General features: G+C 35.6%; 2 protein-coding genes across 7 annotated transcripts; one reads left to right on the forward strand and one right to left on the reverse strand.

Moving 5' to 3' along the window:
- Window positions 1-9,559: 9,559 nt before the first annotated feature.
- Window positions 9,560-117,660, forward strand: LOC123565369 (solute carrier family 12 member 3-like). Of its 4 annotated transcripts, XM_053549881.1 has the most exons (25): window positions 9,560-9,978; window positions 22,218-22,340; window positions 60,666-60,837; window positions 63,624-63,763; window positions 67,429-67,539; window positions 69,770-69,881; window positions 70,362-70,489; window positions 71,016-71,312; window positions 73,372-73,479; window positions 74,116-74,239; window positions 74,460-74,561; window positions 76,358-76,513; window positions 77,099-77,198; window positions 80,750-80,861; window positions 82,415-82,558; window positions 82,850-82,956; window positions 83,660-83,781; window positions 90,192-90,221; window positions 94,765-94,818; window positions 102,963-103,169; window positions 103,453-103,567; window positions 104,832-104,918; window positions 106,550-106,667; window positions 106,982-107,049; window positions 111,965-117,660. In XM_053549881.1, the coding sequence occupies exons 1-25, from the start codon at window positions 9,583-9,585 to the stop codon at window positions 112,098-112,100; spliced, it is 3,369 nt and encodes a 1,122-aa protein (XP_053405856.1). In that variant the 5' UTR covers window positions 9,560-9,582; the 3' UTR covers window positions 112,101-117,660. The 4 variants fall into 4 exon arrangements, with proteins under 4 accessions (XP_053405856.1, XP_053405857.1, XP_053405858.1 ...); XM_053549882.1 differs by lacking the exons at window positions 90,192-90,221; window positions 94,765-94,818 and adding an exon at window positions 84,852-84,917 and having other exon boundaries at window positions 9,561-9,978; XM_053549883.1 differs by lacking the exon at window positions 94,765-94,818 and having other exon boundaries at window positions 9,561-9,978.
- On the reverse strand, window positions 33,838-43,400 carry LOC128546157 (uncharacterized). Of its 3 annotated transcripts, none has more exons than XM_053549885.1 (4): window positions 42,852-43,400; window positions 37,914-38,007; window positions 34,833-34,904; window positions 33,838-34,344 (listed from the first exon to the last, which is right to left on the reverse strand). In XM_053549885.1, exons 1-4 carry the CDS (start codon window positions 43,027-43,029, stop codon window positions 33,882-33,884), a joined length of 807 nt encoding a protein of 268 aa, XP_053405860.1. In that variant the 5' UTR covers window positions 43,030-43,400; the 3' UTR covers window positions 33,838-33,881. The 3 variants fall into 3 exon arrangements, with proteins under 3 accessions (XP_053405860.1, XP_053405861.1, XP_053405862.1); XM_053549886.1 differs by lacking the exon at window positions 42,852-43,400 and adding an exon at window positions 42,109-42,767; XM_053549887.1 differs by lacking the exon at window positions 34,833-34,904.
- Window positions 117,661-144,179: the final 26,519 nt, after the last annotated feature.

Below are 144,179 nucleotides of genomic sequence, written 5' to 3' on the forward strand. Positions count from 1 at the left end.
AGATATATTGATATTATGTGAAACCTGTAGTAACATTTGCTCTGTAAATATCAATTTGTTAATTCACCCGCCCGCTTAGCTCAGTAGGTAGAGCGTCGGTCTACGGATCGCGAGGTCGCGAGTTCTATCCTCGGGCGGGGCGTATGTTCTCCGCGACTGTTTGATAAACGACATTGTATCTGAAATCATTAGACTTCCACCTCTGATTCATGTGGGGAAGTTGGCAGTTACTTGCGGAGAACAGGTTTGTACTGATACAGAATCCAGGAACACTGGTTAGGTTAACTGCCCGCCGTTACATGACTGAAATACTGTTGAAAAACGGCGTTAAACCCAAATCAAACAAACAAACAAATATTCCAAATTATCTTCGCCATCCTCTCCTAAACACTAAAATCGATTCTGCAGTAAACCCCTTAACTTAAACATATTTTATTTCAAACATATATGCATATTACATTTTACAATTTACAATATCGATATTATACATGTTGAAAAAGGATAAGATCCGAAAGCTAAGCTTATAAAGGTCTTCTCCTATATGGGGTAACTTACAGTAAATTTGGCGGTATTACATAATTTGTTTGAAATGTATTATCGAACAAACATTTGGCTAATGTGCATTGAATAGAAAAAATGACATGAAACAAAATATTAGTATCAAGTTGGGAATTAGCAAATTTTGAAAAGAATCGAGATTAGAAATCGAAGTTTATAGTATATATAACAATAAAAAATGAGAGAAATTGTATGTATAAGAAGATTCCGTCCGTTAATATGAACTGCATAGACAGATAATATTAGTCAAATATAAAGCGTCCTATAGAAATGAGAGGAAAAAGAAATAAATGTATGAGATTTGATTTGATTTGGATTGATGAAGGTTTGGAGCCAGATAAGGACAAAAACGCAGGTCATAGTAGCCCGATTTACTTATGCTTGTAACATCGAAATATGAGGTACTCATTTGCGTTGAAGCCCGCCCGCTTAGCTCAGTAGGTAAGAGCGTTGGTCTACGGATCTCGGGGTAGCGAGTTCGATCCTCGGGCGGGGCGTATGTTCTCCGTGACTATTTGATAAACGACATTTTGTCTGAATTCATTAGTCCTCCACCTCTGATTCATGTGGGGAAGTTGGCAGTTAATTGCGGAGAACAGGTTTGTACTGGTACAGAATCCAGGAATACTGTTTAGGTTAACTGCCCGCCGTTACATGACTGAAATACTGTTGAAAAACGGCGTTAAACCCAAAACAAACAAACAAAAATTTGCATTGAGTCCTATATGGATGAGGTTTGTGAAAGCTGAAAGAAATCAACCAGTACCATTTATTTTTCATATACATGCATGCGAGTTTTGGGGTGTTTTTGAACCCGGATGTTTCCCTCGCAATTCATGCTGGCGTGGTTATAGATTACCAAAATGGGCAGTATCTTAAAATTCGGCATTTCACTTCGTTTCAGGTCGGGACCTTTGAAATATTTTAGCTTTTGTTTGCTTTGTGTGACCCTGATTTTTTCCTCGCAATTCAAACTAGGGTGGTCCTGGAAGAGCCACTTTGAAAAAAGAAACAAACACAGAAGCGGGCAGCAACTACACCCTTAAAAATTAGCATTTCGCTTCCGGACGGGATCTGTGAAAAATTCGAATAAGGGATTAGTTTTGGAACCCGGATTTTTTTCCTCGCAATTCATACAAGGGCGGTCCTAGATGGCCAAGCACCGACCTACAGTTAAAAAATAGCCAGAGGAAAGGGCAGCAACTGGACCATTAACAATCTACGTTTCGCTTCACGTCGAGATCTGCGAAAAATTCGAGTTTTGGGGTGATTTATGGAACCCGTATTTTGCCCTCGCTATTTAAGCTATGATTGTACTGGATGACCAAGCACTGACCTACACTGAAAATTAACCACCGAAACGGGCAGTAACTGGACCCTTAAGAATCAGCATTTCGCTCCAAGTCGGAACCTGTGAAAAATTCGAGTTTCGAGGTGATTTTTTGAACCGGGATTTTTTCCTCGCAATTCATGCTAGGATGGTCCTGGATGACCAAGCACAGACCTACTTTGAAAAAGAACCACCGAAACGGGCAGTAACTGGACCCTTAAAAATTGGCATTTGGCTTCAGGCCGGGAGTTGTAAAAAATTCGAGTAATCGGGTGATTTTTGGAACCCGAATCTTTTTCCTCTCAATTCATACTAGGCTGGTCCTGGATGACCAAGCACCGACCTACGTTGAAAAATATCCAGAGAAATGGACAGCAAATGGACCCTTAAAAATCGGCATTTCGCTTCAGGTCCCTGTGAAAAATTCGAGTATTTGGGTGATTTTTGGAACTCGGATTTTCTCCTTGCAATTCATGCTGGGATTGTAATGGATGACCAAACACTGATCCACTTTGAAAAAAATAAACCACAGATACGGGCAGCAACTGGACCCTTAAAAACCGGCATTTCGCTTTAGGTCTGGACCTGTGAAAACTCGAGTTTGTGGATGATTTTTGGTATCCAGATTTTCCTCTTCGCAATTCATGCTAGGTCGGTACTTGATGAACAAACACTGACCTACTTTGAAAAATAGGTAGGTCAGTGTTTGGTCATCCAGGACCATCGTAGCATGAATTGCGAGGAAAAGATCGGGGTCCCAAAAATCACCCCAAAACTCGAATTTTTCACAGGTACCGACTTCGGGTGAAATGGTTTTTAAGGGTCCAGTTACTGCCCGTTTCGATGGGGTTTTTTTTTGTTGTTGTTTTTTTTTTTCAAGTAAGGTCAGTGCTTGGTCATCCAGGTCCAATCTGTATTTCGTTTCAGGTCTGTGTTCGGCAATATTTTCTATTCATGTCTGCATTCTGAAAGGTTGCTTCAACATACCTGACTCTGTAATGACTGGTCATGCACCAGCGGAAATATGCAGCATAGTTTCTACTGAAACCAATTATGCCACCTTCAGACTTTGTATGTCTTTTAATTGCCTGCTCTATAGTAATATCTACAGCATTACTTGATGCCGGCAATGAGGACCTTATAGATACACTAAAATCATTGCTTCGGAGTAGCTCCTCAGCACCTGGATCAATATTCATCAACGTCAACAGGTAAACGAGATGTATCGGGCATAATTATTGAGGTCCATTTTGCACAATATTTATCGTACTGCAGCCCCCATTCATTGTTCCATTTCAAAAGTCATAGTATTGGTGCGAAGTGTATGTGTCTAGCTACAATATGGTACCTCTCATTGTATTTCTGCGAATCACAAGATCCAGAAGAAACGCATGCGTGCATAGAACTTATAAGGACTTATCTACATTATGATATAACAATTTTAAGCACTGATATAGGGCTTTCCCACTTTCAGTATTTAGGTTTCTTTGGTAAAATATTCATCCGTGGCCGAATATTTTGGAACTGAACTCTTAAAATTTGGCATTTCGCTTCAAGTCGGGGCCTGTGAAAAATTCAAGTTCTGGGCTGCAAATGCTCAGCCGACTTCAACTTTTGTATATGCTTTAAGTTTTAGTAAAACTGAAAACTCATTCGAGTACTTAGAATTGTAGGAGTCACAAGTGAATCATAAGCTTCTATGGTTTTATTTTTATTTCTAGTCCAATTAATTGTATGCGGGTCGAGATATTGTGCTAGCGGGTTACTTATGTATACTGGGGATTCTGACACATCATGAAATCATTTCAGAATCAGTTTGATCTTCTGTCATTGAAAGGATACCTATTGATCATTTAAATTTCTTGCTTTAGTTAGCTGAGGTATAAATTGCAATTGAACCATTGTGTTCATATATAGATGCATATTCAAATATTTTCTGTCTATACATCCTGTTTATTTCTATTTTTTCCATGCGCCAAACATAATTGCCTCTACGTTGTTTGTCTTTTTTGAAGACATTTCTTGGTTCTGTTATCGGTTCAGTTCCTGACTGTGAAGACTGTAATACCAGATATATCGCAAAGAAAAGATGATAGGAAAATAGCAACACCGTGCGCTAAGCTTATTTGTAGCCGCCAACAGTTGACTCCTCCAGAAGACTTTTAGTAATGTTATTGGAATGACGGTGCAAGATTCAGAAGATGCTCATATTCCAGAATCTTCCTTGGTTCTCTAGTGTGCTAGGTGTAAAGCACCTATATACGGGACTCTTATCGCAGTGTTAGTAATTCTTCGTTGGAAGAGCAGAGGCTTGAATTCGCATTTCCGAGCCCTTCGATCGTGCATTTAATATATGCAGGGTGTCGTCATTGGCAACACAGCACATGCGCAATGACATGTACGACAAAATAAATAAATGCAAAGAGAGTACAAAAGAATATAACTAGGAAAATAATTATATTGTATTTCTTTTTTTTTCAAGAAATGTCCAACTGCAGTGACAGAATATTATCGTGTGTCACAGCATGCAATGGATTATTACACTTTCAACAGACACACAATGTCAAAATGCCAAATTAGTGTTTCTGGAGTAACCAGCGAGAAAAGAAAATCTGAAAGAAATAAGCAGCAAAATGATGTGATTGTTTGATGGATAATTTCAGGATGAAGAAAAACGTTTATTAGTATCTTGCACCTTTATTGCCATAGCTATGGTGACCTCTGTTGCATCACTTGTGAATTCTGTTGCATTTGTTTAAAGATGGGTCGTAGAATGTTAAATATATAATATACACTCCATTCAATGAACATGGTATTCTAGCTTCCTACTTCACTAATGTTTCCATTTGTGAATTCACTGTTAGTGATATTCAGAATAAATTCCCTGCTATGTGTTTGATTTCAAAACTATATAGTCAGCTCTGTAAATATCAAATTGTTACTTCAAATTGACTTCGCCATCCTCCCCTTAACAATAAAATGTATTCGGCAGTAAAGCCCATCAAATGGTAGATCTAAAGCTTAATTCACACAGATATGTTTTCAAGGCCAGATGAGGACAAAACTTAAGTCACAGTATCCCGAATTACTTAGGCTTAGACACATCATGAAATCATTTCAGAATCAGTTTGATCTTCTGTCATTGAAAGGATACCTATTGATCATTTAAATTTCTTGCTTTAGTTAGCTGAGGTATAAATTGCAATTGAACCATTGTGTTCATAGATGCATATTCAAATATTTTCTGTCTATACATCCTGTTTATTTCTATTTTTTCCATGCGCCAAACATAATTGCCTCTACGTTGTTTGTCTTTTTTAAAGACATTTCTTGTTTCTGTTATCGGTTCAGATCCTGACTGTGAAGACTGTAATATGAGATATATCGCAAAGAAAAGATGATAGGAAAATAGCAACACCGTGCGCTAAGCTTATTTATAGCCGCCAACAGTTGACTCCTCCAGAAGACTTTTAGTAATGTTATTGGAATGACAGTGCAAGATTCAGAAGATGCTCATATTCCAGAATCTTCCTTGGTTCTCTAGTGTGCTAGGTGTAAAGCACCTATATACGGGACTCTTATCGCAGTGTTAGTAATTCTTCGTTGGAAGAGCAGAGGCTTGAATTCGCATTTCCGAGCCCTTCGATCGTGCATTTAATATATGCAGGGTGTCGTCTTTTGCAACACAGCACATGCGCAATGACATGTACGACAAAATAAATAAATGCAAAGAGAGTACAAAAGAATATAACTAGGAAAATAATTATATTGTATTTCTTTTTTTTTTCAAGAAATGTCCAACTGCTGTGACAGAATATTATCGTGTGTCACAGCATGCAATGGATTATTACACTTGCAACAGACACACAATGTCAAAATGCCAAATTAGTGTTTCTGGAGTAACCAGCGAGAAAAGAAAATCTGAAAGAAATAAGCAGCAAAATGATGTGATTGTTTGATGGATAATTTCAGGATGAAGAAAAACGTTTATTAGTATCTTGCACCTTTATTATGCCCCCCTTTGAAAAAGGAGGGGTATATTGTTTTGCAGATGTCGGTCGGTCGGTCGGTCGGTCGGAATGTAGACCAATCCGTTTCCGGATGATAACTCAAGAACGCTTGGGCCTAGGATCATGAAAGTTGATAGGGAGGTTGGTCATCACCAGCAGATGACCCCTATTGATTTTGAGGTCTGTATGTCAAAGGCCAAGGTCACAGTGACCCTGAATAGTAAAACGGTTTCCGAATGATAACTCAAGAACACTTGGGCCTAGGATCATGAAAAGTTGATAGGGAGGTTGGTAATGACCAGCAGATGACCCCTATTGATTTTGAGGTCAGTATATTAAAGGTCAAGGTCACAGTGACCCTGAACAGTAAAACGGTTTCCGGATGATAACTCAAGAACACTTGGGCCTAGGATCATGAAAGTTGATAGGGAGGTTGGTAATGACCAGCAGATGACCCCTATTGATTTTAAGGTCAGTATGTTTAAGGTCAAGGTCACAGTGACCCTGAACAGTAAAACAGTTTCCGGATGATAACTCAAGCACGCTTAGGCGTAGTGTCACGAAAGTTGATAGTGAGGTTGTTAATGACCAGCAGATGACCCCTATTGATTTTGAGGTCAGTATGTCAAAGGTCAAGGTCACAGTGACCAGGAACATTAAAATGGTTTCCAGGCAATAACTCAAGAACGCTTGGGCCTAGTGTCAGGAAAATTGATAGTTAGGTTGGCCATGACCAGCAGATGACCCCTATTGATTTTGAGGTCATTAGGTCAAAGGTCAAGGTTATATTGGCCAGGAACAGTTAAATGGTTTCTGATCTTGTCCAAAACCATAGGGCCTAGGGCTTTGATATTTGGTATGTAGCAAAATCTAGTGGTCCTCTACCAAGATTTGTTCAGATTATTTCCCTGGGGTCAAATATGGCCCCACCCCTAGGGTCACATGGTTTATATAGACTTGTATAGGAAAAGACTTTGAAAAACCTCTTGTCCAAAGCCACAGGGCCTAGGGCTTTGATATTTTGTTTATGACATCATCTAGTGGTCCTCTACTAAGATTATTCAAACTTATTCCCCTAGGGTCAGATCTGGCTCCGCTCTGGGGGTCACATGGTTTACATATACTTATATAGGGAAAAACTTTGAAAATCTTCTTGTCCAAACCACAAAGACTATGGCTTTGATAATTTGTAATGTAGCATCATTTAGTGGTTCTCTACCAAGTTTGTTCAAGTTATCCCTCTCGGGTCAAATATGGCCCCGCCCCAGAGGTCATATGGTTCATATAGACTTATACAGGGAAAAACTTAGAATTTTCATGTCCATAACTTACATCATTCAAATTTGGACCACATGTATAGTTTTGAGTGGCAAGATGAACCTTGACATGAGTTGACCTTGATCTTGACCTAGTGACCTACTTTCACATTTCTGTACCTACAGCCTTCAAATTTGGATCACAGGCATAGGTTTGTGTACTGAAAAAAACTTTGACCTTGTTATTGACCTAGTAACCTACTTCCACATTTTTGAAGGTACAGGCTTCAAATTTGGACCACATGCATAGCTTTTTGTTCCTAAAAAAAATTTGACCTTGATTTTGACCTAGTGACCTGTACTTTCACATTTCTCAAGCTACAGCCTTCAAATTTGAACCACAAGCATAGTTTTGTGTTCCGAAATGGAATTTGTGTTTACAGTGAGCATTTAATTTCTGTTCCTTGTGCAATTACTGAATGCATCAAGGGGGGCATTTCGTGTTTGACGAGCTCTTGTTGCCATAGCTATGGTGACCTCTGTTGCATCGCTTGCGAATTCTGTTGCATTTGTTTAAAGATGGGTCGTAGAATGTTAAATATATAATATACACTCCATTCAATGAACATGGTATTCTAGCTTCCTACTTCACTAATGTTTTCATTTGTGAATTCACTGTTAGTGATATTCAGAATAAATTCCCTGCTATGTGTTTGATTCCAAAACTATATAGTCAGCCTTTTTAGGTAAAATAGTACTAAATAGTTAATCGATCAGCACGTCCGGGCTATAAGATAATGGCGGAAAGAAAAAAATCCTCAATTTTTCTCCTGTTAAAGTGGCAGTTTCATGTTTTATGTAAGCCATTTTCTATTGTTGTTTTTTTTTTTGGGTAGCATTTTCAAGAAGTTTTTTCTTTACAAAACAAGCCTTATTACGCATGTGTTCATACCCACGTTCTAACTGTCCGTTTGGAAAATGTTCCATGGTTTTGACCGGTCAGGCAAAAAATGTCTCTTAGAAGGTAGATTACCCCTACTTTTCTTTGTGTTTTGTTTTGTGGTTTATATGTCATTTATGAACATAAGGTTTAATTAATTCTCTTTTTTAAATTGGACTGGCTATATGTGACAGCTGTCAGAAGAGTGTTCATTTTATATAGGCATACATAAACTAAATAGAAAAATGGCGCGAAAAAAATGGTAGTCGCATAATGGCGGATACAAATAGTTCTCAGATTTTTTTTTGCTCTGTAGAGCTATTTTCCTTATTTTCTTTGCATTTTTTTTTTGCTGAAATCACATGACAGATCTATGCTTGACATGTAGGTAGCATTTTCATAATGAAATAACAACATGACAAAAATGTTCATGGAAACTTAGATCATACACCACCAGTGTAATTTGGGGTCTCATTTTTAGCTGATTTTGCAGTTTGTGTGTTTGACTGAAATTATTTTTCTTGCATCAAACATGACCTCCACTTTTCTTTTGATTTTTGTTTAGCACTGACATTATTCTTCAAGAAAATGTAGGTTACAGACATTTAAAATGGGTCCTGATGTGTGCTGCGGCCATTGGAAATAGGTCAATTTTATATAGAATAAAGAACAACAACTATTTAGTGTGTTATAACCTATAGAACATATAGGAATTTTTACTACTGTTTTACCTTTTAAAATGGAAGCTCATATTCATGCAGTACTGTATACTTCCGATTTGTATATGAGGAAATTTTAACTACAATCACATTGTAGAGGTCTCTTTTATTATATGCGGTGTAAAATTACCTATGGATATGCAAGGGACATATAACACACTGCGTTTATGTCCGTTAACTCCGGTGTACAAGGCTGATCACTACCAAATAGAATGTAAGCCTCCGCAGGTCTAGTCACAAGTAGTCCAAATATAAATAGTACTAATCTTTTTTCCTTTCCTAGTGCATTTTCTCGGCAGCAACGTGCTTACTTTTACCCTACCGCGTTTCAGTATGTATCACTTTGTATTGTAATGAAATCGGCATGTTCCTATCGCATGCTAGATAAAAATGGCGGCGTAAGAATTTAATGTCACGAAAAGAGAAATTGAAAGAAGCGAAAAGTAGTAAATTCAGCGGGTTGTATTTAACGAACTGTAGTTTTCTTATATAAAAGTTAACACACCCTTTTCTTTTTGTTTTTCTAAAGTAGCGATCTAGTTCTTTATGGGGATATAAGTCTCTGAAAATTTGATATGCTAGAAAATGTCGAAACACCGTTATGAAGTGAGTGGATTTTATATGAAATAAAGAACAGCTGGATTTAGTGGTGTTCAGCCTACAATACCCGACGGTGGCAGTGTGTTTTAGTTATGCGCGGTATGCCCGGGGAAAATCAATGAAAAGCCCTGCGCGCGCATTTGCATTATATGTTTACATTTGTATTAAAATGGACGAAAGTAAACGTGTAGTTGTAAAACCACCGGAACTCGTGAATTTACAACTCGAAGAAATGGAGAAAGTACCATCAGCACATCGTTTTCAGGTGGCTAAAGTGGAATTTGCGGACGAAAAACCAGACGAAGACGGAGATAATGTTAGGGAAACTGCTGTAGGAAACGGATCTGTAGCCGGTGAAGAAGACGCGACATCAACAACTTTTTCTTTACCAAGTGATACCTACGGAAATAATCATAACAGTTATACTGGCTATGGAACACATTTAAAAACATTTGGAAAAAATACCACAGAAGCAATACCACATGTAGACCATTACAGGAATTTATTGTCAGCAACATCACCTCTCAAATCTAGACCAACCTTGGCTGAATTACACGAAGAAAAGGTAAGTCAGTGCACGTGTTATGCACGACATTCAGAAGTAAATATGTCTCATTGTATTCACATAAATGATATAAGAAAATGACAAAATATTAAACAAGTTGTGAGATAGACTTTATGACAACAGGTGTAAATCTTGAGTTAGCATCTAGCTAGGAACCCTGCAATTCATTTATTTATGAATGATGTATTCTCCTACTTTACAAGCCTACTGTACTGGTACTGATGATAAACCCGAACAGAAAATGAGGCTTTTTACCTGTAACTTTTTTATTTCTGCAAATTGCAAATTTATATTTAGTAAGCAAACTACAGGAAGTGAGGGCCTGAAAGGGGTATGTAAAAAGGGGACTTTATGAACGTTGACTGATGATAAATTCGAACCCTTTGTCATTTACAAAATTTTCTTGGTATTATTATATTGAAACTTACCCCAAAAAGCTGCAACAGTCATTCCTGATCAAGTAATGAAAAGTGACCCAATGTTGGGCCTACATGTGGAGACAGTGAGCATGCGCGAAAAACACCCTCTTCCCCAGCGAAATTGGATAATTTTTTTTTATACAAATTTATGTAGGTCATTTATTTATACAGAATATTTACCAATTTTGTTTTTGTTTACACCAGTTGGTGCTGTGCTGTAAGTGGAAACTATTAGATGGTGTGTTCAATTTTATAAATAACTGATTGCAATCGAATATTTCCAAGGTGTTCGACTTTATCATCTGTCTGGGTTTATCATCAGTACCAGTACTGGTTGGCGACCCAGAATTTCGGACGACCCAGAAAATCGAACAGTCGTGAAAACGCTTATTTTGGCGCAATTTTTTATCATTTCTTGACAAGTACATAGACATTTGCATTATGTGCAACATCATCTGCAATAATTGCAAATTAGTAAGTTAAACCTTCAAAAATGGAATTTTTTTTTTTTCACGAAATGTTGTGACAGCTCTCGCTGGGGGAAGCTGCATGTGCTTTCAGTGCGCATGCGCATACATGTTTTGACGCCCCAACATTATTCAAGGGGAACTCATCTACAATCTGATAAATGAAGACGAGAAAATTGCATGTTATAAAACAAATGTCAATGTTTTCCCATTAATACCACGAGTATTTACTGGTTTCGAAGCAGTTTCCGTCGGCTAGTAGTATCCGTCAACGCGTTATTTTACGTTTCGTGACATTCTTCACAATGCAGTCGAGATTGTTTCCACAACGCTACCCTGCAATCCAGAGCTCTGTGAAATTTCAGCAACAAAGGGTAAAAACTTTCCAAGAAAACTCGAATTGTTCATTCCATAATTGTTTTGTTTACATTCCGCACATGGGGGATTTCACGTGCAACCAATGCGCATGCGCACAAAATACCTCTGTAATCCCCAATTAAGTTGAAAGTTCCTCCTTTTGGCAGTCGAAACCAGATGATTTACCAAAAATACATAATAAAGATAAAAATGAGTCATTTTTGTGCATCGGTAGAACATCGGCTTCACAAGCATGAGATCGCGAGTTCGAGTCTCAGGTTTTGCTTTTTTTACCTCCTATTTTCAACAAGCCTAATTTAACACATGAACCTTCAAATTTCTTAAAATTGTATTAATTAATTTCACCAGAAAGATTAAAAAAAAAACACGGATGGTGCTTTTCTAGTCGTATTCACTGTAAAATTGTACATAAATATTAAAACAAAAATTGATGACGGAAACTGCTTCTGTAGTCAACCGATTCAGCTCTATTTATTCACCCCTTTTGGAGCCCCTCTGTGTGTTATCACGTGCGCTAGACACTATTGATATTCATGTTTTCGTAAAGCAGAAGAGCTAAGGTGTTCTCTTTGGGAGCATTTTACGGAACTGAAACGTTCAAGAAAAAAGATATTTTAAAAACCTTCATTTTATGACGGAAACTGCTTCGAAACCAGTAAACCAAATTGTTTTACCTAAAAATTTTGTGTCGTATGTAGGCCAGATGGATTTTTAAACGCTCAACAGCATCAAACATAGATCTACAGTTGAATGTGAACAAGGTAAACAATACTCAAAATGTCTTTTCATCCTTAAAACCGACTTTACGTGATTCTGCCAGACAGAGGTGATGAAAATTAGTATTTTCCTACTGTCCGATTTCTGGGTCCTGCAACACGCTGAAAACGTTAAATTTACATACCCTCTTTCAGGCCTCAGTGACGTGTTCAGTTTATTTCTATATACAAACAAATTTGTGTTTAGCGACACCGAAGAACTGAACTTGATTCAAGTATCATTTCATGGATCTTGAATTAAGAATGAAAATATGACAAATGAAAAGGTTGTAAAATTGTCCGAATCTGGGTCGGCAACCAGTACTGATGATAAACTGGTACAGATGATAAAGTTGACCACCTTCAAATTATTCAATTGCAATTGGTTTTTTTATATAATTGAACATGCCGTCTAATAGCAACCACTTACAACACCAACTGGTGTAAACAAAAACAAAATTGGTAAATATTCTGTATAAATAAATGACTTACATTTGTCTATTTAAAAGATACTGGGGAAGAGGATGTTTTTGGGCATGCTCACTGTCAACACATGAAGGCCTGACATTGGGTCACTTTTCATTACTTGATCGGGAATGACTGTTGCAACATTTTTGGGAAAGTTTCAATATAATACTATGGAGATTTTTTTTAAATGACAAAGTGGTCGAATTTATCATCAGTCAACATTCATACAGTCCCCATTTTACATACCCCTTTCAGGGCCTCACTTCTTGTGAGTTTGCTTACTAAATATAAATTTAAATTATGTCAATTATTCAGTAAGAGCTAAGCTTTATTTTGATACCAACCATTGATAACAATTTGCAGAAATAAAAAAGTTACAGGTAAAATACCTCATTTTCTGTTCGAGTTTATCATCAGTACCAGTAATATATAATCAAATTGTTTACTACATCTAATCATGCTGTAAGTTAAATAACTTGCCATGAAGTTAGTTATTGTGTTACACTAACTAAAGACTTAAACTGGTCTGAACATATTAATAATATTTCCTCTAAAGCAAACAACTCTCCTAAATTCATCAAAAGAAATGTTCAGACAACAAACAAAAAGGTCAAAGAGAAAGCCTATAACACCTATGTCCGTCCACAACTTGAGTATTGCTCATCCATCTGGCACCCCTGGCAAAAGTCCCTCTCATACAAAGTCGAAAAAGTGCAAAGATCAGCTGCACGGTTTATCTTTAACGACTATAACTATACAAGCAGTGTAACCCAGATGATTAACACCCTAAACTTTAGAACAACGGCGCATACAATCTTCTATCATCTATTTTTACAGAATCCGAACGAATCATGTATGCGTCAACCATAACCATCTAACTCCGACCAGAAACCTGAACTACCTAATTCCACAGTCCCGTACTCAATACCACATGAACTTCTTCTTCCCCTGTACAGTCAGACTATGGAATGGCCTTCCTCAGTATGTACAGTCCAGCCCCAGCCTCAACATATTTGCTGAGCGGCTAGCTACTGTACATCTGCAGTAACTTCCTTCACTATGTTTTTAACTTAGCACCTGTAGTAATTTTTATTCTTTGCACCTAATGTGTTTTTCTCATTTTTAACACTGCCCAGACAAGCGCCTTCCAGTCATAATCGTTAATGATTGTTGGAAGAATCATGTAGATGATGAGATCGAGGGTTCAACGCAATAGGGGCGTATCTACATATTTTACCAAAAATCACTTTTTTTGATTTTTCACTTTATTTTGACTTAATTTATATACTGTGAAAATTTAAACCAGATGTTTCAGTTATTTATATCATTATTTTGATATTGCAATAAGGGCGTATCTCAGATTGCCTTGATTTTTACGCGCAATATGGAAGTAAGTTGACTTTCTGCCTTATTGCATGCAAAAAAGTATCCAGTAGTCTTAATATCTATCCTGCAATACAGACTTGTGTAATCAGATAATTTCTGTGATGTCATAATGATGACATCATAAGGTATCAAGGGCATTCTGATGCATGACCCTTAAAGTAAATGTAGTATTGTCACATTTTATGACATTGAAGTCAAGAAAAGCTTTTTTATGCTTATGAGAGTCAGTACTTACAAATGGTAGATTCATACTGTGTGCATGGATATGTTAATATCAAATTTAGCTACAGTTAAATGATAGACCCCCATTCATCTTACTGCTACTTAATGCACTAATAGCCCAATACTTTCAAAGTGAAAGCCATACCTGCCCCACAATAACTATTGCCAAGTAGAAAGATTTCTATACTCGTAAATAAAATGAATATATTAACATTTTATCCAAAATTAACAGTTTAAAAATATTAATTGGGCTAGGTTATAAAAAGGCTATACTCTATTCTTGAAGACTTCAGAAGGTGTATCATGATTAAAGTAAGTCTATACTCTGTATTCTTAAAGATTTTTAAAGGTGTATCCTTGTTCTTAAAGATATTTAAAGGTGTATCATGGTAGGAAATATTTCAATTTCCTTGAATTTTGTAAAGTCGTACCATGGTCGAAGTAAGTCCATGTTCTATATCCTAGCAGGCTTTTGAAGATGTATCATGGTTTAGAAATATTTTTATGGCCTTGAAAAATGTAAGGGAGTTAAAAAATGATTTTCTTGAAAACAAATAAATTGCAGTACCAATTACTTGAAGATTTTTACCCTTGTGCCTGCTTACTCGGTACAGTATTGCAAAAGGATTATAGTCCACGAAAACTGTAGGTGAAACTCCATATACATATAAAAGGGGAAGTCCAGCAATGAAATGTACATGAAAGGCGTCTGGCCTAGGAAAAACTCCTCAATAATCTGTACCAAAATTTTAGTTGTATGGCACCAAAAGAAACAAAATATTCAAAATGAGGTAGAAATGTGCAATTTTTTTAAAAATTTAGTTACTTTAATAATAAAATGAAAATCAGAAAGGTGTCATACATCCAAAGCCAGAACTTCAGGCTATAGTTTACAGTGAACAGCCACAGCCTAAGACATACAGCATACATTCTTTGAAATGTAAGTGTGACTGTATTATTCAGTAACATAATAATACATGAAGCCAGTTTGGTAATATTCGAAGCTTTTTAGCTTATCTGATTTTTTTTTTTTTTAAATTGATGAGTTATTGTCATCGCTTGATAGGCTCCAACGTCTGCGTCAGTGTCTGCATGCTTTAAAACTTGCAACACTTGTTCAACGTCAGTAACTGACTATGTACAGCAAGAAACATAACTCCATCCTGCTTTTTGCAAGAATCATGGCCCCTTTTGGAATAGGAAAATATCAGTTTTTTTATTTTTTATTTTTTTAGTTAAATTTTGCATTTTTAAAAGTCAACTTTTCTCCTTAAAGGTCAAAGCTATTGCTTTAATTCTTGGTGAAGGTATTCGCTATTAAAGCTGACTCTGCAAAGCAAGTACCGTAATTTTAAACTGTTTTTGCAAGAATTATGGCCCCTTTTGAACTTAGAAAATCATGGGTAGACAATATTTCTATTATACAGAGACAATAAAATCAGATGAGCGTCTGCACCCGCAAGGCTGTGCTCTTGTTTTGTATGCCGGTACTTACCACATACTTTCTATGCCATTTCAGCAAATTTCCTGAGCATTTTTATCTTCTTATATTTACTTATTAACCAATTTGTGGTTCTTGCATTGTGCTCAGGTGGAATTTGTCAAATGATAGGCATGCTAAATCTGCAACTATACAGAGTCTTTTGGTATTAACATTGTTACAGTTACTGTGTGATTTTTGAGCCATCCAAAATTTCGTGAGCAAGGGTTGGATGGAGGCACTTTGAGTTGCCCTTGTATTTTGTCCAAATTTATGTTGTGCATATCTCAAAAAAGATATTTTACAAAGTGTCATCAAGCTCCATTAAGTGAAATTGTGCACCTAGCTAGTATTTTAATTTGGATCTCTCACAGCTGACCAACATTTTATTTTAAGTCTGTGTCTTATAACAGTAACTCAGAAAGTATTTGACATTAGAGATTATGAAACATTACAGGATTATTATTCAGCAGTTCTGTGCCTGTCCCCTTGGGTTTTGTTTGTGATTTTGTTCAGCCAGACCAGAGTTACGGCCCTTCACTTAATAAAAAATATGCATAAAATGAATATAAAAGTTTGTGTCACACTTTATCTTAAAATGTATTTGACCACGGGTCAAAGAGGATGAATATTATTCAGCATGGAAATTTGTGCACCTAAGGTTTCATTCAGGATTTCTTCTGGTCATACTAGTGTTATGGGCCTTGATTAAATAACAAGAGATCACAGAGTGATCTTGGCGCCCACCAATGTGCCATTTTTAAGTGTTCCAAATTTCAAGACTTATTGACTAGCTCAAGGTCAAATTTCATTTCCGTACACAACACAAATCTTTGCATGTGGTCCAAATTTGAAGCCTGTACCTTCAAAAATGTGAAAGTAGGTCACTAGGTCAATGTCAAGGTCAAAGTTTGTTTCGTTACATAAAACTATGCATGTGGTCCTAAATTTGAAGCCTGTAGCTACAGAAATGTGAAAGTAGGTCACTAGGTCATTCTTAAGGTCAAATTCTATTTCGGAATACAAAACTATGCATGTGGTCCAAATTTGAAGCCTGTACCTTAAAAATGTAAAAGTAGGTCACTAGGTCAATGTAAAGGTCAAAGGTCATTTCAGTACACAAAACTATGCAAGTGGTTCAAATTTGAAGGCTGTAGCTTGAGAAATGTAAAAGTAGGTCACTAGGTCAAAATCAAGGTCAAATTTTATTTCAGAATACAAAACTATGCATGTGGTCCAAATTTGAAGTCTGTACCTTCAAAAATGTGAAAGTAGGTCATTAGGTCAATGTCAAGGTCAAAGTTTTCTTCGGTACACAAAACTATGCATGTAGTCAAAATTTGAAGGCTGTAGCTTGAGAAATGTGAAAGTAGGTCACTTGGTAAAAAATCAATGTCAAATTTCATTTTGAAACACGAAACTATGCATATGGTCCAAATTTGATGCCTGTACCTTCAAAAATGTGAAAGTAGGTCACTAGGTCAAAATAAAGGTCAAAGTTTTTTCCAGTGCACAAAATTATGCATGTGGTCAAAATTTGAAGGCTGTAGCTACAGAAATGTGAAAGTAGGTCACTAGGTCAAAATCAAGGTCAACTCATGTCAAGGTTCATCTTGCCACTCAAAAATATACATGTGGTCCAAGTTTGAATGTTGTAGTTACTGACAAGAACATTTTAAAAGCTTTTTCCCTAGAGAAATAATTTGAATCATCTTGGTAGAGGACCACTAGATGATGCTTCATAACAAATATCAAAGCCCTAGGCTCTGTGGTTTTGGACAAGAAGGTTTTCAAAGTTTTTCCCTATATAAATCTATATAAATTATAGAAATAAACAAAGGGCCATAACTCACTCATAAATTGTTGAACCAGTCTGATTTTCAGGGGGACACAACTAGGGTACCAATACATCATTCTGACAAAGTTTGGTCAAAATCCCCCCAGTAGTTTCTGAGGAGATGCGATAACGAGAAATTGTTAACGGACGGACGGACGAACGGAATGACGGACCACGGACGCAGAGTGATTTTAATCTGATGATGGTGGGCTAAAAACAAATGCATAAGTGCAAACAAGTTTGTGTTGCCTGTATCTCAAGAAGTATTTGAATTAGAGTCAGAAAACATCAGGGGATTGTTATAACGTGAACTTGTACATTTGGGTGTTCTGTTTGGGATTTCATTCAGCCAGTCAGGAGTTATGGTCTTTGACTTAGCAAAAAATACACATTAAAGTAATGAAACATTTAATTGTGTTGCATGTATCTAAGATATCTCACCCAGAGTCATGAAACCATGATGTATAGGTGGACGGACTGCTCAGTGGTTTGCACACTGGCCTTCCAATCCTGAGGTCGGGGGTTCGATCTCCGGCAGCTACTCTGGAATTTTCAGAAATGCTTTTCAGTGTTTCCCACCCAACTAGAGGTGTACTGGTCAGGAACCCAGGCAATCCTTGCGTGTATCAGTGCTATACACTGGGCACGTTAAAGAACCAGGCTGTCTATTCGCATTTGAACTATGTAAAGCGCCTTTGAACGTGAAATTGATCATGAAAAGGGCGCTATATAAATCGTATAATAATAATAATTATGTACAGTGACAGGAGGTGGGGGCACCTGTGTCCTTTATACACACATCTAGTTTTAAGTTTGGAACCACTCTTGTGTCTGCTTCTGGAAAATCCAATACTGGTGTCATATGAAAGGTCATGGTTGTGACCCCAGTGGGGCTCAAACCCACGACCCCATGAATGAGCGATTGACACCTTATCCACTAGACTACCGCTCCCCGTTTCAGTTTATTAATTAATAGGCAAGAAAAATTGCGATGTTATAACATGCAGCAAAGATGCTGCAGATATGTTACTGTGCTGTGGTAACTGAGGCCATCTCCTGTGTTTTGTGGTGTTTTCATTTTGTCAGATATACAATTATTGTCATTTGTCTTTGATAAAGCTTGCAAGACTGAAATTTAAGAAATAGAGTGACTGACAGATTTCATTTGTCCTATTTGATATTTGATAGACTCCCTATATACCGCTTTGCTATTTTAAAGTCTTTTTTGTTGTTGTTGTTTTCCCTTTATTATAGTGCCAAATAGAAAGATATTCATTCAGGTCTGGAGGAAAAAAATGAGATGTGTAATATTCAGTTTAATTAAAGAAAATGCAGACATAAATTAGTTTTTTATGATTGTATTCTGTTGTATAGTAATACCATTTTACGTGAAAACAAGAGCTGTCTCCATAGGATGACACATGCCCCCGATGGCACTTTGAATGAATAGTTATGGCCGATGTTAGAGTTTAGGACCTTTGACCTACAGAGCTGGGTCTTGCGCGCGACACGTCGTCTTACTGTTTCACACATTCATGCGTAGTTTTTTTAAAATCCATTCATGAATGACAATGATATGGACCGGACACGCCCATCAATGCACTATCATGAAAAATGACCTTTAATGTCTAAGTGTGACCTTGACCTTTGAGCTACGGACCTGGGTCTTGCGTGCGACACGTCGTCTTACTGTGGTACACATTCATGCCAAGTTATTTGAAAATCCATCCATCGATGACAAAGATATGGACCGGACACGCCCATCAATGCACTATCCTTTAACGTCTAAGTGTGACCTTGACCTTTGAGCTACGGACCTGGGTCTTGCGTGCGACACGTCGTCTTACTGTGGTACACATTCATGCCAAGTTATTTGAAAATCCATCCATCGATGACAAAGATATGGACCGGACACGCCCATCAATGCACTATCCTTTAACGTCTAAGTGTGACCTTGACCTTTGAGCTACGGACCTGGGTCTTGCGCGCGACACGTCGTCTTACTGTGGTACACATTCATGCCAAGTTATTTGAAAATCCATCCATCGATGACAAAGATATGGACCGGACACGCCCATCAATGCACTATCCTTTAATGTCTAAGTGTGACCTTGACCTTTGAGCTACGGACCTGGGTCTTGCGCGCGACACGTCGTCTTACTGTGGTACACATTCATGCCAAGTTATTTGAAAATCCATCCATCGCTGACAAAGATATGGACCGGACACGAAAATTGCGGACAGACTGACAGACCGACAGACAGACTGACAGACCGACAGACCGACAGACGGTTCAAAAACTATATGCCTCCCTTCGGGGGCATAAAAATATTAAATTCATCAGAAACTTTAATTGAAATTTTACTGCAAAAGAACACTTTTACCCATTTTGCAAATACAATCTCTCCGGATTTACATGAAAAAAAATTTTGCTGTTAAGTCTGATACTTTAAAATAGGCTGTTATATTCTTCAGTTTCAATTATGTTCTTAAATGTTTCATTTAAAATGAGTAAAGAAGTGCTAGTATGCTTTAGTTGTATTTACTTTTTTGTACATACTACCTTGTTGCATGACACAATTTTACCAACTTCAACAGAAAATTTCCTGCAATAAAGGCGTAAGTCCACTAACGCCCATCTTGCATATAAAATTACTCCAGATTTACATGAAAAATCATGCAATAAGGGCTTAAGTCAAATGTTTTAAAATATACTGTTACTTTGTCAAATTTCATTTATGTTGTTTAATGTTTCATATAACATGTCTAATATTAAGTGAAAAACTTTGGTAAATTTGTATGTGACTGAACACAGAAGAAAGCAAAGTAGTTTTTTTCTTCTCTTGTAAAGTTTTCAAAAATGTAGTTACGCCCTTATTGCGTTGAACCCTCGAGATGTGAATAGAAGCATATAGACTATTATAGTCTTAAAAACACCACAAGAAATTGTTCTAGCTTCTTTAAATTAAGTGTCATTATTTATTTAGATCTAGATCTATTAATATTATTTAAAACACCTTTTGCAAGATATTCTTGTTTTAAAGAAGATACTTATGTAATTTAAAAAATGTGTAGATCTATTGTGTATGAATATTTACTGAACTTGTAAAAATGTAGTGTCAGTATATTTAACCCTTACCCTGCTATATTTCTATAATGGACTGGTCCATCTTTCAATTTGGACAGTACCACTTATTATTTAAAGGGGTTTTCACTGAAAATTTACTGACTGAATAGCGAACAGTGCAGACCATGATCAGACTGCACGGATGTGCAGGCTGATCTTGGTCTGCACTGGTCGCAAAGGCAGAATCATCTGCCGCCAGCAGGCTAAGGGTTAAACATTCCCTTTACAGAAGAATTACATTTGATAATATATTTCTACAGTTTTTGGGTGAAATGCAGCAAATCAAGGTTTATATGTTACAGTTATTACATCATAGCCTGCGCCCTCATGTTATAATTCCATTGCATCTGAACTACAACAAATCACTGCATGGGATATATTATTTCCTAAATAATTTCATAATTAGATCTATTTAATTTGTCACTCTTCTGAGGTTTGATCTCTGCCTAGTAACGTTTGTGTATACATATAGCTAAATTTTGCTATCTTGGGCAAAAAAAGTTATGATAAAATAATTCATTAATCTGTATTCATGAATAAATTGATTGCCGGAAGCCACTCTTAGAGGACAAGCTAATGGTAGGTGTCAGTTATCAGATGCTAGAGAGCAGGCTAGGCTATGAGACACTTGCTTAGAAATTATAAAGTGAAAATTTCAAACGTGAAATATATCATTTTCATGACCAGAAGGATCAGAATATTATTTACATAAAGAACTTAAATAATTATTTGCATAATTATGTAAATGGAACATTATGTTGTAGCAAAATTATAATTGTTCCTAAAAGTATTGAATTATGTTTGTGTCATACAGTACAAAATTTTAATGTAAACCCTATAATGCCTATTAGTCACAAACCTATCTATAGGTGTGTCTTTTAATTGGAGGACGGACGTTTTGGCCACGGACGTTTTGGCCCGGACGTTTCGGCCTAGGATCTTTTGGCCTAGGATGTTTTGGCCAAAAAATTTTTTGAAGTAGGATGTTTTGGCCGAAAATAAAATATTTCCATAATATGCAAATTATGATCTGGATATATTTATCATATGTTTACAGTATAATTGATCAATTTTTAAAAAAAAAATAATTGTGAATAAAATTTATTTTCATAACTCTTTTGGTTTGTTGTAAATGGCAAATATTTTCACATACACAAACACATACAATATAATTAATGTGCATATGTTTATATGTATACATATAAAAAGATTATAAAAATAGAAATAAAATACCATGAGTATGTTTTATTATCAGTTTAATTTGTTCACTTATACTATAACATTCTTTAGAATAATCTCCAGACCATATTTTGCATGATATGGAACCACAATTTATTTTTGGCCAAAACGTCCTAGGCCGAAAGATCCTAGGCCGAAACGTCCGGGCCTAAACGTCCGCTGGCCAAAACGTCCTACATTCCTTTTAATTATCAGGGAAAGTACTATATATATATAGTTGTCTAGTCTCAAGACTGTGGTTTAAATTTTATTGAGCTATACTCTAGAGAACCATTGTAATAGCAAATCCCCTTGCCCTACCCCAGGAATATTTCCTAAAAAATATTGTTTACACCCACCCTCTAAGAAGTCGTATTGTGCCAGGTTCTTGTCTTTGTATGTGTGACCAGGTCTCTTGTGTGTACAAGTACGTATTATGAAAGCTTTATTGATATAGTTATCTGTATAATTTGTAATTGTAGGATGACATAGAACGGCAGCGTCATAGGGAACCGCTCCTGTCGGAAACCGACACAAACCCTGAAGATTCAAAACCGAAAGATAACAAATCAGCGATAAAGTTTGGCTGGATTAAGGGAGTCCTTGTAAGTTGTTTATTCTTTGATAGGGCACATGAAATATCAGTTTTGATGATAACCTGTCTCAAAGTAACTACCGTCCTTGTAAAACTTCTAAAGTGTGACCCATTCTCTCTAGTGTCTAAATGTTGCATTATATGATTATCAAGCAGAAGAAATTTCTTTGGGATAGTCAAGTTTTTCATCAATTTGAAAAGCAAATCATGACTTGTGTCATCCTTTTAGTTTAACTGGCTACAGTTATGAAGGATATAGTGGGTGTCCAATTTCTAGATACCAAGCTGAAGGTTTACTGAGAGCTTCTAAAGTGAATGCATCATGGAAGATAAATTTGGCTATTTAAATGAATTGTCCCTCTGTATAATGCTATTATGTGAAAAAAATGCTTTTCTTAATGAAGGGATATTTGTAGACTAGCCACTAGATTGATAATGAATATATTTCTACATTTTCCCCCTTTTTTGTCTAATTCCATTTCATAAAGACAAAAGCCAGTCTATTTTAGAGATTATAACTTGTCATTGCTGGTGATCAGTACCTGTCAAATGATTGTCATATCCCGTCACTTTTTTGTTTGATCACTTATGAGTTTATGATGGTAACAAAAAAGGTTGTATTGACCACACTTGTCATCTGTAACATGTATGTCACTGAGATGTTTGATAGATCATCCAGACAATAAACATGCTTGTCCACTTGTTTCTTTCACCTCATTCTCTCAGGTGTGAAATTAGGTCTAGGACAAAACTCCTCTTGCTGAATTTTGAATAAATTTGTCATCTGTTACCCCTTAGTGACAAGTGGACAAAACACCTTCTGTGAATTTTACTTAATTTTTGTCTTAAAACATTTTCATACGCTTTAATTATATACATTACTTTTAATACTGAAACATAAAATACTTCATATTTGAATATTGTTTAGAGCACAGTACTATATACATTAATACTAATACTGAAATGCAAAAATATTTCGTATTTAGATATTTTTAGAATGATGTAACTGATATACGTTAATACTAAAATATTTCATGAATTAGCTACATAATTGGGATTACTGCATTAAATGCATGCGTTTTTTTTATTGAAATCATTACATTTTATTGGCAGCTGTGACTTACGTTTTATGTATACATGTATTTAAGCTAGGATAGACTACATGTATATAGTTCACAGCAGTCAACCAATTCTAAGTTGGTCAAAGTCAGAATCTGCTAGTGCCATTCTTATGAAAATGTTTCTGGCAATAACTGAAAAATGCCATATAATTATGATTTATTAATCAAATAGATTTAATTGTGGGTTTATTTGGGTAGAGCTCGGGGTTAAGAATGTAAATTTTATGTATAACTTGAAGGAATAAGTTATTCTGATGTGTACAGAAGTCCTTGAAACCTCTACAGAAAATTAATGTATCATTTTATGAAGGTGTCACATGCTTTTTCTTCAATTAAGACAGTATTATGGTTAAACTGTCTGAGTGTCACTGTCAGATGTAGAATAAAGAGATCTCCAGTACATGCTGATTTGACTTGAGGCATAAGTGCTTTTGATTTAAGTAAAAACATTGTTGTTTTGACAAATTTTACTAATAAGCTTTGATAATGTGGCAGTTGAGTCCAATAAGACCAGGGATGTTCACAGATAATCCTTCACAGATCTATTGTAAAGCAATCGTTGGATTTACCTGTATTGGAAAATAAACAGTGTCATTGTATTGGGGTCAACTGCCACATTATCAAAGTTTATTAGACTGATTCTGCCTTTGCGACCAGTGCAGACCAATATTAGCCAGCACATCCATGCAGTCTGATCATGGTCTGCACTGTTCGCTATTCAGTCAGTAAATTTTCAGTGAACACCCCTTCGAATAATAAATGGTATTGTCCAAACTGAATGATGGACAAGTCCATTTTAGAAATTTGGCAGGCTAAGGGTTAATACGACAATGTTAGATATTTTCTATCCATAGAACACTTTCCAATAGTTCTTCTTGAATGTTTATGCCATCATATACAATATGTTACTTTAATAATACTTTATTGTTAATGTTGCAAGGCATTATAATTACAACCAGGGCACTAGACAACTTTTGGGGATAGGTACCCATACCCTCAGGAAGGGGAATTTTTCGACATTTTAACATGAAAAGGGGAAGTTTAAGCCATGTATATATGTAACTACTTTTCACACTTATTAAAACTGTTTTCAATCATTCGTAACTAATGTGACTATATTGCAACAGTAATCTTCCTTAGAGGCACTATATAATATTAAAAGAAAGAGTTAATATCTATTTGTGTCAAACAACCTATCATCAGGAAAATAATATAGTAACATTTACAAGTGGATTATGGGCCAACAGTTACACCAAAATCAGCAGACAGACCACTCCACAATATAACATGACATTTTATGCACTGCATTCATCAAATGGATTCCGAATTAGACATTAAAATTTTATGTCACGACACAGTTATCAAAATGACTCAAAGGATTTCTTTCTTGTTTTCATTTCCAGTTTATGATTAACAATTATTAATTGTCTATTTATGTATTTGTCGTTGTAATAAAAGAACATAAATTGTGGGAGCAAACATGCATCATTCTGTTAAGCGTAAGATTCATTTAACAATGAACTAAAAACCATTCTCATACTGTTGTTTTGCCATTTGGGTCGATAATTATAATAATGCTTTGGTTTGGAAAGGAGCAAGACTGGCTCAATAAAGATTTTGTTAGGGAGAGGTATGGTTTTGGGAGGGAACTGGACTTGTTCAAGAATGGTATGGGTATGGGAGGGAATTGGACTTGTTCAAGAATGGTATGGGTATGGGAGGGAATTGGACTTGTTCAAGAATGGTATGGGTATGGGAGGAAATTGAACTTGTTCAAGAATGGCATGGGTATGGGAGGAAATTGGATTTGTTCAAGAATGGTATGGGTATTGGAGGAAATTGGACTTGTTCTAGAATGGTATGGGTATGGGAGGGAATTGGATTTGTTCAAGAATGGTATGAGTATGAGGGATTAGACTTGACCAAGGAAGTATTGATTTTTGGAGGGAACTTGACGTGCTCTAGATAGGTATGGTTTTGTGAGGGAAATAGACTGGTTAAAGTAAGTATGGTTTGGGAAGGAACTGGACTTGACTGAGAGAGGTACTCACCGTACTGGGCATGTTTTGGGATGGAACTTTACTTGCACAAAACAGGTATGGTTTTGGAAGGAACTGAACTCGTTCAAGAATACATGATTGTAGTACGGTTCTTGGTGGGAACAAGACTTCACCCAGAATGGTCAAGATTTGGAGGAAATAGACTTGCTGAAGAGATGTATGTTGTTTTTATGCTCCCGAAGGGAGGCATATAGTTTTTAAACCGTCTGTCTGTCGGTCTGTCAGTCTGTCGGTCTGTCCGCATTTTTCGTGTCCGGTCCATATCTTTGTCATTCATGCATGGATTTTAAAATAACTTGGCATGAATGTGTACCACAGTAAGACGACGTGTCGCGCGCAAGACCCAGGTCCGTACCTCAAAGGTCAAGGTCACACTTAGACATTAAGGGATAGTGCATTGATGGGCGTGTCCGGTCCATATCTTTGTCATCGATGGATGGATTTTCAAATAACTTGGCATGAATGTGTACCACAGTAAGACGACGTGTCATGCGCAAGACCCAGGTCTGTAGCTCAAAGGTCAAGGTCACACTTAGATGTTAAAGGTCTTTTTTCATGATAGTGCATTGATGGGCGTGTCCGGTCCATATCTTTGTCATTCATGCATGGATTTTAAAATAACTACGCATAAATGTGTGACACAGTAAGACGACATGTCGCGCGCAAGACCCAGCTCCGTAGGTCAAAGGTCCTAAACTCGAACATTGGCCATAACTATTCATTTAAAGTGCCATCTGGGGCATGTGTCATCCTATGGAGACAGCTCTTGTTTTTAGCTCACCTGTCACAAAGTGACAAGGTGAGCTTTTGTGATCGCGCGGTGTCCGTCGTCCGTCCGTGCGTCTGTGCGTCCGTCCGTAAACTTTTGCTTGTGATCACTCTAGAGGTCACATTTTTCATGGGATCTTTATGAAAGTTGGTCAGAATGTTCATCTTGATGATATCTAGGTCAAGTTCGAAACTGGGTCACGTGCCATCAAAAACTAGGTCAGTAGGTCTAAAAATAGAAAAACCTTGTGACCTCTCTAGAGGCCATATATTTCACAAGATCTTCATGAAACTTGGTCAGAATGTTAACCTTGATGATATCTAGGTCAAGTTCGAAACTGGGTCACGTGCCATCAAAAACTAGGTCAGTAGGTCTAAAAATAGAAAAACCTTGTGACCTCTCTAGAGGCCATATATTTCACAAGATCTTCATGAAAATTGTTCAGAATGTTCACCTTGATAATATCTAGGTCAAGTTCGAAACTGGGTCATGTGTCATCAAAAACTAGGTCAGTAGGTCTAAAAATAGAAAAACCTTGTGACCTCTCTAGAGGTCACATTTTTCATGGGATCTTTATGAAAGTTGGTCTCAATGTTCATCTTGATGATATCTAGGTCAAGTTCGAAACTGGGTCATGTGCGGTCAAAAACTAGGTCAGAAGGTCTAAAAATAGAAAAACCTTGTGACCTCTCTAGAGGCCATATATTTCATGAGATCTTCATGAAAATTGGTCAGAATGTTCACCTTGATGATATCTAGGTCAAGTTCGAAAGTGGGTCACGTGCGGTCAAAAACTAGGTCAGTAAGTCAAATAATAGAAAAACCTTGTGACGTCTCTATAGGCCATATTTTTCATGGGATCTGTATGAAAATTAGTCTGAATGTTCATCTTGATGATATCTAGGTCAAATTTGAAAGTGGGTCACGTGCCATCAAAAACTAGGTCAGTAGGTCAAATAATAGAAAACCCTTGTGACCTCTCTAAAGGCCATATTTTTCATGGGATCTGTATGAAAATTGGTCTGAATGTTCATCTTGATGATATCTAGGTCATGTTCGAAACAGGGTCATGTGCGGTCAAAAACTAGGTCATTAGGTCTAAAAATAGAAAAACCTTGTGACCTCTCTAGAGACCATACTTGTGAATGGATCTCCATAAAAATTGGTCAGAATGTTCACCTTGATGATATATAGGTCAAGTTTGAAACTGGGTCACGTGCCATAAAAAACTAGGTCAGTAGGTCAAATAATAAAAAAACCTTATGACCTCTCTAGAGACCATACTTTTCATGGGATCTGTATGAAAGTTGGTCTGAATGTTCATCTTGATGATATCTAGGTCAAGTTTGAAACTGGGTCAACTGCGGTCAATAACTAGGTCAGTAGGTCTAAAATTATTAAAATCTTTTGACATCTCTAGAGACCATATTTTTCAATGGATCTTCATGAAAATTGGTCAAAATTTTTATCTTGATAATATCTAGGTCAGGTTCAAAACTGGGTCACATGAGCTCAAAAACTAGGTCACTATGTCAAATAATAGAAAAAACGACGTCATACTCAAAACTGGGTCATGTGCAAAGAGGTGAGCGATTCAGGACCATCATGGTCCTCTTGTTTAGTAAACTGGACTTGCCTAAGAGAGTTATTATAGTTACGGAAGGAACATGACTTGCACAAAAATGGTATGGTTTTGGAAGTGTGGTTTTGGGAAAATAGAAATTCAAACATTGCACATAATTTACTCAAAACAAAAGGAAAGTCCAACATTCATCATTAAGACAAACTGTTCTCCACTTAGTATGCAAGAAACAGAGTTGAAGATAGATATGATCTTAGAATGATCTGTCACTGGTGATTGTAGCTTAAACCAAATACTTTACATTGTATTGTATGTTCTTGTAATTTGGCACAGTTTTTTGTCTTTTTCTTCACATAGACGTATTTGGATTATCAAGGGGGTATAGAAATGAAAACTGAATAGATATTGGACAATAGCAGGGAAACATTCTGCCAAATGAGATATTTCTCAGCCTGTGTATATCAAGCCGGGCCAAGGATTAATTCCTGTACGTTCATTCACTTCTGATAGAATGTCTTATTTTTCTGGGGACCTCCTGTTGAATATATATTTCCTTTATTTCTGTTGATCGGAGAAAGAAATTTTTGACAATTCTTCCTTGACAAAGCCTTGTCATTAATTTACCAGCAATATATTCAGTTAAGAAGAAGAAAAAAAATGTTCATTTGCATTTTCATTTTGGACCAACATTAAAATGTGCTTAATGCTACATTTTTTGTTGTTGAACAAGTTCAAAAGTGTCAGTATTCCTTTTTCTTTAAAGATTTTATTTTTTATCTATATACTTACTTATTTGGCAACATCCTCCTGTAGTTTTTTGGGAAATGTTGTTGAAGCTATGCACTGCGTAAACATCATAATACGGTATGTCAGTTTTTCCTCCATTCTGTCTATCTGTCACTGACAACTCTACAGTTTTTAAACACTTAGAATGAAACTTGGTATTGTATACATCATAAGCATGAAATGGACATGCACCTATTACGGGGATTTTCATGTCTGATAGCATTTCTTGAGTTATGCCACCATTTTTTGCACTTAATAGTCTTACAGCTATGTTTGTACACTAAAATGGCCTCAACTCCTCCTTCAGTTTCCATCCAGTTGAATAAATCATCAGCTTGAAATATACATGCACATACTGCCAGGATTTGAATTTCTGATGATGTTTTTGTTTACTTATTCCCCCCCTCCCCCTTCCACCACCCGCCCTTTTTAGCTCGACTTTTTGAAGAAAAAGTAGAGCTACTGCACTCACCCCACCATCACCGTCGCCATTGGTTAAAATTTTTTGATAAAGTCAGATCAAAGCTATTGACTTGAAACTAAAAATTACTTGAAACTAAAAATAGTTATTTACTATCAAAACCTATAGCAGGAGAAACAATCCCAATAACTTTGATTGAAGTTTAACAGAGTTATGCCCCTTTTATGCAGAATTAACTACCTTAAACAGATTGACACATTTTGCAGTTATACTGAAAACTAAATTGATTTTTGTCAAAATGTTCATCAATATCATAATCGTAATAATGATAAAGGCCATACAGCTGTCACGGTACTGGGTGAATGTGTGTCAGACAGCCTTACCAGTTAGCTCAGTCGGCAGACCACTCGCCCTGTAAGTGAAGGGTGCCGGGTTCAGTTCCCAAACTGACTGCAAATTTTTCTCATCCAGTGACATTAAGCACCCAACGAGGGTCAGTGACTTGCTTCCTTGGTCAGTCTTACAAGTCTTGCAATCTTAATGTACCTCTGGAATTCAAGGACGAACTTCCAAATTTTTGTCGGGATGTATATCATGGTATGAAATTGGTCATGTTGGGGGTGAATATGTGTCAGGTAGTCAGTAGAGCACTCGCCCTGTAAGCGAGGGGTCATGGGTTTGAGCCCAGGACTGACTGCACATTTTTCTCACCCTGTGACACTGTTGAAAGTGTCTCAGCCTACCTCTATATTTATATACAATATTTACAAAAAAGGTAAAAAGATTTTATCATAAACGTGCTACTATTATTTGCTGGAATAAATCACAATGTGAAAACACCAAATTATTGTGTAATTTCATCTCTACCAGTGTTTTGATAAATTGTTTCATTGATTGTTTGTCTCATCTATAGTACAATAGACACAAAAGAAGATTTTATTTATTTATTTTCTATAGATTGCAGAAATGCTGGATTATCATTCCATTAATATACTGTCTGTCTTCACTTCCTACCAGCCAATTTCTCATAAAATCACCGGAAAACCTAATTTAACATTAATACTGTAATGAAATGGCAGCCTCTACTCCATTTTTCCAACAAACAAATTGACATTTACTGTAAAATTGTTAATATTTTTTCTGGATTGTTTGGTTGTATCAGTCAAAAAAAATCAAATCATTTATATAAATATAGAAAAAGAAACCTTTCTATTTTCTTTAACCTTGAAAACCACAAATCTAAGCCATTAAGGAAATAGCCAAAAATTAAAGGCTCATAATGCCTTTGTTTAAAATGTGGCTGCCGCATTTTCTGTGTTATTAACATAAAATATATTAATTTCTTGTTGAATCCTATTTTTGATAATTGTTTTCTGTAATATTTGTGACACGTTTGAATATCGATGAACACAGTAGAATGCTTTATTGATTCCACTGGTTTTAATTACCTCTCTTTATGATTCTAACTAAAAGATCGTGTGCAATATTAAAAGTAGCACTTTTCTAACCGTGTAATTATGCAAAGCATCTGTATGGACAGCTGTATTGACAGCTGTTTCATCTGTTTTTAACCCTCAGCCTGCTGGTGGCAAATGATTCTGCCTTTGCGACCAGTGCAGACCATGATCAGCCTGCACATCCGTGCAGTCTGATCATGGTCTGCACTGTTCGCTATTCAGTCAGTAAATTTTCAGTGAAAACCCCTTTGAGTAAAAAGTGGTACTGTCCAAATTGAAAGATGGACCAGTCCATTATAGAAATATAGCAGGTTAAGGGTTAAAATGAAATTTAAAGCCTTATGGAGCTTTAAATGATTTCACAATTAAATTCTGAAAATATCTTCATTTTTCACCCTATTAAATAGCACATGTATGTACTGCACTAACAAAATGCATCATCTAATATTTTTATCATAAATGATACATCATGTTGGCCTGTATATCGTGATTTGCACACTTCACATTTTTTTGTTTCTGACAATAAATCATTAAATGAAGTATTGTTTAAAGTTTATAATGAATATTTAATTAAATCAGAATTATTGCGGTTTGAACAAAATTTTCTGTGAATTTACTTAATGACTTATCAAACTCCACACTTGGGTTTTTGAGCACTTTTAGTATCCATCTTTTGTCTGTGGTCCAACAATCAGTACATAATTCTAAGCTTGCATCATCTTAGCATGTTCTTGAACACAATGGTAGTTGGGATGCAAACATACATGTATTTAGTTTGAAAATTCAGATTAGTCATAATATGGTTGAATTATTTAAGTGTGACTTACTTTGAAAAGATGATACTGGCAGAATGTATGTATGAAAAATAGGATTTTTAAAAAAATGTACTGTCAAAATTGTCTTCATTTTCAGACATACTTTGACATCATTTACTTCTGCATGTTGGCATGGAAGATTGCTGTTTTAGCCAAAATGGCAATTTTGTTGGGTTCATATTCATGAGATAACATGAAAAGGAATTTGTTTGCTTGAAGGGATTTTATTTCATAGATTAATGCAACCTCGAAATCTGCAAAAATAGCTTCCAAAGAAAATATATAAAGTCACAGTGTTCAGACATGTTCAGACTTACTGCTTTCTGAAATATATTTGAACAATACTTCTGAACAACAAGCCTTGTTTCAGTAATAATTCAGAGGATTTTAGTATTTGCCTTTTTCTGAACCATTCTTTGAGTTGAAGAAGTATTCAGACACTTTTCAGAGTACTGAAATGTTTAAATGTTAATTTAAAATAATCAGAAAGTATTAGAAAAAAAATCAGAATACTGAACTGTTCAGACAATTAACAGTCAGGGGTGTAACTGTTTTAAGTTATCGCAGTTTATAACCCATTTGAGTTATTGCTTATATTTTCATAACTTGTTTTAGTTACCATAAAATAATACAAAGCCCTCCTGTGCCAATTCCTCATTTTGAATGTGACTAATTCAATTATTTCCTGAATCCTTGAACTCTTATCTTTCCAGCTATGCAGTAAAATTTTTTATGCAAGGCTGATAAGGATTTATGCAGAAGGTTTAAAGCTATAAAACTCTTAGCATCCCATTATGCTTATCAGGTCATGATCAGACTAAAAGAGAATTTGATAAACCACAGATTGCTACTTATTTCATTGTATACTAGTAGGTCACTTTGTGAGAACAGCAAAAAGACTTTTTTTGAATAACTTACCTGAGTTAACTTATATTTTATAACTTATACAGGTTATAAAATGCTTGAAAAAATAACTGAAATAGGTTATATAACTTAAAACAGTTACACCCCTGACTGATTAAGAAATAAAAACTATTCAGACAATATTCATGACTCAGAAATCATGCTCAGTTATTATATACACATTCACATCTTTCTGTTCAGACATGTTTCAGAAATGTTCAGACAAAATTCAGAACAAATTCAAGACTGTGACATGTTTCAGAAATTTTCAGACAAAATTAATAAACAAGAAATATCTTTAAAAATGATGGTCGGCAAATTGTAATAAGGAAAGAAGTTTATGAATTTTTCATCTAACATTCATCTTTCATCTAACATTTCCCACCCGCAAAATCAGTACATTTGATGTATATAAGAAGTATAAATAAAGCTCCCCTCTGGAGTACCAAGTTAGCGTTACTGAAGTTGGCGCTTTAAATGTACTTCAGTTTGACGGCAATAACTATGTATTAGCAATCAATAGGAAGAAGTACACTTGAAGGCCCGTCTAAAATATGCTAATTATGCATCAAATGTGCTCCGTCAGGGAAGTATCTTTGAAGCTTCTAATGAAGCACAACTGAAGTCCCAGCTGTAAAAAATATGGAAATTATGCCTCAAATACGCTTCGTTCAAGGAAGCACAACTGAAGTCTCACCCACTAAAGTACATTTAAAGTTCCATCTTAAATAAGTAGCATTATGTGCCTCAAATGTGCTTCATGTAAAGAAGTATCTTTTAAGTATATCAAGAAGCATGGATAAAGTCCCATCTGAAGTACCTTTAAAGCACTATCGAAGTAATTTTAAGCCCCTTGAAGCTGTTATTGAGCATGTACCAGACAAACCTGACTAACAAGCTAAATGTTGACAGACAACAGACAGACAGACAGACATCGAGCGATCACAATAACTCACCTGAGCAATTCAGGTGAGCTAAAAACAGGCTAGGTAAATCACAAAAGTCTCCCCTGCGAAATGGACCATTGCCAACCATGGTCAACCTATGGTTGTATGACCTTGGTTTATCATGGTTTAACAAAATAACATATTGCTGACCATGGTTCAACCATGATTAAGATATGGTCTATGAACATGGTTAAATGAGAACCATGGTCAAACTAAACTATGATTAGAACATGGTTCAACCATGATTAAGATATGGTCTATGTACATGGTTAAATGAGAACCATGGTCAAACTATGATTAGGACATGGTCTATGAACATGGTTAACCATGAATAAACATGGTGAGAGTATGGTTAATGAACTTGGTTCAACCATGGTTAATGGACGTGCTATTTGAATATAATTATTAGAACACAGACAACTACTGATCACTGTATATGAGCACTAAATACAAAGGCTTCAGAGCTTTGCAGCAGAAAATGCCTCCAAAATTAGGTTTTCAACCTTTGAAAGAAATTTCAATCCATCTTGACCAAAACACATACCGTAATTTCTGATACCCACAGATGAACAAGTATTTATAACACTTAATGCACCTTCACCATTAATAATAAAGGCTGCTTTGAGGAATAAAAATCTACACTAGGAACAATATTAAACAATCAAAAATTTATTCCGTAAAACCTTCATTTTACTGATTAGCTTTTTTGCATTTCTTTTGAACAGCTCGCACCTTCAATGTTATTTCTGTGTCTTTAGTGCCAGGAAACTTTTCTTTTAACACTTTGCTTAAGCAAGCATACAATCTTGGATCAAATTTGGGTTTGGGCTCTGTGCTGGTGTTTGCTCTCCTACCAGTTACACTATGGGTAGTAATGTAGTCAGTGGAAAACAGAGCCAGAAGTTTTTTACAGCACTCAAAAAGGCTGTCCTCGTGACAGATCATATCCTTCAGTTGTGGTTCTGTATAGCCATTATACTCCTCACACGGTTTCTGTGAAGGGCTACTAGGACTTTCTGAATGGCTGGACAGGATTGGTCCTTCAGGCAGATTAGATGCTTTATTGCTGGATTTCTCAGAATCTTGGAACTTTTCGAGTTCCCGAACCCTCTTCTTTAAGCGCCTAACCTGATCTTGAAGTTCGTCAAAATCCCTAAATAGAAGAAAAACTTTAATCAGTACAATGCATGTATACATACTTAATATACTCATCCTGGGACACATACAAAATTTTCTCCTGTACAGAAGTAATACCTGAGGTAATGAATACTATAATCTGATCTGAACAAAGATACTTTTTCTTGCACACCAGCATTCGTAAGACAGATTTGTAATGCAATCTTTCCAAAATAATGCAAAACAAGAAACGTTTAATAAACATATGCTCCTCAGTGACCTTGACCTAGTGATCTCAAAAACAAAAACAATAGGGCTCATCTACTGGTCATGACCAACCTGCCTACCAAGTTTGAGGAATCTAGGACCAAGCATTCCCTGGTTATTGGTGGATCAAAAACGGTTTTACTGTTCAAAATCACTGTGACCTTGACTTTTGACCTCAAAAACAATAGGGATCATCTACTGGTAATGACCAGCCTGTCTCCTTAGTTCAAGAGACATTTATATATAGTCAACACTTACTTATATTGCCTGGAGACTGCAACAGTCACTGGATTTTGTATCTGATTCAGGAAAATCCCGCTCCCACCTTTCCTGAAATTTTCATTTTTCACTGACTTACAATTTTCAAAATTCTCTACCAATTCACTGATCTTGAAAAACAAATTTCCCTGATTTTTCAAGCTAGGTGGCAACCCTGATCATAGAGTATCCCTCAACACCCACTGTTATTAACTGGAAACTAATTAACTGATCAGTCAATGTGACTTTGACCTGGTGACCTCAGACTTTGACCTGTTGACTTCAACAACTATAGGGTTCATCTAACATCATGACCAACCTGCCTACCAAGTTTGATATGCTTACACCAAAGCATTCTCTAGTTTTTGATTGGAAACTGTTTTATTAGCCCACCATCATCAGATGGTGGGCTATTAAAATCACTCTGCGTCCGTGGTCCGTCCGTCCGTTAACAATTTCTCGTTATCGCATCTCCTCAGAAACTACTAGGGGGATTTTGACCAAACTTTGTCAGAATGATGTATTGGTACCCTAGTTGTGTCCCCCTAAAAATCAGACTGGTTCAACAATTTATGAGTGAGTTATGGCCCTTTGTTTATTTCTATATTTTACATAGATTTATATAGGGAAAAACTTTGAAAACCTTCTTATCCAAAACCACAGAGCCTAGGGCTTTGATATTTGGTATGAAGCATCATCTAGTGGTCCTCTACCAAGATGATTCAAATTATTTCTGGGGTCAAATATGGCCCCGCCCTGGGGGTCACATAGTTTATAATGACTTATATAGGGAAAAACTTTGAAAAACCCCTTGTCCAAAACCACAGGGCCTAGGGCTTTGATATTTTGTATGTGACATCATCTAGTGGTCTTCAACTAAGATTGTTTCATATTATACCCCTAGGGTCAAATATGGCCCCGCCTGGGGTCATATGGTTTACATAGACTTACATAAGGAAAAACTTTGAAAATCTTCTTGTTCAAACCACAAAGCCTAAGGCTTTGATACTTGTAATGTAGCATCATCTAGTGGTTCTCTACCAAGTTTGTTCAAATTATCGCCCTAGGGTCAAAAATGGCCCCGCCCCGGGGTGACATGGTTCATATAGACTTATATAGGGAAAAGCTTTTAAAATGTTCTTGTCAATAACTAAAACATTCAAATTTGGACCACATGTATATTTTTGAGTGGCAAGATGAACCTTGACAGGGAGTTGACCTTGATTTTGACCTAGTGACCTACTTTCACATTTCTGTAGCTACAGCCTTAAAATTTGGACCACTTGTATATTTTTGAGTGGCAAGATGAACCTTGGCATGAGTTGACCTTGATTTTGACCTAGTGACCTACTTTCACATTTCTGTAGCTACAGCCTTCAAATTTGGACCACATACATAGTTTTGTGCACTGGAAAAAACTTTGACCTTGATTTTGACCTAGTGACCTACTTTCACATTTTTGAAGGTACAGGCTTCAAATTTAGACCATATGCTTAGTTCCGTGTTTCAAAACGAAATTTGACATTGATTTTGCCCTAGTGACCTACTTTCACATTTCTCAAGCTACAGCCTTCAAATTTGGACCACATGCATAGTTTTGTGTGCCGAAAAAAACTTTGACCTTCACATTGACCTAGTGACCTACTTTCACATTTTTAAGGTACAGGCTTCAAATTTGGACCACATGCGTAGTTTTGTATTCCGAAATAAAATTTGACCATGATTTTGACCTAGTGACCTACTTTTACATTTCTCAAGCTACAGCCTTCAAATTTGGACCACTTGCATAGTTTTGTGTACCGAAATAAACTTTGACCTTTACATTGACCTAGTGACCTACTTTCACATTTTTAAGGTACAGGCTTCAAATTTGGACCACATGCATAGTTTTGTATTCTGAAATAAAATTTGACCTTGATTTTGACCTAGTGACCTACTTTTACATTTCTCAAGCTACAGCCTTCAAATTTGGACCACTTGCATAGTTTTGTGTACCGAAATGAACTTTGACCTTTACATTGACCTAGTGACCTACTTTCACATTTTTAAGGTATAGGCTTCAAATTTGGACCACATGCATAGTTTTGTATTCTGAAATAAAACTTGACCTTGATTTTGACCTAGTGACCTACTTTTACATTTCTCAAGCTATAGCCTTCAAATTTGGACCACATGCATAGTTTTGTGTACCGAAATGAACTTTGACCTTTACATTGACCTAGTGACCTACTTTCACATTTTTGAAGGTACAGGCTTCAAATTTGGACCACATGCATAGTTTTGTATTCCGAAATAGAATTTGACCTCGATTTTGACCTAGTGACCTACTTTTACATTTCTCAAGCTACAGTCTTCAAATTTGGACCACTTGCATAGTTTTGTGTAACGAAAACTTTGACCTTAAGATTGACCTAGTGACCTACTTTCACATTTCTGTAGCTACAGGCTTCAAATTTAGACCACATGCATAGGATTGTGAACTGAAACAAACTTTGACCTTGACATTGACCTGGTGACCTACTTTCACATTTCTCAAGCTACAGCTTTTGAATTTGGACCACATGCACAGTGTTGTGTACGGAAATGAAATTTGACCTTGAGGTAGTCAGTAAGTCTTGAAATTTGGAACACTCAAAAATGGCACATAGGTGGGCGCCAAGATCACTCTGTGATCTCTTGTTGTTCAAGTCACTGTGACCTTGACCTGGTGACCTCAAAAACAATAGGGGTCATCTACATCTACCAGTCATGACAAACATTGTGACCTTGACCTTTGGCCTCAAAAACAATACGGGCCATGACCAACGGCAACCTGCCTACCAAGTTTGAGGAACCTAGGCGCAAGCGTTTTCTAGTTTTTCTTTATCGGAGACCATTTGGTCTAACAATCAACATGTGCAAAGCAATATATACACCTTCTTGTGAAGTGAAGCATAATAACTACCAGTATTGTATATACCGGTAGTCTGACAAACTTAATTTTGCCATGTACCTAGCTCAGACATTGAACATACAGTACAGACAGGGTAGTACATATCCAGAAGTACACAACAAAACCCTGTATATAAACCTAGATAATACCTTTTTTTAACACTGTCAGTTTCCATGCTGGTAATACTTTCTGGTCTTGGCTTCATGAGAAGATGTCCAGCCTTACTGTCTTCAACAATAGTAACTGAAATATGACAAGTAATAACCCTTATTCAATGAAAATCACCATTAGATGATAATCACCCCATATTACTACTCGTTTTCTCACTTTTTTGTTTCAAGCCCCATTTAGGCAACCCCATTTAATATCACCATCATGGGTACAGTAGGGGTCAAATATTACTAAGTCTTACAACATGAAGATGGTTACTAAACTTGGTATTCCAAAATACTAGGGGCAGTCTAGGACTGTGGATTGCTAGGCATGTGATGATCAGATCTGACCCATGAGTCCAGGCTTACAATTCACAAATCAAACCTTGATTCACCTGTTACTTTTATGAATATAAGCCCAACTTAAACTGACAAACAATATTTCAAACTGTAATCTATATCAAACTAGAGTCTAATGGTAATTCAGTAAGCCCATGTACACATCTATACCAGTTTTACGTAAGGTAATGTTTTTTCTTTTTCTTGTTGATGCATACACAGAATCGACAGAATGAATTTTTCAGGCAGTGGTGTATGTGTTTAATCGAAAACTTACTACATTTGTAATTTTAAAGCAATCTTCAAAACTATTGTGATATAATGATCTGATTCTCTGTGGTTACCAATATTTGTGCTCATTTTTCAAGACAGACTCTTGGATACCAGAGTACTCACTACAGCTCTTATACGCACACATGGGTATAACTACCCTTAACAAGAGCTGTCCGAAGACAGCGCGCTCAACTATTCTCAGTGCTGGATAGTATAATATAAGGTTTCAATGTTAATTTTAAAAGTTGAAAACAGAGAATAATTCCACAAATACTTGTCAAAACTAAAATCTTTACATACAAAATGTAAAAATTTTCTGATTTCAAAAAGGGGGATAATTCTAGAAAATGCCTTACAGAGTTATAAGCCTTGATGGTATGTTACTGTGTATTACCCGGAGACATGTGTGAAATTTCAACCGAATATCTGCAATAGTATTGGAGATATGAACTCGCAAAGAAAATAAAAACTTCTACGTTAAACAAGGGGCATAATTAAATCAGTCACAAATAAAACTAGAGCTCTGTCACAGGAGTGACGAATACCCTCACACACCGCTTTGCCACTGAATATTTTGCAGTTTTTGCCGGACCTAAATATTTTAACCGCGGGTCAAATCACATTGATGCTGGAGCTTAAATATTTACACCGCGGCTAAATTAATTATTGGCCAATGTCATTCAATATTAAATATTTTATGCTCGGTAGTTTAATACCGGAGCTAAAATAATTTAACCGCAGATTAAATCATATTTATGCCGGGGGTTAAATATTTATGCGGCGGCTAAAATCGTATTTATGCCGGAGCATAAATATTTTATCCGCGGCTGACTGAATTATTTTTGATGGCGATGGCCAACCATATGCAGCTGCCTGAACCGGATTTGGACTTAATTCTTAGTTTTTTTCCACTTGTTCGTTAAATAAATACATAGTAAATTCCTGTCTGTACAATTACACTGTATACAGACAATATGGCACAGTTCATTTTGACAGCACACATGCTTTTCATTCAGTAAAGATGGATCGTGATGTACATTACTGCCTGGTCCAGCATACTCTACAAAAATCAAACCGGCAATGGTCGATCTAGTCTTTTTCGCAATTGGTGTACCAGTGCAGTGGTTTTATTAAAAGGCAGTGGCTAGACCGTAACTCTAGCTCCGGCTCTATATATATAGTCTAGAGTTAAAGAACTTGTGTATCCACAGATGAAACACAAGAAAATTTCCTTTGGTTACAAACGTTTATATTTTAAAACATACATGCCATATTTTCAGACGGTCAATAAGGGAGTTTTGCCTCAGCAGGGCTTTTTTTAAGGGAGATTTGGGTAAAAATAAGGGAGACTTTTATTCGCTGACTTTTTACGTGCTAAATAGCCGTTTTCATGAAAAAATCATCAAGTTTTTTTACACTGAATTGATGAGTGGAGACAACAGTTGTGTACAGAATGCATGATTATTACTTATAGCACTTAACTTAATCCAAGGAAATTCAGAATTCCATGAAAGATTGAACCAGGAACTTTGTTTTTGCTTTATGTGTTGATGCTTCTGCATCTGGGCAGAGTGATCTTTTTGACATGTTTAAGCACACAATACTCAAAAGATTGTGGAGAGAGTTTCAAATAAGCTTGGCTTTCTACTCAATCCTTCATGCTGTAACTATGTAACGTTTCATGTTGTAAATATATATGAATAAAATATTGTTTAAACCAAAGATTGTGGAGATATCATGTCAAAACAGTCTTTTAAGGGCAGTCATTTCTTTATATGTATTTAACCTGGGAATTCTTCTCCTGTTAATTATTGCAACATGACAATATGAATATCACAAAGGAATGGCAGTCAATTATTCGGGCAATATGAATTGCAATTTATTTCATAAAATTCGCTTATCCGAATTCATGTTTGTCCGAAATTCTGTGTAGTGTGACATCAACTCGCCAATTTTGTTAAGTTGTTGTCCATTTTTTGCATGTTGTGCAAGTATTTAAATTGAGAAACATAAACTCGGTGTTAGCACTAACCTGTCTTATCCTCTGATGGCTCGATAAATACAGGAAAAGTGTTTCCCGATAAATATAATATTTATTAATTTAAGGTCAGCGAAAACGAAAGTGCACTTTGGCAGGTGGCGGTAAAATGACGTAATTTTAAGACTGGTTTACATATTGTTTTGAAAAATTACGGATCAGTGGCTTTGATGTTATTGAATCAGTCTAAAATCTCACATGCACATGTTTACAATTGCCTACGGGTACGATTAAATGGTTAATTGTTTGCAGATAGTGACAGTAGGTAATTAATGTCTCAGGCGTGTATCTCTCGATAAACAAGCTAGGGATTATAGACAACTATGTAAATTATGTTTGAAGTGTATTTCCGGGCTACTCAATATTGAATTTCAAGTATTTTCTAAAGGTCTACATTGGGTCCGAGATACGATTTTTCGGCAGAGAACCTTTTTCTGAATTTATTTTTTTACGGGAGGTTTTCATGTCCCGGCGGGAGACCGGGAGATATACTGAAAATACGGGAGAAAAAGCCTCCCGGCGGGAGATATGGCATGTATGTTAAAATATGAAATTTAAAATGAAAACTTACTTGGATTAACAGTCATACTGGAATTAAAGCACATTCATGATAATTACGGTACTCAAGCCAACCTGGTAATAATTCAACATGTGTAAAATAGCAGCCAGGGCTTTTTTTTCCTTCTATAGCAGGGGCCTTTTACATGTGCCTTCCCCTCAGAAAATTTCTTTAGAATTGTGCATTTTCCCCTAAATTGGTCTTTACCTCAAGATTTTTATTCCCCTTTTACCAAAACACGTAGCCCATTTTCCCCAAAATCAAGGGCCTGGGCCCCTTCCCCTCTCCGTGAAAAAAAGCCCTGGCAGCAAGGGCAGTAACAGAATATTTCTTGGGGATGGGGCGGGGGCCATACATGTGATAAGTTCAGAATCCCAAAACTGGAGGTTTGCCTTTTTCAGCTGGAGTTGGGGTTTCAAAACTGGAGGTTTTTTATCGACATAAATTAAGCGCGCAGACACAAAACTTGGAGACAAAATCCAACATTTTAGGCCACAAAATAACGCATAAGTCTACACCAGAAGAAACAACTGATCCTCATAACTCTTGATTTGAATTTTGACAGTGTTATGCCACTTTTTAACTTGCATTTTTTGGTTAAAGTTTTATATAATGTCCAATATATCTGTTACATTCAAAGCTATTGACTATTATGCCCCTTTTACTGGCAAAACTTTAACTGCCCCTTTTACTGGCAAAGCTTTAATTCAGAGTCAATCACTGAGAAAAGTCGAGCATGCTGTTTTACAGAAGTTAAACAGATTAAATTTGTTGAAACAAAGTCTCAGTTTAGGTCTGGAATGGTGGTGAACATGCATTAACATTATTCTACTCGAGGACTGAAGAAAAAAACAAAGCCTAAATTGGTCTGAACACAACCCATAAATTATGTAAATTCCTTACCCCACCACTTTCGTATGAAAATACTGATTTTGACATGAAAAACAGAAAACAGAAATGCATCAACATGTATTTACCCTTACCAAAATAATGTAGATTGAAGTTATCATATAAATGAGTGTGTGTTTTCATCCAATTTTCAATGAAATAAGTCCGATTTATTAGCAGATTAATTTGGTAAACATTGGAAGAAAATGGCGTAACTGCATAAGGGGAAATAACATTCATGTTCTAAAAATAGTACTGGGTTGGTTTTTCCAACAATTATTTATGTGATTTTATTTTCTTTGAATAATCAAAAATTCATTTCAGCTGGGAATTATTTCTTGTGACTTGGAGTTTTTTTGCTTCATATTGGTAAAAAAATGGAGCCTAATTGGCATTGAGAATGGGTCGATATTCGGCCCCATGAGACAGGTGGAAAAGGTCCTGCTTGTCTAATCCCTTATCAAAACAATTAATCGTGTTATCAAAATTCACCTGTGAAAAACTAACTCTTTCCTCCAGCTACGTGTCAAACATGTATAATACACAACAGTCGGTGACACTTTGATTTACTGTGTAAACATGTTTGGCACTCCTCGGTAATTATCAACCAAGTCATAATATTGATTTTTTTTTTTTTTTTTTTTTTGAAAAGCGGGAGAATTGTGGTTTTGGTCGGGAGACGGGAGGCAAGGTGAAAAAATCGGGATTTTGTCCCTCCCGCGCGGGAGATCACATGTATGGCGGGGGCGCATTTATCACGTCAAATTTCATATAGAAATACACCTGTAGATCTATTGTACAAACGTGTTTCCAACTTTTTTGACAGATCTATACTTACGATGTATTTCACAGATGACAGCTTCGTAGCTGTTTTTCTTGCCAAACTGCGCCCTAATGTTTTCTCCCTCCTTGTAGACAAACTTGTTCTTTACTGGTTTGACGATGTGCTTTATGTCGATGACGGACATAAAGCGATCCTCCCACTGGATTAAGAAATACATTAAATCGTCTGCCATTTCTGCCGCGTTTAAAATCAGCCGTTTCCGGAACAGCCGCTTACATCATAGAAATTATGATTCGCGGTCTTTCTAAATAACCGAGACAAGATGTTATTGATGTTCACTGGTTATGCTTTCAAAAATATATTTTTCAATATAATAATATGCACACCAGAAGCAACGATATATTTCAGCAATGCACGAATTTCGTTTTTGTGAGGATGTGAGCGACCAAAGCTATCCAGAAGTCAACATCGACATGCCTTTCAGGTTAAAGGTCAGTAATTCAAATCCTTCTTTGTTTCATATAAAAAACGACAACTTCATATCGTCTTTACGTATCTTTAGAGAACATCACTTTTTCCTACACCTATTTTTCATGAAAGTTCTATCACAAATTAACAAAGAATGAAAAGAAAATTAGGGGGTTATGTAGTTCCTAGTGAAATGCCAGTCAGTTGTGGTCTGCTACCTAAAAATGGCGCATATTTACTCTCGTCAGCGCAATAAACACCTACTTCCGGTTTCGATCTGCAAAACTTGCCATGTGGGGTGTATGAACATGAAAACCGTCTCATTTCATGCAGATGTCTTCTAGTAGTGAGGAAACGGTGATTAAAGCACTCGTTCTACACGAATTTGCGCAAAAAATGGGAAAATTAGGATCTATTTATTATGGACTTCTTTCGACTACACCACGGAAGCACATTTTCGACCGAATTACTGACCTTATTCCTATAAGAAATGTTTTCTTTTCAAATATCACATAATTTTCATTTCTATTTTCAAGAAAGATGTAATACCAAACATATTCCCAAGTTTCATTGTGAAATTTCGAGATTTTAGAGAAATATAGACATTTAATAGAAGCCACCCCTACAATTTACTGGGCTAAATTTTGGCCTATGGCCCTTTTATTGTATATTTTGGTAAAAGTTTCACTCGTTTGCATTATTTTTCACTTGGATTCTGAATATCATTCATTCCGTCATGAATAAGACCCAAAAGGATGCATTTTGTGCATTTTTGACATTCTGGAGACAAAATACTGGCTTTTAATCCCAGAAATCGCTGCTGAATAGGCGCATCTCAAAATATGGTCAAAATTCAAAATTTTTCAAATTTCACTATTATTTTGCATTGAAAACACCCTTTTATATCATAAACAACCGATCTATGACTATTAAGACTAATTGCGATGTGTTTCGAGAAAGTCTTATTTCAGCTCTTATAGGTTAAAGGTCAGTAATTCAAATCTTCTTTGTTTCTATAAAAAACGACAACTTCATATTGTCTTTACGTACTTTAGAGAACATCACTTTTTCCTACACCTATTTTTCATGAAAGTTCTATCACAAATTAACGAAAAAATGAAAAGAAAATAGGGGGTTATGTAGTTCCTAGTGAAATGCCAGTCAGTTGTGGTCTGCTACCCTAAAAAATAGCGCATATTTACTCTCGTCAGCGCAATAAACACCTATTTCCCGGTTTCGATCTGCAAAACTTGCCATGTGGGATGTATTTAACATGAAAACCATCTCATTTCATGCAGAATGTCTTCTAGTAGTGAGAAACGGTGATTAAAGCACTCGTTCTACATGAATTTGCGCAAAAATGGGAAAATTAGGATCTATTTATTATGGACTTCTTTCGACTACACCACGGAAGCACATTTTCGACCGAATTACTGACCTTATTCCTTTCAACTTAGCTTTACACCAATTTACGTTGTCTATAAGTGTCTATGTGACAGTTTTGGTGTTCAGCTAGCAATTTGGTAAGAAAATTGTATTATTGCTACGCCATTTCCCTTAAACGATCTAGCATTAATAACATTTCATGACAAGTGCACTGATTTTCGGATAGGAAAAAAAACATCCAGGAAAAGTGCTCAGCGAGAAACATTCAACCAGTCGAAAATTTAATGAGAATTTAACGCGCCGAACGGCTCTTGTAAGTGCTAATTTGTGAAATAGCATAGTTGTCAAACTAAAATCAAAGTCGTAAAGTGAGGATTTGGAAATAAACAACTATTTGAGGAGGAAAATATGTAGCCTCGATCAGGATTCTAACCTCGGACCCTTGGCTTACTGTGTCAACTCTATCAATTACCATGGCTACCTGACAAGAGAACTACTACATTCCTCCTCAATTTTAAGTGACATTTCCAATTTGTAATTTATTGGAAAATGTGGAAACAAATCCTGGTTTGCCTCGAATACCCCAGCCAGTGCTTCGCCCAGTAGAGCTCAAGGGGTACTTCAATTTAAAACTGGGGCCCCCAATGAAACCGTTTTGGGAGAAAAATGTGTAGCTTCAGCTTCAGACCCCCTCTGCTTACCATGTCAATACTGTACCAACTGAGCTACTGGGGCCACCTGATACATAACTTAATTACAAAATTGGAGATATATTTGTTACTTGTTATTAGTTCAAACAAAGACCTAAATATACACAGATACACCACCAGATCTTGTTTCCTGAAAAACGTTATCACGGGTGATACGATCAATATGCAAAACTTGATTTCTTGTCCAGTAAACATCGTGAATGCAATTCTTATTCCATTGTATAATAAAATATGTCTTCTTTTCAAAAAAAGCACACTGGCCAAAATTATGACAGTGTTTAATGAAATATTAAATCCTACCTTATATGACCGTTTATGACTGACCCTTTTGCTATGTCCACTGAATCTGTCTCTATCTATAAATAATGCATGACACCCTTGCGAGTATTTTATGCAGGTGCGCATCAGTGCATAAGAGTTTAACAGCAGGAATGTACAGGAGAAATAAAGTAATACATAAAGTATTTGTGGGAATTTGAGACAAAGCTGATAGTGCTAATGAAAAGGCGAAATGTACAGTAAATGGATTAAAAACAGCCTAATTAGATCTGGAGGTAAATCCAATATCAATCTGACTAAAGTACATCTCCTATTACGCTACGCATAGGATCTGAAAACGACCTATTCATTGCCTCGTTCTGACGGCCCTTTCACTAGCCAATCAGAGCCTAGCTTACAACATTTTGCAAATCTACCTCTAGCATTGACTTTTGATATTTACAATTCTTATGTCGTAATTTATCAGATAGCCGGTTAGCTCAGTCGGTAGGCCACTTGCTTTGTAAGCGAGGGGTCCCGGGTTCGAGTCCTGGAATAACTGCATATTTTTCTTACTCTTTGAAATTGGAACAAGTCGCCTGATTGGATAACATAAAAATAGCAATAATGGAAATCCAAAATATACAGAAGACGAATGTGAATGGGTCGTTCTCAGATCTTCGTTTAGAAGATCAAGTACTTTAGTCAGATTGATCCAATATAAGCATTCTTAAAAATGTAAATCCGATAGGGTATTGCATATTTTATGAGAATTAATCCATTTTTTCACTTTTTAGCTCACCTGTCACAAAGTGACAAGGTGAGCTTTTGTGATCGTGCGGTGTCCGTCGTCCGTGCGTCCGTCTGTCCGTCCGTAAACTTTTGCTTGTGACCACTCTAGAGGTCACATTTTTCATGGGATCTTTATGAAAGTTGGTCAGAATGTTCATCTTGATGATATCTAGGTCAAGTTCGAAACTCGGTCACGTGCCATCAAAAACTAGGTCAGTAGGTCTAAAAATGGAAAAAACCTTGTGACCTCTCTGGGAGGCATATATTTCACAAGATCTTCATGAAAATTGGTCAGAATGTTCACCTTGATGATATCTAGGTCAAGTTCGAAACTGGGTCACGTTCCCATCAAAAACTAGGTCAGTAGGTCTAAAAATAGAAAAACCTTGTGACCTCTCTAGAGGCCATATATTTCACCAGATCTTCATGAAAAATTGGTCAGAATGTTCACCTTGATGATATCTAGGTCAAGTTCGAAATGGGTCACGTGCCATAAAAAAACTAGGTCAGTAGGTCAAATAATAGAAAAACCTTGTGACCTCTCTAAAGGCCATATTTTTCATGGGATCTGTATGAAAGTTGGTCTGAATGTTCATCTTGATGATATTAGGTCAAGTTCGAAACTGGGTCACGTGCGGTCAAAAACTAGGTCAGTAGGGCTAAAAATAGAAAAACCTTGTGACTCTCTAGGGGCCCATATATTTCATGAGATCTTCATGAAAAATTGGTCAGAATGTTCATCTTGATGATATTAGGTCAAGTTCGAAAGTGGGTCACGTGCCATAAAAAAACTAGGTCAGTAGGTCAAATAATAGAAAAACCTTGTGACCTCTTAGAGGCATATTTTTCATGGGATCTGTATGAAAGTTGGTCAGAATGTTCATCTTGATGATATTAGGTCAAGTTCGAAAGTGGGTCACATGCCATCAAAAACTAGGTCAGTAGGTCAAATAATAGAAAAACCTTGTGACCTCTCTAAAGGCCATATTTTTCATGGGATCTGTATGAAAATTGGTCTGAATGTTCATCTTGATGATATCTAGGTCAAGTTCGAAAGTGGGTCACGTGCCTTCAAAAACTAGGTCAGTAGGTCAAATAATAGAAAAACCTTGTGACCTCTCTAGAGGCCATACTTGTGAATGGATCTCCATAAAAATTGGTCAGAATGTTCACCTTGATGATATCTAGGTCAAGTTTGAAACTGGGTCATGTGCTTAAAAAACTAGGTCAGTAGGTCAAATAAAAAAAAAAACCTTGTGACCTCTCTAGAGGCCATACTTTTCATGGGATCTGTATGAAAGTTGGTCTAAATGTTCATCTTGATGATATCTAGGTCAAGTTTGAAACTGGGTCAACTGCTATCAAAAACTAGGTCAGTAGGTCTAAAATTATTAAAATCTTTTGCCCTCTCTAGAGGCCATATTTTCAATGGATCTTCATGAAAATTGATCTGAATATTCACCTTGATGATATCTAGGTCAGTTTCGAAACTGGGTCACGTGCGGTCAAAAACTAGGCCAGTAGGTATAAAAATAGAAAAACCTTGTGACCTCTCTAGAGGCCATATTTTTCATGAGATCTTCATGAAAATTAGTGAGAATGTTCACCTTGATGATATCTATGTAAAGTTCAAAACAGGGTCACGTACCTTTGAAAACTAGGTCAAATAGGTCAAATAATAGAAAAACCTTGTGACCTCTCTAGAGACCATATTTTTCAATGGATCTTCATGAAAATTGGTCAGAATTTTTATCTTGATAATATCTAGGTCAAGTTCAAAACTTGGTCACATGAGCTCAAAAACTAGGTCACTATGTCAAATAATAGAAAAAACGATGTCATACTCAAAACTGGGTCATGTGGGAAGAGGTGAGCGATTCAGGACCATCATGGTCCTCTTGTTGAAATAAATATGTTGTTATCAATGATAAACCGGATTCATAGCCGAGGAAAATGAAATGGCGCTGTATCAGGTACTTCAAATTTCGCGTAGTTCTCGCGAGCGAAAGATTAAAACGAGACTCTTGTTAATGTTATTGGAACGGCCTGTTTCATATCTGTGTATTTTAGGTGACAGGATGTCAGTTCAGTGTACAGACGAGAAGTACTTTCCTTAAAAATTTATTGTTAAAATTACAAGAAAGCTTCAAACTTGCCACTGTCTTTTTTTATTTATATATGAACATGTCACTTCAATACACAGGTAAGTCCTGTGTAAACACAATGGACTTATAATAGGGCAGAGTTATTAAATGTCTTGATTTTATAAAATTTGCTCTATTTTGCTTGTTTACAGTCTAGAGGTTGCATTTTTTGAGTGAATTTTATGAAACTTGGTCAGAATGTTTGCCTTGATGAAATTCAAGTGCGGTTAAAAATAGGTCACAGGGGCAAATCATAGAAAATCTTTGTTTACGCTCTAGAGGTTGCATTTTTTACTCAATCTTTATGAAACATGGTCAGAATGTTTGTGATTGCTATGGTAACGGAAATAGTCAAAATATGGCTCTAACAGATGGACCCTTTGATAACTCATGAAGATTAAGGGCTCCCTGGTTAATGAAAATTAGTATGTGAAATTGATGGCAATATGGAGATTATGCACAGTGACTTGTTTAAAATTCTTTTCTCCATGTGAAAATGTAAAATGTTGTGAATGTTTGTATTTCAGCAGTCATGGCCCCCAGTGTGCAGATAAAAGGCAAAGCTTAAAAGTTTGACTGTCTCATCTGTAGCAGGAATCTGTCTTCAAGGCAGTGACTTGAGACACATATGCAGGCAAGTCATAACAGAAGTAAGTCTAATTCGGTTGTAATTACTGAAAATGAACTGAAATCCACTTGAAATACCGAAATCTGCCTGTTTTACCACTAAAAACTTAGGAAAATGTGTAAAATAAATGCTTTTTGTTATTGGGTTTACCTGAGCTGTCTATCTTTTGTCCACACTTAACCTTGTGCAAGCTATAGACTGCATTTGTCACTGAATCTTCATGTAACTTGGTCGACGAAATCTAAGCCAAGTTCAAATATGGATCATCTGTGATCAAAAAACTAGGTCCCCAGGTGAAATCTTAGAGAAATATTGTGTATTCAATAAAGGCTATATTTTACATTGGATTTTTATGAAATTTAGTCAGAATGATTGTCTTGATGAAATCTAGTTGGAGTTTAAATATGCATCATCTGAGGTAAAAAGACTGCTTACTAGGTCAACAGATCAAATGATAAAAAAAAACCTTGTGTTAAAGCAATAGAGCTTGCATTTTTTTATTTGATCTTCATGAAACTTTATTAGAATATTTGTCTAGATGAAATCTAGGTTGCAGTAAGGCTTTATTGAGGGAGGAGAGTACAAACACAGAGAACTGGAAATGCCTTTTCAAGAAATATAATTCTACATATAGTTGTCTCCCTTTCTTGTGTTAATTTGGTTAGTGACAATATCGCGAAAAGCACATGCTTCAGGGAGCATCATTCGGTTTTACTGATTGTTATTCCTAATCTGTTTCAGGTTCAGTGGACTTAGCTACAAATGCAAACACTTTTTTAACAGGATGCTTAAGTGTAGAAGCAAGTGGACAACAGCAAAAGAAATGATGTCTTGTAAAGTTGCAGGAAGACTCTTACCAGTCTCACCAGATGAATGCTGTGAAGGTCTTCTGCAGTCAACAAACTCAACTTCTGCATTGGATTTAAAAAAGTGTTTTCATGTTGAAATTAATGGACAAAAGTACTTCAGTCAGGCTTATCAGCGAATGAAAAAAAGAACTTGTTATTTTGTGGTTTGTCATTCAGGTGAAGTAGTTTCAGTCAAAAAGGGTTCGCAAGGCCTTGAAAAGTCCTTGAATTCGATGGTAGTCTTGAAAAACTCTTGAAAATGACAAAACCCTAAAAAAACTGGAAAAGTACTTGAATTTTGAAAAAAACTCCTTGAATTTTGACCTTGAAAATATTCTTTCGTAACTTTGCTTTGCAAAAAGAATTTAAGGCTTAAAATAAATCGGAGAAAATGAAAATAAATTCTGTGAAATTGCAGGATCGGGTCACTCGTATGCTGTTATAGTGGTCTACGGCCAAACTTTATCGATATTTACAGAGTGCTATTTTACTATATCACCGTTTGCATGTTTCCGTTTTTTTTTAAAAAGTACGGGGAAAAATAACTCGCAATTTTTAGCTATTTGCGAGTGTTCCAGTGAATTAAAATGAGTAAGAAAAATAAAGATGTTTACTCAAGTAACGGGAGACAAAAGACGATATAAACAGTGGCTGAAGCCCTATAGAGCAGACGGAACGAAGTGTATTGTAGTCGGTGTGACAAAATTTTGAGGTTCATTAGTAAGAGTGCGCTAAAAAATCACAAGAATAGTGATAAACCTCAGCAAAATAGTGAATTACATCAATCTAATATCGAATTACGTCATTTTCAAAGGTGTGACAAGTGATGGTTGTTTTATTTTTGCATTACATGATAAAAGTTGTTCAGATTAGGTCGTGGTTTTGAAAAAAAATAGTGCTTGAAAATTGTAAAAGGCCTTGAAAGTCCTTGAAAAGTACTTGAATTTTTGTCTCTGATATTCTGTTAAGAACCATGGTCAAGTTTTTTGTTGTTTTAAAGAAAAGAAAGTGTTTGCTGTCTTGAAAGTATATGAAATACCCGATGACTGTTACATCCTTAGATTAGTGGCAGACATATATTTAAAGTTGTATCAATGAATGTCTGAAAACAATTCATGTGTCTGAGATCATGGATAAACTTTTCTATATAGCTATTGACAATGCTGTATATGTTGTATGTATGCCAAACATTCTAGGCAGAAGTGTGTTAAGTAAGGTACAAACAGTCCACACGAATGCCCCCCTATCCAGTGGTTAGACCAATAAAATTACTTTTCATTAAAAAGAGTACCTAGCAATTAGTATTGATTAGTGTATTTCAGAAAATAACCGGACAATATATATGGTTATAATTAGTCCCTACTGTGAAACTGGAAGAAACTATAGGTTTACCCTCGTCTGTCCATCTGTCTGTCAGCGAAAAAGAAGTGGATTATGCGATTACTCAAAAAATACATAAGCTAGGTTCATGAAACTTTGGGGTTTTAGTTACAGGACGATATGTAGATTATGCACATCATTTATTTTTTCAGTCAGACTAAAATATTGGTTGCTATGATAACAGAAATTCCGTCTGTCTTAAGCGAAAAAAAAGTGGATTACGCAATTACTCATAAAAAAGGGTCCTAGCAGTATCTATGGCAGCAAGGCCCAAATCAGCCTTTGGGGCACAAGATACATATGTACAGTTCATGAGATAAAATTTTAACGCTTTTGTATGCTACACATTTATATGATCATGCTTAAATCTGCACATACAGTTATTACAATAAAAATTATCTCAGAGCAGGTGGATCTTTAGAAATTTTGTTCAGTATGAATTTTATGAAAAGTTCATGCCAGATATATTTTCTGCTTGTTTTAAGTGCATAAAAAATCTTTGTTTCTGACCATGGTCTGTATCCTTTCCAACCATGGTTTAACATACATAATGTCTGTGTCAGTTTGTTTTTAACCTGGTTGTAATTTTCACCATGGTAACAAAGTTGACCATGGTCAGTTGTATCTCAACCATGGTCTACATCAGTTGACCATGGTGGCCTATTTTTCAACCCCTTGTTTGACCATAGTCAACCATGTCAAAATTTTTGGTCTAACCATGGTCAAACCTGGAATGGCTATGCTGAAACCATTGTTGTAAATGGTTGAACATGGTCACATTTCGCAGGGGGTTGTCACTCATTGTCTGCGTTAACGCGTGTTAGTTAAGTTTTTCGGTTAAGTTTGTTAAAATCAACATATCTGCAGGTTAAGTTTTTCAAACAGACCTTGGTCAAAGTTTGAAGTGGTTAGGCGCTTGATTGTCAATCAAGAGGTGTGCTAACCTCTGCGGCGATTACTTCCCTTGCGATACAGTACTAATGAACGCCAGGGAAGGTAATGCTGCGAATAGCTTGGAGGTCGCGAGGTTGTATCACGTCTTTGGCGCTTGAAATTTTAAAATTTAAAAGTACATGCTTAAAGACTTGTGTAAATAAAAGATCAGAGCAGAAAATGAAATATGAAAACCGTGACTGACTTGACAGTTATTGTAGTTTGGACTCCATGAACTAGACGCACCAGAAGTCAAACCTTAAGGTCTGTGTCCACCTTTGCTCCGGTCCTTACAGAAATTTTTTGATCTATTTTATGTATGCTTTCCGTTGCCAGTGCCTGGTACCTCCTATAAATGGTTATGTACAGTCCTTGCCAGTAAACTTGTCCCACATGGTACCTATGTACTTAACTAACTCATTTCCAGTTTAAATATTTTTATACTAATCTGCAGAAAATACATGGTCAACATCTTCTATGGCATCTAGTCTCTAACTGACTCACAAAAATATCATTATAAATTTTGAACAACTATTGAAAGAAACAGACAAGTTCACCCCTAGATGAAAACTGCTTAGTAGGCCAATCCATGCTACCGGTGCAAGGGTTAAATGGTACAAGTATGGTAAGCTGTACCCGCCACTGCTGATATCTTATGGATATGTGTGTGACATCAGAATTGTCAAACTTGGTATTGGAAATAAACAACTTGTTTTCTAGCAAAATGAGAAAGGGACTATTACACTTTACACAAAGCTGACTTTCATTTACATGGAATTCTTCTATTCTTGTGTAATTTACATATATGTGTTTTGAGTATTACGTAAATGGTATTTTTTTCAATGATATAACAAAAATTAAGGAGGGTATGGGATAGTGTCAAAAAGCATGAGCTAGAATATGCAGATACTATTTTTAGTGCGAAAAGAATCCAGTTGAAATCAACTGTAAAATTTACACAATGTGGCATGGGGCTTTAAGATTAGCAAGACAAAAATCTGTACAACTTTAATTGTTTATTACAAATATACAAAGTTTAGCACTTTCATAGTATAAAAAAACCACTACTGCACATAAAATGAAGAGTCACTTTAAAAATAGAAAGTCACAGAAGTACATTTTAAGTTCTTAGATGCAGGTATTTTTCAAAGTTAAGAAAGTATATTTGAAGTTCCACTTGAATCCTCAAATTTTTGTTTGTTAAAGATTCTAAAGTGTCATTGAAGTCCCTAGTACTTCCTTGAAGTCCCATGCTCAAAAGTGGAGCACAATTAAGGCCCGGAGACTTCAGGGGAAGTATGAGACAAGTACAATTGAAGTCTCCGGGACTGAATGCGAAGCAGGTCTATGTGATTGGAAGTACCTTTAAAGTACATCAGAAGTGTATTTGAAGCAGAGGCCTTTTTTGAAGCTTCTACTACTTTTGTGGCTGGGTTTTCAAACTGCAAAACTAAACACAGCACTTTAACAATTTAAATGGTTCTTTTTTAAATTTTTCGCAAAGGTTTTGTAGGGTTGCAATTTTGTTTCGTTTATCCTTAGACGAATAATTACAGCAGTAGTTTGATGAAGATTCATGAAGGGGTCATTAAACGTGTTTATATTTTTAGCTGAATTGGTCCCTATCCCCATTTGTAACAAAATAGCAGGAGACCTTACGATATTGTTACCCATTGAGTTTGATAAAAATCCATTACATTTAAGCGGTTAATGCGAAGAAAGGCATATCTACTTTTAGCTATAGTGGTCCCTAATAGGGCCCAAGTTCCCATAAAAATAAATTTGGAAGAGGACCTTATAATGATGCTCCAGAACAAGTATAACAAAGATCCACCAAGCTGTTCATGAGACGCTGTATAAAGGCATTTCAAGTTTTAGCTCTAGCAGCCCCTAAAAGGGGTCAAATGTCCCAGCTGAACAAAGTTGGCAGCGGGCCTAATAAAGATGCTACAAATAAAGTTTGATTAGAATACATGAGAAAAAATCAATTAAAGGATTTTTTTATTTATTATTTCTATTTATTTCTAAAATAGGCCAACTGATCCCGCTTTAACAAATGCATATTCGCTATTCATGAATCTTTGGACAATGACGTCACACCTATAAAAAAGGTCAAGCAAAACATACAATTGTAATTATTTCAATATTTCTGTTTCATAAGCAAAGTTTGACCGTAGTCATATCACATAGATAAACTGTATGCAGTATACCTTCTTTTCAGTGTAATGAGATTCAGTCATTATATAGCATATATATAATAAAACAGATTTCAACTGAGTTCAATATTTGCATACCATACTAAAGAAAAATATTCATATATAATAAATCAGTTAAATAATTTGTTTTATAACAAATATATCAAAGCAAACAAGTACTCATTTTAATATGCAATCTGAATAAGTCACAAAAGCAAGAAACCTTTTCATATACAGACGACAATTGTAACAAGGAAAATCTTTTAAAAAGCACTTCTCTACATAAAAGACTCTTATCACACCCTTATTCATGTGATAGCAGACCGTATTCAGCTCTTTCTTTAATTTGATATATGTTGGTATTTGAACAGGTTTTTATCATATTTATTAAACTTACTTATCATTTTGAGATATATCAATATTCTTGCTAAATATACTGAGCCAAAGTTAGCTTTAAAACTGTGAATAGCGTCAGTTAGGATAAATGCTTTGTCTACATTTCACTCAGCGTAGCACAATCAACAGAGTGAAAGAAATTGACACTCTCGTCCAATCAGGCAGAGTGTTGCATAAATCTTCCATTTTGATAAATTATCTTTAATGCGTTATCAAGTAGTTTGATTTGCAAACTGAAGTCACATGGCATAGGTAAAGAAAACGAATTTAGACGGCGTTGCCGAAAAATTCAGAAGGACAATTAATGTCATCTCACAAGAAATGGATATGCAGTCACACCAGATTTCAGGGAATTTGACTCATACAGCTGAATAATTTAAGCTCATCTTAAATTGTCATTAGTTTGAACATGAAATGTAACATCAAAAAGATTTCTTCCCAGAAGTTGTTTAACCTGTCCTGTGGTGTAATGTCATTAAAATTGTCATTAAAACAAGGCTTGTCAGGGTTGTTTAGTTGTGATTTTTGTGTGAAATTAAAGTTTCAAGCTCATCTGAGCGCAGTTGTATGTTCAGTCCGATTCTTTTGGCAATAAAGTCAAGTTATTTATTTTTTTACATTTGTGTGACTGGCTTTAATACTTGAAAGCTTTTTTAGCTTGTCTGATCTTTGAAAAAAAAAAATATACAAGATTATTATTATTGTCACTTGATTGTTGGCATCGGTTAAGATATTTGTTTGGGTCTACTATAACAGCTACAGCTTTTAAACTTTGCACACTTGTTTATCATCATTTGGGGACTATGAAGTTCAAGAACCATAACTCTAACCTGCATTTTGTCAGAATTATGGCCCTTTTTATACTTAGAAAATCTGAACTAGAACTCTTTTCTTACATATTGTCCAGCACAATGCAGATGAGCAATGGCACCCGTAGGCGGTTCTCTCGTTTATCTTCTGATTTAAATAAAGCAAACAAGTCAGTGAAGAAATCACTTTAAAAAGTCATATTCATGATATTGAAACATGGATTTTGTTGTATCTACTATTCTTGTTGTCAGTTTAATAATGTTGTGCATGAAATTTCCATTAGTAAATTGTGTAAAATTGTATACCATGTATACTGTATGCTGATTTCAAAATTATCTGGCCTCAAAACTGTCCATATTTAAAAGATATTTAATCAATTTGATAACTATAGCTGCTGATGAAATTTTCTGCAAGATGAAATAGAAACAGGAACAGACAACAGTTTTAGAAAAGACTTTAAACTCTGGGGTACTTGCGGGTTTGTATGTATTGATAGAATACAAAACCAGAAGTCCCCTATGAAATGATGTATGACTGATTTTGTTTCTAGTCATGCAATTTTGCCATTGACTTTAACAAAGTCTTTTATCTTGGATCAGCTTTAAGAATTTTGAGTAAACAGGGAAATCATAAAAATGAATGTTGCAATGGTTTTGTCTTTGTGAAACCGTACAAGAAGAAATGTCTGACCTTTTCCACACAAAAAAAGGTGTTATATATACTGATATGTAACCTAGCAACCAGAATAAGACAATTCAGTGACCGGAAATAAGCCCATAGCTAGAAGCTTGAGTTCATTTGCTGCCTGTTTTATCTGTAATGCTGTTAGTTCAGAAGAAAATTAGATGGCTTATTGGTGTCTGTACTACAGAGACATTTCTATTTTTGATTTTATCATTCTTGCGGTCATAGAATAAAATTTAATAGAGGCTACTACACAAGTGTTGTTTCATATTGAATTTATCTAAGAAGTTGGATAAGATAATAAATTGAGGCTCTGCTGAGTAATTTATTAATTTTATTCAAGAGTTTAATAAATTAAATGTGGAAATATTCTTTTTTATCACGTGTTAGCTTTTCCTTATTCTTTCTCTATCATTCTATTGTAGACCAAGGTCTCAAAATTAATGTTTGATAAAAAATCAAGCATTTATTTATAAACAATACTTTATAGACTCTGTAATATGGAAGATTGTTCTAACAAGAAGCAATCCACTTAAAGTACTTAGAATTAGCCCTTTCTACACAATTTCTTGGCAAGTTTTAGGGTACCACTTGTGATGTCTGTTTTTGAAGTGGTCTTTGTGAACACTGGCATTTGGCACTATTTGCATTCATTTGGTTCATAATTCTTTAGGACAGGTAAAAGTAATCATTCTCCATTTTCATTGTAAGTGCTCAGACAGCCTGGTTTGGATATTTTCTGAATGATAAATTAAGCTGCAACTTTGAAGTTTTCATTGTCTAAATAAGACCCAGTCTACTAATTTAGGTATAGACTAATTTAAGGCCTGAGCGTACAGTCACCAGTGAAGATGTGATTGATTTGCTTCAGCGGCATTGTCTACACATTTTGATATGCAGTTAAAACATACTTATTTAAGTATATTTACAAAATAAAAACTGAAATATGTAAAAATGGAATGTGTCTAGGAAGTAAAGGATTACATTAATAATTATATGTCATGCATAACAGCAATTCAGTAAAAAGACTTCCAGGTTTTAGTGAAACAGCACATTTTTACATTGTTTAGCTTTAAATGTATTTGGTGTGTACCAATTCCATTTTAATCCTTACACACAGTGCAGTTTATACACACATAAGTTATGTGATAAGATATAGCAATGAAGTGACAATATTTATATTTTCAAATATGAATTTGGGTCTGATATATCTTTAAGAATTTAGACTTTGTTGGTAGTTTCAGTTTTGACCTAGGTAAGTGACACTGTACCAGTAAACATTCTTGCTGAGGTTGACTGTGATGTAAACCTTGAATAATTATAAGAAAAAAATATATTGGGCCCATCCTACTTAAATTATTCAGTGTTTTTTTTTCTCAAAAATGAAAACAACTTTGGAAAAGAACAATGCTACCAGTGTTTAAGTAAGATGCTGCTGACAGTTTTATGAACTAGATTTTAAATAAAGTTGTAGTTTAACATGTCATGTAAATGAAAATTCATTTGAAAAGTGGTTAATTTGTTCTTATGTACATTAAAGAGAATATTGTAAAAAATGGGAAGTCATTTGCATTAACATTTCTGTCAAAAATTTGTATTGTCAGTGATGTAGATGATAAAAAGTAACAGTGATGTAGATTATTGGCATAGCCAGTAATGTATTTAATTTGCAATACAATTGTTTAAGTTAATTGGCTGCCAGTTTACTTAAACAATTGTATCAATGAGTACCAGTGCTGTAGATAATTGGCAATGCCAGATATATTGATAATTGGCAGTACCAGTGCTGTAGATAATTGGCAATACCAGATATATTGATAATTGGCAGTACCAGTGCTGTAGATAATTGGCAATGCCAGATATATTGATAATTGGCAGTACCAGTGCTGTAGATAATTGGCAATACCAGATGTATTGATAATTGGCAGTACCAGTGCTGTAGATAATTGGCAATACCAGATATATTGATAATTGGCAGTACCAGTGCTGTAGATAATTGGCAATACCAGATATATTGATAATTAGCAGTACCAGTGCTGTAGATAATTGGCAGTACCAGATATATTAATAATTGGCTGAGCCAGTGATACAGATATTTGGCAGGAAACATTATGTTGATATTTGGTTGTAAAAGAGATACAGAAAATTGTCATTACAAAAGATGTAGATGGCAGTATGAGAAATGTAGTGATATAAATAATTGGCAGTAACAGTGATGTTGATAATTGATAATACAAGAGATGTAGGAAATGGCAGTACCAGAGGGGGATGTAGATAACTTGCAGTACAATAGATGTAAATGATAATTGCTTCAAATTTTTAAATAAATATTAAAAAAAAGTGGACATAAAAATTCATTTTCCTACTTATAATACAAAACATATATATTACTGATGCTGAGTTCATGTCAGTGGGATTGCAAGAAAACAACATTTGAGCCGTGCCATGGGAATACCAACATAGTGGGTTTGCGACCAGTATGGATCCAGACCAGCCTGCGCATCCGCGCAGTCTGGTCAGGCTCCATGCTGTTCGCTTTTAAAGCCTATTGGAATTGGAGAAACTGTTAGCGAACAGCATGGATCCTGACCAGACTGCGTGGATGCGCAGGCTGGTCTGGATTCATGCTGGTCGCCAGTGATTTTTTTCAGTTTTGGGGGAAGGGGGTCGGTGCCCTTTGGAGGGGGAAAAATTCAACGTAAAACTAAGAAAAGGGGAATTTTCATTTGTGTTGAAATAAACTATAGTTTCAAGTTTATTGATAAATTCAGGGCCCATAAGAGCATCTGACATGACATATAACAAAATGTAGCATATCAATACCAGATAACCAAATAAATTTTTCAAATGTGGAGGATAAGACATCCAATAGACTACCAAAATTTACAACAGACATTAGGTCCCTTCTTAAACAAATCGGTGAGTGGCTGTTTTTTTATTTCTGTCAAAGTCTGACATTTGCAGTCACTGTTACATTTGACCTGTCACAATAAAAACAAACTGTAAAAAACAATGTATGCATTGGACTAGTCCCTTCCCAAAGCATAAAATCAAACCCTGACTGACTAGAAGATGGAAAACTCAACACTACCCGGCCAAACAAACAGAATGCAAATCATTTACAGACTAACATTCAACAGCGTTGTTGTGCAGAATAATAAAGCGCTTCGATGATTCTGATTTATCAAGGGAAGTTACTCCAACCGGTGTCGATGTAAACAAAACGCGAAAAACCGCGGTGAACTGTTTTCTATATGAAAATAAATAAAATAAACTAGTGAATTATGATTTAATTGATTGGAATTTTTTTTTATTTTCAGAGGGGAATTTTAGGCATCGGAAAGGGGAAAAAAATATACTATTTTGAGGGGGGAATGGGGCCGAATTTCGCCGAATATTTTGGTGAAAAAAAACGCTGGTCGCAAACCCACTATGTTGGTTTTCCCATGGCACGGCTCAATTTATTTTAATTATATGCATAGAAGTACCTATATTTTAGGTGGAGGCGTGACAGGTGCAGACTAATCCATCACGTTTGTCATGCAGACAGAATAACAAACATAATGGTGATAATATAATCTGTCCAAAATCATCCATCTTTTGCTACTTTTTCTACTGAGCTTTTTCATATATCATTTTTCCTGATTTAGTCAATGTCTAATTTCTGTGACATAACTATTATTATATACTTGTCAATTGGGACTGAATGGTTCCCTGACATAGTCACAGTGGTACTTATAATGGCCATCATTGAACAAGGTGTGCCATTATGGCCGGAAGACACACGGCAGCCATATATTAACATTGTTATCTTTTAAGAAGAAGCTGCTATAAAAGTTACTTTTTTCGATGTAATGCTCTTGACTGTTATATATGATTAGAGTCAAGCAAATACTAAATGGCCTTTTCTGCAAAACTAAAATTATATTAACCTGTGAATTGATGCTTTTGGTCATAGAAGTTTTTGTATATTTCAATAATCTTTTCAGAATATGAAACTTGCATGGTCGTATGGTAGATCGATCTGTACCAGGACCCAAGTTTAAAATACCAGCATATGATTAGCTGCTTATGAGCTTAAATTTGAAATTGACCAATGACAGAGTTGCTTTCAGGGACTGCCATGGTCTCCAAATGCAGATTTTTAACCCCAGAACCTTAATTTCTTGTTTTCACATAATTAATTTTGCTTACCAGACTATATCTAAATGTGCAAAATTAATTTTTATATTTCAGATAAGATGTCTGTTGAATATATGGGGTGTGATGTTATTTCTGCGCCTGTCCTGGGTAACAGGGCAGGCTGGAACCGGGCTTGCCACACTTGTAGTACTTCTGTCTACCGTAGTCACTGTGATAACTTCTTTATCAATGTCAGCTATATGTACAAATGGTATAGTAAAGGGAGGTAAGTTATTTATTATTTTGTTTTAGTATAAAACATGTATCTTAGTTTGACTGTTAGTTTGCCTGTTTGCTGTTATTTTGATATCGAAATAGGCAATTAAACTATTTTTACACATTTATTTTGTCATTAATCTCTCTAACAATGCACATGAATGATAACCTGACTTTCAACAGCAGCTATGAAAGCAAAGAGAGGCTTACTCTCAAAAACTCCAATTTCTTCTAACACAAATTCTTGATAATTCAAATAGATATAAAATAAAATTAGTGCAAAAAACAGCCCTGCATTCTATGCAAGTATATCCGAGAAATTAAAAGTAACACATGTTATCAGCAGATAATCAATAATTATTATGCAGTTTAATTATTTCTTCCCCACTTGGCACTTTGGCAAGTTAAAACTACTGCGCATGCTCAGTGCTATTTTCATGCCCCCGTTAAAGGTGGTCAATCAAAGTTGATCACCATTTAATGACATTTTTTACTTTTTGTATATTCTGGTAGAGAATTATTTAAGGAACAAAAAGACCGATTACAGAGATAGATTCCTATTTGAAATGTATATTTTATTATTTTTATAAAATTTTGTAATTACTCCCCTTTAATATGAAAGTATATAAAAAGCTGGGTATTTCTTTTTATTTCAATACAATGTCTAGTTTTACATTTGCATTTGATAGACATATCAACTATTGAACAATCTGAACCAAAATGCAAGTTTTAAAGCTGTGTGTAGCTTCTGAATTCATTTATTTCCAATCTATCTTGGTTGCGCAACCAAGATAGGCAAAGGGAGGTAATAATAATTTTTCAAACTTGCGTTTCTAATGAATTCCATCTAAATACATAATTTTTAATGCAAATATTTTACAAATATATTACAATATGTCTAATATTTATACATTTCCTTAGGCAAAGTATGTTTATCAAATTTATACTTATGATAAAATAACTCTATCTTGGTTGGGCAACCAGGATAGGAAAATGAAATTTTAAAAATACCTCCAGTGAAAATCTTATATTTATTAAGTGTTAAGTGAACATAAATGAGTGTAAATGATTAGATGCTAAAGTTTCGAACAAATCCATTACATGGTCAAAATCTGATTATCCACCTTTAAGACCAAAAATTGTATTGTAAACACAATCGAGGTATCATCATAAACATTATACAGACTTGTGAAACAGTGGATTGTTATAGACATGAAGAACAAACATACAAATGATCCAGATGAAACAATTGTGAGAATATGCTCAAAGGAAGCTGTTATTATACGTGCCCAGAAACTGGTCCTGTCCGGATACAGGTTCTGAAACAGTTAACATTCACCATTGTGTTCATTTAATAAACCTATTCCAAGATTCTGCATGTACATAGAACAAGATCTATATCAGCTCCACTTATCTGACAAAAAAACTGAGTGAGTTGCCAAAAATGTCTTCTCTTAACATTGTGCTGTTTACCACAGAAAATATGTTTTGTGTGTAACTTACTGTCAAGCTGGGTATCTCAGTAACAACTGCTAGGCTTAATTTCTCTCCAGGCATATTGGTAAAACAATATAATGAATTTTTAATGACATCTTTTAAATGATCGCCATCATTTAACAATGAGGTCACTGCACCACCTAGCTAGGTCAGAAGGTCCAAGGTCAAGATCACATTTTGAGGCTGAAGGTCAAAAAGCTTCATTTCTTTTTTTTTGGTACATATCTTTTAAACCTTCAAAAGTAGCATCCATTGTTTGCCTTGCAAGACAATATGAAGGTTACTCTCCACAGTGATAGCTCTATTTTGTTACAATGTATGTTGTGGCTGTACTCTCTGTATTGTTTTAAAGGGAGGTAAATTATTCATGTGTATCTTATATTAAAGTTATATTTCTTTGGATATGTAAAAGGGAGGTAAATCATTATTTAGTAACTTTAATAACCCTGCGCTAAGTTTAAATGGGTCATTAAAGGGAGGATTTGCAACTTATTGAAGTAGAGGTAAGTCATTACCGTGTAGTGAAAGTGTTTATACTTAAAACCGTGGCAAACCACTGCTGATTTGCTGAAACCTTAAATGTCAAGTGAAATTTGCTAGAGGTTCTCCCAGGGAACCAGGGCAGACAAATGGTATGCAAAAACTTCTTTTATTTTATGGAGGGGGCCTCCGTGGCCAACTGGTTAAGATTGCTGACTTCAAATCACTTGCCCCTCATCAATGTTGGTTCTAGCCTCACTCGGGGCGTTGAATTCATCATGTGAGGAAGCTATTCAGTTGGCTCACGGAAGGTTGGTGGTTCTACCCAGGTGCCCGCTTGTTATGAAATGATGCACAGAGGGGCACCTTTGGTCTTCCTCCACTATCAGAGCTGGAAAGTGGCCATATGACCTATAATTGTGTTGATGTGACGTTAAACCCAACAAAGTAAATAAATTTATTCATGGATCCATTTGAGTAACTTACAGATATTTTAAGGTAAGTGGCAGCAAGCAATCAGTTACATTATATATTTTTTGTGTAAGAAACTTTTCTATTTTCAGTAGTGCCATACATTATTTATATTCAGTAGATTTAAAAAATAATCGTGACAGAACAAGATCAGATACTTTTTTCGCATCAAGTAATTAGATGTGAGAAGTTTCTCGTCTAAACTAATGTTCTTTTAAAACGAAGTACATTGTAGCGACTTTAGCTACGACATAATAAATCAGAAAATATAACAGTTCAAATTGTAAATGATGTTACAAGTGGTATAAACTTGAATGATATATCAGATATTTTTATGTATATTTACAGGTGGTGCATATTTTATGATCTCTCGAAGCCTTGGGCCAGAGTATGGTGGTGCTATTGGTATGATATTCTCTGTTGCTAATGCTGTTGCTGTAGCCATGTATGTTGTGGGATTCGCAGAAACAGTTCGCGATCTCTTACTAGTAAGTATCAGAGGGATTTTTTCCATGTTTTGGGGATTTTTTTATAGAAAGAACATCAAATTTAATGTTTATGGATTCTCACAAGTGAGTCAGGTGTCGGTGTGCAATCAGTTGCAGTGTTTTTGCTGTTAAGTATTGGTGAAAGACAGTTTTGTACCTGATACATCATTCTATGTTTTCCTTAATTATGAGGTAATAAAGAGGCGATGAATTTGTAATGAATAATGAAAAATTCAGACAGATTACAAATTAATTCAGTTCATCAGTAATTCAGTATCTTCAGTATTTTTTAGCTACTCTTTGATCCATCTAATCTGTAATAGGATTTATCGTGAATTGTGGTTTTACGTTGCATGATCTAAATATAAACTATACATCATTTAAGCTTTAGCCCGCTAAATTTCTAAAATGGACTGGTCCATCATTCAATTTGCGAAACCATTTATAATTTGAAGGGGTGTTCACTGAAAATTTAGTAACTGAATAGCGAACAGTGCAGACCATGATCTGATCTTGGTCTGCACTGGTCGCAAAGGCAGAATCACTTGCCACCAGCAGGCTAAAGGTTAAAAAATTTTGAGGTCGGTAGAAGAGCGTTTTTGATTTTTAAAATTTCTTAGATATTGACAGATTGTCAGTTTTGTAGCCAAAGAATGTAGTTTTCCCATTGTAAAAATCATGCAAAATCATAATTTCAGCGGAAAATATTTTTTTTTTTAGAAATTATTTTTTCATGGCAAATACCCCACCAAAATTGTTTCTTAAAAATGAATTCAAAATTAAGATATTTTGAAAACTTACAGCAGGTGATATTTACCTTTGAGTTAAAGTCATTGTTGAATGACAAATATCTGTATAATTTTTTCTTTTAAATGATATATCAGTAACTACTTTTAGTTTGCAAACACTTTAATACAAAGTTCTTAATGGGACACACCCAAATTCCCTTTCATCTCCTGTCTTTCACCTCACCCTTTACCAAAAATACAAAGGTAAATGACAATCCCAGAAAGAATATCACATTGCTCATAAATGAAACTACTTATTTCTGGTCACTTAATATACACCACAGGGCCTATGCACACCGCCTCGGTAGCCTAGTGGTAGAGCGTCTGCTTCGAGTGCGGAAGGTCGTGGGTTCGATCCCTGGCAGCGTCATACCAAAGACGTAAAAAATGGTACTAGTAGCTTCCTCGCTTGGCGCTCAGCATTTAGAGGATAGTACTAGGACTGGTCAGCCCGGTGTGAGTATAATGTGACTGGGTGGGGTATCATGTCATGTGTCTACGGCGTGATATTCCAGTGAGGCAGCACTATAAAGTTGAGCATTGTGCTTGCTACAAGTAGACATCGTCGTTCATATGACTGAAAAATTGTTGAGAAAGACGTTAAACCCGAACACACACACACACCATTACCTATGCAATAGGGCCACCACTTTTAAAAATACTGGAATATTTCAGCAGAGGTTGTGTTTTGCCTGTGTTAGAATCATACACACGTAGACCATTTGCATTTACGATAAGTTTTGTAGTATGTGTATTCATTGAAATGTAGTTGGAATACAGACAGAATGATGACGAAACATGCAAATGTCCGAATCAAGGGAAGAGCTCCTGACACCACAGTTTTTGTAATATTTCAACAAAATTACAGTTGACCTGCAGTAAAAATACGCTTACACAGCACTACATTTTTTATTTGTCAAAATAAGTTTTATCAGTAAAAATATACGTTTTGAAACTGGTGATAGCTGCGTCATGGAAATGCTGACAGCTCCTTTTCTTATGCAGCTTGTTGGTGGTGCACTAGGGTTTATGATTTTAATACTATATGTAAAAATCTCTACCATCATTTAATCCTTGAAGAATTGCAAACTGAAATATATAATTTTCTTCATAAATTAATGTAAAAAACGTGATTTACATAATCTTGTCAAAAATAAAAAAAAATGTGCCTTTTCACAATTACAAACGGGAGGATTGTTACTGTGCAGTGGAGCCACATTGTATGTTATCTTATTTCAGCAATTTGGTTAGCATGATTAAGAAAAAAATATTAACTTTTAACCTCATGATAAAAAATCAACTTTTTTGAGAAATCTCTGAGAAATCAATTTGAAAAGCTATTAGTCACCTAAGTTTAAAATCGATCCATTATGGGAATGCATGAATACACTTCTATACATAATTTTGTGATTTTAAAATTTGAACAGAATAAATTTGTCTGTATTGTCATTCATTTGCACATCAACAAGAATGTTTATTTGTGGTATCTTATAATGTGTGATAAATGCTTCTTCACATTCATTGGGAGAAATTTTATCTTTTATGAAGGTGATTTTACAAGAGGGACAGTTTATTGTCTATTGAAAACAGAAATTGAAAAAACAAAACAAATTAAAAGTAAATTTTAAAGGTAGACATGAAGTTCCCTATGGCAAATTAGTATAGCTAGTTTTCTTTATTTAAATACATGTATCAATTGTCTATACTTCCTGGGGACATTTAGCTATCTACGTGAAATCAGACATTGTACGCATAAAATTATTTGTCTAAAAAGAAAATAGGTATCAATATGTTCTATCTATCTATTTGCCAATATCTTTAAGCTCCTTTCAGGGGCCTGGGCACTTTATAGCACATCAGATCATAGAATATTTTAGCAGGAATAGAGAAAAAAAAGACTTTTATATAAAAACTTGGTCACTTGAATATCTGCTTTCCAGAATTCCTTCCCAGTTTTAACATGTTTTTTTTTACTTGTAAGTGACATCTCCTAGTCAAGAATCATCAGTCAGTCATTGCAGGGAATATATGAGCCGTGCCATGGGAAAACCAACATAGTGGGTGTGCGACCAGCATGGATCCAGACCAGCCTGTGTATCCACGCAGTCTGGTCAGGATCCATGCTGTTCGCTAACAGTTTCTCCAATTCCAATAGGCTTTAAAAGCGAACAGCATGGAGCCTGACCAGACTGCGCGGATGCGCAGGCTGGTCTGGATCCATGCTGGTCGCACACCCACTATGTTGGTTTTCCCATGGCACGGCTCATATGACTAGCTCAAAGTTGAACCAACAACTTGCTGATAGAAATTTATCATGTTTTACCTACCATTGAGGTAACTTTGATAGGAATCAGTATAGATAATAATCCTGTATGTAAATGAGCAGCGCCATGAGAAAACCAACATAGTGGGTGTGCGACCAGCATGGATCCATACCAGCCTGCGCATCCGCGCAGTCTGGTCAGGCTCCATGCTGTTCGCTTTTAAATCCTATTGGAATTGGAGAAACTATTAGCGAACAGCATGGATCCTGACCAGACTGCGCGGATGTGCATGCTGGTCTGGATCCATGCTGGTCGCACACCCACTATGTTGGTTTTCTCATGGCACGGCTCAAATATTGTATGGTGATATATGAAGGAATTTTGCGGATTTTGCTAGTCTAATTGCTCTGGGGAACTGGGAACTCATTGAATGATTCTGAAATGTTCCAGACATATACCGGTATCCTGACTTTCACCTCATTTTGTAATAATTTCACAATTCCATTGAGAGTGTTTGATGCAATTAATTTCCAATTAATGATGGTTTGCACCTGATGAACTGTATTATAATTTGATTATATTTTTGACTGATTGTATCCATCATCTATTTCAGGCCCACAATGCACTGATGGTGGACGAGGAGAATGACATCAGAATTATAGGTTTTATAACAATAAGTTTGCTACTTGCTATAGCAATAATAGGAATGGAGTGGGAGGCTAGAGTAAGTGCTAGTTTGAAGTAGGAAGTCTAGAGTTGGATCCTAGTTCCTGCTAATAAATCAAAGCATTGAGAAGACTGATGGGGTGGGATTTTTGGCAGATTTTTTCCTGTTATTTTACAATGACTGTGTGCATGAATGTTACTTGTTGACAGTTCAGGTGAAAAGTGGATGCATTTACAATACTATGTTAGTTATACAAAATACAGTTTTATTAAATCTTTCAGAGAACACAAGTCATTTTATCTCAAGAAAAGAAACAGATAGATTACACTTTTTGAAAATTAAATTAACAACACCTACCAATATATAAATAATGCAATTATATAAATTTGTTTTGCTATTAATGTTGCCCTCATAAATAATAGTGGTGCTATCAAATTACAGTCAGTAACAAATTGAATGTCAAAATATTCAAAAATTGCCATGAAACTTTAGCAAGCTTAAATACTTCCTAATCAACTGGCAGTTTAATGCATTTTATGTAGGCCTATTATTGGGCCTCTTTACTCAAGGGAGACAACCTTTCTATAGTTTGAAATAGTTGTGTGAACACAGTTAGTTAACCTTAATCCTTTCATGCAATAGAAAAGTAATTTGCAACACCGTCATGTATGTAATAGGCCTAAAATTGTTTTCTTTAATCTTATCATATTTCTAGATATTAGTCACATACTTTGATGCATATATATAGGCAGCAGAGATTGTTCTCTTTCCACCAAAAGCTTAATGTATTTCATGTGAAATTATATGGTTTTTTACTTAAAAAAAGCACTATTTGTTGATAAATTTCACTAATGTAAAAATGTCACTATATGCCTAGGACATTTCTTCATTTGATCTGTACATTTTTTTTTCTTTTCAAGTCATTGACCATTAAGTTTAAAGATATTAATCAGTTTGTAGTGATTATGCATGCTTTTTTCATGCTTTGAGGTAGAAAATAAATGATTTGTATAGGTATATTGGATATGAGAATATTTTGCTTTAAATATAAGCCTATATGAGCAGCAGTTTTCACATCCAAGACTTGAAGTGGTGGATGTGAGGGTTTATACTGATACGTCTGTTTTATAACATGCATCATTGAGTAAACAAAATGCAGTAAGTTAATTATCTATTATTTTTTGCATTTTAATTTTTCAGTTATATGACCATATATCCACATATAAAACAAAAAAATACCAAGTAAAACTAAAAGCCATCGTAGCAGCCTTCTGTATGTTTTCTCACCTGTGTATGTTGATGCTTTCTGCTGCTTTCTTAAGTTTTGGGTGTTATAGTTATGTCTCCACCTTAGGTGGGGGAGACATAATTGAGCCGTGCCATGAGAAAACCAACATAGTGGGTATGCGACCAGCATGGATCCAGACCAGCCTGCGCATCCGCGCAGTCTGGTCAGGCTCCATGCTGTTCGCTTTTAAAGCCTATTGGAATTGGAGAAACTAATAGCGAACAGTATGGATCCTGACCAGACTGCGCGGATGCGCAGGCTGGTCTGGATCCATGCTGGTCGCACACCCACTATGTTGGTTTTCCCATGGCATGGCTCATATTGTTTTTTAGCCTTAAATTTTGGTTCTGCTTCCCTGTCTCTTTGCTTATCCCAATTTTGTATTTCTTTTAATCAGAACCATGATCTGGTTCCCAGTTTCATTTTTCTAAAGCATAATGTAAGATCTAGGATCCAACTAGAACAGAAAGATGAAATGATCTACTACATAATTATACAACCTTGTCATTACTGCAAGGTGCACCAAAAAATAATCTTTCTCAACATTATATGCTGTTATCATAATGCCGGCCATATAAATCTAGATAACACTGCCATTTTATTAATAAATGTGATGCGAGGGGCCTCCATGGCCCTGTGGTTAAGGTCGCCAGTTTCAAATTATTTGCCCCTCACCAATGTAGGTTTGAGCCCCACAAGGGGCGTTGATTTCTTCATGTGAGGAAGCCATTCACCTAGCTTATAGAAGGTCAGGTGCCCGCTCATGATGAAATAATGCACAGAAGGGCACCTGGGGTCGTCCTCTACCATCAAAGCTGGAAAGTCACCAATTATGACCTATAATTGTGTTGGTTGGATGCTAAACACAGCAAAAAAAATGTGATGAGATAAACTTATAGACATACAAAAACATGTTTATGTGAAGGTAATATCTTGAATCCTGTAGATTTGAGTAAGCCCGACAGAGATACTAATGAATTGTTTTCCTGTTTGTTTCAGGCTCAGGTGATATTGTTAGGTGTTTTACTCATTGCAATGTTAAACTTTGTGATTGGAACATTTATTCCACCATCAGAGGCTAAATTATCTAAAGGGTTTACAGGGTATAGAGGTAAGACATTAGATTAATTTAATTATATTTTTCCAATTAAAGTCACTCTAAAGGTCTGGAATAAGATTTATGTTTTCTCCAAAAACATGGAAATGTCATCAGGTGATAGTTTGGATGTAAATAACTTGGGATCCACAATGTTTTCTTTGCGTTTAAGTTGATTTCTATATTTAATTCAACTAGAATCTGATGTTCTAAAAGTTACCTTTACACACGGAAATTCGGGCTTTAAAATAAGTTTTATGTTTAGGGGTACACCCACCCACTTAGCTTGGAAAGGAGAGTACAGATCTACGGATTGATGTGATTGATGGGGAGTTGGTTCCCCATGTGAGGCATTTGTTTTCTATGGTGATTTGATAGGAAGTGTGTTTGATATTATAGAAAATTCTTGTTAACAGTTCACATATCACCTGAATAGATGAAAAAAATATTAACTTAAAGGTAAATAATTCTGTACTGAATCTTTTTTTTCTACAGGGGATGTATTTGTTGACAATTTCTCACCAAACTTCCGGGATGGGGAAGGATTTTTTTCTGTGTTCTCAATATTTTTTCCTGCTGCCACCGGGATACTTGCAGGAGCCAACATCTCAGGAGATTTAAAGGTCAGTCAATACTTAATTCTGCATACTGTGAAATCATTAATATTTGTGGGGGACTAATTATCGTGGATTTCATGATTGAGACAATCCTCGAAATATAATCCCAATGAACAAGTAAAATTCCCATTCATGTGTTCAAAAGTTGAAATTCACAAATTCATATCCCCACGAAATTGCCATTTTGACCAAAACCATGAAATTAAATGATTTTACAGTATATGAAGATTGCATTGCAAAAGAAATTTACAGATTTATAGATTTTTTTTTCATCATTTCTATATGAAACAATGAGGGATGAATGTTTTTCGTTTTCTCAGAATTTATAGTTGTGAGAATGTTTCTGTAGAGGATAGAAATTGATTTCATTGTGTGAGCACTGTATGTAATATTTTCGCCAGTGGCACATAACGGATGGTCTTTGAATTAATAAAAATCAAATGTTATGATTCAAGTTAAAGGCAGAGTTGAGAATGGTTTATAAAGATTTAGTAATACGTAAAAATTTACATGAAAGAGATTTTTGTTACAGAATCCTCAGAAGGACATTCCATTAGGAACATTTACTGCCATAGCAATATCAACAGTATCTTACATTGTTGTTGTCTGGATACTGGGCAGCTGTATTGTGAGGGATGCCACTGGACCACTGGTTGCCATGGCAATAGATGCAGTAAACTCATCAGAAACCTCATCAACAATGTCCTCAGTGTTAAACTCTACACCATCTATGACTGTCGCTAAACTACAGTATACTTTTGAAAATATACAGAATTGCAGTCTGTCTGCGGAGGGAGGGTGCAAGTATGGACTCTTGAATGATTATCAGGTAAGATTGCAGGAGAGTGCAAGACTTGGTATAGACTTATTTTAATAACTGTCAGGTACGACTGCATCAGATGAGGCTGAAGGAGGGTGCAATTATGGACCCATTAATAACTGTCCAATAAGACTGCAGGAAAGTGCAGTTATGGACACATGAATAACTTTAAGGTAAGATTGCAGGAAAGTGCAGTTATGGACCCATTAATAACTGTCAGGTAAGACTGCAGGAAAGTGCAGTTATGGACCCATTAATAACTGTCAGGTAAGACTTCAGGAAAGTGCAGTTATGGACTCATGAATAACTGTCAGGTAAGACTGCAGGAAAGTGCAGTTATGGACCCATTAATAACTGTCAGGAAAGACTTCAGGAAAGTGCAGTTATGGACTCATGAATAACTGTCAGGAAAGACTTCAGGAAAGTGCAGTTATGGACTCAAGAATAACTGTCAGGTAAGACTGCGGGAAAGTGCAGTTATGGACCCATTAATAACTGTCAGGAAAGACTTCAGGAAAGTGCAGTTATGGACTCATGAATAACTGTCAGGAAAGACTTCAGGAAGGTGCAGTTATGGACTCAAGAATAACTGTCAGGTAAGAATGCAGGAAAGTGCAGTTATGGACCCATTAATAACTGTCAAGTAAGACTGCAGGAAAGTGCAGTTATGGACCCATTAATAACTGTCAGGAAAGACTTCAGGAAAGTGCAGTTATGGACTCAAGAATAACTGTCAGGTAAGACTGCAGGAAAGTGCAGTTATGGACTCAAGAATAACTGTCAGGTAAGACTGCGGGAAAGTGCAGTTATGGACTCAAGAATAACTGTCAGGTAAGACTGCAGGAAAGTGCAGTTATGGACTCATGAGTAACTGTCAGGTATGACTGCAAGAAATTGCAGTTGTGGACTCATGAATAACTGTCAGGTAAGACTGCAAGAAAGTGCAGTTATGGATTTGTTAATAACTGTCAGGAAAGACTTCAGGAAAGTGCAGTTATGGACTCATGAATAACTGTCAGGTAAGAATGCAGGAAAGTGCAGTTATGGACCCATTAAAAACTGTCAAGTAAGACTGCAGGAAAGTGCAGTTATGGACCCATTAATAACTGTCAGGAAAGACTTCAGGAAAGTGCAGTTATGGACTCAAGAATAATTGTCAGGTAAGACTGCAGGAAAGTGCAGTTATGGACTCAAGAATAACTGTCAGGAAAGACTTCAGGAAAGTGCAGTTATGGACTCATGAATAACTGTCAGGTAAGACTGCAGGAAAGTGCAGTTATGGACTCATGAGTAACTGTCAGGTATGACTGCAAGAAATTGCAGTTGTGGACTCATGAATAACTGTCAGGTAAGACTGCGGGAAAGTGCAGTTATGGACTCAAGAATAACTGTCAGGTAAGACTGCAGGAAAGTGCAGTTATGGACTCATGAGTAACTGTCAGGTATGACTGCAAGAAATTGCAGTTGTGGACTCATGAATAACTGTCAGGTAAGACTGCAAGAAAGTGCAGTTATGGACTTGTTAATAACTGTCAGCTAAGACTATTAGCAAGCAGATAAGATTGCAGGAGAGTATAAGTAATGGATCATGAATATCTATCAGATGACACTGCAAGAGGGTGCATGTACAGACTCATTAATAATTATAGGTAAGGCTGCAGGATAAGGTAAGAATGGACTCATGAATTACTGTCAGGTAAGACTGGCAGTAGAAGTAGAAATGCCAGTTCTGACATTAAAACTACTTTCACACAGTCCATACCTTCGATGGGAAAACAACACAATATATGAAATGCTGGTGATGAATATGGAAATTCATTTAATGCTTACCTGACTAAATTTCTATAATGAACTTTTCCATCTTTCAATTTGGACAGTACCATTAACTATCAAAAGGGGTGCTTACCAAAATGATACTGACTGAATGGCGAACATGACCTACACTGGTCGCAGAGGCAGAATCAGTCGTGTCCAGCATGATAAATGGTGAATGGGATGATTATATTGGAAAAAACATGTCATAGTAAGTTAATGGTAGAGCATACATTTTGATGAGTTTTTATTTCAGGTGATGGAGATGATGTCAGGATTCGGTCCTCTTATTACAGCTGGCATTTTCTCAGCAACATTGTCTTCTGCTCTCGCAAGTCTTGTGTCTGCCCCAAAAGTCTTTCAGGTACGGTACCACTTATTTTTTTGTGTTGCTTACTGCAGTTCATACTGAGAAGTTGCAGTCGCATCTTATTTGAAGTGTAAGAATTTTTGTAACACGTTAGTTTTTTGCATATTTAACACCACCTTTAAAAGAGGGTCTCCAATAACATTGTAACAGTTATAACTTCTGGCTCAACCCTTTTGTATGTTCGCATTGGCGTCTTTATGTATGCTTGATGTATGTATGTGATTACAATTTTTATATATATATATATATATATATATATATATATAAATCACCAAGCCCGTAAATCTGGGCAGATTCTTTTCAATTCCAGTACCGTTAGTCTGCCCACTTTTACGGGTACATCTGCCCACTTCTACGGTCCTTTACGGATTGAATCTAATGATGAAACGTATATCTGCCCACTTCTACGGTATAGTAAAGTTATATATATATATATATATATATATATATATATATATATATGCAAAGAAATATGATTAAACTAAACCACTTTTAAATTTATGGATTAGAAAAAATTTATATATACTGGGGATATATATTTTATAACTAAGTGTTTAGTTTTTGGTAAAAAACAAAAGTGTGTAAAAATTGCTATATTTGTATCAGAGTCTTTTATTTCCTTTTTTTCAGGCTGTATGTAAAGATAAAATATTTCCAAAAGTTCAGTTCTTTGCTAAAGGATATGGGACAAGTGAAAACCCTAGACGTGCTTATGTATTAGCTTATGTGATTGGTTTAGCTTTTATTCTTATTGGTGAGCGCACTTTATTTACTAACTCTTCATCTAAGAGTATGTTAAAGTTATTTTCATTTACACAAAAGTTCTCTGTTCTGTTTCAGTTTGTAAAAGAACATATTAATATACTTTGTATAGAGACTGTTTGTAGACGGCATATAGAATGTGAGTAAAAATGTATTTAAATGGTTTGAGTAAATGATAATTTACTATTTTTGTCTATATTTACTTTTAACAGGAGACCTGAATGCTATAGCACCAATTATCTCCAATTTCTTCCTGATGGCGTACATGTTGATCAACTACTCCTGCTTTGATAATTCTCTTGCCAAATCTCCAGGTATGGTACACATATATATTACACAGTGGAACGGTATGTCATGTTGCTTTGTTGATCTATGTTATTGACTCATTCAAAGTTTCTTGTGTTACTTTTATCAAATAATCAAGGCATTCGAGTGGTTTGTCGTCTAGTTTATCACGGTTCAGAGTTCTGATTTGCAGGAATTGAACCATGAGGACGTTAACCAAAGTGGTTAAATACTGAAGCATCTGAATGATGAACAGTGGTAAATTAGACAAGAAGGCCATGATTGTTTTCATGTCATTTAAATATTTTGATAAAAATATGCTGGACTTTATTTACCTGGAGGAGTAATGAACCGGACGTCATGCGGCAGTTTGACATCATAATTGACGTCATAATGCTCTCTTACCGGTAAGTGCGTCAGCCATTGTTTATCGCAGAATATACGGAGCTTGACTTTCCTCATTGTTTAACTGGTGATCAAATTGAGCCATGTCATGTTTAAACATGTGATATACACAGTCAGCGAGACTAGAGACATAGTTACAGATCAGCCTTCTTTAATAAGGTTTCATTCCTTATATGGATATGAGCCGCGCCATGAGAAAACCAACATAGTGGGTTTGCGACCAGCATGGATCCAGACCAGCCTGCGCATCCGCGCAGTCTGGTCAGGATCCATGCTGTTCGCTAACAGTTTCTCCAATTCCAATAGGCTTTAAAAGCGAACAGCATGGAGCCTGACCAGACTGCGCGGATGCGCAGGCTGGTCTGGATCCATGCTGGTCGCAAACCCACTATGTTGGTTTTCTCATGGCACGGCTCATATATCTTATATTTATTTTACTGGAAATATTGAATATAGTTGATTCTTTGAGGCTGTATTTGTTAAACATGGCTCTACACAATTAGTGAGATATATTGGGATAAGAAGCCAGTAGAAAAAAAACATATAACCAATATTCATGGGTAATACGATTTTTTAGAAGGGCAAGTGTCCAATTGTATCCCATATTGTACTGTTTGTAGACAGTATGCAGACTAGAATGTAACTGTATGGTTTTTATATTATAATAATATTTTTTCATTGAAAAAATGACTGCCATGGGTGCTGTAAGTTTTCCCTATATGTCTGTATAGAAAACTTAGAAAATCTGTTGACTTGATTTGAAAATGATCTTAAAGATTCTTTCAAATCATTCTGTTTCATTAAAAAACATGGCCACCAGGTTTGTGGGGGGAGTGGGGTAGTGTGGAATGGGGATAGTTTTCCCAATATGAGCATTTGAAAAATTTTGAAAATCTATCGAAATCGCTTGTCTAATTTCAAATTCATTGGACAACAATGTTCCTTGGGTGACTGTCTACAAAATTCCTTCAAGCTTTTAAAACATGACAGCTTAGAGGTGGGACAAGTTTTCTCTATATAGCTATATGGAAAACTATAAAAATCTTCACCTCTAAATCTGCTGACCCAAATTCAAAATAATTCCACACAAATGTTTCTTTGGTGACCCTTTACCAAATTCCAGCACCCGTTCACATTACACACCATCCCTTTGACACCTACCACCACAAAGTTATTTAATTTGCTAAACAAATGGGGATTTGTTAAAATGATAAACTGGTACGTAGACTTAATGCAGACATTATGTAAACTTTTTGTGGAATGTACAGGGTCTGTATGCAGACAGTGTAAAGACTATGTAGAATGTATGGAGACTGTATGTACACAGACTGCTATTTACGGGTTATATATTTCAGATAAGAGTTATACAGTATGTGGTATTAAGCCTTATAGACTGTAATGTACATGTTATATATTACAGGTTGGAGACCATCATTTAAGTACTACAATATGTGGTTAAGCCTTATAGGTGCCTTACTGTGCGTTGCTGTGATGTTTATCATTAACTGGTGGACAGCTCTTGTAACCTTTGGTGTGATTGGTGCAATCTTTGTATATGTACATTATAGAAAACCAGGTAAGTACAGTTCTTGTTTACATGTACATGTATGTACACTATGGAAAACTAGGTGTGTGCAACCTTTTTATATGTGCAATATATGAAACTATTTGAATGCCACATAAGTCTATAAAAGTAACTTAAATGAGACAAGATTCTATCTTGTGCCACATAACACAGTAGCATAAAAACCAAAATAGAGTTCATGTTAATTCACATAATCTTGTAATGTGGAATCTTAACTTGATTCTTTCTTGTGCCTTATAAAAACCTAGCAGGATTCTCTCTTTTACAGCATGACCTTATAGTGTATAAACCTAGCAGGGTTCTATCTTTTACAGCATGACCTTATAGTGTATAAACCTAGCATGGTTCTATCTTTTACAGCATGACCTTATAGTGTATAAACCTAGCAGGGTTCTATCTTTTACAGCATGACCTTATAGTGTATAAACCTAGCAGGATTCTCTCTTTTACAGCATGACCTTATAGTGTATAAACCAAGCAGGGTTCTATCTTTTGCCAAATAATCTCATAAGTGTTTAAACCTAGCCAGATTCTGTCTTGTGCAACACAGTGTAGAACCTATATCATATATTTCAGATGTAAACTGGGGATCATCTACCCAGGCACATGTCTACAGAAGTGCATTAACCACAGCTTTAAAATTAGCGCACACTGAAGATCATATCAAAAATTTTAGGTAAGTAATTTACTAAGCAAGAAGGGGAAAAAAGCTTAAAATTGAGGGAAAAAATCACTGCAGAGTTCTCAGGACTTTATTATAACTAGGCACTCAAAAATTACAGCTTGACTTTACCTTGCTGGTGGCAAATGATTCTGCCTTTGCGACCAGTGCATTTTGATAAAAGACATTGTGTCTGAAATCATTCATCCACCACCTGTCATTTTTGTTTTAAAGTTGTACTAGTACAGAATCCAGGAACACTGGTTAGGTTAACTGCCAACCATTACATAACTGAAATACTGTGGAAAAATGGCATTAAGCCAAAAACAAACATCTATTTTGAAATGTATATTTTATTCTTTTCAGCTTATTTTTGTTTTACTCTTATTGGTAGAAGCCTGCTTAGTTGATGATTTATTATTTATATATAAAGCTTTCTAATATTAGCTTAAAAGAAACATATAAGGGCACTCATGTCTCCATGTTAACACATTTTGTCTTATTTTTTAGCAATTAAATAATGATAATGAGTTATTCAATGGCTTCAATACCATTTTCTTTATGACCTAAATGGAATATTAGGGTTACTTTATTAGCAGAATATCAAACACTTACCTTGGTACCCTTTCGTATATTAAAGTTACAAGTAACCACGGAAAAGCAACGTTTAAAATGTCGTATATCTTGTTCGTTTTATTTGTAATTTCTACGATTGTCCTTTTATTTGATTTTAATTAGATATTTTCCTCAATTTCTGCCCATAAAAATTTCAATTAAAAAAGGTTCAAAAACTAGCAGATAGACACCTGCCAGGACTGATATATTTTTTGGGGAAAATGTGATTCTTAAAACCTAGCCTAGAGTGAAAACGAAGATTCACTTGATAGTTGGTGTTAAAATTGGCTGATTGTTTGTAACACTGTATATTATCAATGTTAATTCTAAGATTTCAGCAGTTTCGTCTTTTCGCACAGTTGCAGCCCAATATTTTTGACTGATAATGTTAACAGCTGATCATATTTCTACATGACAATTTGTATATGGAATTTTTTTTATAACCGAGCACTAGATTATTAAAGGCTGGCTGGTGTGCCTAGCTGAAAGGGCCTGACAATAACCCTGTATTGTATAGCTAAGTCTCACAGTGTATAATTGTAATTCTAATATTTCTACTCTGTTTGATCGCCCATCATCGAGATTATGACATATACGTATGTAGACAAGTTTCAACCTGTGGCTGGAGGGAGTGGACGGTAGCATGCATTTGCACTACTGTCCATGAACAGACTCAATCCAACCAAGCCTGCAACATTTTCATTTTTGTCATGTTGAGCATTTCCACATTTTCTATTTTAGAATATAGCCTTCCTATTGGTTAAAAACACAAATTACGTTGTATGTATACACTAATACTTTCTGTTTCTTAGGGTTAAGGACATGTCCATACAGGAGAAAGGTATCTTGGAGTTCCAGTGTACTAATTTTGTGGCTAAAAGCTAACATTGTAAATAACTGATATAACATTTTAATCCTTGTGTGACATTTAAATCAAGATCAAAAACAGTGTTCTAATTTGTAATATTTAGTCCTTGTGTGACATTTAAATCAGAGAAGAAAACGGAGTTCTAATTTGTAACATTTTAGCCCTTGTGTGACATTTAAATCAAGATTGAAAACAGAGTTTAATTTGTAACATTTTGATCCTTGTGTGACATTTGAATTAGGGTAGAAAACAGAGTTCAAATTTGTAACATTTTAGTCCTTGTGTGACATTTAAGTCAAGATCGAAAACTGAATTTAATTTGTAACATTTACTCCTTGGAGAAATTGAAATCAAGATAGAAAACTGAGGTCTAATTTGTAACATTTTAGTCCTTGTGTGACATTTAAATTAAGATCGAAAACTGAGTTTAATTTGTAACATTTAGTCCTTGTGTGACATTTAAATCAAAATCAAAAACAGTTCTAATTAGTAACAGTTTAGTCCTTGGGTGACATTTAAATCAAGATGGAAAATTGAGTTTAATTTGTAACATTTAGTCCTTGTGTGACATTTAAATCAAGGTAGAAAACTGAGTTCTTATTTCTAACTGACAGAAAATTGTGTTACTTCCTTAGGTTGGTGCCAGTGCCAGAGCTGGTATAAAGCCAGTTAGGCTTTTACATAGCTGACCAGCTGCCATTGTCAGTTTAAGTGATATTATTGTGCCAATTGTGGTCTGCTTTTCGTGGTGCCAGCATGGTGCCAGTTTAGATCTATATTTAATGGTGCCAGAATTGTGCATTTTATGTAGAATCCTGGCCAGTTTGGATATAATCTAGATACAGGCCTTCCGGCGTTCCTACTTTTTCCTACTTTTTTAACTGCCTCCTCCTTTTTCCTACTTTTTGATGAAAACCCCCTACTTTTCCTACTTTTTTGCTTGACATAAAAAAAAGGAAAAAATAAAAAGCCATTTCAGTAGTTAAATTTGCAGATGATGGACTCTTGATGTGTTGCTGGCAGTTTCTAGACCCATTTGATGCCTCCTGCAATATATTGCCTCATATCTAGGTACCTATAATCCTACCAAAACCACATCTTAGCCTTTGGAAACTCCATAAGCATGCCAGTCAAAACATCTGGGGTCATCATTTGGTTGCCAGTGTAGGTGTAGTATTAACAGCTAGTAAGGTAAGCATTGCAAATTTCATGTTAATAACTCCTACTTTTTTGTCTGCATATCTCCTGTTTTTTCCTACTGTTTTGTGTAGGGACCTCTTACTTTTCTCCTACTTTTTTGCAAGGCTATGCTGGAAGGTCTGTAGTTATAGAATTGAGTGATTTTTTAATATATATAAAGAACTTAGAAATAATTTACACTGATGGAAATTAGACAAAGAATTGATTGAAATTTTTGAAAGTGACACATTCTGTTTACATTCTAAGTCTTGCATCTTAGAGAGAAATGAAAGAAATGATAATCACATCAGTTTAGGAAGAAAAGTTTTTTAGAAAATTTAGCTTTATGAAATGATGAAAAATAAACATATTAAATATAAAAAATGTATATACAGTTTAACAAACAAAAAGAAAATTAAATATATCAATACAGGTTTTTGTGTTTTGACATTAATACTGGAGATTTACAGGAAAAAAATAACTTTAGTTTTAGGTAAGTACTTTCATACCCTGTTTGTGTGATAAAACAGTGTTTGTCTGTTTCTTTAAATGAACAGATTTAAATGGTACAAAAGTGGCATGGATCTGTTTCATGAAGAATTTAATGAATTCTATAATTGAGCCACACCATGAGGAAACCAACATAGTGCATTTGCAATGAGCATGGATCCAAACCAGCCTGCTCATCTGTGCAGTCTGGTCAGGATCCATGCTGTTTGCTAACAATTTCTTTAATTGCGATAGGCTTTGAAAGCGAACAGCATGGATCCTGACCAGACTGTGTGGATGCGCAAGCTGGTCTGGATCCATGCTAGTCACAAATGCACTATATTGGTTTTCTCATGATGTGGCTCAGTTATCAATTATCTCTGAACCATTATTATTATATTATATATATTTTCAGACCACAAGTATTGGTGCTGACTGGGTTTCCATGTAATAGACCAGAACTTGTCTATTTTGTCAACTCTCTTACAAAGAAAATCAGTCTTATGGTCTGTGGTCATATATTAGAGGTATAGTTATTGATATACTTTCATCTTTTAAATAAACTTTTCTTCACTTTTAAACAAACTTTTCCTTTTCAGAATTATTTGAGTAAGCAGCAGTATTTTTATGCCCCACTCAGAGAAGAATGGTTATATTGTTTCGCTCATGTCAATTATTGTGCGCAGTATCTGGAGAAGACTTTGACCTACAGTGGTCAGTCTTTATTGGATGATTGCCTGTGGTCAGGAGGGAACCTCTACTGGTTTGGGAATCATAATAGAAAGGTCACGGTTTCAGTGGCCTTCAGGCTGACAAAGGTTTCCACTCAATAACTGGAGCAGACTTGGACCTGCTTGTTCAAACTTCATAGGGTGACTACATGTGGTCCATATTGTATTTGGGGGTCAATAGGCCAAAGGTCAAGGTCACAGCACAAATAGTTACTTTATTTTTTTTGGGGTGGGGGTTATGGGGAGGGTCTGGTCCGTAGGTCAATGGTCAAGTTCACAGTAACCTTCAATAAATGGAGTAGGCTTGGGTATACTATGGTCATACTTAAGATCATTGTTTTTGCTCAGAAGATGACGCTTTTGTTTTTGGAGGTCAGTAGGTCAGAGTCACATATACCTCAGAACTGAAAAGGTTTTTTGTGCCCCCAGCGCTGTGTGAGGCATGATTGTCTCAAGTTATGGTTTCTAAATTTTCTGAATTCTTGTTCTGTGTGAGGCGTGGTTGTCTGAAATTTCTGGGTTCCATTCCTGTGTGAGGCATAATTGTTCGAAGTTTCTTGATTCATGTGCTAGGTGTGATTGTCTGAAGTTCCTGGGTTCCAGTTCTATGTGAGGCATGATTGTCTGAAAGTTCTGGGCTCCAGTCCTGTGGAAGGCATGATTGTCTGAAAGTTCTGGGTTCCAGTTCTATGTGAGGCATGATTGTCTGAAAGTTCTGGGCTCCAGTCCTGTGGAAGGCATGATTGTCTGAAAGTTCTGGGTTCCAGTTCTATGTGAGGCATGATTGTCTGAAAGTTCTGGGCTCCAGTCCTGTGGAAGGCATGATTGTCTGAAAGTTCTGGGTTCCAGTTCTATGTGAGGCATGATTGTCTGAAAGTTCTGGGCTCCAGTCCTGTGGAAGGCATGATTGTCTGAATTTTTTGGTTCCAATCTTGTGTCAGGAATGGTTTTCTGAGATTTGATTCCAATTTTACGCAAGACATAATTGTTTGAAGTTTCTAGATATCACTGCTATGTGATGCATGAAGACAGTGTAGGATAATTTTTTAGCCTTTGTGAGGAAGTTGTCAGTCACTTGTGAAGATCAGGTTTATACTTGTGGAATCTAAAAACACTGTTAACATTTTCTTACAGTTATTTTTAACAGAAACACTGTTGATGATTTGAAGCCAAGCCAACAGTTGTTTTGAATAACAGCTTTGTTTATCACAAAAACCTCCCAGATGCTGTCCAGAGATCATGTATTCACCTTGTATGTTTATTTATTGTGATGAATTTAAACGTTTATAAATCATAATATTTGTGTAAATCAGACTGACTTTTCATGTTGACATGATTTTTGTTACCAGGGTAGTCACTCAGATGCTTTAAAAGAATACCGTAGATTTAGACGAGGTTATGTGAACAAATGGTTAACAAAGAGAAGAATCAAGGGGTTTTACAGTGTAACTATAGCCCCAGATTTCAGACAAGGTGCTAGGAGTTTGATGCAGGTATGGAAGTTTTCACACTTAATTTTGTTTAACAGAATGTTTATTTGTTCACAGAATGTTAGTATATTTAGAGAATGTTGACATATTTACTGACTGTTAGTATATTGTATATTCACAGAGTTTTGGTTTATTCGCAGAATGTTGTTATGTTTATAGAATGTTGATATATTCACAGAATATTGATGATATATTTACAGAATGTTGGTATATTCATAGAATTCACAGAATGTTTGTATATTTTCAGAATGTTTGTATATTCACACAATTCACAGAATGTTGGTATATTTTCAGAATGTTGGTATAGGGAAACTAAAGCCAAATATCCTCATGATGGGCTTCAAGTCAACATGGAAGACAGAATCTCCTGAATCTATGGATGCTTACTTCAGTGTGATACAGTATGTACAGTAACCATAGCAATGTTTTACACATTACAGTTACAGTAATTATGTCTGGGTAAAGTTCTCAGTATGTATGGTAACCATAGCGATGTTTTGCATATTACCATTGCAGCAATCATGACTGGGACAAGTTCCCAGACATAATATTTTACAGGTTCTTATACACTTACGGAATCTAAGTCATGAAATTATGAACATTGAACAGAAATTGTGTCTATTTTGCCATATCCAAAGTTGAGAACTTTCATGTTTAGAAAGGTTAATCAGACGTGGTATTTGAAAAATCCATCAGCAAGGTCCTTACAAGAGTAAAATACAATAGAAAATACAGTATGAACGTGAACACCACAGACATGCAACTGCCAGTGTAAAACTGTTGGTGGCCTGGATGTTATATTGGAATCACTTTATACTGTCTGTCCAAGTCATGTCCAGTCTCACCATGTCCCATCTTTGAACAGAATCATTTGAAATTTGCAACAAGCTTTTAGGCATATAAAACAGAGGTTTTCAAACTTGCTAGAGAGACCATGTCCATTAAGATGCTTTTTGCACTTTTAATTCCTTTCCTTTTTATGTTGTTAGAGAACAAATTATGCTGTATTCAGAGACCATGCATGTTAAGAAACTACTTTTTGTCTTTCCATAGGTAGTCTCTTAATGCAGTTTTTACTGTAGTTGATGTTTGTTTTTGTTTCAGTGATGCATTTGACTATGAGTTTGGTGTTGGCGTGTTGCGCACCCCAGAGAGACTGTACAAGGAGGGAGAGGATATGCTTGAGGAGGAGAATCTACCCCAGGAAGATGAAAATAACTATGATGGTAAAAACACATATTGTTTTACTTAGGTTCTTTCTACTGTGTATGTTTTCTAAACCTTCTTAGGCAGGTATGAGTTTCATAAATTCTTGCCAGAAATGTTAACTCACATGAGCACAAAATGCTTACGGGGAGCTTTTCTGATTGTTGGATGTCCATCTGCCTGTCTGCCCACAATTTCTTTTAGGAACATCTCCTTAACCATCAAATCCATTTCAACCAAACTTCACACAACTGTTCCTTGAGGTGTCCTCTTTCAGATTCCTTCAAATCTAGTCATCCATGCAGAATACTGGTTGCCATGGCAACCAAAAGGCAAAATGAGAAAGGAACCTCTTCTTCAAAAACTGCAGGGCCATTTTCAAAGCAATTTCAAAGAAATGTGCCTTTTGAGATTTCTGATTTCAGATTCCTTTAAATACTTTTTTTTTTCTTAAAAGAAAAACAAACAAAAAAACATGACCACTAAAGGGTGGAGCTAATTTTCCCTATATGGCTACATGGAAACTCCTCAACTCCTTGGCTCAATGTTTCTTATGGGGACCCTCTCATAAAGGACATGGCCCCGTAGCTAAAGATAGAAATATCTTTGAACAATATCATCTCTTAAACTGCTGCTCTGAATTTGGAATAATATCATAGAAATATTTATTCATTAACCCGGTACCAAGTTTGTTTTCTGAAACTTGACCACAGGAGTGCATAGTCACTTTTCCTAATATTGATATAAGTTTTCTATATCATATTATGGAAACTGTAATAAAGAAAATTCTATCAAATCGCCTACCCAATTTCAAGACAGGTATTTTCCTTATATGAACCTCTTCCAGAATTGTCCAAGCCAGATGTGAAACCCAGGTGAGCACTTTAGGGCCATCGTGGCCCCTCTTGTTTATGTAACTGTAAGGGACAAAATCCTTTGATGTGAAATAAACAGTTTTTCATTGAAGCATCTATGTACAGAGTGTGTTTTGCTCCATGAAAACATTGCTCTTTCTGTCTCACCTTCTGGTTATCAAGTATCAGTAACATATAGACAGATTTCCTAAATGACTTTGTGTTTCCAATGTTAGAGAGACACTTTCATGACCTGAGACACATACTGAAGCGACAAAAGAGAAGGAAGTTTGAGGACAGTGGTGAGAATATTGATATAAGATGGTGACTTTTACTAAACCTAGATTGGTAGTTTGTAACATCGGTGACTTTAAATAAACCGAGATTTGCAATTTGCAGCTTTCTGCCTGGCTGGTTAAGGGTTTATGGTCAGATAGCCATGATTTAAAACAATTAAGGAATAAAACTGTAAACTGTGATAACTGTTTTTTGCTGTGTAACATGTGAGTTTGGCCTTTTGAATCATTATTGAGATATATCTTTGAAACAAAACTTGACTTTTTTTTAAAAAGGAGCTTTTTATGGTCAGGAGATACCAAATGTTTTAAGAGAAGAGTCTCATGTAAGCAATGGACACAAGATTTTAGGGTAGAGGATTTATGTAGGCAATGAATGCAGAATATTTCGTATAGGGAATTTTTATTGGAAATGAAGAGAAAATTTTAGGGAAAAGCATGATATATAGACAGTGAACACATGAGCTTTGAAAGAAAAAGGGAAGTGCATTAAAGACTTTCGGAGAGAGGATATACTTTATATTGTCTTAACATTGATTTAGGGAAGAGCTTTATAATATAATCTCATGATTTTTAGGGAGCTTTACCACTGTCAATGGAAACCAGACTTGTTTTAGGGAGCTTTACACATTCTCTAGAAACCAGATACTTTAGAGAGCTTTGCATGATCTTTGTCCTACAGACTTCTGTTATAGGAAGCTTTAGAGAGCCAAGACAGCTGTTATGATCTGTGAGCACCACACTGTTTTATGTAGAGCTGACTTAGCTGTCGGTAACTTCTATTACTACAGGAAACAACTATTTTTGCAGGAGAGAGCATTCTTAAGTCAAGAGTTATTTTAGGATAAGATTTATTTGATCTATGAGGACTTTTAGTGTCTTAATAACAGAATCTGATTATTGGGGATTTTTTTTTTAGATAAACATAGAACTGGTATGCACCAGCTTTTAGATTAATGATCACTATGTAAGCTAGATATGAAATAATTTTGTTTTACTATTTTGTTTTGCAAAACAAGGAAATGGTGAAAACATTTAACTATATTAAGCATGGTTTTGTTTGCTTATGGCATCTTACTGCTCTGTATGCTAGAGCATGCTTTCAGAGAGTGAGGCACTACTTTTTTTGTCCTTAATGCTAACCAAGATTCATTTGGGATCTATCCTAATATCCCATGTATTTATAATCACAACACTGACACAACTAATAGCATTTCACAGTTCGTTTTTCCATTCACTTTAGAAGTTTAAGCTGTTTTTTTAACCCCATGATTAAACAAGGTTACTAATTTATTTTTGTTACAAGTTTTAACGCTGAGCTTCAAATTTACTAATCAGGGTTTAAAGGAATGGGGACTTGGAGCAGATGCGTTTATGTGTACCGAAAATTATGAGAGGAGCATTGTGGGATTTTTATCACTGCGGTAAATGATGTACAGTGAAACATCACTTACTCGAATATTGATGGCTGGGGCACCTAGACTCTTTGGAGCAGTTCTTTTGATCTATGGTAGTTACCTTGTATTTTGTATGTTTGGCAGTCAAACACTGTTGATAACTCATCCCCTTGCTACCCCATGTGATCAGGGTTTTCCTCTCGATATTTCTTACAGTACGGTTTACTAGGCCTATGAGAGAATGTATTTAGTACCTTAAGTTAAAATGTCAAAATATGCATTAAACCCTGCAGTTCAGTTGACTTTGGTTGAGACACATTCTGGTTATGACTGGGATGTCATTCACTAAATTGCCTGCTTTTCCAGTAATTTTGTTCATACTTTCATTATAGCTTCAGATATTATATCTGCTAGTTAAGACTGTTTGGAATGATGGTATATGCTCAAGGAAAACACTTTCATATGAGCCCGCAATTTTTTGCTTTGATATTTCTGCATGGGAATTTACTTATAGCAAGTTCTCCCAGTCAAATCTCCCAGGAGAATGGTTCGCATTTAGTTCATTTACTGTATTAGAAAACTTGACTTTTTTCACACAAAAGTGCATGACTTTTATCTTTATAATAATTCATGATTTGCAAATTTGTTTCATTTACTAATGATTTAGGAAAACATGGCAGTTGAGCGGATAAAAAAAAAAACAAGTTTGTTTATAACTGATCTGGATAGACACATATGTCATTCCTACAGTGGATTGTCGGTAAATAAAATGTTAATACTTTCTTGTGGAGCTCATATAAGAGTATTGAAGTGCTCAACTGGCATGTTAGTATGATACTATGCCTAGCATTTTGAATGAAAATAACCACCTCTTCTACATAGCGAATTCAGTCCGTTAGGTCACAGTGCTCTTTTTTAGCTCACCTGTCACAAAGTGACAAGGTGAGCTTTTGTGATCGCGTGGCGTCCGTCGTCCGTGCGTAAACTGTTTGCTTGTGACCACTCTAGAGGTCACATTTTTTCATGGGATCTTTATGAAAATAGGTCATAATGTTCATCTTGATGATATCTAGGGCAAGTTCGAAACTGGGTCACGTGGGGTCAAAAACTAGGTCAGTAGGTCTAAAAATAGAAAAACCTTGTGACCTCTCTAGAGGCCATATTTCTCAATGGATCTTCATGAAAATTAGTCAGAATGTTCATCTTGATGATGTCTAGGTCAAGTTCGAAACTGGGTCACGTGGGGTCAAAAACTAGGTCAGTAGGTCTAAAAATAGAAAAACCTTGTGACCTCTCTAGAGGCCATATTTCTCAATGGATCTTCATGAAAATTGGTCAGAATGTTCATCTTGATGATATCTAGGTCCAGTTCGAAACTTGGTCACGTGGGGTCAAAAACTAGGTCAGTAGGTCTAAAAATAGAAAAACGTTGTGACCTCTCTAGAGGCCATATTTTTCAAGAGATCTTCATGAATATTGGTCAGAATGTTCACCTTGATGATATCTAGGTCAAGTTCGAAACTGGGTCACGTGGGGTCAAAAACTAGGTCAATAGGTCTAAAAATAGAAAAACCTTGTGACCGCTCTAGAGGCCATATTTCTCAATGGATCTTCATGAAAATTGGTCAGAATGTTCATCTTGATGATATCTAGGTCAAGTTCGAAACTGGTTCACGTAGGGTCAAAAACTAGGTCAGTAGGTCTAAAAATAGAAAAACCTTGTGACCTCTCTAGAGGCCATATTTTTCACGAGATCTTCATGAATATTAGTGAGAATGTTCACCTTGATGATATCTAGGTCAAGTTCGAAACTGGGTCACATGGGTTCAAAAACTAGGTCAGTAGGTCTAAAAATAGAAAAACCTTTTGACCTCTCTAGAGGCCATATTTCTCAATCGATCTTCATAAAAATTGGTCAGAATGTTCACCTTGATGATATCTAGATCAAATTTGAAACTGGGTCACGTGCGGTCAAAAACTAGGTCAGAAGGTCTGAAAATAGAAAAAATTTTGTGATCTCTCTAGAGGCCATATTTTTCAGGGGATCTTTATGAAAATTGGTCAGAATGTTCACCTTGATGATATCTAGGTCAGGTTCGAAACTGGGTCACGTGTGGTCAATAACTAGGTCAGTAGATCTAAAAATAGAAAAACCTTGTGACCTCTTTAGAGGCCATATTTTTCAAGAGATCTTCATGAAAATTGGTCAGAATGTTCACCTTGATGATATCTAGGTCAAGTTTGAAACTGGGTCACGTGCGGTCAAAAACTAGGTCAGTAGGTCTAAAAATAGAAAAACCTTTTGATTTCTCTAGAGGCCATCTTTCTCAATGGATCTTCATGAAAATTAATGAGAATGTTCAGCTTGATGATATCTAGGTCAGTTTCGTAACTTGGTCATGTGCGGTCAAAAACTAGGTCAGTAGGTCGAAAAATAGAAAAACCTTGTGACCTCTCTAGAGGCCATATTTTTCACGAGATCTTCATGAAAATTGGTGAGAATGTTCACCTTGATGATATCTAGGTCAAGTTTAAAAGTGGGTCACGTGCCTTCAAAAATTAGGTCATTAGGTCAAATAATAGAAAAACCTTTTGACCTCTCTAGAAGTCATATCTTTCAATTGATCTTAAAAATTGGTCAGAATTTTTTATCTTGATGATATCTAGGTCACATATGCTCAAAAACTAGGCCACTATGTCAAATAATAGAAATAACGACGTCATACTCAGTTCAACACTGGGTCATATGGGGGTAGGTGAGCAATTCAGGACCATCATGGTCCTCTTGTCTTTATTTCCACCAGTTAAGTTCGGGGCATTGTTGGGTGGAATTAATGCTTGTGTCATTCGTCCATCCAAGTATATGTCTAACCTAATACATTTTCTTTTACATTTCTGCAAGTAATTCATGCCTTTGAAATTTAAGATTTTGTAGACTTAGATCTACAGCAATTTCTTGGAATGAAACATTTTACAATGTTTTATAATGTAAAAAACATTTTTACAAATAATTCTGTATTCGTTTTATGTTTTATGAACATCCTTGTAATGTCTAGATCAGTGAAATGGAGAGCAAGATGACAAGGTCAAAAACTTGCTCAAATATCAAACTACAATGTCTATACTGCTCATCTCAAATAAAACACAAAAAAACTTGTACTATTTTTTCTATAAAGATTGAAGAAACATTTGTGAGATTTCAGCCAGTATTGCCATTTAGCATGCAAAGGCTAAAAGCTCACAAACATATCTTTCAAGTCAATCAAATCTATAGTTTAGGTTGAGCTGTCTGTAATGTATAGCTGGATGATCCGGCATCCATCCTTCAGATTCAGTATTTTACTTAAACATTTTCTCTGAAATTATTGCTGAGAATTACAAAAACATTTTTTAATAGCATCTTTGTAAGCTCCACTGGCAAGTATTCAAATGGTTCCTCTTTGCCCCTGTAAGGGGCAGGTAGACATGCTAAAAATAGAAAAAAGAACTTTAAACTATTTCTTCTGAAGAACCACTTGATGGATCTTCACCAAAGTTCTTTAGCATTCTTATTCATACCATAACTTGTTCAGATGGTTCTGATTGGTCCCTGTTAGAAGCTGCCTTAGCTAGAAATAAGGAAAAAACATTAACTGACTTCTTATGAACCACTTGATGGATCTTCTCAAAAACTTTTTCTGTACTGTAGCCTCCATGTTTGGTCCTCTTTGAAATTTAGTTGGTTTTCTTTGATCCCTTTTGGGGACAATATGGTGCGTAAACTCCACCCACTCCCTGTATTCTGACCTAAGATTTGCTTTTATAAACACAAAACCTTTACATTCAAGGTATATACTTACCTGTGATATACATGTATGACAGTTTGTATTTTATTATACAACAGTTTTCTTGAGGACTCCCTCTAGGGAGCAAGGTAAGAGCTGTCACTGTTCTCTTACTGTTGTTATACTTACGTTCGTAAACTTCTTAAACACTGTATTTAAAATTCTCCAAAATTTTGAGCCGCACCATGAGAAAACCAACTTAGTGCATTTGCGACCAGCATGGATCCAGACCAGCCTGATCATCCGTGCAGGCTGGTCAGGATCCATACTGTTCACTTTCCCAGCCTATTGAAATTAGAGAAACTGTTAGCAAACAGCATGGATCCTGACCAGACTGCGCAGACACAATGTTGGTTTTCTCATGGTGCGGCTCAAAATTCTCTACAAGTCTATTCATTCTGTCTTCAGCGGATTTCTCAGTTTACTGATTTCCTGAAACAAAATGTTAACATGTTCTTCTGGTAAATGTATTATGTTGGGTGTCATGCTGGTTGTTATGTTGGGTATTGTGTTAGAAGTCTGAGTCAATATTGGCACAGTACGGACTTGGATTCAGTTTTGTTGAATTACAAACAATTGTGAAATAAAAATAGTTTATTTTTTTAACCAGTCCTGTGCTGAATATATTTTCAAATTAATTTATAGTGTAAGTTGAAATGAAAATCAGATTTTGTGAGATAGATTATGTTTCATATATACCGTAGCAAAACGTTAAATAAAACGATTCAATTCATTCTGCACTAACTATTGTATGTTTTAAGTTTTTAAAAAAAATTTGCTTTGCATTTGAAAGAGGTATTTTTCATTTTTGGTTACCAAAAAAAAAATAGTAAGGCTGATAGCCGATATCTGGGCATGAATGTCTATCATCTATCTGTTGTGGCTGAAACATAACTTAACAGAAAAATGTCTTAAAAATTCTCTGTTTATTGTATCTGTAATTTTTCTCTGCATTTGGCAGAGCTATTTTGTATAAAAAGTACATATAGCTGCACTATTTTACATAAAATCTAAACATAGAATTTTGCATGAAGTCTAGAGCAGAACTATTTTGTATAAAATCTAATTATAGCAAAACTATTTTGCATAAAGTCATAAATTTTATGAAGCTCTGGCATTTTTCTTAATATCTGAATTTAGCTGAATTTGGAATGTTTACTATTAGAATTAATTCAAATGATACAACCAAAATTCTTTAATTGTTTTAATGTTGTCTGTTCTTCAGGTCTGTTTGTTGTTTTCTTTTTCTTCCTATGTTGGATTTTAGTTCAGTAGTTTTTCAGTTATTTAAGGGATTATTGTGAAACTTTGTTTCTTTTGTTGTAAATTCTTGGCAGATAAGACTGTATTAAATCACAATACTGTTACAAGTAGGGGATTTCAGACAGATTAGAGGATGGGATCAAAAGTAATGCCACTGGATAGTGATAACGGCTATTTTTAGCGCGAGTACAAAAGTCAAGCCTTGCACGTGTTCCCCATTGTAATAGCTTTCAATTGACGTATAAACTATACATGTAGACGCAATATCTCGCTCACAATTCACATTTGCACAAACCCTACTCGTAGGCGGTTAGGCAAAATGGTTGGTAAAAGTGTAAAAAATGTGAACGAAATTAGGTCTTACATTTAGACTTGTGCTTCACTTGGAAGAGGTTCAAAGGACATTTATGCTGACATATGTGCTGTTTATGGTAGTAATGATTCAATGTCCTTTTCCACAGTTTGCAGATGGGTTAGGAAATTTTGTGCAAGCGTGGAGTCTGTCAAAAATGCGCCTAAAACTGGTCGACCTAAGTCTGCAAGTAGTCCAAGGATTGTTGAAAAAATCAAACAATAGTTCTTTCTGACACAAGATATACTTCTCAACAGATTGCGGACATGGTTGGCATTTCAAAAGCATCTGTGTTGTGCATTCTGCGAAATATTTTGAAATTAAGAAGAAAAGTGTTAGGTGGGTCCCGCATTTGCCTCACTGATGAGCAAAAACGCATGCGCGTTAATATGGCACGCAAGCTTTTGAAAAGGTTTCAAAGATACGATCAAAAAACATTTATGAATGTAGTAGCAGGTGATGAGTCTTGGATACATTTCTTCAAACCTCATTGAAAAATTAGTAATCGAGTATGGCTCACCAAAAATGCCAGAAGGCCTTGCATTGCCAAAAGGATTGCAAGTGTGAAAAAGGTTATGTATGCCATATTTTTCACTACTAAAGGTCTCGCCATCCAGGTTCCTGTACCTAAAGGCAAGTCAATGAATGCCAAGTTTTATAAGAAAAAAGTTCTTAAAAAGCTTCTCAAGTATTTCCAGAAATGTCGACCAAAGACGGGTATCCGAGGCATCCATTTGTTACATGACAATGCCTGGAGTCACAAGGCTGGGATTGTGATGTCGTTTTTGAATGAACAGGGAGTATATGTTCTAGAACACCCACCCTATTCTTTGGATCTAGCCCCCTGTGACTTTTTCCTTTTCCCTCGTCTCAAGAAAAAGCTTGCAGGCAGAAAATATGCATCCCGCCAAAAGTTGGGGGCCGCCATTTTTAACCTCCTTAGTGATATACCTGAAAAAGACTATCAGAAAGCTTTTAAGGATTGGATTAAAAGATTGAGACGTTGTGTATCTGTCAAAGGAGATTACTTTGAAGGTTTGAAATAAAGATGTTCTTAATCCAACCTTTAGTTGTCATTTAACACCATTGGTTGCATTACTTTTGATCCCATCCCCGTAAGAAAGTCACTTCTTAAACAGATCCAGAATGTAAAGTTATAATCCTGACTTTGTGAACAGTGTCAAATTCTAACTTATTGGACAAAAATGTTGAGCATGTGATCTCAAAGTGAGGGTTCAATGATTGTTGAGCTAGCTGAGAAGGATACAAAACTTTAACGCATCTTTGTGCAGCAAATATTATTGAAAAAGGAAGTAGTAGCTCTCACTGCAGCTAAAGTGGCATTTAGCTGTTGTTTCAACGTTAGAATTTTAGTTTGTTTGGAAAATCGGTGTTATTTTGTTACACTTAAAAAATATTGCATGCATCGAGGTATTTATTTTGTAAAACTTGGGAATTTTCTTTATGATGGTAACGAGAGCGCTTACAGATTTGTTCCACTATTTTCTATTGTCTGTAGATAGGACTTTTACCAAATTACATACAAGAGTTTTGTTTATTTCTATGTAAGATCAAGATATCTTTTACAGAGTGAATGCACAAGTGGTAAATGTTACTTCTGGTGTTCACAAGTGAAAGATATTGGAACTTACATGTCAAAAAAATGAATTTTCTTCTTTATTTGATGTTTTCAATGATTTTAACCAAACTTTTTGCATTTGCTTTTATTTGTACAGTGAAAAATATATGTATTATTATATCCCCGCAAAACAAAGTTGAAATTATTACAAGTATTTCACTCATATATTGCAATAGTTTACTGTAAAAGCTATAATAAAGTTGTCTCTGATATCTAATTTCATCACAAAACTTTTTCAACACCAGTAATTGTCCCCTGCCAATTTTTAGCCAGAAGGATTATTGTTTTGGCATTGTCTGTCCAGCTCTTAGGCTGTTACTGTGTCCATCTGTTCATCGGAAATTGAAAGTGCTTATAAGTCAAAAAAGTATATAAGCTAGAATCACCAGACCTTACATAATTATTGATTGTTTTCCCCCTTGATTTGGTAACTAAACAGGAATTTTTGACTGTATCTAAGTCAACTATTGATGGATCTTTACGAAACTCTAGACAAATGTATATCACTATAGGGCAGTGGTGCAGTCACATCTTTCATCAGGATCTCTTCAGTAACATTGGAGTTATTGCCCTTTAATTGTTCTAAATTTCAATATTTGGCAGAGCCAGTTTCAGTTTACAATATGGTCCACTTTATTTTTCTGCTGTCCATTTTCCCTTGTATTTGATGGTAGGTTCTCGGTTTGTTTTGCCAATAGATCAAATTTTGTTGAACAGTCTGTCATAGGTTCTTTAATTTCTGACTGCTCAGTTTGTAAATACGTAAGTAACAACTTTATTTATAGTGCATGCACATCTTTCATCAAGATCTTTTCAGTAACATCAGAGTTATTGCCTTTTTATTATTTTACAATCCATAAATTTGCACATCTTTCACCAGGATCTAATCTGTAACAGAGTTATGCATGCCCTTTAATTGTTTTAAATTTCATAAATTCCCACAAAACAAAGTAACCCATGGATGGATCTTCATGAAACTTAATAGAGCATTATAGAAAAGAGTTTTCTACTTGATTTTGTAACAAATAGGAACCAACAACTGTTGCATGGTCCTTTCGTACATAAGTTGTGTATATCTGGAAATGAAATATTTTTTAAAATATAGTTCGCTCATTCACAAAACAACCTATTCTGCAGGGGATATAAATATACAGAATTTGCTTTTTATAACTGCTTTTCAGAAGCTGTTTTTATTCTAAAATCAGTGATCATAATTTGTTTTAAGGAGCTCGAGCACGCTTCAGAAGAAAACTGTAAAACACTGTAACAGCTACAGTAATGATCTTACAATGCATTCTGCTTGTTGTTTTTGTAGTTCTTATTCTGTATTGAAATGTTCCTGAAATGTCTGAATTTCTTTCATTACAAAACAAATAAGCAATGCTGGCCTATCTTGGGGTGTATGATTATCAAAAGGATTTGCGTGTAAAAGGTCAGTGGCTCGTAAAGATGTTCTTGTGCTGTGTGAAAACTTCCAATCATGTACATGTCTGTGAAACCTCTGCCTTGATGACATGCCTGTTATGCATCTTTATCCTGGCTTTACTGTTGTGATGAAATTGATACCATGTTACCCCGTGTCAACAATAAGGTGGTAAGAGATTATGGTTGCATGGTATTCACTGGTATGCAGGTTCTGCTGGTATTACCATATATACTCGCATATAAGGCAGATCTCTTATAAGACGGGGTTAATAGCCTTAATATGTAAGTTAACACGAAGTATGTGTACCAGTATATTCATGGCCCCTTTGAAGAAGAGGGAATATGTTTTTTTGCTCATTGTCTGTTGATCAACCAGTAGACCATTCGGTTTCCAATCAGTAATTAGAGAATACTAGTCTTAGACCTGATATAGTCAAACTTCATAGGATGATTGCCTGTATACAATAGATGACCTGTAGTGTTTTGGGCCAGTAAGTCAAAGATCATAAATTAAATGAGCTTTAGGTTGAAAATGTTTTTATGCCCCCGAAGGGAGGCATATAGTTTTTGAACCGTCTGTCTGTCGGTCTGTCAGTCTGTTGGTCTGTCAGTCTGTCCGCAATTTTCGTGTCCGGTCCATATCTTTGTCATCAATGGATGGATTTTCAAATAACTTGGCATGAATGTGTACCACAGTAAGACGACGTGTCGCAGGTCCGTAGCTCAAAGGTCAAGGTCACACTTAGACGTTAAAGGATAGTGCATTGATGGGCGTGTCCGGTCCATATCTTTGTCATCGATGGATGGATTTTCAAATAACTTGGCATGAATGTGTACCACAGTAAGACAACATGTCGTGCGCAAGACCCAGGTCCGTAGCTCAAAGGTCAAGGTCACACTTAGACGTTAGTGGATAGTGCATTGATGGGCGTGTCCGGTCCATATCTTTGTCATCGATGGATGGATTTTCAAATAACTTGGCATGAATGTGTACCACAGTAAGACGACGTGTCGTGCGCAAGATCCAGGTCCGTAGCTCAAAGGTCAAGGTCACACTTAGACGTTAAAGGATAGTGCATTGATGGGCGTGTCCGGTCCATATCTTTGTCAACGATGGATGGATTTTCAAATAACTTGGCATGAATGTGTACCACAGTCAGACGACATGTCGCACGCAAGACCCAGGTCCGTAGCTCAAAGGTCAAGGTCACACTTTGACGTTAAAGGTCATTTTTCATGATAGTGCATTGATGGGCATGTCCAGTCCATATCTTTGTCATTCGTGCATGGATTTTAAAATAACTGTGCATGAATGTGTGACACAGTAAGATGACGTGTCGCGCGCAAGACCCAGCTCCGTAGGTCAAAGGTCCTAAACTCTAACATCGGCCATAACTATTCATTCAAAGTGCCATCGGGGGCATGTGTCATCCTATGGAGACAGCTCTTGTTTTTTCTGCTCATAACTCAAGAAAGCTTTGGCCTACAGTCATCAAGCTTCATGGTATGATTGCCAGTAGCCAGTAGATGACCCCTGTTAAGCACAACTTAGTGATATGACCTACTTTATTTTTTGATAACATTTAAAACATTGAGTGGGTCTGCAATTGTTTGCCATTAATTGGTATTGGTGTATACATGTATATAGCTTGGAGCATGATGTGTTTTATGTTTTACAGCCCAGCAAGACACTGTCTCTCTAAAACATGTGGTTAAATCTGGAGCTTATTTACTCTATTTCAAACTTGCTAAATTAAAAGGTACCTTTCTACCACATGTTATCTTTATATTTCTTTATTTTTCTTTTAGCCCATGACACTTGAGCTTTTACAGTACTCTTCTACATTTTATGAAAAGCACTCGATTATGAAATTTGATTTATAATTGGCATAAGTTAACCCACAGCTTAACATCAAGCTTTTTTTTAGCTTACCTGTTACATAGTGACAAGGTGAGCTTTTGTGATCGTGCAGCGTCCGTCGTCCATCGTCTATTGGTGCGTGCGTAAACTTTTGCTTGTGACCACTCTAGAGGTTACATTTTTCATGGGATCTTTATGAAAGTTGGTCAGAATGTTCATCTTGGTGATATCTAGGTCAAGTTCGAAACTGGGTCACGTCCGATCCAAAACTAGGTCAGTAGGTCAAATAATAGAAAAACCTTGTGACCTCTCTAGAGGTCATATTTTTCATGGGATCTGCATGAAAAGTGGTCAGAATGTTCATCTTGATAATATCTAGGTCAAGTTTGAAACTGGGTCACATGCAGTCATAAACTAGGTCAGTAGGTCAAATAATAAAAAACCTTGTGACCACTCTAGAGGCCATATTTTTCTTGTGATCTGTATGAAAGTTGGTCTGAATGTTCATCTTGATGATATCTAGGTCAAGTTTGAAACCGGGTCAACTGCGGTCAAAAACTAGGTCTAAACATAGAAAAACCTTGTGACCTCTCTAGAGGCCAAATTTTAAACGGATCTTCATGAAAATTGGTCAGAATGTTCACCTTGATGATATCTAGGTCAAGTTCGAAACAGGTCACATGCAGTAAAAAACTAGGTCAGTAGGTCTAAAAATAGAAAAACCTTGTGACCTCTCTGGAGGCCATATTTTTCATGAGGTCTTCATGAAAATTGGTGAGAATGTTCACCTTGATGATATCTAGGTCAAGAACAAAACTGGGTCACATGCCTTTAAAAACTAGGTCATTATGTAAAATAATAGCAAAACCTTGTGACCTCTCTAGAGGCCATATTTTTCAATGGATCTTCATAAAAATTGGTCAGAATTTTTATCTTGATGAAATCTAGGTCAAGTTCAGAACTAGGTCACATGAGCTCAAAAACTAGGTCACTATGTCAAATAATAGAAAAAAACGACGTCATACTCAGTTCATGTGGGGACAGGTGAGCGATTCAGGACCATCATGGTCCTCTTGTTTTCATTTAGTATATGAAATGGCTGCTTTATGTAACCCAGCATTGCAGAATCTTCAGTTCAACAGATTTAGAAATTGTCTTAAATTTATCGCACTGTCATGATGAGAAAGTAATCAGCTTCATGGTTGATGATTGGTAGTTCTTCCAGGGTTGTGACTGTGTGATCATGCCTTAAGTGATGTCCAAAGAGGCAGCCTGGGGTCCTCCTGCAGATCATACTGTCACTTGTCAGTAGTTTATACACCTCTGTATTTACCTTCTATTGTTCACAGTACAGTAGAAGATATGTCGAGGGCTGAGCGCGAAACTATTGTATCTTATTCTTTATTTATATACAGTTACAATAGTTTCGCGCTCAGCCCACGATGTTCAAAACTCTGTGACCAGAACATATCATCAACATAGAATAATTACATTTATGAAAATTAAAGTTGTTTGTTTCTGACAGTGCATGTACCACGTGGACATGAAGTAGAAGCATTCAATTACCATTGCTTAATACAATATTATTCTGTTTTCAGAGAGAGTAAATAAGTATTTATCTTTTTAATAATAAAATTCACACCATTCGACAAAATGTTTGCATGTACACAATTTCTATATTAAATATATAGGGGCCTTCGTGGCAGAGTGGCTAAGGTCGTTGGCTTCAAATCACTTTCCCCTCATCGATGTGGGTTCGAGCCTCACTCGGTGTTTTGAATTCTTTATGTGAGGAAGTCATCCAGCTGGCTTATGGAAGGTCGGTGGTTCTACCAAGGTGCCCGCTTGTGAATGAAATAATGCACAGAGAGGCACCTGGGATCTTTCTCCACCATCAAAGCTGGAAAGTCACCATATTACCTATGATTGCATTGGTGCGATGTTAAACCCAACAAAAACAAAAAATATTAAATATATAAGAAATGATTCATTGAATTTTACAATATAAAATATAAACTAAACCAATGATAGGTACGAACATCTTGTGCACTTGCTTAATGAATATCATTGACATGGATTTTACATTGCTTTGAGCTCCAGTAAGTGATTTTTTGTCAAGCCCGCTTGCGGAAGCGAAGACATAGTCGTCCAAATGGCATGCGTCATGCGTACGTCCAGATTTGTTTATCAAGATCATAACTTTGACATGCATGGAGCAATCTTGTTTGTATTTGGCATGTCTGTTCAGCTTAATGAGACAAAGTACCGTGTGCAAACCCCAGGTTCGTATCTCAAAGGTCAAGGTCACAGTTGGAGGTCAAACGTCATGTCAGATCTTATCTGGCCCATAACTTTGACATGCATGGAGGAATCTGGTTTATATTTTGCATGGGTGTTTAACTCAATGAGATGGACTGTCGTGTGCAACCCCAGGTTCCTTTCTCAAAGGTCAAGGCCACAGGGTTGAAAGGATGGGCTCGACATGTTGTCCGTGGGCATTTAGTTTTAAATTGTTTAGACAATTTTCTATGAAACAGCCTAGTCCACCATACAATATAGCTTATAAGGAATATTTCTGACAATCATTGAGCTCTGAAGTATGCATCAGTTTCAAGATAACCGGGTCTGCACAGTGAAGTTTTCTGGATAGATACAGTTTACACTCAAATGATGAAAGACGAAACTAAGATGGTGAAAACATAAAAGTGGAAAGTCGAAGTCATGAGGGTGGAAGTTGAAACGACAGTCACTTTACTTGAGGATATTAAAAACCGAAACTACCTCATGATGTCATGTTTCATTATCGTAGTTTCTGATGTTTAGCATTGGCTTTCATCTGTTCAGCATCAGCTTTCATCATCATGGTTTTGGGGAGAAAAATTTAAAAAAACAACAGTGCGAACTGAATACAGTAAATTACTTGATGAAATCCATGAAGACATCCTATGGAAGAACAGAACGTAATAAAGCAGAAGTAATAGCGGACTTGGCTTGACTCGAATCTGTTCCTAATATTGAACAATTAGGGAAAAATTAAGTACAGACAACTCTGACACCTTGTGTTCAATTGTAAGTGAAAATCTATATTTGTTGTATGGTTACAGAAAATATGATAAAGAGATTTTAATTGGTTAGGCATCATAAAACATCCTAGCAGGGGTGTAAACTTTGATACATATCAAATTTAAGGACTGAAAAGAAACATCTTTGCCCAGCCTGATAGGCAAATGTTTTATATCAATATATTTAATATTTTAAACATATTCTCTTATCCTTTATTACATACTCAGTCTAAGAAATAAGCAAAATTGCAAATTAATTACCAAACATACTGGCAAAATAACATTTATTAATTTAATTTAATTTAACAAACCATATTTATGCCACATGTAATTAATGCCACATGAGTGAGAAAAGGGGAGACTTTCTTAGTTTCAAGTTACAAAAAGATGGTAAGGAAGACACTACTAAAGTATAATAAATAAAAATATAAACAGGAACCATATTATTTTTTATCCGAGTCCTGTGTCAAGATACCATTGTTCATCAGTTTAGTTTAATAGTCTAAATTGCTAAAAAAAAAAAAAATGCCCAACACACATTACCATAACTTGAAGTGGTGTAAAATCAGTGTAAACAATATCCATTCAACAGATACACATGGCATAAATCCCTACTCCTGTAAACAGCCTTTTAATATGTAGTGAGAAATTCAGGGACCAGAAACAGCACTTAAAACTATGCTGGCATTAGAAGACAAATGAATGGTCATTTTTAATGCAGTACAACTTTAATATTTTCAAGAGACCACATAAGGGAAGGGCAGAATGCAGTCTTGTTGACACAACTGTTCCCTTTATACAAGGTTCATAGTTCTTTAACAACACGAAAAGGAAACTTAATATAAATGGACTTTTAAAAGACGAGGTCTCTGCAGCAAGTATGACCCCGAAAGTAAGACTTGAAACTGTTAAGGATCACTTGGATGTTTGCTCTTCTTGTCTATAAAAAAACTACTTTACAATTAAGACTGTATTATTTTATGTTAAGTTTTATGTTCAACTTCATACCTCACCTGCATTTTCTTTAGATAAGATCCGCTTATCTGGCATGTCTTTAAGTTTTTAGCTCACCTGAGCCAAAGGCTCATGGTGAGCTATTGTGACCGCTCAATGTCCGTCATGTGTCCGTCAACATTTTCTAAAAAAATCTTCTTCTTGAAAACCACTGGGCAGAATTACATTAAACTTCACAGGAATGATCCTTGGGTGGCCCCCTTTCAAAATTATTCAAAGAATTGAATTCCATGCAGAACTCTGGTTGCCATGGCAACTGAAAGGAAAAACTTTAAAAATCTTCTTCTTGAATACCAGAAGCCCTAGAGTTTAGATATTTGGTATGAAGCATTGCCTATTGGACCTCTAGCAAATTTGTTCAAATCATGACCACAGGGTCAAAATTGACCTTGCCCCAGGGGTCACTTGATTTTACTTAGGAAAATCTTAAAAAATCTTCTTCTCAAAAACCAGAAGCCTAGAACTTAGATATTTGACATGTAGCATTGCCTAGTGGACTTCTACTTAAGTTGTTCAAATCATGACCCCGGGGTCAAAATTGACCCCGCCCCAGGGGTCACTTGATTTTACATGGGAAAATCTTCAAAAAATTCCTAAAAATAAACCAGAAGGCCTAGGGCTTAGATATTTCACATGTAGCATTGCCTAGTGGACCTCTACAAAATTTGTTCAAATCATGAACCTTGGGTTCAAAATTGACTCCGCCCCAGGGGTCACTTGATTTTACATAGGAAAATCTTCAAAAATTTTCTAAAAATAAACCAGAAGGCCTAGATCTTAGATATTTGACATGTAGCATTGCCTCAGACTTCTACAAGATTTGTTCTAATCATGACCCTCCGGGGTCAAATTGACCCCGCCCCATGGGGTTACTTGTTTGTACATAGAAAAATCTTCAAAATTTTCTAAAAATAAACCAGAAGGCCTAGAAGTTAGGTATTTGACATGTAGCATTGCCTAGTGGACCTCTACAAAATTTATTCAAACCATGACCCCTGGGGTCAAAATTAATCCCATCCGAGGGGTCACTTGATTTTACATAGGAAAATCTTAAAAAATGTTCTAAAAACAAACCAGAAGGCCTAGAGCTTAGATATTTGACATGTAGCATTGCCTAGTGGACCTCTACAAAATTTATTCAAATCATGACCCCCGGAGTCAAAATTGACCCTGCCCCAGGGGTCACTTGATTTTACATAGGAAAATCTTCAAAAAGTTTCTAAAAATAAACCAGAAGGCCTAGATCTTAGATATTTGACATGTAGCATTGCCTAGTAGACTTCTACAAAATTTGTTCAAATCATGACCCCTGGGGTCAAATTGACCCCTTTGGGGTTACTTGATTGTACATAGAAAAATCTTAAAAATTTTCTAAAAATAAACCAGAAGGCCTAGAGCTTATATATTTGACATGTAGCATTGCCTAGTGGACCTCTACAAAATTTGTTCAAATCTTGACCCCCCCCAGGGTCAAATTGACCTAGCCCCAGGGGTTACTTGATTCTACATAGGGAAATCTTCATAAATTTGCTACAAATAAACCAGAAGGCTTAGATCTTTGATATTTGATATGTAACATTGCCTAGTAGACTTCTACAAACTTTGTTCACATCATGGCCCATGGGGTAAAAAATTGGCCCCGCCCCAGGGGTTACTTGATTGTACGTCAGAAAAATTTCCAAAAAATTTCTAAAAATCATCAGTTTGACATTTGAAACATGTAGCTCATATTACTGCCTGGTGAGCGATCCAGGGTCATCATGACCCTCTTGTTTAGATATTGGTACATGACCCAGCACCCCACCTAGCATGTTTTAAGGCATGTTTTAAACCTTTCTTCTTTAAATATTGGCACTAACCCCCACCTTCCTCTATCAGGCATGTTTTAAAGCTTTTTCTTTAAATATTGGTAATTTACATCCCCCACTTGGCTTGTTTTTTGTTGGCATTTTTTTTATATATAAGTATCAAGTAGTGATATTGTATTATTTATAAAGACATGCTAGGCTATATAGATATTTCAAGACAGACACTCTGTTTTAGGGTTAGGTGTTTAGTGACATTCTGAAATAAATTATGAAGTGTAAAATTGATTAGTCATTGACTTTGTGATGGCATTGATGTTACTTCAGTTGAAACCATAAAGAAAACTAAAAGTTTGGATGTTAAGTTAGTACATTAATTGAAATTCTTCTTCAAAATAATCTTTTTCAGCAATGGAAGAAGACAGTCCATTACCAAGTCCGTCCCGCCGCAACAGTAGCCCAGAGGTAGAGACTCCACCGCAGGACCTGGAGGCACAGACGCCAGAGGACTTAAACACAAGTTTCTCACGGTCACTGTCAAAAATTGAATCAAGTATACACTTTGCAAAGAAACAGAAGGGAACTATTGATGTCTGGTGGCTCTTTGATGATGGAGGTATTTTTTTCCGTTTGAAAAAAGTTTTAAGCCCTAGAAAAATATCTTGTGTACAGTTATATATTTTGCAAGTAAATAATTTTTATATTGTATATTGATTGTAAAGATGATTTTGACAGAGTTAAACTATTGCTTTTTGTTAGTGCTTCCTTCAAAAATTGACTGGTTAGGTCATTAAATGAAGGCATGGAACCCTAAAGCACTGGTCAGTGCAGCAATTACTGACAGTTGGAAGCCTTGGGCATGGAACCACTTATCTAGTTACTTCTATTGCATGTTTTAGGTCTGACGTTACTGGTACCCTACATCCTGCAAACTAAACAACAGTGGAAGAACTGTGGATTGCGCGTCTTTACTGCAGGAACCAAGAGAGGGGAACTTGTCAGGGAACAAAAACAGTAATTAATTTTATTTCCTCACTTAAGCCTAGGATCTGCCAGAAACGGTGTTCTAGATATATTTTAATAACAGTAGTGCACAATTTTAAACTAAGAAAGAATTTATAAATGCATATAAATTTAAGGAAGTTATAGTTATAAGAAAAAAAAGAAGCACATTTTCATCTATAAATTACGGTCAGAGTATAAATTGAGTGGTTCTCCAGGGGATAATATTGAGAGCAATGTCTAGTTTGGATACCTGCAGATTTGTACCTCGATCATGGTGTATTATGTGATAATGTATGAGTGTCTAGTTAACTGTTTAATTACATTGTTAATTTTTGAATAAAAACAGTTGACAGTTATCAGTTCCTTACTTTTTGAATATTTTATACTCTCTTTGAACCCCACAAAAGTGTTACAAATTATTAAGATTTTTTGAGTTACTGTTACATTGTATATATTTCAAGGGCAGAGGTGTTCGGGCCAAAGACAGCAAGTTTTGTGCATGGTTTCAACTCAGAAGTTTTATTTCCAACATTGTTTTTTCTGTTTATCTAAACCTGTTACACATAAACACATTAAAGGTTTTGCATTCTTAAGCATGATTTTTGCTACAGACAACATACACCACCTCACTTCATACCTCTAGTTTCATTCGGAATTAAATATTTTCAGTTCATGCTAACTTGTGAATAAAGGTCAGGGGAGCATAAAGACAACCTTTTGACTTTCTTAGCATGGTCTTAACATTCAAACCATCAGTGAACCAAGTTGACCTGGCTGTAAAGTGTTTCGTTTACAAATTAAACATTTACGTTTATTCTAACCTGTGAATAAGAGACCGCATGCACTATTTGACTTTCCCATTTTAAACAGGCATTACCAAACTTTTTGGAAACTAAATTTTCATGTTATTTCAGTTAACTTGCCATTTAACCAGCTTTAAAATATCAGTTTACATGTAATTCTCTCAAAACATACCAAAAAAAATAAAAAAGTTTAAATCAAAATATTTATGGCATCTTAGGTAATGACATGCACCATAAACAGAACATCTTTATGACAGGCCTTGATACTAAAGTGGAATAAGTGTGCCGATATATAAAAATTTTAAAACAGTTTATGTCTGATAATGTTTGTCACCATGTTTATTGTGTTTCTAAAGAGCAAAGAAAAATTACTGCACCATGCCATCATTACAAGTAAAAACATTTTTTTCAGTTTTTCCAGCTTATTTCAGCAGATATTCTTTTCATTAAAGCTTTCACATGCTTTTCAGAATGGCACAGTTATTAAGCAAGTTTCGTATAGAATGCCAGGATATGAAAATTATTGCTGATATTGGCAAATTGCCAACAGAGAAAAGGTAAGTTGCCTCCATTGATTGACAGCTTTAAATTCAAAAAAGTAGCTTGTAGTTGTGTTATAGTGTGTAAGCATGCCAGTTCCCATTGAATTGATATCAGATTTCAATTGATGAAAATTTTTTAAAGTACATGCAGTTTTTCTGTAGCATTTGATATAATTGTCCATACAACTACTTAGAAGTGTTCCAGTTTATATTTTATAACTAGGTCTTACAAGTCTTCCCTGTATGTTTTATTAATATGTTTAGCCCGCCCTTACCATGCTGGACATCGCTAAATTCTGCCTTTGTGTCCAGTGTAAATCATGATCAGCCTGCACATCAATGCAGTCTTATCATGATCTGCATTGTTCACTATTCAGTATCTTTTTAGCTCGACTTTTCAAAGAAAAAGTGGAGCTATTGCACTCACCCGGTGTCGGCGTTGCCGTCACCGTTGGTTAAAGTTTTTGATAAAGTCAAATATCTCTGTTACTATAAAAGCTATTGACTTGAAACTTAAAATACTTGTTTACTATCAAAGTCTACACCAGGAGAAACAATTCCCATAACTCTAATTTGAATTTTGACAGAATTATGCCCCTTTTTTAACTTAGAATTTTTGGTTAAAGTTTTTGATAAAGTCAAATATATCTGTTACTATCAAAGCTATTGACTTGAAACTTAAAATACCTATTTACCATCAAAGTCTACACCAGGGGAAACAATCCCCATATCTCTGATTGAATTTTGACAGAATTATGCCCCTTTTTAACTTAGAATTTTTGGTTAAAGTTTTTGATAAAGTCAAATATCTCTGTTACTATCAAAGCTATTGACTTGAAACTTAAAATACCTATTTACCATCAAAGTCTACACCAGGAGAAACAATCCCCATAACTCTGATTGAATTTTGACAGAATTATGCCCCTTTTTAACTTAGAATTTTTGGTTAAAGTTTTTGATAAAGTCAAATATCTCTGCTACTGTCAAAACTATTGACTTGAAACTTAAATTACTTATTTACGATCAAAGTCTACACCAGAAGAAACAGTCCCTATAACTGTGATTTGAATTTTGACAGAATTTTGCCCCTTTTTTAACTTAGAATTTTTTGTTAAATTTTTTTTGATGAAGTCAAATATCTCTGTTACTATCAAAGCTTTTGACTTGAAACTTAAAATAGTTATTTACTATCAAAGTCTACACCAGAAGAAACAATCCCCATTACTCAGATTTGAATTTTAACAGAGTTATGTCCCTTTTTAACTTAGATTTTTTTTTACTAGCAAAGCTCTAATTCTAGCTCTAAAGCACTGAGAAAAGTCAAGCACGCTGTCTTACGGACAGCTCTTGTTTGGTAAGCACCCCTTTTAACAGTTAATGGTACTGTCCAAATTGGAAGATTGACAAGTTCATTATAGAAATTCAGTAGGGTAAGGGTTAATCTGTTAAAAGCTCTGATAGTGTTACAAGTATAATATATGGCTTCAGTAAATACTGAAAACTTAGAATCACTGTTAGTGAATCACATAGGATCCTTCTACCTTTAAGTTGGGAACCTTGTAAAAGAATTGATTTTGATAAGTTTTTATTGGAGAGGGAGAGGGCTTAAGTTCTTCACTTGCTAACATATCTTTGATTTTTTGTAGCAAGCAAGAGTTTAATGAATTACTGAAGGGTTTGGTTCTGGATGAAGACAATGGAGAGACAGTGGAACAATACCCCTGGAAAACAACAGAAGATGAAATGCTACTATTAAAAGAAAAGGTTAGAGTTAATACAGTTTTTGTACAGCATGGTTCACACAGACCTTGAAAGGTTGTGGACTGTTAAGACTGCTGATTTTGGCCAGGGAAAAGAAATTCCCCTAAATAGCTGTAAATTGTAGTATGCTTTATTGTCAAAACTATTTTAATAGAATTTTACGTGTTCAGGTCATAATAACTTTAAAGTTTAAAGCAGTAAGATAACATCAGGTGGTCAGGATTGTTATTGTAAGGTGCTGCAATTTTTTTTCTGAGATGTTGCAACTTAAGACTAAGTTACATATTACAGTTATTTTTTTTTTATGTATATTTTAGACAAATCGCCAGATGAGACTTCGTGAACTTCTGCAGGAACATTCTATGGATGCTTCTCTAATTGTCATGTAAGTCATTTGTCAATGAATTAGATATTTGTTATTTTGATAAAGTTGTTGACAGTTAAATACTACATGTAAGTATGAATGCTGTGTTGAAAACATCGTACTTGTCACAAAACTTCAGTGGAAATAGATTTGCAAGATCAATGCCAGTTGATGCAGTCTGTCTTGAATTTTGATTTAAGAATTAAATTAATGGGCCTCCAATATTTACAGTAATTTCTGGAAGGGCACCTGGTATCTTCCTTCAGCCATTAATCAGGAAAGTTGCCATGTAACCAATATTGTTTTCGTGTGGCTTAAAACAAAACAAAAGAAACAAGAACTTAATGAAGTGGTTTGAAAATACTTATGCTTAGTGATTTCACAATAATGCAGTTTTATTAAAGGGGAGTAAATCTCTCAGTATCCTTTAGGGATAGCAAAGGGGAACAAATTCCCAAGCCTTAATTTTTAAGTCTTCCCATAGTTGTTTCCCTTGAGGAAAGGTCAAGAAGTCACTTCCTCTTTCCTGGAATTCCACTATCTGGCAGCTGCAGCTTCATACTTACATGTAGTATTTAACTGTCAACAACTATATACCACAGTCATTGTCTGTGTGAGGTAAATACACTATAGTCATAGTTAGTGAGAGGTAAATATACCACAGTCACTGTCTGTGTGAGGTAAATACACTATAGTCATAGTTAGTGAGAGGTAAATATACCACAGTCATTATCTGTGTGGGGTAAATACACTATAGTCATAGTTAGTGAGAGGTAAATATACCACAGTCATTGTCTGTGTGAGGTAAATACACTATAGTCATAGTTAGTGAGATGTAAATATACCACAGTCATTGTCTGTGTTAGGTAAATACACTATAGTCATAGTTAGAGGTAAATACACTAGTCATTGTCTGTGTGAGGTACATACACAGGGCTTCGGAAATTTGCCGGTTTGTCGGTTTTGGACCGATTTTTGACTTTTCAGACCGATTCGTGAAGTGAAAAAACGAAAAAAATCGGTCCCGTAAAAATGGAGAAAAGTATAAATTTGGGTCTGATATCTCAATACACGACCACCTGCCAAGCAGGAAATTGTTGGTCGCACCCTCAGATAATCAATAAACGTATCAATCGGTCTGATTGTCACTTTGATAATCGGTCCATAATTAGCACGTGATGCAATCAGCGCTCGCGTGGCACATCCTTTAATGTTTGCAGACAGCCGGCCGACTGCAATGTCATTAAACATTTTTGACTGGTTTCCAAATGTTTCTGACTGGATCCAAATCATTTCGACGGGGATTCACTTCTTTTATTTAGAATCCGACGAATGGTTTATTTCAAAAGGTTATGTCTGATCACGGGAAAAAAAAAACAAAAGGTCACTGCATTTAATCATGTACATTATCGGTCTTTGATTTAAAGAGACATCACACGGAAAACCGATAAAAGTATTTTTTATAATAACTTGATTTGAAAAAATTACATGATTCATTTGTTGGGGCTCCAGTTGAAACAAGTGCAGAAAATCGTCTTTGAAACCCGACTGTACCAAAAAGAAAAAGAAAAAAAAATGGGCCGGCAAACATGAATGATAAAGAAAACCGGAGTGGCGCTGTTTATCAAATTGGTCTTTTAAAAAAAACGTTTCAAAATGAAATTTTGTTTACATCTGGAGAGAACATATAACTTTATAAAATGTAGTTGCTTATTGAAGTACAACGTAAGTGAAATGAAATATCCGTGGCCAACCCGCGTGACCTTTTGGGTACTATATATGCGGGAAATTCGATCTCAGTGTTCACATAACGTACACATTCGGTCCACGGCAGAGTATTCTTAAAATACTGAGGCTGTTTAGCAGAGAATATGTGTCGTGTAATTCACTTTGACGCATTGTATTTTATAGAATTCCGTCAAAGAATGAGGAAACATTACAGAGTATTTGCCGTGTATACGGTACCAAAGTCACGTGCGTTGGTTTTTAGACTAGTTACATACTCGGTGTCAATGCCGGCAATTTTATCCTTGCAGGAAAAACATCGAAATTTAAACAAAGTAACGATCACACATAACACTGAATAATTGTCTTCATTGTATGGTAACTCGCGGTGACCAGTAACTCAGTTTTAATGCATGACATGCTTATTTCTTTACTCTATCACGTTTTACAAAATATGTAATATTGGGAATGCGGTGGGTGGGGTAGCGCCGATGTCAGGATTTTCGTTTCGGACCGATTGAGTTATCAAAATTTCCGGAGCCCTGTACATACACTATAGTCATAGTTAGTGAGAGGTTAATATACTAATGGTTTAGTCGTAGACAGTGAGAGGTTAACTTACTGGAGTCAAAGACACTTCAAATAGAAGAAAGGTTACTTGGCCTCACTGGGATAAAAATTATTGAGTATAATTTTCTCAGATAAAGGACATAATTTAATTATCATAGATAAAAGACACACATAACGATCACACATAACACTGAATAACCATACATGTGATCTCCCGCGCGGGAGGGTCAAAATCCCGAATTTTTCACCTTGCCTCCCGTCTCCCGACCAGAACCATAATTCTCCCGCTTTTCACAAAAAAAAAAAAAAAAAAAAAAAAAAAAAATCAGTATTATCACTGGGTTGATAATTACCGAGGAGTGCAAAACATGTTTACACAGAAACGCAAAGTGTCACTGACTGTTGTGTATTATACATGTTTGACACACAGGTAGCTGGAGGAAAGAGTTGTTTTTCACAGGTGAAATTTGATAACATGATCATTAATTGTTTGTTTTCATAAGGGATTTGACAAGCAGGGCCTTTTCCATCTGTCTCACGGGGCCGAATATCGGCCCATTCTCAATGCTAATTAGGCTCCATTTTTTACCAATTTGAAGCAAACAACTCCCAGTCATAAGAAATAATTCCCAGCTGAAATGAATTTTTGATAATTCAAATTAATAAAATCACATAAATAATTGTTGGAAAAACCAACCCATTACTATTTTTAGAACATGAATGTTACTTCCCCTTATGCAGTTACGCCATTTTCTTCCAATGTTTACCAAATTAATTTGCTAATAAAGTCGGACTTTCATCGAAAATTGGATGAAAACACACACTCATTTATTTGATAACATCAATCTACCTTATTTTGGTAAAGGTAAATACATGTTGATGCATTTCTGTTTTCTGTTTTTCATGTCAAAATCGTTAAGATCAGTATTTTTATACGAATGTGGGTGGGGTAAGGAATTGACGTAATTTTTACTTATTTCATCAAGTTCAAATACAACTATATACAACTTAAAAGTCTATTGCATAAAGCACGTAAATACAATGCCTTTAGCAAACATAATATAATTTGGTGCACTGATATCTATATATCTATAATGTTAATCACAGAGGGGATTATGATACCACCTGCAAGTGTGTGAAGGGGATTTTGTAACACCCAGTCATTTTTCAGTGGAGGGGATTTTGATCAAGGGAATTTTGATATACACTCGGCATAACTCTGTCAAAATTCAAATCAAGAGTTATGAGGATTGTTTCTTCTGGTGTAGACTTATGCATTATTGTGTGGCCTTTTTAAAATGTTGGATTTTTTCTTTAAGTTTTGTGTCCGCACGCTTAATTTATGTCGATAAAAACAAAGACAAATATCAGACAGGGAATGCCATGTACCAAAATCGCAAAACCTCCAGTTTTGAGACCCCAACTCCAGCTGAAAAATGGCAAACCTCCAGTTTTGGGATTCTGAACTTATCACATGTATGAATAACTGTCTTCATTGTATGGAAACACGCGGTGAACGGTAACTCAGTTTTAATGCATGACATGCTTATTTCTTTACTCTATCACGTTTTACAAAATATGTAGTATTGGGAATGCGGTGGGTGGGGTAGTGCGGATGTCAGGATTTTCGTTTCAGACCGATTGAGTTATCAAAATTTCCGAAGCCCTAGTAAATACACTATAGTCATAGTTAATGAGAGGTAAATATACCACAGTCATTGTCTGTGTGAGGTAAATACACTATAGTCATAGTTAGTGAGAGGTAAATACACTATAGTCATAGTTTGTGTGAGGTAAATATACCACAGTCATTGTCTGTGTGAGGTAAATACGCTATAGCCATAGTAAGTGAGAGGTAAATGCTATGACTATAGCATATTTACCTCACACAGACAATGGCTGTAGTATATTTACCTCTAACTATGTTGACTATAGTACATTTTCTTCAAACTCACTATGACATTAATGTATTTACCATACATGGACAATAACTGTTGTTTATTTACATCACACAGTCGATGACTAGAATATTTACCTCACAAGGACAATGACTGTAGAATATTCACTTCACACTGACTGACTATAGTAATTTCACCTCTCACTGACTTGACTATATTATATCTACTTTACACTGACTATGAATATAGTAATTTGACCTCTCACTGACTTAATTTTAATACTATAGTATATTTACCTTACACTACCTATTACTATAGTATATTTACCTCACAGAGACTATGACTGCACTAATATTATCTCTCACTCACTCAACTATAGTCTATTTACCTCACACGGACAATGACTATCATTGTATATCTCACACTGACTGGGACTGAAGTAATTTTACCTCTCACTGACTTCATTATGATAGATTTACCTCATATGGACAACGACTTTAGTATATTTACCTCACACAATGACTATAGTATAGTTACCTCACACTATGACTTTTATATGTTTAACTCAAACTGATTTATAATTATGGTGTATTTACCTTATACTAACTATAAAGTATATACCATACACTGACTGGCTATACTATATATGCCTCATACTGACTTATGCTATAATATATTTAACCTTCTACTTGCTATGATTTTACTATAACATTGATACTTATTGTATTATTGTATTGTTTCAGGACATTACCGGTTCCAAGGAAGGGAACATGCTCCAGCAGTTTGTACATGGCCTGGCTGGAGACTCTAACCAGAGACATGCCACCTATACTTCTGCTACGTGGCAACCAACAAAGTGTGCTCACATTCTACAGCTAGGAGTATCAGTGTTGCCATGGTGGTTTACAATACTAACAGTCTGCATTGAATAATGAACAAAATATGTAACACTGCAAGATTACAGCTGTGCTATGATTTATGAAGAGAATTACAAGCTTGAATTGTCATTCTTCTAGCAAAGTATACTGGGCAGGAATTGAAATATCATTGTCATAATGGGATAGAGTTATCATATAAGTAAAAATGTTTAAGATTTTAGATTTTGAAGGACCGTCAAGCAAAAAACCACTTTGGTTTAGAAATAATAGTTGTGTCAAGTAGAAATAATTAGTCGTAAAATGTAGAAATGTTTTAGATTTAGTTTACAGGTTTGCATGGCAAACAATTGTTGCAATATTGATGGAGATTTATTTAAACTTACTACAGTGTGGAATGAGGAAATCATAGACAAATGATTCTGTTGGACAGTTATTGAAGTGGTGCTTTGAAATTAATGTATTAGAAATGAACAGATGATGAGTCATTGTTAAAACTTGGAAAGTATCGTCACATCTTTTTTTGTGCTGAGGTGGTGATAATTATGTTAAATGAAAGAATATTTGAAATTATAAGCCTTTTGTAACCCCTGGTATGAATGGTAAACAAGATGTGATAAATATTGATAGTTTTTGAAAATACATTTATGTATAAAGTTTACTTGCCAGAACAAATTAGTAGAAACTTGTGTAAATAAAAAAAAGAGCTTTTAAACCAATTAGTTGTTGAGGATGAGATATAAAGCTTTAGAAGTAGTGAGCTTTAATGATAATGTTTTAACTGAACATTTAAAAAGACACCAAAACTATTTTTGATACCAGTTGTGATTGTTTATTATAAAACAGATAATGTAAATATGTTAGAAATAGGGTGTTGGTGGTCAATGAACAAGTATATATATATACAACAGTGGCTTAGCTAGCCATAATTCTGTATGCCTTTTTGTGTACACTTATGTTTTAAACTTAAAAAGTAAATTGCTAACTTTGAAAATAGCAATTCAAATAATGAATTAAGATGGTCAAAAATAAGGAGAAAACTTATTGTTTCAATGTTTTCTAAATAATAAAGGTTGTTTTTTCCAGCTGTCCTGTGCTTGACTATGCATGTTTAGATTTCTTTACAGTAGCGGCAGAAATGCCTGCTATAACCTGGATTGTAAAGGCAAACTTAAAAATTTCACCACTTTGTGTACATTCATTGATACCCTTGGTACACTTCTGTGTAAAACTGGGATGTTTAATTGCTTGAACACATGAATAGCTCTAGCTGTTATTGAAAGCCTTGTTAAAGTCTGTATGTATGTGCATATATATATCTGATTTTAGTTGGATTATAACCTGACATATATTGACCTTTAAAAATGTTATGCAGAAATCTTTACCTCAGTTATTTGATATGTTTGTCAGTTATGTCTAAAAACTTCAAAATAACTCGTGTCAGTGTTGTCCAAAAGGAGAAACTGCATATACTACATGACACTTTGTACACTACATGGCAGTGTGTACAGGACATTCCAATATATACATGATATGAAACTATGTACATGATGCAATGCACACACCACTGTGTATGGGTCATGCCAATATATACATGATATGGAACTATGTACATGATGCAATGCACACACCACTGTGTACGGGGCATGCATGATAATACACTGTATACATGGTGCTCTGTACACTACATGACAGTGTAAGAATCTCTGAAATATAGAATCTCAAATTTTTGTGTTCGGTAATTTTTACAACTTTACACCTATTTTCATTATGACCTGTTTATGAAGAGATTCAATTTTATTGTCATATACAAAACTGCAGTATTTCATTTTTTAGCTTGACTTTTCAAAGATAAAGTAGAGCTATTGCACTTGCCCTGGCTAAGTATTCGCCATCGCCTTTGGTTAATTTTTTTGATTAAGTCAAATATCTCTGTTACTATTAAAGCTTTAACTTGAAACTTAAAATAGTTATTTACTATCTAAGTCTACATCAGGAGAAACAATCCCCATACCTCTGATTTGAATTTTGACAGAGTTATGCCTCTTGTTAACTTAGAGAATTTTTTGGTTAAAGTTTTTGATAGTCAAATATCTCTGTTACTATCAAAGCTTTTGACTTGAAACTTAAAATAATTATTTACTATCAAAGTCTACACCAGGTGAAACAATCCCTATAACTCTGATTTAAATTTTGGCAGAGTTATGGCCCTTTTTAACTTTTTTGTTTGAAGTTTTATAAAGTTTATACAGGCAAAGCTCTAATTCAGAATCAAGCACTGAGAAAAGCCAAGCGTGCTGTCTTACAGACAGCTCTTATTACCAAATCATGTCTGTGAAATTACTAAATTATATTGTTTACATTTTGACAATATGAGCCGCATTGTATCAGTAATACTCTGTCTCAGCTATATCCTGACATAATCTGACAATATGAGCCGCAGTGTATCAGTAATACTCTGTCTCAGCTATATCCTGACATATTCTGACAATATGAGCCGCAGTGTATCAGTAATACTCTGTCTCAGCTATATTCTGACAATATGAGCCGCAATGTATCAGTAATACGCTGTCTCAGCTATATCCTGACATATTCTGACAATATGAGCCGCAGTGTATCAGTAATACTCTTGTCTCAGCTATATCCTGACATATTCTGACAATATGAGCCGCAGTGTATCAGTAATACTCTGTCTCAGCTATATCCTGACATATTCTGACAATATGAGCCGCATTGTATCAGTAATACTGTGTCTCAGCTATATCCTGACATATTCTGACAATATGAGCCGCATTGTATCAGTAATACTCTGTCTCAGCTATATTCTGACAATATGAGCCGCAATGTATCAGTAATACTCTGTCTCAGCTATATTCTGACAATATGAGCCGCAGTGTATCAGTAATACTCTGTCTCAGTTAATTCTGACAATATGAGCCGCAGTGTATCAGTAATACTCTGTCTCAGCTATATCCTGACATATTCTGACAATATGAGCCGCAGTGTATCAGTAATACTCTGTCTCGGCTATATCCTGACATATTCTGACAATATGAGCCGCAGTGTATCAGTAATACACTGTCTCAGCTATATCCTAACATTGCTTTTCTTTACATATGATAAGGTTATTATTACAGTAGCTCAATTTGGAATGTTGGATTTAGCTGGATTGGATTTTTGTCAGATGTGGAACACCACTTGGCGCATGCACACCAAGTATGATCCAGTCTGGTAAAATCTATGAGAGCCAAATAGCACATTTTAGGTCAAGCTACTGATAGTCATATCAGTATTTTCCGTTAGAAAGTGGTCTTGTTAGACTTGACTCAGTTGTTTTAGTTATTTTGATTCGAAATATTTATAGAATTGGGTTATGAATATTAATGAAAGAAGAGCAAACACATGCATGATACGTATTTGTAATTTCCACATGTGTGATACAGACTTTTGTTGCCACCAGTTTGTAAATATTCAAGAAATACAAGCTGTATTTTCCACAGATTATTTATTGGTATATATATTTAGATACTTTATCTTGCCATGAACTGGCCAGTAAATAATGGAAAACACCGTACTGTAGGCAGCGTCATCTGTGAAAACAGCGCTAAACCTGAAAGTGGTGTAGGGATATCATAACCTAGATGTTGCTATTGTGTATCTTTGTAAGAGAGCACTCTGACAGGTGTCCTCAGTCTCGTATTGAGATGCATGTATTGAACTGAAGCAGATATGTTGTGACCCGAAGTGGTCTAAACTGTTTAACTTTCTTTGTTTGTTTTTCGGACAAGGAATTAACTTTTATTGTCTACTGGTTTTGAATGTAATGACCAGGACTTGTTAAATTTTCACAGTTCTGTCCCATAGCATTAATGTAAGTTGCACATTCATCAGTAAGAAAGGCAGACGTCTTTCAGCTAAATGTTAAGGTCTTATTTTGGAGAGGTGGGATGGGGGGCATTGTTAAAACATCAAAATTTGTTTTTGACTAAAATTTTGTCTCATGGATAAATCATGGACTATTTATTTATGATGTATGCATTAGCCAGCACTTGATTAAGGAATGTAAAATCCCCATGGTTAAAACCACCTTGGCTCAGAAGTGACACAGTGGTCAAAACATCAGATAGCTAAGCTACTTCAGCGCAATAGTTCTGTGTAATACGTGTGAATACTTGTATCAAAAAAGTAGAAAATATTATTCATATTCAACAAACTGACTAGTACATATTTTACAGATACGATCTTTTCTGTTGATATTTATATATATATATCAGCCTCAATCTCTAAGCTGTGTGATGCAGTTCTAAAAGTGGTTTATTGATATCTCAGTAATTTTTTTGCTAAAATATCTCTATAAATGTGAAATATCTTTAGTATTTTTTTTTGTAACAAAGCTTGAGTTTAAATTGCCTACTGTATTCAGGTCTCGATACATTTTGAATTGATGTTTTCCAATTTTGTATGTACTGATCATATAGCTGTTGCTTAGATATACCAGAATAGCTAACGTTTGAATAAAAATTCTGTCAGACATCACTAATACCTAAACTGTCTTAACAAAGATTTATTTATGTGAGACCATGAATTAACATTGTGGCTATTACATTGCTTATTAAAAGTTCTATACATAGGCATTTCTTGGTTCTCAATTATTATTCTAAGGCTGTCTCTTTCATGATAACTGATATTGGAAAGCTGACAGTGCTTTCTTGGGGTGGGGGTGGGGTGGGGGTGGAGGAGGGGGGCAGTTCAGGGCATTTTGACTACTCCATCATTTTCAGCTTGAAAGCCGCCATATGACCTATAATTGTGTCGATGTGACATTAAACCCAAGAAAACAAACAAACGAAACCATCATTTTTACCAAAGAGATTATAACTACCTATTGATGGGTTCATGACCACCCTGTTATTTCTGTTAGTTTTGACCACTATGTCATTTGTGAACCAATGGGATTATGACTTAGGTATTTTGAGTGTGTCTTGACTGATAGTCACAGAGTGTTAAGTTTTCTTTAGTTGTTAGGTTTGTGTTAATTATATATATGAAAGATTAACCTTTACCCTGCTATATTTATAAAATGGACTGGTCCATCCTTCAATTTGGGCAGTGCCACTTATTATACAAAGGGGTGTTCACTGAAAATTTACTGTGTGAATAGCAAACAGTGCAGACTTTGATCAGCCTGCACGGATGTGCACTTTAATCTTGGTCTGCACAAGTTGCAAAGGCAGAATTACTTGCCGCCAGCGGGCTAAAGGTTAAGAAGTTTAATGATCTCTAGTAAAACAGCCAACTGTTTCAAACCACCTGAGCCCTGTCATGATATATTTAAGAAATAATTTATAGAAGAATTGTGTTCTAATTAATTTAAACACTACAGAGAGGATATATATGCAGTGGAAAAGTGTAACAAGGGGATGTAACTATAAGGAGATTTACAGGGTGATGCATGTAACTGATTCTTTGTGCTTTAGCTGATTAAACACAGTTCTGCTATTTTATTTATATTTTAGTTTATTTTATATGTGTAAAATATTAATAAAATTTCTTGGTTGACAGTATTCGCTTGTATGTTTTGAAAATATACATGGTTTGTTATATTAGAATATGGAATAATGCTGTCTCGATGGAAAGTATTGAAGTATTTTGGATTTTGATGATACAGATATAGCGATGTTAGTGCAGTCTAGGAGTGGACAAAATAGTCAGGTTTATACCTAAAGGCAACGATGATCTGTCACCCATTTGGGGCATTTGTATTTATAAGAAATTTGTACTTGGCACCGTTGTACAATTTCTAAGCTTACCTGAACCAAAGGTTAAGGGAGAGCTATCAGTATTGGTGGTAGGTTCCTCATCTATCCTCCTTTATATGTGGCCTACAATTTACATAAACATCTTCTCAAACTCTGGTTCAAATTACACATAAGTTGGTCTGTAGTGTCCTGGCAAGGTCTCTCTCAAATTTGTTCAACTGCCTCTGTTTGCCTGACTTAAGGGATTGCCAGAGCTAAAAATAGAAAAAGCTTTCAAGAATTTATACAATGAACCACTTGACTGATTGTCACCAGACTTGGTTAGTAGCATGCTCGTAAGCTTGTCTCTCAGATTTGCTCCACATGACTGATTTTATGGGCCTACAGAGCTAGAAATGGTAAAAAAATTACAACTTGTCTTGAACAAATTGATGGCTCTTCACCAAACTTGGTCTGTAGTATCCTTTTCAGGTCCTCTCACAAGTTTGTTCAAATGTTCTACTTGGCTTCTTTAAAGGACCACCACAGCAAGAAGTAGAAAGCCTTTAATGACTTCTCATGAACCACTTGATGGAACTTCATCAGACTTGGACTATAGCATTCTTGTCAATTCCTATCTCAGATTTGTTCAAGTGGATATTAGGGACTGCCAGGGCTAAATATAGAGAAAATACATAAACAACTTCTTCTCATGAAATGATGGATGAATCATTACAAAACTTGGACTCTAGCACTCAACTTTATTCAAATGGTTCTGTTTAGCAATGTTTTAGGACTTCAAAAGCTTAAGAAGAAAAAAATTAAGTGATTTCTACTAGGGATGGGAACGAATACTGAAATCAATATTCGAATATTCGGTTTGCCATATTCGAATATATTCGAATATTCGGTTTGTTTTAATGGAAGCTTTAAATTCTTATTATGTGATTGGCATATACACAACGTATTTATTTGTTTAAAGCGTGGATCATCGTACGTAATAAGACCAAAAAATGTTTGTTTCGGGTAACCCGATCCTACCTAGCAAAACCCGCCGATCCTAGCGTTTTATTTCACGATTATGTCAGTATAATCATGAACAGATTTAACTAATTCAGTGTTTTAGCTTCAAAATGATACAAAAAATCAAAACGATTATAATTTAGATCGTCGCAATTTTATCTAAAAATAGCAGGTCGTCCCATTTAAACACGTGACGCGCTGTTGTATTACTGCCGCCATTTTGAAAATTTTCAATCGTCGTGTTAAAAGCAAGTAAGGCAGACTTAAACCTCCTTCAACATGAACTTATGCATCAATCATATGTTATTTCTTGATTTTATTATAAAGTACTTCAAAATTTAATTCGAATACGGCCGATGGCGGATGAAAACTGATTCTGCGGATGGTCTGAAACGTCGTACAAAATATTGTGAAAAGATCGACAATATCTACAAGTTTGATATTGTATTCGAAAAAAAAAATTCTACAACTTGTTACATAAAACACGCGCCAATAAAAATGAGCAAACGATAAAAAGATATCACATTTACGCCTAATACAAACTGTTAATCCGTAGCGATGACCCCAGGTAATTATGCATTGCAATTTTCTTGTTAATTGGACATCTTTTGCATCTGACACATTGACGCCTGTTGCAAACTGTTAATCCGTAACGATGGCCCCTGCCAATTATGCACTGCTATTTTCTTGTTAATTGGACATCTTTTGATACGCGATAAACCAACATGACATGGTTTTATTCTGTAGAATTGTCCAAAATCAATGATACTTATTTTGAAAAAAAAAAAAAAAAAAACAATAATTTACGAATATTAGAATATGATTTTCATATTCGAATATTCGACTGATTTTCGAATATTCGGATATTCGTTCCCATCCCTAATTTCTACTCATGAACCACTTGAAGGATCTTATCCAAACTTAGTGTATGGTTTCCTCATATGTACCTCTCTTACATTTATTCAAATGGTTTTGTTTGGCCTCTGTTAGGGTCTGCAGCAGTAAGTAAAATCTTTAAATTACTCATAACGAACCACTTGATGGACCTTCATCAAATTTGATCAGAAGGAATGTTTAAAGGTCATAGTCCTCCTCAGTTGAGCGACATAGGCCCATTTGAGCCTCATTATTGTAGAGATTTTCATTTATTATCTTGTATTTATGTTCAGTGTTTTATAGGATTATGTATTGGTGAAATGCTAGTAGATTTACATATTATATTGTATTGCTTTCTTATCATGTTATATTATAACCATAAATGGCACTTGGAGGAAATTCATAGCATTTTGATTCACATGTCCCGATTTACTTTAATTTGTATTGAAATTAGATTTGATAGAAAGAAGTTACATGTAAATGATAAAAAAGTAAAATTAATTTTTACTTTATTTTTACTTTAAAAGATTCATCTACTGTCAAAAGGCCAAACAATATAGAAATCACTCCTGTTCATCTCAATCTGTCTGGCCATCTGTCTGTCCCTGTATGGAAACTTTTTGCTTGGGCTACCAATTTGAAACAATTGTAGGTATTCTGAAAAAATCTTCGTACAATTACAGGAGACACAAACGCAATAACTCAACACTGCTTTTTTAGCTTACCTGTCACATAGTGACAAGGTGAGCTTTTGTGATCATCCGTCGTCTCTGCGTCCGTCCGTCCGTCCGTCAACAATTTCTTGTCTGCACGATAGTGGTTTCATTTATGATTTTATTTTAACCAGACTTGCACACAACTTGTATCACCATAAGATCTCGATTCCTTTCTTGAACCAGCCAGATCCCATTATGGGTTCCAGAGTTATGGCCCCTGAAAGGGCCAAATTTAGCTCTTTTGACCTTGTCTGCACAATAGCAGCTTTATTTATGATATGATTTTTACCAAACTTGCACACAACTTGTATCACCATAAGATCTTGGTTCCTTTCTTGAACCGGCCAGATTCCGTTATGGGTTCCAGAGTTATGGCCCCTGAAAGGGCCAAAATTAGCTATTTTGACCTTGTCTGCACAATAGCAGCTTTATTTATGATTTGATTTTTACCAAACTTGCACACAACTTGTATCACCATAAGATCTTGGTTCCTTTCTTAAACCGGCCAGATTCCTTTATGGGTTCCAGAGTTACGGCCCCTGAGAGGGCCAGAATTAGCTATTTTGACCTTGTCTGCACAATAGCAGCTTCATTTATGATTTGAATTTAATCAAACTTGCACAAAACTTGTGTCACCATAAGATCTTGGTTCCTTTTTTAAACCGGCCAGATCCCGTAATGGGTTCCAGAGTTATGGCCCCTGAAAGGTCCAAAATTGGCTATTTTGGCTTTTGCAGCCATATATTTACTTCATTTATGGTTTTATTTGATACAAACTTCCAAAATATCTTCAACAACAATAGATCTTGAATTCCATGACAAATCAGATCCAATCGTAGGTTCCAGAGTTATTTTATATCTGATTACCTCCCCTGATTGTAATCAAAATGGATTTATATCAGTAAGTACTTATAGGACTAATTTGAAATTTCATTATTGTCATAAGTTGGACTGAGCCAATCAGGGTAGATAACTATGGACTGATTTTATGTCAAATTACCTCCCTTTATTTCAAATTAAAATGGGTAAATGAAGGTACTGATCTGAAATTTCATTTATGTCAACAGATTTATTTGGCAGATCCTTATTTTGTTCACTTACAATAATTTGTTTTTTTAATTACTTCCCTTTTACTTTACTATAAATACAGTGTAACTTCCGAAAACCGAACCTTCTGAAAACCGGAAGCCTTTGTAAACCGCACGAAACTCAAGGTCTCGTTTTTTTCTGTTCTTATTTCTATAAGTTTTTAACTTCTGAAAACCGGAACTTCCGAATTCTGAAAACCGGACGACTTTTGAAGCACCGTTTATATTTTAACACTAAAATTGGCATCCGAAAACCGAACAGCAAAATATTTGCTGGATTAAAAGTGTCACCTGATAATCCAAAAACGCTGTCAACATGTTCTTTAAAATTTGTTTATCTTTTAGCGGCACATTTTTTTTTTGACACACTATATAATCACAATGATCAGTTTATGCAGAAGGAAGTAACCAGCGAAAACTTCCATTTGTATTCAATTAATGAAAACGTGATGAATTAAAAATCTTACATGTTAAAAACTTTCTTAATGTTTGACAGAAAAAAAGATAGGTGTTTTAATTGATTTAGTTACATCGATTAAACTGTGCATTATCACCATTAATTAAAATTTTTATGTTGACGAACTCGGGACTCCAAAGTAGAATGTAAGTGGAAAATGTTTGCCTAAATGCTATTATTAAAGATGTGTTTCTTTTTATGTTTGTTATTTATGTATTTATTGACCTTAATGTTTGTAGTTAATTAATTAATTGATTAATTTCTTTATATGAAATTGTAAAATTAAAAAAGGATAATAATCTTCTTCATCCTACGTGTGAGAAAGCATAACTATTGTGCACCATGTCCACTTTGTCTACAAACTTTCAAACTTCTGAATTCCGGAAACCTCCAAAAACCGAACTTTTAGGCCGGTCCGGAGGTCGTTCGGTTTTCGGAAGTTACACTGTAGCTTATTTTTAGTAACTTTTTTATTATTGGCCGTAGGGAAAAACCGAGACCACTTTTCTGTGGTACAACATGGATGGTACCTCCAATTTTTAGGTGTATTTTGACATATCTGTACCCTGTAAGCATTTTTTTTTCTTTTTGGTTAAATTTCTTCCCTTTGTTGTTCCTGTCCTTTGGAGATAGATATTATTTCTGAGGACCTTCTTGTCCTCAAGTGCAATGATAACAGGTGAGCGATATAGGGCCATCATGGCCCTCTTGTTAATTATTTCCCTTTATTAAATTTGCATTTTTTGGCTATATCTCTTAATACTGAAAAGAAATTTATTCAAATTGCCTAAAAAGACAGATGGATATAGGATAGTAAGGGAAAGGACAGTGAACAAGAACCATAACTCTTAACTTGCTTATTTAAATCATTTTTTCACTTTTATGAATTTGTCTGTATAAGAACTCCAGAACTATCAAAGGGATTTTCTTGAACTTCCACACAAATACAGAGGACATTTAGAGGTAATGCACTGTAGATAACATAACTCTAGTCTGCTTTCTTTTTTATGTAGATTTAGTTGTCCTGGCCATTGCTATAAAAGGGATGCAGGAAACTTGCTCAAACTGAATACAAAGATAGAGGACACTAAAAAGGAAACTGAAGTGAATAAAAACCATAACTCTACATTGCCTAATTCTTGAATTACCTCTCGTTATTACATCATTCTATATTTTTCTGTCAAGAAAATAAAACTGATTTTGTTGAACTTTCATACGAAGTGATTCTTTACATAATTATTCCCCTTGGTAATTTGGTCTGACATTCCCATAGTTGAAACTAGCATTTTTGTACAGGCCATTTTTAACTCATCTGATTTTTTGAAAAAAATGATGAGTTATTGTCATCACTTGATCAGCATTGGCATTGTCTGGTTAAGTTTTATGTTTAGGTCAGCTTTTCTCCTAAACTATCAAAGCTGTTGCTTTAAAACTTGCAACACCTTTTCACCATTAATAGCTGACTCTGCACAGCAAGTACCGTAACTCTACATTGCTTTTTGCAAGAATTATGACCCCTTTTGGACTTAGAAAATCAGATTTCTTGGTTAAGTTTTGTGTTTAGGTCAGCTTTTTTCCAAAACTATCAAAACTATTGCTTTAAAACTTGCAACACTTGTTCACCATCAAAAGCTGACTCTGTACAGCAAGAAACATAACTCCATCCTGCATTTTACAAGAATTATTGCCCCTCTTGGACTTGGAAAATATCATAAAAACACATGGGTTTGACAATATTTCAATAAATATTAATAAACAAGAGACAAAAAAAAATCAGATGAGGGTCTGCACCTGCAAGGCGGTGCTCTTGTTTACGGTGTTTTCCACTAAAAAGTGTATTAGACAGCAGTTATACATGAAAAATGTTTGGATTCAGTAGGGACCTCTGAATGCTGATGTTCTACTGTTGTTCATGCCATTATTCCCTTTCTGTTGAAATTAGTTCGGACATGATGGCTCATCATCAGTTTAATCCTTTTTAATTTAAATAAATAAAATTTGTATGCTTGAGCCAACTTAACTGAATTTTTTTTAAGCCATATAATGAGGAAATTGGTTGGGTTTTTTTACTTTGAATATATTGTACATTACATGCTACTTTCTATTTTATTGATATACTTGGTACCCCATCTTCAAAGTGATAATAGATCATTCTGTTTTAAGAAATATCATGTTTGATCCTCTTGAATTGTTCTTTTTTTTATTTGTATCATAATCATTTGTACATAATATATGATTGTTACATAAGTGCAAGCTGTTCATATTCAAGCAATATTTACAATTGTTTCTACGTTGTTAATTTATTGTTGAGAGATTACTGTTTGTGTAAGTTTTGCAAATGCGACAATATAGGGTGATAATCAAGTTACTAGGTATGAGAAACAAATAGGGTGCTTGAAGATACAATGTGGCTTGAAGTGTTTTCAAAGGAAAATATAAGTAGTCCACAATGCCAAATGGTCTGCAAATTGAAGACCTTTACATACAGTACTATTGCTTGTTTCAAAACCATTAATGTTATGGTAATCTTTTTCATTTTGTATTCTTTCTAAGGATGGTGACTTATAAAGTGTGAAATTTACTTACTTTCTGACACTCTCATGTTCCAGTGAAAACTTGTGCAATTGAAATTTTATGTTAAGCATGCATTATGAGGTACTTTCAGATCAACATATCACTGTTACAGATATAATTGTTGGTTGAAAAGGTTGTCAAATACTTCTTCTTCAGTCATTTTACCTCTGTCTGTTGATTCCTGTTAGTGAATGTTTCGTCTAAAGAACTAGTTCTTACTAGTTTTAAATCATCTAAAGATCTGACTAGTTCCAATTAGATAGAGAACAAGTCCTGATTAATCCTAAATCTAGTTCTAAATCATCTAGAGAACAAGTTCTGACTAGTTTTTATTCATATTTAGAGAACAAGTTCTGAATGGTTTCAAATCATCTAGAGAACAAGTTCTGACTAGTTGTAAGTCATCTAGAAAACAAGCTCCGACTAGTTTTAAATCATCCAGAGAACAAGTTCTGACTAGTTGTAAATCATCTAGAGAACAAGCTTCGACTAGTTTTAAATCATCTTGAGAACAAGTTCTGACTGGTTGTAAATCATCTGGAGAACAAATTCTGACTAGTTCTAAATCATCTAGAAAACAAGTTCTGACTAGTTCTAAATCATCCAGAGAACAAATTCTGACTAGTTCTAAAACATCTAGAGAACAAGTTCTGACTAGTTTAAAATCATCTAGATAAAAAAGCTTTGACTAGTTCTGACTAGTTTTAATTCATCTAGATAAAAAGCTTTGACTAGTTTTAAATCATCTAGAGAGAACAAGTTCTGATTAGTTTTAATTCATCCAGAGAACAAGTTCTGAGTAGTTTTAAATCATCTAGAGAACAAATTTTGACTAGTTCTTATCATCTGGAAAACAAGTTCTTCTCACTAGTTTTAAATCAAGGAAAACTTGCACAATTCTTCACTCAGTTAAAGATGCTTTGATCTTACATTGAAACCGAAAGATGTCCTATGCGTGATTTTTGCAGAAATATCATTCATCATTTCTACTGTCTCTTCTTAATATTGATAAGTATGCACTTTTTTTAAGTTGTGTTCTTTTAGTCGTTAGTTCAAGCTGCCATGCATTGTTTGCAATCATTGTATTATTGTTATAGGCTTCCAAGGTAAACACTGTCTGCAATTAAGAGAGATACATGTGGAGGGCAAAATGAGTATGGTTAGATTACCGTAAATCAAATTCTATGAAAGTATCAGAAATTTGAAATTTTGATCACAGAGAAAATGGAAACATTTCACTGAAAAGGCACATCTCAGTTTTCATCATCTTAATAAAATGACGTTTGTTCTAAATAATTATAATGAAGAGTAAAACATGGAATTGAAGAGAAGAGAATGCCCAGAAATTTAGGTTTATCATCTTGAATTTTTGTAGGTCTGTTATTTTTGCAGATCCTTTATCAAATAAGTCTTGATATGAATGATAACTTCTTGTGGCATTTAATTTAATAACCTCATCAGAGCACAGAGTGCTTGTGATGACCTATTGTGATCACTCACATGTAATCCTGCTAGTGTCTGTCTTTTGCCAACCATTTTTTCAAACAGGATCTCCTTGGAAACCATTCTATGAAACATGTCATGTGTGTTCTGTGACTGATCCTCTTCCAAAGATGGTCATATGGTTCAACTTCACTTTACATAGCCAGAGCTAATACGTTTTAAATGCTTTTCTACCCTATTTTGAACTAATTTTGCACAAGTGTTTGTTCGGGTGATCCAAAATATCAAAATTGTTCATATTATAATCTTAATTTCATCAAAAATTGCTGTCAGAGGGTGTGTAATGTTTGTAGTAAAATCTTGTAACTCAGTACTATAATATCAAAACTGTTATACTATTCTTTTTGAGCTTTGAAACTCATGTGAGCGATCTACGGCCATCATGGCCATCATGCTGTTGAGCTTTTATGAAAGCTTGTCTGTTTGGGAACACGTCATTTTGAAGCCTACACTGTTACATTCTAGAAATAAAGTGTTTATTTCTTTATGAGTTGTTTCAGTTTTTACTCCCACAATAAATTAACTATTATATTTAACAGTATACACAAAGTCTTACTGAATGGCTTGCTGGTCAATAGTACAAACTAGTGTCCGATGTCTGAAGAATCAAAGGTCAATAGTTCTGACTACTGAACAGTAAACCATTTGTGAAGTGTTTCATTACATGAATCTGTTCGTTATTTTTGCAAGTTTTGACTTAAGCCCAACAAAATATATTAGACCTGTCATACAGCATTAATATATGACTGGCAATTTATAGAAGGAATCCTCTAACAATATATTTGAGCCACATCATGAGAAAACCAACATAGTGCATTTGCGACCAGCATGGATCAAGACCAGCCTGTGCATCTACGCAGTCTGGTCAGGATCCATGCTGTTCGCTTACAGTTTCTCTAATTGCAGTAGGCTTTGAAAGCGGACAGCATGGATCGCAAACGCACTATGTTGGTTTTCTCATGGTGCGGCTCATTTATTCTTATACTGATCCAAATTGAATGCAGACCTCTGCACCCTCTGTTCATTAGTGGGAAGACAAGAATTGGATTTTGGAATTGTAGCCTGTGCACAATTAACATTTTGACTGTCAATGATTCCTCTAAATACTACTTAATGTTTTACAAACAAAGCTAGCCAAAATGTCTTCTAAAATGACTTTGGTCAGTTTTAGCCTTGCAAAATATTCTTGCCAGAAAGGAAGTAGGAACACGCCTTGATCCACCCTTGAAAGCTACATTTTATACTTGTCTACTTGTCATACATTCTGCTACAGAATTAAAGCAGCAGAATGGCCCATTACCTTGAGCTGTATTTTTAGTCCTACTATACAAAGTATATGGATGGCTATCCTACTCGACCATGCATCCACGTCCACTACTTGGCTAAAGTTATGATTCACATTATCTTTGTAATTTCTTGTTGGGTTTTTCTTCAGACTTCAAATAGTTACTCCTCACCATCGCCCACATCATATGACACAAAAATCATAACTCACGGATAAGACTAACACGGAAATGCGATGAAAATATTTCATTCTTCCGATATGAATTACCTTTAGAGGGGTCATGTACTTCAAGCCTATATACTTGTTTTATTTGAGGGACATAGACAAATAAACTTGAGATTTAAGCAGGCAGCCAAAACATTTGATTACATGAAGTGACATTTGCTGCAGTTTTATAGATTCAAATTTACCTTAGGCATAAGGTGTCCTTTATCCCGGTCACCCAAACCAAAATTGCATATTGGAACATTGCAGCAAGCTTGGACAAGCTTAATGTTTAGCTTGCTCACGCGTTTTGGCTATCTGACTAAGGCATTAATGACAAGCTTGTGTAAAATTCTATAATAGATTGCGCAGCCATAAGTTCATGCTCTGCGCTTGAAGGCAGCCCCAAGCTTAAAAACATGCTTTCACTAAAAGCTCGCACAAGCTTAAATGCGAGCTTGCACTGAAAGTTTGTGACAAAGTATTGCTGCCTGATTTTATATCAAGTTTTTTTTTCTCAAAGAAAGAATGAAATGGATTATAAGGATTGCAAGTTATTGCTTTTTAAACGATTTATTTGAACGCATTATTTTTCCCTAGATAGTAATATCTATTCATCATAACTTTGATTTTTTTATATAAAAAAGTCTACTTCTTACTATTAAATATAATGTAAAAGATATCTACCGTCATTTGTTAAATAAATCATTTTGTACAGATTTGACAAGAATTGCTCTGATCTTTGAGGGGTTTTGAAATCATTTTTCACAACTATTTTCATTATAGAAAAAACAAGGACAAATATCAAACCGGGAATGCCATATTCCAAAAACGCAGCCTCCCCTAAACGAAACCCACAGAAAGCAGACGTGCACACTACAAACACACATTCTCGCATACAAAGCACAAAACGAGGACAAAACGAACAAATACAGGAATACAGTGGGGCACCGCCTTGGAACGATCAGTGGCAAAAACACCAATGAGGAGCTTAAGCCCGTTTAAGGAACTCTTACCCCCACCATGTTCCAAAAAAAAACAAAAAAAAAACTGGACAGTGTAAATAAAAGTAATATCCGCCAGGTGAATCTGTTACACACGTAATGGAAATAAAAAGGCATGGCATGTAAAACACAAAAATGCTCCTGTATAAATATATAAAAAGCAAACTTTAAAAACCAAAAACGTATGTACTTAATGCCTTTGCAGAAGACAGAGCAACAAGAGAAATACCTTAAAGGGAAAGGCAATGTTGTTTTAATGTTATTTCCATCTCCTGTGATTTCTTGAATCATTTAAAGACGTGCAAGAATTTTCAAAATCGTTTTAAAAATGAGGAAGTTATGAGCATTTAAATATTTCATCATAATGTCGGCCTTTTTGTTTCCTAACACTCGAGAAAAATATATAATTAGTCTATTCTAAAAGTTATTTGCTACTGTGATATTGAAAGATGCTTGAATTCCTAAGCAAGTAACTTATAAAATACATGTCTACGCTGAACATTGTGACTGAACATAAGCTCCACCATTTCAATTTACAACATGTTATACATTTACATTTTCATAGCATATTCTTTCCATAGCCGTAACGTACTAAAACTTATAAGCCTCTGGTTGCCCTTTCACGCTTCCGTAGAATCCGTAGTCCATGTGTATTAACTTTTGCAATGTCAAATTTTAATTTCTGTCTAAATTGAGAACATCAACCTGTCCTTACCACTGATCCCATTCCAAAGCGATACATCTCTTACTGTAATTCACAAGCTTAAAACACACGAAGTAGAGCGACTAACATAATGCAGATCGCCGTTTCAACCGCAAAAATATTATATGGTCCACTGAATAAAGTTTGTCTTGCGTTTCTCTGCATGGTAAATTGATTTACCGTCAGTGTCGTTTTTCTGAAAAGTGTATATAGATCTTGCGCAATAAAGTTCTACAAGTGAGTGAAATTCTGGAAAGTAAACCAAAAACCCTGTGTTAAAATGCTACGCTTATACATTAAGAGCAGCATATCTTAGTGGTATATTACCCGTATAATCAAGTCAAGGTATCGTTATATGCAATATTTAGTAATTTGTTTATTACCAATAATGTTGACTAACAATTTGAGAGCACGTGAAATGTTCTGTTCTATAGTAAATATCAATGTATGCAAGGTAAGTCGAAAATATCTGTTAACTGGGCTCTTGAACAGTGTCATGACAAAAAGCCCCTACGACTTCTACAAACAAACCAGTTTTATGATCAGGATGTCATTGTAAACCTAATGTGAGGACCTTTCCACCAGTATATAACATTTGGCATTTGAATGCAGATAAGTGATAGTAAAACGGCAACAAAACTTGATAAAAAAACTAATCGAATTTCGGTTGAACAGATGTGCACAAGAATCTTTTGTCATATTGAAACATGCTTGAATATCTAAACAAGTAACTTGAAAAATACATGTCTACGCTGAACATTGTGACTGAACATAAGCTCCACCATTTCCATTTACAACATGTTTAACATTCACATTTTCATAGCATATTCTTTCTATAGCCGTAACGTACTAAAACGTATTAGACTCTGGTCGCCCTTTCATGCTTCCGTAGAATCAACATTTATAACACGAAATTAATTTTGAAATTATTTCTGAAATGCCTAGGTCTGCAGCTCTCAAAACGAGGGTTCAACGCAATAAGGGCGTATCTACATATAATAATCATATGTAGATACGCCCTTATTGCGTTGAACTCTCGAAATACGAAAATATCTGACATCCGAGGCATAAACTAACATTTTTAGACAACGTCAAAAAGGACCCTATGAACGATTTGACAAAGTTCTAAAATTCTGTGTGCCCGTTACGGACCCCTATGGGAATCGTTTTTTTTTCCGAGTGCAAATAAAAATCTTAATACACACATATATTTTTATTGCAATATAGAAACAAATACTAGAAGTACTCAGGCTTGTTATACCGTAACCAGTTCTCTCTTGCGATGAGCCGTATCAGGATGAGTTTTGTTGAGAACACCATCCTGTCCTTGCCGCTGCACCGATTCCAAAACGATACATCTCTTATTGTAATTCACAAGCTTAAAACACACGAAGTAGAGCGACTAACATAATGCAGATCGCCGTTTCAACCGCAAATACTATATGGTTCACTGAATAAAGTTTGTCTTGCTTTTCTCTGCATGGTAAATTGATTCACCGTCAGTTTCGTTTTTCTGAAAGGGGTATATAGATCTTGCTCAATAATGATCTACAAATGAGTAAAATTCTGGAAAGTAAACCAAACAACCCTGTGTGAAAATGCTACGCTTATACATAAAGAGCAGCATATCTTAGTGGTATATTACCCGTATAATCAAGTCATAGTATCGTTAGATGCAAGATTCAGTATTTTGTTCACTACCAATAATGTTGACTAACAGTATGAGCGCACGTGGAATGTTCTGTTCTATAGTAAATATCAATGTATGCAAGGTAAGTCGAAAGAATCTGTTAACTGGGCTCCTGAACAGTGTAATGACAAAAGTCCCTACGACTTCTACAAACAAACCAGTTTCATGATCAGGGTGGCATTGTAAACCTAATGTGACGACCTTTCCACCAGTATATTACATTTAGCATTTGAATGCAGATAAGTGATAGTAAAACGGCAACAAAATTTGATGAAAAACGAATCAAATGTCAGTTGGACAGATGGGCACAATAATCCTTTGTCATATTGAAAGATGCTTGAACATCTAAGCAAGTAACTTGCAAAATACATGTCTACGCTGACCATTGTGACTGAACATAAGCTCCACCATTTCCATTTACAACATGTTTTACATTCACATTTTCATAGCATATTCTTTCCATAGCCGTAACGTATTAAACGTATTACCCTCTGGTCGCCCTTTCACGCTTCAGTAGAATCAACATTTATAACACGAAATTAATTTTGAAAATATTTCTGAAATGCCTAGGTCTGCAGCATTTAAATACGAAAATATCTGATATCCCAGGCATAAACTGACATTTTTAGACAACGTCAAAAAGGACCCTATGAACGATTTGACGAAGTTCCAAAAATTCTTCGTACATTGTATACCCGTTACGGACCCCTGTGGGAATTGTGTTTTTTTTCGGAGTGCAAATAATAATCTTAATACACACATATATTTTCATTGCAATATTGAAACAAATACTAAAATTACTAAGGCTCGTAATACCGTAACCAGTTCTCTCTTGCGATGAGCCGTATAAGGATGAGTTTTGTGACACAAGGAAATAATTCGGCCAGCACCAAATGTATTTAATAGGTCATCTGTATTAACTTTTGCAATGTCAAATTTTAATTTCTGTCTAAATTGAGAACATCATACTGTACTTAGCACTGCACCGATTCCAAAGCGATACATCTCTTATTGTAATTCACAAGCTTAAAACACACGAAGTAGAGCGACAAACACTATGCAGATCGCCGTTTCAACCGCAAAAATATTAAAGGCGCCCTGAATAAAGTTTGTCTTGCTTTTCTCTGCACGGTAAATTGATCCACCGTCAGTTTCGTTTTTCTGAAAGGGGTAAATAGATCTTGCTCAATAATGATCGACAAATGAGTGAAATTCTGGAAAGTAAACCAAAAAACCCTGTGTAAAATGCTACGCTTATACATAAAGAGCAGCATATCTTAGTGGTATATTACCCGTATAATCAAGTCATAGTATCGTTAGATGCAAGATTTAGTATTTTGTTCACTACCAATAATGTTGACTAACAGTATGAGCGCACGTGGAATGTTCTGTTCTATAGTAAATATCAATGTATGCAAGGTAAGTGGAAACAATCTGTTAACTGGGCTCCTGAAAAGTGTAATGACAACAAGTCCCTACGACTTCTACAAACAAACCAGTTTCATGATCAGGGTGGCATTGTAAACCTAATGTGACGACCTTTCCACCAGTATATTACATTTAGCATTTGAATGCAGATAAGTGATAGTAAAACGGCAACAAAATTTGATGAAAAACGAATCAAATGTCAGTTGGACAGATGGGCACAATAATCCTTTGTCATATTGAAAGATGCTTGAACATCTAAGCAAGTAACTTGCAAAATACATGTCTACGCTGACCATTGTGACTGAACATAAGCTCCACCATTTCCATTTACAACATGTTTTACATTCACATTTTCATAGCATATTCTTTCCATAGCCGTAACGTATTAAACGTATTACCCTCTGGTCGCCCTTTCACGCTTCCGTAGAATCAACATTTATAACACGAAATTAATTTTGAAAATATTTCTGAAATGCCTAGGTCTGCAGCATTTAAATACGAAAATATCTGATATCCCAGGCATAAACTGACATTTTTAGACAACGTCAAAAAGGACCCTATGAACGATTTGACGAAGTTCCAAAAATTCTTCGTACATTGTATACCCGTTACGGACCCCTGTGGGAATTGTGTTTTTTTTCGGAGTGCAAATAATAATCTTAATACACACATATATTTTCATTGCAATATTGAAACAAATACTAAAATTACTAAGGCTCGTAATACCGTAACCAGTTCTCTCTTGCGATGAGCCATATTAGGATGAGTTTTGTGACACAAGGAAATAATTCGGCCAGCACCAAATGTATTTAATAGGTCATCTGTATTAACTTTTGCAATGTCAAATTTTAATTTCTGTCTAAATTGAGAACATCATACTGTACTTAGCACTGCACCGATTCCAAAGCGATACATCTCTTACTGTAATTCACAAGCTTAAAACACACGAAGTAGAGCGACAAACACTATGCAGATCGCCGTTTCAACCGCAAAAACATTAAAGGCGCCCTGAATAAAGTTTGTCTTGCTTTTCTCTGCACGGTAAATTGATCCACCGTCAGTTTCGTTTTTCTGAAAGGGGTAAATAGATCTTGCTCAATAATGATCTACAAATGAGTGAAATTCTGGAAAGTAAACCAAAAAACCCTGTGTAAAATGCTACGCTTATACATAAAGAGCAGCATATCTTAGTGGTATATTACCCGTATAATCAAGTCATAGTATCGTTAGATGCAAGATTTAGTATTTTGTTCACTACCAATAATGTTGACTAACAGTATGAGCGCACGTGGAATGTTCTGTTCTATAGTAAATATCAATGTATGCAAGGTAAATCGAAACAATCTGTCAACTGGGCTCTTGAAGTGTGTAACGACACCAGGCCCCTACGACTTCTACAAACAAACCAGTTTCATGATCAGGGTGGCATTGTAAACCTAATGTGACGACCTTTCCACCAGTATATAACATTTAGCATTTGAATGCAGATAATTGATAGTAAAACGGCAACAAAATTTGATGAAAAACGAATCAAATGTCAGTTGGACAGATAGGCACAAGAATCCTTTGTCTTATTGATAGATGCTTGAACATCTAAGCAAGTAACTTGCAAAATACATGTCTACGCTGAACATTGTGACTGAACATAAGCTCCACCATTTCCATTTACAACATGTTAACTAAAAAAACCCTGTGTTAAAAGCTACGCTTATACATAAAGAGCAGCATATCTTAGTGGTATATTACCCGTATAATCAAGTCATAGTATCGTTTGATGCAAGATTTAGTAATTTGTTCAATACCAATAATGTTGACTAACAGTATGAGCGCGCGTGGAATCTTCAGTTCTATAGTAAATATCAATGTATGCAAGGTAAGTCGAAAAATATGTCAACAGTGCTCCTGAACAGTGTAACGACAACAAGCCCCTACGACTTCTACAAACAAACCAGTTTCATGATCAGGGTGGCATTGTAAACCTAATGTGACGACCTTTCCACCAGTATGTTACATTTAGCATTTGAATGCAGATATGTGATAGTAAAACGGCAACAAAATTTGATGAAAAACGAATCAAATGTCAGTTGGACAGATGGGAACAAGAATCCTTTGTCATATTGAAAGATGCTTGAACATCTAAGCAAGTAACTTGCAAAATACATGTCTACGCTGAACATTGTGACTGAACATAAGCTCCACCTTTTCCATTTACAACATGTTAACTGAAAAACCCTGTGTTAAAAAGCTACGCTTATACATAAAGAGCAGCATATCTTAGTGGTATATTACCCGTATAATTAAGTCATAGTATCGTTGGATGTAAGATTTAGTTATTTGTTCATTACCAATAATGTTGAATAACAGTATGAGCGCGCGTGGAATGTTCTGTTCTATAGTAAATATCAATGTATGCAAGGTAAGTCGAAACAAATCTGTTAACTGGGCTCCTGAACAGTGTAACGACAACAAGCCCCTACGACTTCTACAAACAAACCAGTTTCATGATCAGGGTGGCATTGTAAACCTAATGTGACGACTTTTCCACCAGTATATTACATTTAGCATTTGAATGCAGATAAGTGATAGTAAAACGGCAACAAAATTTGATGAAAAACGAGTCAAATGTCAGTTGGACAGATGGGCACAAGAATCCTTTGTCATATTGAAAGATGCTTGAACATCTAAGCAAGTAACTTGCAAAATACATGTCTACGCTGAACATTGTGACTGAACATAAGCTCCACCATTTCCATTTACAACATGTTAACTAAAAAACCCTGTATTAAAAGCTACGCTTATACATAAAGAGCAGCATATCTTAGTGGTATATTACCCGTATAATCAAGTCATAGAATCGTTGGACGCAAGATTTAATAATTTGTTCATTACCAATAATGTTGACTAACAGTATGAGCGCGCGTGGAATGTTCTGTTCTATAGTAAATATCAATGTATGCAAGGTAAGTCGAAACAATCTGTTAACTGGGCTCCTGAACAGTGTAACGACAACAAGCCCCTACGACTTCTACAAACAAACCAGTTTCATGATCAGGGTGGCATTGTAAATCTAATGTGACGACCTTTCCACCAGTATATTACATTTAGCATTTGAATGCAGATAAGTGATAGTAAAACGGCAAGAAAATTTGATGAAAAACGAATCAAATGTCAGTTGGACAGATGGGCACAAGAATCATTTGTCATATTGAAAGATGCCTGAACATCTAAGCAAGTAACTTGCAAAATACATGTCTACGCTAAACATTGTGACTGAACATAAGCTCCACCATTTCCATTTACAACATGTTAACTAAAAAAAACCCTGTGTTAAAAGCTACGCTTATACATAAAGAGCAGCATATCTTAGTGGTATATTACCCGTATAATCAAGTCATAGTATCGTTTGATGCAAGATTTAGTAATTTGTTCATTACCAATAATGTTGACTAACGGTATGAGCGCACGTGGAAGGTTCTGTTCTACAGTAAATATCAATGTATGCAAGGTAAATCGAAACAATCTGTCAACTGGGCTCTTGAACTGTGTAACGACAACAGGCCCCTACGACTTCTACAAACAAACCAGTTTCATGATCAGGGTGGCATTGTAAACCTAATGTGACGACCTTTCCACCAGTATATTACATTTAGCATTTGAATGCAGATAATTGATAGTAAAACGGGAACAAAATTTGATGAAAAACGAATCAAATGTCAGTTGGACAGATAGGCACAAGAATCCTTTGTCTTATTGATAGATGCTTGAACATCTAAGCAAGTAACTTGCAAAATACATGTCTACGCTGAACATTGTGACTGAACATAAGCTCCACCATTTCCATTTACAACATGTTAACTAAAAAAACCCTGTGTTAAAAGCTACGCTTCTACATAAAGAGCAGCATATCTTAGTGGTATATTACCCGTATAATCAAGTCATAGTATCGTTAGATGCAAGATTTAGTAATTTGTTCATTACTAATAATGTTGACTAACAGTATGAGCGCGCGTGGAATGTTCTGTTCCATAGTAAATATCAATGTATGCAAGGTAAGTCGAAACAATCTGTTAACTGGGCTCCTGAACAGTGTAACGACAACAAGCCACTACGACTTCCACAAACAAACCAGTTTCATGATCAGGGTGTCATTGTAAACCTAATGTGACGACCTTTCCACCAGTATATTACATTTAGCATTTGAATGCAGATAAGTGATAGTAAAACGGCAAGAAAATTTGATGAAAAACGAATCAAATGTCAGTTGGACAGATGGGCACAAGAATCCTTTCTCATATTGAAAGATGCTTGAACATCTAAGCAAGTAACTTGCAAAATACATGTCTACGCTGAACATTGTGACTGAACATAAGCTCCACCATTTCCATTTACAACATGTTAACTAAAAAAACCCTGTGTTAAAAGCTACGCTTATACATAAAGAGCAGCATATCTTAGTGGTATATTACCCGTATAATCAAGTCATAGTATCGTTTGATGCAAGATTTAGTAATTTGTTCATTACCAATAATGTTGACTAACGGTATGAGCGCACGTGGAATGTTCTGTTCTATAGTAAATATCAATGTATGCAAGGTAAATCGAAACAATCTGTCAACAGGGCTCTTGAAGTGTGTAACGAGAACAGGCCCCTACGACTTCTACAAACAAACCAGTTTCATGATCAGGGTGTCATTGTAAACCTAATGTGACGACATTTCCACCAGTATATTACATTTAGCATTTGAATGCAGATAGGTGATAGTAAAACGGCAAGAAAATTTGATGAAAAACGAATCAAATGTCAGTTGGACAGATAGGCACAAGAATCCTTTGTCTTATTGATAGATGCTTGAACATCTAAGCAAGTAACTTGCAAAATACATGTCTACGCTGAACATTGTGACTGAACATAAGCTCCACCATATCCATTTACAACATGTTAACTAAAAAACCCTGTGCTAAAAGCTACGCTTATACATAAAGAGCAGCATATCTTAGTGGTATATAACCCGTATAATCAAGTCATAGTATCGTTGGTTCAAGATTTAATAATTTGTTCATTACCAATAATGTTGACTAACAGTATGAGGGCGCGTGGAATGTTCTGTTCTATAGTAAATATCAATGTATGCAAGGTAAGTCGAAACAATCGGTTAACTGGGCTCCTGAACAGTGTAACGACAACAAGTCCCTACGACTTCTACAAACAAACCAGTTTCATGATCAGGGTGGCATTGTAAATCTAATGTGACGACCTTTCCACCAGTATATAACATTTAGCATTTGAATGCAGATAAGTGATAGTAAAACGGCAAGAAAATTTGATGAAAAACGAATCAAATGTCAGTTGGACAGATGGGCACAAGAATCCTTTGTCATATTGAAAGATGCCTGAACATCTAAGCAAGTAACTTGCAAAATACATGTCTACGCTGAACATTGTGACTGAACATAAGCTCCACCATTTCCATTTACAACATGTTAACTAAAAAAACCCTGTGTTAAAAGCTACGCTTATACATAAAGAGCAGCATATCTTAGTGGTATATTACCCGTATAATCAAGTCATAGTATCGTTTGATGCAAGATTTAGTAATTTGTTCATTACCAATAATGTTCACTAACGGTATGAGCGCACGTAGAATGTTCTGTTCTATAGTAAATATCAATGTATGCAAGGTAAATCGAAACAATCTGTCAACTGGGCTCTTGAAGTGTGTAACGACACCAGGCCCCTATGACTTCTACAAACAAACCAGTTTCATGATCAGGGTGGCATTGTAAACCTAATGTGACGACATTTCCACCAGTATATTACATTTAGCATTGAATGCAGATAATTGATAGTAAAACGGCAACAAAATTTGATGAAAAACGAATCAAATGTCAGTTGGACAGATAGGCACAAGAATCCTTTGTATTATTGATAGATACTACAACATCTAAGCAATTAACTTGCAAAATACATGTCTACGCTGAACATTGTGACTGAACATAAGCTCCACCATTTCCATTTACAACATGTTAACTGAAAAACCCTGTGCTAAAAGCTACGCTTATACATAAAGAGCAGCATATCTTAGTGGTATATTACCCGTATAATCAAGTCATAGTATCGTTGGATGCAAGATTTAGTAATTTGTTCAATACCAATAATGTTGACTAACAGTATGAGCGCACGTGGAATGTTCTGTTCTATAGTAAATATCAATGTATGCAAGGTAAGTCGAAACAATATGTCAACAGGGCTCCTGAACAGTGTAACGACAACAAGCCCCTACGACTTCTACAAACAAACCAGTTTCATGATCAGGGTGGCATTGTAAACCTAATGTGACGCCCTTTCCACCAGTATGTTACATTTAGCATTTGAATGCAGATAAGTGATAGTAAAACGGCAAGAAATTTTATGAAAAACGAACCAAATGTAAGTTGAACAAATGGGCACAAGAATCCTTTGTCATATTGAAAGATGCTTGAACATCTAAGCAAGTAACTTGCAAAATACATGTCTACGCTGAAAATTGTGACTGAACATAAGCTCTCCCATTTCCATTTACAACATGTTAACTGAAAAACCCTGTGTTAAAAGCTACGCTTATACATAAAGAGCAGCATATCTTAGTGGTATATTACCCGTATAATCAAGTCATAGTATCGTTAGATGCTAGATTTAGTAATTTGTTCATTACCAATAATGTTGACTAACAGTATGAGCGCGCGTGGAATGTTCTGTTCCATAGTAAATATCAAGGCATGCAAGGTAAGTCGAAACAATCTGTTAACTGGGCTCCTGAACAGTGTAACGACAACAAGCCCCTACGACTTCTACAAACAAACCAGTTTCATGATCACGGTGTCATTGTAAATCTAATGTGACGACCTTTCCACCAGTATATTACATTTAGCATTTGAATGCAGATAAGTGATAGTAAAACGGCAAGAAAATTTGATGAAAAACGAATCAAATGTCAGTTGGACAGATGGGCACAAGAATCCTTTGTCATATTGAAAGATGCTTGAACATCTAAGCAAGTAACTTGCAAAATACATGTCTACGCTGAACATTGTGACTGAACATAAGCTCCACCATTTCCATTTACAACATGTTAACTGAAAAACCCTGTGTTAAAAGCTACGCTTATACATAAAGAGCAGCATATCTTAGTGGTATATTACCCGTATAATCAAGTCATAGTATCGTTGGATGCAAGATTTAATAATTTGTTCATTACCAATAATGTTGACTAACAGTATGAGCGCGCGTGGAATGTTCTGTTCTATAGTAAATATCAATGTATGCAAGGTAAGTCGAAACAATCTGTTAACTGGGCTCCTGAACAGTGTAACGACAACAAGCCCCTACGACTTCTACAAACAAACCAGTTTCATGATCAGGATGGCATTGTAAACCTAATGTGACGACCTTTCCACCAGTATATTACATTTAGCATTTGAATGCAGATAAGTGATAGTAAAACGGCAAGAAAATTTGATGAAAAACGAATCAAATGTCAGTTGGACAGATGGGCACAAGAATCCTTTGTCATATTGAAAGATGCCTGAACATCTAAGCAAGTAACTTGCAAAATACATGTCTACGCTGAACATTGTGACTGAACTTAAGCTCCACCATTTCCATTTACAACATGTTAACTAAAAAAACCCTGTGTTAAAAGCTACGCTTATACATAAAGAGCAGCATATCTTAGTGGTATATTACCCGTATAATCAAGTCATAGTATCGTTTGATGCAAGATTTAGTAATTTGTTCATTACCAATAATGTTGACTAACGGTTTGAGCGCACGTGGAATGTTCTGTTCTATAGTAAATATCAATGTATGCAAGGTAAATCGGAACAATCTGTCAACTGGGCTCTTGAAGTGTGTAACGACACCAGGCCCCTACGACTTCTACAAACAAACCAGTTTCATGATCAGGGTGGCATTGTAAACCTAATGTGACGACCTTTCCACCAGTATATTACATTTAGCATTTGAATGCAGATAATTGATAGTAAAACGGGAACAAAATTTGATGAAAAACGAATCAAACGTCAGTTGGACAGATAGGCACAAGAATCCTTTGTCTTATTGATAGATGCTTGAACATCTAAGCAAGTAACTTGCAAAATACATGTCTACGCTGAACATTGTGACTGAACATAAGCTCCACCATTTCCATTTACAACTTGTTAACTAAAAAACCCTGTGCTAAAAGCTACGCTTATACAAAAAGAGCAGCATATCTTAGTGGTATATTACCCATATAATCAAGTCATAGTATCGTTGGATGCAAGATTTAGTAATTTGTTCAATACCAATAATGTTGACTAACAGTATGAGCGCACGTGGAATGTTCTGTTCTATAGTAAATATCAATGTATGCAAGGTATGTCGAAACAATATGTCAACAGGGCTCCTGAACAGTGTAACGACAACAAGCCCCTACGACTTCTACAAACAAACCAGTTTCATGATCAGGGTGGCATTGTAAACCTAATGTGACGACATTTCCACCAGTATGTTACATTTAGCATTTGAATGCAGATAAGTGATAGTAGAACGGCAACAAAATTTGATGAAAAACGAACCAAATGTAAGTTGGACAGATGGGCACAAGAATCCTTTGTCATATTGAAAGATGCTTGAACATCTAAGCAAGTAACTTGCAAAATACATGTCTACGCTGAACATTGTGACTGAACATAAGCTCCACCATTTCCATTTACAACATGTTAACTAAAAAACCCTGTATTAAAAGCTACGCTTATACATAAAGAGCAGCATATCTTAGTGGTATATTACCCGTATAATCAAGTCATAGTATCGTTGGTTCAAGATTTAATAATTTGTTCATTACCAATAATGTTGACTAACGGTATGAGCGCGCGTGGAATGTTCTGTTCTATAGTAAATATCAATGTATGCAAGGTAAGTCGAAACAATCTGTTAACTGGGCTCCTGAACAGTGTAACCACAACAAGCCCCTACGACTTCTACAAACAAACCAGTTTCATGATCAGGGTGGCATTGTAAACCTAATGTGACGACCTTTCCACCAGTATATTACATTTAGCATTTGAATGCAGATAAGTGATAGTAAAACGGCAAGAAAATTTGATGAAAAACGAATCAAATGTCAGTTGGACAGATGGGCACAAGAATCCTTTGTCATATTGAAAGATGCCTGAACATCTAAGCAAGTAACTTGCACAATACATGTCTACGCTGAACATTGTGACTGAACATAAGCTCCACCATTTCCATTTACAACATGTTAACTAAAAAAAACCCTGTGTTAAAAGCTACGCTTATACATAAAGAGCAGCATATCTTAGTGGTATATTACCCGTATAATCAAGTCATAGTATCGTTTGATGCAAGATTTAGTAATTTGTTCATTACCAATAATGTTCACTAACGGTATGAGCGCACGTGGAATGTTCTGTTCTATAGTAAATATCAATGTATGCAAGGTAAATCGAAACAATCTGTCAACTGGGCTCTTGAAGTGTGTAACGACACCAGGCCCCTACGACTTCTACAAACAAACCAGTTTCATGATCAGGGTGTCATTGTAAACCTAATGTGACGAGCTTTCCACCAGTATATAACATTTAGCATTTGAATGCAGATAATTGATAGTAAAACGGCAACAAAATTTGATGAAAAACGAATCAAATGTCAGTTGGACAGATAGGCACAAGAATCCTTTGTCTTATTGATAGATGCTTGAACATCTAAGCAAGTAACTTGCGAAATACATGTCTACGCTGAACATTGTGACTGAACATAAGCTCCACCATTTCCATTTACAACATGTTAACTAAAAAACCCTGTGCTAAAAGCTACGCTTATACATAAAGAGCAGCATATCTTAGTGGTATATTACCCGTATAATCAAGTCATAGTATCGTTGGATGCAAGATTTAGTAATTTGTTCAATACCAATAATGTTGACTAACAGTATGAGCGCACGTGGAATGTTCTGTTCCATAGTAAATATCAATGTATGCAAGGTAAGTCGAAACAATATGTCAACAGGGCTCCTGAACAGTGTAACGACAACAAGCCCCTACGACTTCTACAAACGAACCAGTTTCATGATCAGGGTGGCATTGTAAACCTAATGTGACGACCTTTCCACCAGTATGTTACATTTAGCATTTGAATGCAGATAAGTGATAGTAAAACGGCAACAAAATTTGATGAAAAACGAACCAAATGTAAGTTGGACAGATGGGCACAAGAATCATTTGTCATATTGAAAGATGCCTGAACATCTAAGCAAGTAACTTGCAAAATACATGTCTACGCTGAACATTGTGACTGAACTTAAGCTCCATCATTTCCATTTACAACATGTTTTACATTCACATTTTCATAGCATATTCTTTCCATAGCCGTAACGTACTAAAACGTATTAGCCTCTGGTCGCCCTTTTACGCTTCCGTAGAATCAACATTTATAACATGAAATTAATTTTGAAAATATTTCTGAAATGCCTATGTCTGTAGCTTTTAAATACGAAAACTTCTATCTGACATCCGAGGCATAAACTGACATTTTTAGACAACGTCAAAAAGGACCCTATGAACGATTTGACGAAGTTCCAAAAAATCTCCATCCATTGTATACCCGTTAAGGACCCCTGTGGGAATTGTGTTTTTTTTCCCGAGTACTAATAATAATCTTAATACACACACATATTTTTATTGCAATATAGAAACAAATACTAAAATTACAAAGGTTCGTAATACCGTAACCAGTTCTCTCTTGCGATGAGCCGTATTAGGATGAGTTTTGGGACGCAAAGAAACAATTCAGCCAGCACCAAATGTATTTAATAGGTCTTGTTTATTAAAAAGCGATACATCTCTTACTGTAATTCACAAGCTTAAAACACACGAAGTAGAGCGACAAATACTTAAGACGCAATGGCCCAATGGCCCTTATCTTGGGTGCGGTTCTCATTTGCGCTGCTGACGAACTGAAAAAAATCAACCAGCGCAAGATATATTTTAAAGGTCATGCATATTAACATATGCTATGGAAAATTTTACTTGTTATCTAACTTGAGACCCCCATTCTGTCCTAACCACTGAATTATTCAGAAACGATGCATCCCTATTGGTAGATCACAAGCTTATGGTGTAAGGGACAGTAAATTTGAAAATTCCACGAACTGCGTTGAGACCAGTGCGAAAACATCATTAGAAATCCATGTTTGAGAAATTCCCGGGAATTTGTTAGCGGATGCATTGCATATATTTGGCACGTCATCATGTGCCGATTCCTTTGTTTCTATGATAAAAAAAACGAGTAAAACTCCGGTTTCAGGACACTAAATTTTGATGCAAAATGGCTCAAATTGCACACCTTGCGCGACCTGTACCGCGTTATCTGCAAATGACAGACCTAAAATCCATGTAAAGTTTTAAAGCATGTGGAAAGAAATATGTTTCATAACGGTTTACGTTTTCCGCAAATTTGAGCTGAATCTGGATGGATGGATGGATGACCGTTTCTATTTCGTCTGACTGCCGTTACCTCAGGTTAGATTTTAGACCCGGCCGTCTACATGGAGCTAGGAAAATCGATTCAAGCATTTATTTACTTTACACAACAATTACTCGTACGCTGGAATCTTTAGTTCTATAAACACCATAAATACCCAGTTGAATATAAATGCCTTTAAAGTACATCTACCTATTTAATTTAAAAAACGTACCCGGGCCAAATACGAAACTGGTCCCTGCCACTTTAATACACAGGTCTATGTTAACTTTA

This window comes from Mercenaria mercenaria, chromosome 8 (genome assembly GCF_021730395.1).
Source record: "Mercenaria mercenaria strain notata chromosome 8, MADL_Memer_1, whole genome shotgun sequence".
Taxonomy (NCBI): domain Eukaryota; kingdom Metazoa; phylum Mollusca; class Bivalvia; order Venerida; family Veneridae; genus Mercenaria; species Mercenaria mercenaria.

Excerpts from the sequence above, each read along its gene's own strand:
- LOC128546157 (XM_053549885.1), bottom strand. The coding sequence starts at position 43,029 with ATGGCAGACGATTTAATGTATTTCTTAATCCAGTGGGAGGATCGCTTT. Across the intron at positions 34,905-37,913 it reads ACTGACAGTGTTAAAAAAAG|GAAAGGTGGGAGCGGGATTT; the intron begins GTATTATCTAGG and ends TGAAAATTTCAG. Across the intron at positions 34,345-34,832 it reads GCAGTCTCCAGGCAATATAA|GGATTTTGACGAACTTCAAG; the intron begins GTAAGTGTTGAC and ends TCTTCTATTTAG.
- LOC123565369 (XM_053549881.1), top strand. The coding sequence starts at position 9,583 with ATGGACGAAAGTAAACGTGTAGTTGTAAAACCACCGGAACTCGTGAAT. Across the intron at positions 73,480-74,115 it reads CTGCCCCAAAAGTCTTTCAG|GCTGTATGTAAAGATAAAAT; the intron begins GTACGGTACCAC and ends CCTTTTTTTCAG. Across the intron at positions 82,957-83,659 it reads GCTTACTTCAGTGTGATACA|TGATGCATTTGACTATGAGT; the intron begins GTATGTACAGTA and ends TTTTTGTTTCAG.